Source organism: Pomacea canaliculata, linkage group LG7 (genome assembly GCF_003073045.1).
Source record: "Pomacea canaliculata isolate SZHN2017 linkage group LG7, ASM307304v1, whole genome shotgun sequence".
NCBI classification, from domain to species: domain Eukaryota; kingdom Metazoa; phylum Mollusca; class Gastropoda; order Architaenioglossa; family Ampullariidae; genus Pomacea; species Pomacea canaliculata.
The window spans coordinates 19,248,355-19,370,403 of NC_037596.1; the positions used below are offsets into that span (position 1 = coordinate 19,248,355).

At 46.0% G+C, this 122,049-nt stretch overlaps 2 protein-coding genes across 2 annotated transcripts; one reads left to right on the plus strand and one right to left on the minus strand.

Moving 5' to 3' along the window:
* Positions 1 to 39,652: 39,652 nt before the first annotated feature.
* Positions 39,653 to 96,774, plus strand: LOC112567503 (kin of IRRE-like protein 1). The gene is made up of 15 exons (XM_025244196.1): positions 39,653 to 39,986; positions 45,777 to 46,007; positions 72,494 to 72,706; positions 77,087 to 77,209; positions 79,760 to 79,919; positions 80,888 to 81,002; positions 81,277 to 81,427; positions 82,142 to 82,250; positions 82,797 to 82,948; positions 83,239 to 83,505; positions 83,757 to 84,053; positions 84,632 to 84,754; positions 85,621 to 85,766; positions 86,800 to 86,915; positions 87,411 to 96,774. Exons 1-15 carry the CDS (start codon positions 39,929 to 39,931, stop codon positions 87,511 to 87,513), a joined length of 2,364 nt encoding a protein of 787 aa, XP_025099981.1. The 5' UTR covers positions 39,653 to 39,928; the 3' UTR covers positions 87,514 to 96,774.
* Positions 96,775 to 96,955: 181 nt separating this feature from the next.
* On the minus strand, positions 96,956 to 119,770 carry LOC112569234. Its single transcript, XM_025246966.1, has 18 exons — positions 119,656 to 119,770; positions 118,939 to 119,070; positions 117,866 to 118,050; positions 114,994 to 115,106; positions 113,388 to 113,580; positions 112,703 to 112,919; positions 110,074 to 110,165; positions 109,596 to 109,640; positions 108,990 to 109,271; positions 108,404 to 108,484; positions 107,449 to 107,523; positions 106,280 to 106,384; positions 105,573 to 105,733; positions 104,249 to 104,302; positions 103,297 to 103,401; positions 102,767 to 102,865; positions 98,391 to 98,489; positions 96,956 to 97,925 (listed from the first exon to the last, which is right to left on the minus strand). Exons 3-18 carry the CDS (start codon positions 117,914 to 117,916, stop codon positions 97,919 to 97,921), a joined length of 1,779 nt encoding a protein of 592 aa, XP_025102751.1. The 5' UTR covers positions 117,917 to 118,050; positions 118,939 to 119,070; positions 119,656 to 119,770; the 3' UTR covers positions 96,956 to 97,918.
* Between the last annotated feature and the right edge of the window lie 2,279 nt (positions 119,771 to 122,049).

Sequence of the window (122,049 nt, forward strand, 5' to 3'; positions counted from 1 at the left end):
TGAGAAAAAGGACGATTACAGAGCAAAGCAGACTCACGCCTTTAGAAGTCCAACGGACCAACACCACGTGAGTGACGTCCCCTGCCCGGCATCCCTCAGTGGAATATTTTGCCTGCTCTCAGCAGTCAATGGCCAGCGTTGAGGGGAAGTAACTCCGCCATAGACTTGCCGACAGCCGCCGGAAATGGACGTCGCAACTGATGTCCTTCTAATCCATGACGCCCGTCCAGAACCTTCGACTCGCGGCGGCAGACGATGGTAAATCTAAAAATCGAAGGCGGCGCTACCAAGAGGTGGAGAAGGCGTTTATTGAATCATAAATCTTATTCACAACAGGAGCTCTTGAGCTCCGCCAGCCTCACCCGCCGGACCTGGGGGTGAGAGGCGTGTGTATGTGTGTTTATGTGCGTGTGTTTGTGTGTGTGTGTGTGTGCGTGCGTTACCACGTGTTTATGGAACCTTGTATGATGTTGGGAGGAGGGAAAGATAACTCGCGTTTTCATACTTATAAACTTACATTTATGTCAACGTGCTACGTGTTTTGCTGAATACCTCACCCAAGTATTATAACTGTTAAAGTAAACAACGGTTTATTGATAACACTTCTTACATTTCTTCAAGCGAGTGTTTAGATGTTTATAAACTTCATTAGTAGGTGACTGTGTGCGGAAACCTGTCTACGCGTGTGTGTGTGTGTGTGTGTGCTATGCAAATGTTTTTAAATCATGTTTATCACATTTCAATAAACACTAGAATGGACAGATAAAAAAACTATAGTGTCTAAAGGGGTTTTCTTCTCTCTATATATATATACCTCTCTGTGTACCTCTCTCTCTATCTTCCAAACATGAAAGCTCAACCAGTTGTTAAAGGCCGGTTCCATCTCTAACCGTGGAAACCATGATATTAGCAATCTTTGTCTATAGTCAAATGTAGCAATAATCGAAGAACTCGTCAGCGGCAACGTCGACATAGGCGGCAGCACTGTGCGACCCCCAGAAGGGGCCGCAACTCCCAGAGCGCGCGCTGTGCCATGGCAAAGCAAACAGCTCTCGACAGCTTGCTCGTTCCTTATCGTCCGTCGTCATCGCGGGATGCTTGCATTTTCCTTTGTCGGGCTCATCTTCGCCTCTCAGAGCCGCGAGGTGTCTTCTCCCCTGACCCCTACAGCCAGACCGAGAGTGGCGCCGCGTCTTAATGTTATCTCCCCTGTTAGGCCTTGGTGCCGTGAAACAGAGGAACAGATGAACAGATGAACAACCCTGGTTAGCCTTGTATCTGAGCGCCAAAGTCTGGTTTTCTTTTAAACGTCCAATGATTTCGCAATCTCCTCTTCCCCTCTCTCATTTATTTGCCAACTCATCCCCACCCTTGACCTAAACCTCCCGGGTAGACCTTGTGACATCCTGAAGCCATCTTGTTGCTACTTAACTCATGTAAGCCGCCATGGATCACTGGACAGACGGACACCGAACTCCTGAGCATCATAATCGACGAACTAAATGTCGGTGAAAGCAAAGCATGCAACGTTGACAGTTGGAAAATTGAGTGTCGGGGTACTGCAGGTACCCAGGTACCCAGACAGCATCGTGACGAGTACCTGCGGCTTGTCGGCTGCCAGCAGGCACAGAGCCTCTACAACAGAAAGAGAGAAGGAAGAGGACAGCAGCGAGGAGTTTTGAAGGGAGGAAAGAAGGAGAGAAAGAGAAGCAAGCCCTCCAGCAGCGAGACAGAGACGTGACATCGCAGTGCGTGTGACTGTGTGGGCTGTGGGACGGTGACGTGACACACACGCACATCACGCGCGTGCAGGAACCACACACGTGGCTGTGAGTCTGTAACGTGGAGAGAGAGATAAGGGAGGCTGTGTTACACAGATTAGATAGCAACTGTGGCTACAATGGCTGCTCCCTGTCCTCCTGCCTCCTCACCCAGTGTGTGTCTCCATCTGAACATGCCCAGTGAGAATGTAACATAAATAACACAGCAATTAAAGTAAACAAAAAGACAAACAAATCACAAATAAACTAAAACAAATTCTATAAATTAATAAACAAGAAAGCAACTTGTGACGAGGCAATCCATCTTTGTAGTTTGAAAAATCTTCACGTAGGAAAAAATATTTTTACTCCATTATCATTTGTAACAACAAACATTTTTCTTCAAGCCTTTTAGGGACAGTAACTACAAACAAGTTCCTCACTTCGTCATCACGTTTTTGAGGCCAGTAATAAGGACAAACGAAAAGCAGATGCTAGTGGAGGAACAGAAGCAGGCGGTGCCTGGAGTTGACAGAGAGACGAATAGAGCCGTTAACAGGAGGGAAGAATGAACTGGTGTGAACTATGTTTTATCTTCGATCTCACAGTTCAAAACAAGAAAATATTCTTCATTTTTGCTGGCCGCGTGGATTCGCTCTTTGCGCACCCTCCCTCGTGCGGTGGTTTCGCGAGACCTGCTAACGTCTCGCAGTTTCTCGAGCTCTCGCGAGATTAATGTTAATTGTGCTCCGCGCGGCAAACACAGAAGGGGCAGAACTCCACGAAACCCATTATTCGTTTAATCGTCTCATTACCTGCCAAGAAAAGGCCACTCCGTTTTCTTTACGCTTGAGCGTTAGAGTTGTCAAGCACCGTGCAATATCTTTTCATGCTACACTGCCGCCAGCAGACCCTCGTACTATAAAGACGTCACCATCTGCGCGCGCATGTGTTTGTGTGAGTGAGAGAGAGAGAAGGAGAGATCAAGAGAGAGTTAACGATGTTAGGTTGGATTATAAAATTGAATATTACTTGAGGAAATTGTCCTTTCTTCTTCCTTACCCTCATCTCTCTGTCTTCTGATATATTTTCCTTTGCCTACAGAATCTTGATTAAACTCTTGTCAGTGTTTTTTATGCCAAGGTTATTTTTTAAAAAAAAACTAATGCTTTGATTTCCACCACCGACCCCACAAACGCACACACACATACAAGAATACAAGATGCTACCTACTTCTGTCTTACAAGTCTCTCATCGTGAGGGAGGCGATCGTTGGTCGACGTTTGAAGTCGTCGGCCATTAGAGAGGAGGAGAAAGAGTTACCGGCATGTAAAAGGTAAAATTCACGTAGGACACTTCCTGTCCCGCTTTGTGTTCATTTTAGTGTCCGTTTCCTGTCTAATGTGAACACTCGTCCTCGGCCTTTATTTGTACAACAGTGACGTCACTGGGTTACCAGGACAAAGGAGCCCAGAAATCCTCCCACAGACTCACAAGATTTGTGTTTTTTAACACCATCAACAGCGCAAAGCAATTTTCACGAAAAATCATTCAGATGAAAACATTTCAAAATCCTGTAACCACATTTTTATGACTGATATCACGTGACCATAACGGTCTCAAAATAGGTCTCGAAAGTTATCTGTTCTTGAAAAGAGATCTCAGAATTATGTGACCCTCACTGAAGGCAAGAAAGTTGTGAAGAATGTGTCGGTGTGTGTGTCGGCGTGTGTATGTGTGTGTGTGTCGGTGTGTGTGTGTGTCGGTGTCGGTGTGTGTGTGTCGGTGTCGGTGTGTGGCTCATTGGGAGGTGTGCACATCAAGATACCCCCCTGTGGCGAGCGGGAGCTGTGTCGGCAGATGGTGGTGTGGAGTCTGGTTACACCCACTTCCCTGTGATCACGTCACGAGGCCGACATCTCTATAAATAGCAATCAGCAGCCGTAACTACGTCAGCAACATACTCCAAAGCGCTCGTGATGAAGATGGGTTGGCGGGTACACACTCCTTCAGGCCGGTGCCGAGCTCGGAAAGTCTCTCCACAAGTTCTACACTCGGGTGCAAAGTTTAGACAAGCTCCGGGGCGCAGGAGAAAATCAGCGACACTAGTCTTTCGTACCCGGGGTTGAACCCTTCATCCTGTGCTCCTGTTTGGATCACGTGGTCTCGCCTCGTCACTCCTTCCCCTAGTACCACCAATTCAAACATCGTGACCTGGTCTGGTTCATGTGGTTATGTTTGCGAATGTTTCTGACAATGAAGCTAATATCACAGCGATTTCACTGATGTGCTGATAACAACGCGCTTCAACGATTTTCCGGAGTTCCTGAACCGAAAAAACCGTTTTGGACAAACAGGACAGGGACAAAGCAAACAGCGACTGACATGACACTGGAGGGTACTTGAGCCTCACAAGGAGGCGGCACTTGTTGGGTTCAGGGGTCGTTTATTGGCAAACCACTTGGGCCATGGTATAATAAAAATGAAAACCAACATTACAAACTAAATAATTTGATGTCAAAGGAACACGAAGACTGTCGGGAGCGGAAAAAGTACATTTCTGTTTCTATTTTCGCAATTAAAGCACTAAAAATGTTGTCAGGTTGGAATCAACAGGTGATTTCTACTTTGAAAAGACAGATTTTCTTAGGCAGGATAAAAGAATAAAGTACTGGAGTGCTTTCATGCCGCTCGGAGAAATTAAAATTTTACGCCTGAGTGATTTCATGTTGTTTGTTGATATCCTTGCACAGGTGCAGTGATGATAGCTGTGATGGAGGTAATCATGTGAATGTTGACCACAAGCTGCTGTAAAATCATGAAGTGTAGTCACAATAACAAAATAATAAATCCGTTCCCGCTACAGGCAGACAATATTTTTAAATATCATGGTGGTGGAATGTGTTCTAATGCGCATGCACCAACAACACGTGTGTCGGAAATCTTATTTAAATTATTTGTGTTGTTTATGTGTTTAGAAAGGTTATTTTATGTTCCTGGTTGACATGTGGTGACCACGTTTATGCTTCCTGTTCCCACTGGCAGGAAATGAAGTCAGCAGTGTCAACAGCTGGAATTTAATTTCATCCACTGAGATGGCCATTCACAACCGTATTCCTTCATTTCAAGACAGGGTCAAAGGTTAACTACGCAGTTTGTTTGCAGTCAGTGTAATAAAAACTTTGCATGGATGGTCTGACAGTGGGCGCCATTATTACCTGTGGCCCACCCCACCCCACCCCACCCCGCTCCCTCCGCTCCCCATTGCACTGAATGTATGTAATAATGTTAACACCCACTCTACCCGTCTGTGGTGTCTGCTAATTTCTTCATTTTCCTGGCAAGTGTGAGGCGAGGAAACAGGAGGCAACGTGTACAACATCGCCAGAACCTTGCGTGTAGGTGGCGCGGCACGTGCATCAGCAGAAAGTTGTGTACACTGAGCGCCTTTGATGTTTGGTAAGGTAGCTCCGGTCACAACATCGTGCATCACAAGAAAGCAAGAGAACGTAACTGCTGTTAGTCATGGAGGACAAATAAGAAATGCGAGAAATCAGTCACATGTCCACCAAGTATATCCTCTACCAAACACGCACACACTCACACACACACACTGCTCCCTGGCCCTCACACACCTGATCACTTCTGACAATTGAATCGTCTCGCGGAATGCTCGCTGCCTCTTGTGCAAAAGATGTCGAGTACCGATAATTACCTCCCTTTAAAGCCAGACCGCTTCAACATCCGAAACGACAAGATGGTGGAAACCTGAGGCTGCGAGATGAAAAGATCCAGTGATGCTTGTATCCCTCACGCCAAGGAAAATTTTCAACAAAAAGAAAAAAAAAGCAACCCCCTTTCTTCTTTTTCTCTTCTGAAAAAGTTGTTGAGCCCTTGCATCTGTTTTTTTTTTTTCGTCGTCAGCTCTTTCAACCTGCGCAAGTCAACCTTTTTTTTTTCGTTGTCATTTTCCTCGGTATGGTCTTGTGCATCCTTCCCCGTGCTCCTTAACTACCTCATTTAAAGTCAGTGGAAACTTTGGCTTTGAAGGAAGAAAAGCTACGGAGACTGAGGTCGTACCGTAATGAGGGTGTGATGAGCTGCTTCTGTAACACTCAAGCGTTACTCGCGGTCAAAGGTAATGTGACGTCACTGTGGTGCTGGGCAGGGGGACGACACTGACAGCAGCTCTGTCATTAGCCTGTCACTGTGTCGTGCCGGGCCAAGCTCACTTCCGGGCAGAAAAAAATTAAAGGACGATTAACTCCCTTTGTTCCCTCGGGTTACAATGGCTGAAACGCTGATTACGCACTTTGGAGGATTACAACATGGCTTTCATCCTCCGACCTCTGGCAGTAATCTCCCCTTGCTTCTCTTGTGCGCTCTTTCTCTCCCTCCCTCCTGCACTCTCTTTGCACACACAGAGATTAGCTTGCACACATTATTAAAACATATTATCAGAACCATTGCCGGCCTCCATCAGGGAGATGGGAATAATAAAATGTTGATATCGGAATTTGAAGATCATCTTACCAGCTGTTGCCACAGCGGACAGTCAGAAATGGCGAGAAGGGAAACACATTGACTGTTATCTTCATTTAGCGATAATGTGAGTTAGATAAATATTAATGAACAGTAATGTCCAGTGACACAGACGTACATCGGTGAACTAACAACAGCCACAGGACTTCGTGTGAATGAAAGATGGTTGAGCCACGTGACTGTCACAAGCTGGTCAGTCGGTAAGAACAGTTGCACTGAACATTCAGTTTAATTCCCTTGCACGTATGGGGAATATAAGAGCACTGAAACATTCCCTTCTTGTAACACACTTGTTACTAGAACTAGTAGCGACCGTGTTCACATCTCGTCTGAGACACACTGTTTTTATTGTGCAGACACCTGTTTAGAGAGCCGTCTGCTTCACGTGCTGTGTTCTTAGTTCCCTCCCACTTCTCTGTCTCTCTGCGTTATCTGTCTTCCTCTGTCTCTTTCTCTCTTCCCCCCATTGTCAACATGTGCACATGCAGTGTCACTCATTCTGAATGGATGGCTAAAATATACCCTCGCACAGAAAAGGGTATCCACTCGGAAGTGGTGGCGAGACTGAGATGGTGGGTCTGGAAGGAGAGAGAGAGAGTTGTGTTGGGAGGCGGGGCACGAGAGAGCATTAGACGAGCTAATGGAGCGTGTAAGCCCACAGACTAATGACAGGAGGCGACCCGCCCTGACCTCGGGTGGCAGACGGTCTGGTCGGGGACTCCGCCAGTGTGGCAGGCCTAAGTCTCGGGTGATGGAGTGGCCGGCCGGCTGTCAGTGCCGTGGACGTGCTGCATGTAGCGGGATCAGTGCCACACGACACGCTGTCGCCAACGTCAGGCACGCGCCACCGCCACCAGACGATGACAAACGTCGACGACAGCAATCGATGTGGTCATCGGCTACACAGACACCATGGGGTGGGTCGTTGTGCCACGGTGGTCGTGGTGGTTATGCTGATGATGATGGTTGTGGTAGTGGTGGACTGACCATGGTGGTGATGGTGGCCGTAGTTCCATTATTATTTACAAGCTGTTTTTCATTATCATCATAATCATCATAATCATCATCATTCATTTACTTTATCCGGGTTACCGGCATGTTTTCTGTCACTATTTTTTTCTAGTTGCGGTTTTTATTGTGAGTTTTGGATGTCCCTTCATTCCAGTGAAGTTTATTCGCGTTTGTGAAGCGACATTGCAAAACACTTTTTGTCTTGCTGTTCCTTCCTTAACCTGACAGGTTGACAGCTCCTACTCGGCAACGGAGGGGCACGAAGTTTCGAATGAAGCTCGGTCCTTCTCTTCCTCTTTGCTTCTCCTCCCGGTCTCGCCCATCTTCTCTCTCTCTCCTGTCAGCTATCAGTACTTTCTCGATTCCCGACTTTGTTCATGTTTACTTTTCGTCGCAATTTACTCTGCGTATTTGTCCGGTCAGACCTGGCAACAACCTCCTACAACTGAGAAAATAAACTTCAAAAATAAACATTTTCCAGAGTAACATACCCCTAATAAATGTAGCCTTTGACTGAGTCATAATGGAGGAGATCACCCCGGCCATTTTGTTTTATTGTCGGGGGGAGGGCTGGACAAACAGCGCGGACTTGATTAGGTTTCAAGCGCCATTATCCTCCACAAACTTCAGCAGTAATACAATTTTCTGCTATGGAGCTTTTCCTCTTAAGATAGAAAGGGATAGCAAACAGAAAAAACAAGAATCATGTAGATTGTTGTTTCGCTTTTTCCGCCTGTGTATGTGTTCGCGCATGCGTGATATCGTCTGATTTCTACGCGTGCGCGCATGCACTCGGGTCACCAATGTCCACACGATACGTCACACGTTCAAGCAGGGAGGGAGGCTAAACGATTGACAGGTGGGGAGGTGGCGGAGAATGACAAGCAGGATTGTGCAACTTTTTCTTTCCTGTTTAATTGAAGAGTATCGACTGGTGGCAGTCCACGTGGCTCACTTGACCACAAGGATGGTGTCGCAGTCGTGTCATAAATCTCTTTCCTTCTCGATGCTCGCGCAAGCAAGAGGATGTCAAAGGCTTGCTAGTTGTCTTCGTGTTGTTCTCATTTTTGCATTCTTCTAAAAAAAACCAGAAATGTGGTTAGAGTTTCAGCTTTCATTCCTTCCTTTGACAATCAGAGTGCCTCGCAAGAAAAGGTAATTTTGTGAGCACGTGAGACATTGCTTGTAATGTCCTCGATTCCTTTCGTTCAATAATAAACAAAAATGTGGGAGGTGTGCAAAAACACCTATGTCGACCAAAATAGAAGCCAGTGATGAAAGAAAACCCAAGAGGAGAAAAAAGTAATGAGTTTTAAAGATTCTTTTTAAAAGAAGGAATTTTTAGGTCAAAAGTGTTGAAATAAAAATTGAAAACTACAAAAAGACATTTAATAAAAAGTGTCCACAAAGAAGATAAGGGAAAACAAGAAACAAAGAAAAATTCAGGACAAAGAGGATAAAAGACGAGAGGACAGTGTTGGACAAGTAATCTGAGGATATAAAGAAGCTTATATTTGTTTTTGTTTGTTTTTTTTTTTTGTTTTCTGTTTTGTTTTTTGGTGCAAATCTACAAAAAAATGAGAATATTGCTAAAATGTTTCTTCTGTTCTCTGAATATAAAAATAAAGAGACTTTATGTTATTTCTGTTTTCTGTTTCTCCAAATCAACAAAATTACGATACTGTTATTGCGATGGTATTATCTTCTATGTTTTTCTCAATCAAGACAATAATGAGACTGTAATTGAATAATATTCTCTGTCTCTCAACATCAAAATAATGAAGGCTTTTATAGAAATGTTATATCTGTTTATATGTGTTTGTCAATGTCTCCTCTCTATGTACTCCCCACACACTCACAGTTGCGAGCAAGGTCATGAGTGATACAGATGAACACTTTATTTCTCCATTTAAAAACATTCTTTAGTCTGTGGGGGCTGAACAGGGGCGGCGCGGGGCAACAGTGGATGGGTCCTGGGTCCAGTCTGCCTCCGCCTTGTGCTGAGTAGTTGAAAGCTGATTGGGAGAAAAAATACTCGCCAAACAAAATAGAGAAAAGGACGGTCAAGGAAGGTGAAGAAATGGGTCAGAGACAAACTAAGTTGAGCAGAAGCAGCCAAATTTGTCAAGCGATCGAGTGGAACTCTAGGGCAGAGAACCCTGCCTCCTCGCACCGCCAGGGGGCGTCGCTGTGGCCGCGAGATCAAGCTAATCAGGGAGAAATGCGTTAATTGGGCACGCGCGATGTCTATCTGCACAGGCCCGCAGACAGACCTGCCTTGCAGAAATAAAATAGATGCACAGGGAGGCAGAGAGCGGGCAACATGGCGGCCAACGGTTGGGGGAAACGCGCTGACGAAAAACAAAACAAGTGACAAATATTGATGTTGATAGAAGATGAGGCAGAAGACAAGGAAAGAGATGGGGGCGGGGAGGAAAAGTTGGCTTCTCTGTTTTTCCTTTCGACAATTGCTCAACACTTTTTCTGTTTATGAATGACTCATCCTTTTAAAAGTCTGGAATATTGCAATGTTTTTCTGAATGCCGGCCAAAGCTCTGTAAGCCACTACGGTTCAAAATTTGCTAGATTGTCCATGTCTTCGCCGTGAGAAGATGGGTCGGTGAGCTGACTTCCCCAGGGTTTGGCCAACACGTGTCCGAGGCCCTGTTGGAGGGATCTTCCTGTCCAGGCTCTCATTGTGCTTTTGTTGGCCTTTGCGGTTTCTGTAGAAGGGTTGTTTCACAGGGTGAGGGTGCTAGCCCCCCAAACCCTCTTTCATCAGGACTTGGGACCGGCAGGTTACCTGGGGAGTTTCCAGGCGGAGTGGAACGATGGATGTATTACAGATGAATAAAGTGAACACCACACAGTTTGTCTCATTTCTACAAACTCACACCTGCTGCAAGACCACCTGCACTTCAAAGTACTAGACTTTTGATTTCAATAGCCTGTTGGAATATGTGTTTACGTGTGCTTGTTTACCTGTTTGAGTCTATTTTCTTGTATGTATATATGAATCTGTTTGTGCCGGTACTGAACATGTTCATATTTGTGCATTTTTTCCAAAAAGATCGAAAGAGATATTGTACATGCGTGTTCACACTGTGGGTACCACCATAAGGCTACGTAATTGAAGGTTAGAAAAATAACCACTCTTTTGAGACCACGACACAGCCCAAGGTGGAGGCAAGTAGAAAAAGCTCTTTGATCGAGCAAGCCGGAGGGACTGTTAAAGATTGCCTCGACTGCACGGCCTACGTGTCAACCTTGTGATTAGTCCTCGGCTTCTGATTGGTCCCCGTCGGCTACTTCCTGAGCACACGCTGTCTTGGTTTCAAGAATGTATGTTCTCTCCCCTTGTATTCTTATACCCGAATCAGCGGTTGTCGATCTTGATTGACATGCTGAGTATACAGGGGCTGAGGACAAGGAGACAGGTTAAACAGGTACCGTTAGATATGACTAGAAAAAGAAATGAACTACTAAAAAATTTAGTTTCTCCAGCGTCGGCTACTTTGGGAAGGAGAGTTACAGATCTCTCTACACATCCCCCCTTGCTCAGATTTAATTTGTGCGAAAAGGGTGGTTTAAAAACGATATGTATCGTTAGCACAGGGTCAGTACAGTATTGTAAACAATATGCTGAGATTGTGCTACTGTATCTCACCATAATTTACTTTTTTTATTTGCGAGACTTGTTTCGGTGTCGACCCTGATGGATGCTTTGTCGAGTGCCGACATGGAACGCTCGCTTAGACACGTAAAAGGTTTTAGTCTTGGCAGCCCGCCTCGGTCATTCGATACAAAAATCACACCTGTCAAACGTCCATGCGGCTCGATTAATCACGTGCGTGGCGCGCAAACCGCGGCCTCCCCCTGGTTATTGCATGTCGCTTCTCTCCCCTCCATACGACAGTTGCCAAACAATCTCAGCCTCACACACCCAGTTATGTCCCCTCCTTCACCTCTCGCTGTACTTTCTTCCTACATTCTGTTCTTTGACTCATTTTGTTTTTTCTTTTACCTCTCTGTCGTCTTGTTGCCGCTACAGAGGTCAGCGGTGGTTTCAGTGCGGACGCCATCAGCAATGCGATCCACACCATGTGTCATCATCATTTGCAAGATGTTCCTGTGTCGGCGAGGTGCACACCCGTCTAACCGTCATTAGGAGGGTAGCTTGCACAGGGTGTGATGGACATTGGCAAAGTGATCGGCACTCTGTGCCAGGGTCAATGTGATCGGAGAATTGACTGATCTCTCCCTACAGGTGATAGGACAATATTTGTGACAAGGTGAAGACTTCATGACTTCTGGTCGTGACCAAGGCTTCAGCAGCAGTCTTCAGTAGGCAATCCCTCGCCCTGCCTCAGGCCCCTGTTTGTGGGGCTGGCTGGACAGGCCGGTCTCACTGGTAGGCTGTGGGCTTCGCGTGATTTGGGTTTTTTCAGGGTGACAGGGAGGAAACATTGTTTAAACATTGTTTCCGACACAGGCTGTGGTACATTATTTTCACACACAACAACAACTGATGAACTCACGACATTACACACTTAGTCCCTCTGAATATATTGCTTGATACTGAGGTAAGTGCTTGTGTATATTGCACTGCACACCATGAGCAGCTGTAGTAAACTGTCCGCAATTATCTGTGACAGCCGCACACCTGTACATACACTGTACACATGGTAGTACACAGTCTGTACAGACTACACATACACTACACGCTGTGTACACGCCGTACACACTGAGGACACAATGTTCACTGTATCGTGTGAACACGTGCTGTTCTCTAAATGGCTCGTGTTCCAAGCCGGCAAGGTTCCAGCCTGTGTTGTAGCGCCACAGAAAGTGGAGGAGGGTCTTATCTCTCACAGCCAAGCTGCGCCACCTGCCGGGCGGCATTCAAACTGCTGCCGTTGGCACAAAAAGCGGCTCACAGTTTCAAAGCTTCTTCCCCGACATGGGAGCAACACCATCACAGACAGCGCATCACCTGTACTTCCTTCAACTCCTGTTGTTCACCTGACTTAACGCATGGACACACCTGGGCTCGCACACGCTGCTATTTATAGCTGCACGTGATCAGCTGAGTATTATAAGGAATTACAATCAGGACCTCAAAGAGTGTAGCGGTGATGATTAAAGATGGTGGCTTGTTTGATCTTCAAGATTCAGCATGAAACTGTATTGTGTAATTAGCATTTTTTAATTCACTGTCAGAAGTTCAGACATACTCCTTGAGAAAGGTCAGAGGTCAATGACATAGTACTTCTGAAGCTGATCAGTCTGTATGGACGTCACTTCTAAGTCCTCCATGCCACTTGCCCTCGTCAAGACACGGAGCTGACAGAAGTCCATGGGGAGGAAATTGGCTTTTGCCCTCTGTAGCCCTCTGTAGCCCTCTGTAGCCCTCTATAGCTCACCGTAGCCTAAGTCTCCTCCTGCCTGGCGTTTTTTGCTGTTGTCTGGGGGACTTGAGAAAAACAAGACATCGAAAAAAAACATCGACCCTGCCTTCATTCTCTTGACCCGGCTCCAAACCAAATCTCTTCATCTCTCTCTCGCCGTTTAGAAACTTGCCCCCTGCTCTTGATGATGGCGGCCTGCTACCCACGACCAGCAACTGCACTGACTGACAAGCTTTACTGCCACAGTAACCACAGTGCTGGACTTGCTCTGAAACTCGAGACGGAATCGCAAAAAAAAAAAAAATAGAGAGAATCGAACTTGCTGCCTGAGGGTGCACCCTGGAACAAAAAAGAAGAGACAGAGGGAAACAAAAAGTAAGAAAATAAAAGCCGGTAGATAGCACACCGCTGATAGATAACAGATGAACAAGTCTACGTATACCTAACTGAGTAAATACTTAAAATTCCTGAGATTTGGCTCAAATGAATGACCCTAATTTAATTTAATTGCTAAGAGAAGTTAGCAAGAGTGGCTAGCTGTGGCAAGTTGTGGTAATTGGGTTTGACTCCAAACTAGAAAGTCAGGTGAATAACACGCCAGGCAGCCAGACCTGTAAACAAATGTCACATGCAGAGAGAGAGAAAAAAGCAGTGTGGCCAAACGAGATCCGAACACGAGGTATGTGATCCCAGCTGCAGCGTGACACGTGCTTCACCGCTCGCCACCAGCTATAAACGGGTGGCGACAACAGTGGGTAGCCCCAGTGTACTCGAGTACTACTGATGTACACAGATCCTTTACTTGCCATGCTCTTGTCGACTTTAACAAAACCCTTAGAGGAGAACCTGTTGATGTCCTTGTTTTGACATGACGACTGTAATGACCCTTGACCTCTAGTTACTCTTTCCACTTTGGCGATGAAGTCTCTGTAGTGGCAGCTACTTATATCAGTGACATAAGCTGTAAACAGAGTCCACTAGAAGACCCGAGAGATGCCCGAAGTCAATACTTACTATAAATTAGGAGAAAAGAGTGAACAGGGACGTGGGCGGGAAGGTGTCGGGGTGGGGTGGGCTGCACTCCTCAGGCATTGCAGACGGATAAAGGGGACTGAAGCAGGAGGAACTAATGTGTCTGTGTTTGTTTATAGTCCAGCAGCTGAGACCCATCACTAGGAGGCTCAGCCCGCATTACCAGGGGGCGCTGCGCTCGCAATGCCGATAGGACGGAAACTATTCCCTGTCCATTTCTAGCTTACGTGCGGTCATCTTTCTGGCGGAAGTTAAGAGTTGTCCTTCCTAAGCGGACATTAAACGGGATAAAATGATCGTTACACTTCGCCGCATTCCCGGACTGGGAGATAGCCTGCAGTGCGCATGTCTGGAGTGAGTGCCTGACGTGTGTGCACAGGTCCCGGCCTGTGTGGCCGGACAGCTGGATGCACGTGCCTGCTCTTGAGCCTGCGATGGTTAAATCTGGAAATAGTGCCAAAGACTAAGGGCGGATGCACACAGATTGGAGCGCGTTCTCTCTCTCACTCTCTCTCACACACACACACACACGTGCACAGCACGAAGGACTGTCGCACAGATTAAGGAAGTGGCCCACAGAAGGACAACTGTTCAGTGCACTGCGAACGTCTTCAATTATTTTTATTTGAATTTTTCTGTTGTTGTCACGGACCTGCACTCGTTTCGACTTTGATGTATTGAGGATGGAGGAAATGTGGCAGTCAGTCATAAGAGTTCAGACCTCGTGGAAAAATTATCTTCTGGATTTATTTTTGTTTCTAGTTCTTGCAAGATGGGATTATGAAGGGCGTTATCGGCCCATCATTAATGACAACTGTCGGCAGAGGGCTCCTTGCTCCACTCGGGAGACTCGTCCTGACGTTTCATTGGGCGCAGCGGTAATAGAGGGAAAAAATCCCCTCTTTCCCCATTGTGGACTGGCATCGGCGTGTCCCGGATGTGCGAAGAATTCTGACCTGAGTGATGTGTTTATTGACCCGACACTTTTCACGGTCTCCTCATGTGTGTGGTGAATGTATTGTGTTTGTTTGTGTTTTTGTTTGTGTTTTATGTGTGGTTATTTTGTATTCTGTGCTTATGTCCTAGAGCCTCTGTTCCATATTTCTTTAGTTTTGTTTTTTTTCCTGCTTAGGTGTTTAAGAAGCTGCTTATTCTGTACTTTTTTGTAAGTTCTGATTTTTCATTCCACATACCTCTGTACTCAGTAACCTTGCTGGCCCTAGTAAACAAGACATTTCTAGAAAAGTTTGTGCCAGACACATCCTGTAAAAAATGTGCATTTGAAGCACACTTCACATAAAACTAATATATGGCGAAGATCGAACATTTTTTTAATGGGACCTCGCATTTTACTTTGCGCTTAGCCTCGTTTTCGTCTTTGATGATGATGATAGCAATAATAGGGACGGAGAGGTTCATAGTTCAAGGGTTGTTGTTTTTTTGTAGTTGATGGAGTGGTGCTGGGGGTCTTCACATTTAAACTGATGTTGTTGTGATAACTGTGGCTTCAAAGATGACAGCTGCAATGTCCAGACAAGGGTTACAACGATAAGGACACGTGTGGCTGTGGCGATGGTGACGATGATAGTGTTGATGATAAAACAAAGATACATGGCTCCACACTGCAGTCTTAGAAACATCATGTCTGCCTGATGATGTCCTTACTTCGCCCTTTAGTAATAATGTTTGTGTTGACTCTTGTCTCGCGCAGCCACGTGCTAATTACCCGCCACGTGACAGAATATGATAGTGGGCGAGGATAGAAGAACAATGACAGACTAATTAATTCTCTCACTGGGAAGCCTATCTGCTAATTGGACTGCCAAGATATCGCCACTCGAGATAAAGAATAAATTGAGATTTTTGTAATATTGTTTGTTTAACCCCGAGCTTATATGACACGTGTGATAGTTTATCTGTCATGTGCACAACACATGCGACTGGTGGGTGAGCTGCACTCACTGTCCAGGATTCAGCTCCTCGCTCTCGTTCGCAGAGTGCCTCTCCATCATTGTCCACTCTTTCTTTTTTCCTCAACATTTTTGTTTACCTCTCCAAACTCTTTTCTAAATTTCAGGCAAACTCATTTGTTTTACAGCAAGCGCGCTTGTCTTGCACATTTATCGTTTCTTGTGTCCCCTGTCTGTGTGTGTGTTTACTCATTTTTTGCTTGTCCTTGCGTTTTTAGTTATTTATTTCTTCTGTCTTCACAATCACTACAATTACCGTCACTATCATTACTATCATTTCAGTATCAGCCTCTCTCTGGCTGTTCCCATGTATCATCCTCCTCCCACCGTTGTCCCTGTGCTTGTTCCTCCTCAAGCTCGCTGCGCACACCGCAGACGCATCTCGGACTCCGGGGAGTCACACGAGATTGTGACGAGATCCTGCTTGTGACGTAGGCGGCTCTCGTCCTCGCAGCCAAAGCTAACAGCATTAAGGCTGACTGATGGCCCAAAGAAGCCTGTCTTAAAGTCTGCTATTTTCCGCCGCTCTAATTGAACAAACGGATCATTGATACAGAATTGCTTCTGGAGGGAGGAAGAGGAGAGGGAGGGAGTAAGAGGACCTCTCCCCACTCATCCCTCCCCCCCGCTGAGGCTGGTCTGGCCGGATCTCCCTCTACTTCGCTCCGGAATTAGCTTTCCTGCCCCAGTCGCTGCCTGTCGGGAACTTGCAGAGAGGAATTGTGGGATTGGTCATGGAAGACTCCGCTGTCAGCAGGAGAGAGTGGGAGGGATACAGACTGACCCATCAAGTGACTGAATCACCTTGACCTTGCAAGAAGCAGACTGTAACAAGTGGATGACGAGTGGCGGTTACAAAACATTTCTTTTCCTGAAAAGTGCAGTTGCCAGGAAGTCAATAAGTTTTAATCTGTAAACATCAGTAGAAGTATCGATAAACTCTGGGCCACAGACAGGGCCTGTGGACAAGTAGATGTTAATTAGATAAATTAAGTAGATATTGATTTTCTAAAAATAAACAGAAACACACACACCGGCATACTCAATCTGATATATAAATAGACACTTTCGTGAACTCTCACGTTAAAACGCATTCACACACATTACATCTGTTGTTGTACACACTCTCTATCAACACACGAACACACACGAACACACGCGCACACACACAGACAGACACACGAATTCTCATCACAATCACAACGTGACTGCTCAACCTTCTCCCTTCAGCCCTGGTAGTTGCAGGCCCCCCAGGTTGAGATTTGTCAACCTGACACACATCAGTCGCATAACATACTCGGATTTCATCTCCATGTTTTTCTTTAGTTTTAAATGAAAGGAAGGAGAGTTTCGCTCCTCTGTCTGTCAATTTCCCGAGGAATTCGCAGGCTGCGCAGATGACGTCACGTCGGTTGCTTTTCACTTCCGGAAGTGCGAGCCCGGATTTAAACTCCCTTGGAGGGAAACCCTAACGGCTCGCTTTTCTATTCAACTTAAAAAATGAAGTCAATTCAATTTTTAAGACAGGGACGAAGGAGAAAACCGAATCGTGTAAGACCTGAAATGGCGAGAGAGAAGAAGGCCATTCAGCTTTTCAGCTTGTGCGCATGCCTGCTGGTGTGGGGCGATGGGATTGGCAGATTGTGACGCACTGGGGGATCTTTTTACAAGAGTCGGGGGTGTCTCTTCACTCGAGAGTCGCCTTTGAGCGCGCGGCACGAATCTTATGCTAATCTTGTAGAAACATCCGCGGACACACCTTCAACTGCTCTACAGAGTTCACGACTCACATACTAACACACTACAGGTCGTGACTAGCATACTAACACTCTACAGGTGCGTGACTAGCATGCTAACACTCTACAGGTGCGTGACTAACACATACTAACACACTACAGGTGCATGACTAACACTAACACCATTGTCCATAATTAACATGCTAACTGTAAGTAATGGAGGCACAGAGGAAGACAGGTGTCTAACAATATTGTGTTGTCACAATACACTTCTTACTACGTGGCTGTACAATATTCACTTTTGTCGATCTGTCCCTCACTTTTCTCCTCTCTTCATCCCTCTTTCTCACGTTTTCGTTCTCTCACACTCACTCGCTTCCTCTCTCTCTCCCTCAATAAAAGTGTCTGAACGTGCTGCCATCTGACGGCTGAAAGGTCCGGGGAGACAAGTTCAATAAAAGCGCGGCCCTCGCCAGCAGACAGAGCGTTGGTCATATTATCTCCTATAGCGACTAAGCGCTGCAAGACTGCAAAATTTGTCGAAGTTATCCAATATTTACCAGCCAGTAAATGTTTGCCACCCCGTTCCCCTCCTTCTGTCTTTCTGAGGCCCTCGCCCACCTCATCCTGCCTCTCTCTCTCTGTGTGTGCCATGGAGGCGCAGGTCAGACCTGGCTCGCAATTTTCGTCCTTTAATCAATCCTTCTCTCTGCTCCGCGCTGACGAGTGAAGAAGGACAGGAAGCGGTTTGGCGCGGTGCTAATGACGGCGTTGTCTCGAGATGGCCAATTTCTAGCCCCTCCACCTAGCGGGATGCTGCAGCAACTAGGGGCAGATCACCCACGTCGATTGTCAACAGCGCACCACTCTTCGTGTCAATGTCATGTAAATTACGGGAGGGGGAGAGATATAAGGCGAAGGAAGCAAAGAAGAGAGAAGGAGGGGGAAATTGAAAGAAGAATATGTCCCTGAGCACACGAGCAGGTCACACACACACACGTACACACGTACACACACACGTACACACGTACACACACACACGTACACACACACACGCACACACACACACGTATACACACACACACACGCACACACACAAGTTGTATTCTCTCTCGCACGCATCCTCTCAAACCATCTAATGGAATAAACAGTACCTTGGGTTAAATAAACACTGTGACATCCCTGGTACTGTAGGTGTGTCAAACAATTAAAATAACTGAGTGTCAGGTGTACATACAAATAGAAATAAACTGTCAGTTTAAACATGGCGGACGTTACACTGTCAAAACAACATTCCATAAAATGGAGTGTAAGCAAGCATGTTTATAAAAGAATTAATGTATTTTGTAACCCATACAGAAATGTAAATAGAATCTCTTGAAATGAGTGATAGATGGAGAGAAGAGGCAGTGGTTTGCTTTTCTGGAATATCTTTCATTCGTCTCGTGCTTTGAGGTCGGTCAAAGGTCACAATATGAAATGTCACTGCAAAAAGTAGGATTGAAAGTGTTTTGTATTCCTCTCTAGTGGATGTGTATACATCCAGGAGAGAGAGAAAGAACACGGTGGATCAGTGGGAGGCAGTTGAACATCTTACGATGACTAATGTGAAGCTTGTGTTATTTATCTCCACACTTTGGTCACATTACCTTTGTATTTCTGGTGCTACTTTTGTCATTCTACAGCCTTCACAGGTCGGGTGTTCACAAATATCTCCTGTTGCCAAGAGATACGGGGGAGATAATCGAAGTCGTTCCGCTGTTTACGTCTGGTGTCTTCCCAAGTCAGGGAGTTAGTTGCCCCTGTCTATACTGCTCTCAAATATAGACACTGGCTCTGTCTTGGTCCGTCTGTCAGTCAGTTGATCTCTTTCTTCACTTTCTTCCTTTGTTTTTTGTGCATTTTTTTCTATTCTTACGTAGTTTTGCTTTTTCATTCACTCTTTCTTCTTTTTTTTTATTCCTTTCTTCCATTCATTCGTTCTTTCTTTCCTCACCCTGCTCGATTTCTTTCATCATGCGGGTTGAAGCAGATAATCGGAAAGTAAGTCTCGTAGAATGACGCCAGCGGTGCCAGACAGAAAATTATCAGACATCTGGCCTGCGTGGCCTAACAAAGGAACGGCGACCCCCCCGGTAACCCCTTACACAACCCAGCACAAGCAGGGGCTGGGGGGCAGGTTGTCTCCCCTCCAGGGCTTTCTGTCGTCCTCTTGAGGTCCTTTATATTTGTTTTAGCTGCTGGCGATGTAGTCGGCTCTATCTCAGGCCGAATTGTAAGTGATATTAATATCTAATAACCAGTAAATCAAGCAGTTTATCTCATGCACTTCACGCGCCTCACATTCCAGCGCACGCGAGTTGACACATGCGCGTGCAAGTAAGGTGCCAAGTGATGGAAAGTAGGATTTAAAGACCTACCCGAGTGTAACAAGTCTTTTCCAATGAGTGGGTTGAGTTTATTACCATGCATTTATTTCTCAACTCCGAGCAGATGACAGTGAGTATCGGAAAGACATGAAGATCTTATTTCTCTGGAAATAAAAGTCATAAACTGAACTGTCTGTTACATTTATAGACATCATTACTCTGTGCTACAAGCCCCTCACTGGCGGCCACAAGCAGACATAAACAAGTTATACTATACGGAGTATACCCCATTCCATATGCGATCCTACACAATCAGACATTAATAAGAATAATAATAATTAATCGTCGTACTTTGTTGGATGAGTGCTGGAAGTCTGCAGCTTGTGTACACTGGAGTGAGTTATCTTGTGAGGATGGAGCAGTGAAAGTCCGAGGATGATGTTTGACAAAGTTAAAGTTAGTTGCGTGACCTGAGAACTGAGCAGATCATCATCCCCGCCAGGCGGCCTCGTGGGTGGTCTGCCCCTGACAATGGTGTTTAGCGAGGACCGGCCCCACGTTAAGGCGGGGTAACTGTGTGTACAGGGGAGACAAGCAGGCGTTGTCCACGAAAGCCAGCGAGACTGGTCTGCACGTGCGCCGGCTGTGTGTCTGTGCGTGTGTCTGTGTGTGTGCGCGAGCTGGTTGTGTCTGTGTGCGCCGGCTGTGTGTCTGCGTGTGTGTGTGCTGGTCCCCCTTAGTCACAGGCCGACTTTCTAGGGTAAATAAAGTCTTTTCCTTTCCTTCCAAACATTCCTCGCTCGAAAGATGGTTGGAACCTGTTTAGACTGGTATTTTACACAAAACACAGTTAGACTATGAAACAGTGACGTAACACACATCGTGTAATAATGTCTAACTATGTAGAATGTCATGTTGACTTGTAAAAGTTCTTACATACAATACACCAATACAGTCTCCTGCATACTTTGCATACTGTGTGACGAGACACCTGGTTGTTGGTGTTGAGGGGAGAATGAGGTCCGTGCATGCGAGGTCATTATCGTGACGTCACACCATGACTACAGCCAGCAGGCGCTGACGTAACATAACAAACTACAGAATGAATGTTGCAGCCAATACTCACTTCATACTGCGGTGTTGCCAGTAAACAAAACCAGCAAATATGTCAATAAGACTGAGGAATGTATACACACTGAATGCTAGAGAAACAACTTGCTCGGGTTTAGCGAGAGACAAAACAGGAGAAAACATCAGAGAGAGGGGTGGGCATGGCGTGGGTGTGGGGTGGGTGTGGGGTGGGGTGCACTGTCTGCAGTCAGTGACTCAGCAGTCGTCCACCCAGGAGCGAGGCGTAACGATGTCTGTAACCTCTAGAAAGATCCACACTAGGATGTAATGTATGTCCAGGCTTACACTCTGTCAGTATTTTCACTAAATTGGCGCCTGACGACCGAGACTCCTGGAGGCTGTGCAAGTCTGTTTTGGCAAGAAGCTCTACACCGGCTTTCATCTCCTCCTCCTCTCCGCGCCCTCGCATCTCGCCACGCACTCGGCTCACCAACAGATCACTCTTACGGCTTCACATTGACTTGATGAGTTATCTACGCTTGCCCCATCCAGGGTTAGATAGTATCTGGAAAAGTGATCTGTGTGCAAGCCCAGGGACTCAAGAACATAGTTTACTTGGATCTTGAGACAAATAGAATACGGGGCAGGGAAAGAGAGAGAGAAGGACTAAGAGACGACAAGGCGATCATTTGCTGAGTGAAGTACGGAGTGTGAATAGAACGTGTGGTGGATGTTAGCTAAGCAAGATGGAGTGGCTCGCCAGACAAGAAGAGGACTTCAACACGAGATAGTCAATCAGGTCAGTCGGGGCGAGCTGACAACCTCACTCTCTACGCATGCGCTCTTCCAGTCGCACAGGAAATTCTTGGGCAGACAGGAAGGTAGTGATTTGTTGAGGAGCTAGCGGCGAGGTTGTCACGTGCACTGCCATCTTGAGTGACGTGAGCTCCTGACGTCAAACGCCACGTGGGCTGAAGGGTAGGTCACGTCACCGCGGGCTTGGTACACAACTCGCTTCATTTTAGTAAACACAGTAAAAGATACAAAAATAAACGACCAAGCGTTGAAAGATAAGTTCAAGAAAGAAATGAAGAAGGAATACGTGCGTGAACTGTAGGGCGAATATGTTTGTGCGCGTGCGTGCAGTGGAAGGTAGCAGAGCCTGTGGCTGGCTTTTTGATGTTAATTTTATTTTCGAATTAGGAGGTCTTTGGTTCAAGGCCCGCTTCGACGTGTGGCTGAAAAATTGTCAGTCAGCACCAAGCAGGTGCTTTGCAGGAACAGGTATCACATGTAAGTGGAGGTAAATCTAGACAAAGGAGGAGGATGGGCACTGGTCGCCACGAACCACCTTCCATGTCTCTTGGTTAGACAACCTCTGACCTTTTTACGACGTGTTAGGTCATACCAGTGCAGAAATATGGAAAAAATCACGGAAGAAAGAAAAAGAAAGCAAAGACCCTATGAAAATGTAAACGGTGGAGGATACCTTATGTTAACTGTGCTTGTTGTGTTTATCTGAGATGTTTGTTTACATTTGAACCAGTCTGACAGCTCAGGCCAAGTGCATGTCTTCAGAATCTGCGTGAGTTTTATTTTATTTTTTTGATGGCGAAATGAAATAAAGTGCCATCGCATAATTATAGACAAGTTGGTGAAGAAAACAGGGTTTCAGGTGTTTCATGCGATCTTGTTCCCCAATCTTCCCCTTGTTTGTAATTCTCTGTTGCTTAGGAAACGTGAGACTGGAAAAAAAACTTGGAAGCTGCCGCTAATTATCCATGAAATGCTGGAGCATTTCCGTGGTTACACAGGTGGCAAACACCGCACCTTGCAGTGCCAGTGGTAACACAAGGTTGGAGGCTTTACAAGACCATCAAGCACACGTGTTGCAACTCATTGTACACAAGTGAAGGGAGCCAGTAGCGGGGCTGCAACACCAGTCGACCCCGGGTAGAACAACCAGTCAGAGAAACCCCACATTTATCATCGAGTGTATTTTGGTACAGCACCGAGTTGCTGGAAATTAAAATTCCTGGACTTTTTAGTGCATTGTAGCCCACTGACTAAACTGGGATTCGAACTCAAAGCAGACGGCGATGTGTGATTTAGTCATTAACTTTCCGCTTAATGAGGAGCTTTTATCGCATGTCTGCCATCACCAGGGTCGTACTTCATTCATTTTTAATACACAAAGCCAAAGACTGATTATATTGATATTCTTAAGCTAGATGAATCCTCCTCGTATCACGTGATCATATCTGTCTGAGACGAGGGCTTGGGTCACAGGTCGAGAAGACAGGCGTATGATTAGGCCTCCGTGTCCTCGGCCATGATCTTTGATTCATTTTCATTCCAACTCTTCTTTCGTAACGGGATAAATTATAGGAATAAAAAAGAAATGAAAGCATAAAACCAGAAAAGGAAGCTGGTGGTGAGTGCAGTGCATGGTGTCCATGGCTGCAGTGAGACAGACCCGGGCAAACAAAGTTCATTTGATGAACGCAGCAGTCGGTGAGAGCGTGAGATGCTGACATGCTGATGGAGGGAGGAGGATAGGAGGAGAGGGATGAGGGCAGGGCAGTCCAACGACTCCTGTAGATTGTTCGTGACGATTGTTCGTGAGTGGTAGTATGTGTGTTCACTCTTGTATTTGTGCAAAATATGTGGATAAATACAACATATACAACTGGGAACACGTTCTATACACAACACACTTGACAAAACATATACAAAGGAGTCCAGATTAAATACAGAGTATACTTGACAGAATATGTACAGAATATGTTAGAGGCCGATCCCAATTGTTCTCGGTTTTTGCAGATACCGATAGATAAAGGTAAGATAAAACTAACCTGTAAATATTAGCTGCCAAAAACTATCCGTTAATTAATTATGCAATTACAAAGTACGCAAATCGCTCCTGCGATCAAAATACTACGTCACACTAGTACACCAATCACAACACTGCTAACAGCACCACACAGTGTACACGTCACACTAGTACACCAATCACAACACTGCTAACAACACCACACAGTGTACACGTCACACCAGTAGACCAATCACAACACTGCTAACACACCACACAGTGTACACGTCACACCAGTAGACCAATCACAACACTGCTAACAACACCACACAGTGTACACGTCACACCAGTAGACCAATCACAAGTTGTCGACATCGCGATACATGTGTGGTTATTCAGACACAGACAGTCTGTAGAGTCCGCGCTATTGTATCAGTTTATTTAGAACCGGAGGAAACTACTCAAATAAAACTGTAGATGTTCGAACCCAAGGGTTTCTCAGTCTCAAACACATCGAAGTCCCACGGTGATAACGACGGCGATGAAGAAAGACTTCAAGTGACCACAGTGTAGGTACGATAGGTGTTTGTCTCAGGTCACAAGCAGATTATTGCTACAAAGGTTGAATTACTGCGTTTTAAAATGTGAGACTGTTTTCAACAAAATTTACAAAAAATGATTTGCAGTGAAAAACAGATTTTAGTGTTGGAAAAATTAATATGAAGTCGTTCGTCATCGCCATCGCTATGGTACTGTGCTTCCGAATTGTTTGAGACTGGGAATGATAGGGTGACAGACTTGTTTACCCTTTCAAATTAGGAAGGAGAATACTTTTTCTCTCACTCTATCTCTCTCTCCTCCTTCCTCGAAAGTCCAGTTGCCATTCTTTGACCACGGTCCCCCCCTACACACACATACAGCCCAGGAGGGACAATTACATGTTAACGATTACATTTCCTTGGGCAGAGCAAAGCACCAATGGCTCCTTGAAGACACGTCTGAGCTCAATGAGGCACGTGCGACAGAGACCCTTGACAGCCCCCCTGATACCTATCCTCCACTCCCCCATCAGCTATTGCCCCCCAGGCTCGTTAGACAGGCGTCCAACAGGTGAGATATCGTCCAACAGGTGAGACATCGGCGTCACAAGCCTTGCTGAAGTCGCCGACAACATGGAGATGGAGGTGTTGCCGTCTGTACAACCCTTACATTCCCAGCGCAATCCTCCTCTTGTAGCCCAGCAAAGCAAATTGAAAACCTATTTCTAGCACCTCCTCCTGTGCCTGCCAACAAACTGCCATAAAACTATCAAGTGGAGTGGAGTTTATTTTGTAGCTAACCGCTCAAACGCTTTATTTGTGGCTTTATTTAGTATCAGTGAATCAATATCGTGCAATAGTTTTATTGTGCTTGCAATCTGAGATTAGTTGATTTAAATGATTTTCCCCTTTTTAATACAAAAGACTCGGAGAGGAAAAATATTTCATCCGTTTTATGTCAACAGTAATAAAACACACGCACACACCCACAGACACACGCGCGCCTGAAATGTGGTTGAAAGACGAGACAGCAGCAGGAGGAGGAGGAACGAACCTGGTCACGTGTGGACTTCCGGGGTATCCATGAGCCTTGATGAACAATAACTGAGGTCCCTAGAAAAATGTGAGTGAACAAGCACACACACACACTTTGTACTTGAGGACTTGGTCAGGACAGGGGCCTGAACTCCCCCAACATCACTTTACTGCATTCCCTCCCTTTTATTTCCTTTTCCTCATCCCGCTGCCCCTCCTCTCCGTGTGAAGATGTTCTTGTGTTGAAATTTCATTAAGATGCTTGGTTTCCCTGCGCAGGCGCACTTCACCTTGACATTGGCTGCGAGACTCAATGAAGGGTGAAGAACATCAGGAACGAGACTAAAAACCTTTCCCCATTTTTCGAAAAACTGGGATTTGAGCTAAAGAAATGATAAAAGCTTACAAAAAGTAGAAACCATTCACAAAAATGTGGAAACAAGTGAGGGAGATAATCAGGAAGCTGGATGGAAGTGGATGGGCTGCAATGATTTAAGGCTTCCGGGACTTACTTTCATTTTTTGTATTCATTTATTCTTTACTTGTGTGCATCTATCTTGTTGCCTTGTTCATTCAAGCTGTCTTCCCGATACTAATGTTAGTGTTCATTAAGGATGGTAACTTGGTAACTGCACTTCAGTGTCTGCCATATTTTTTATTTATCTTAATTTTAATTTTTTTGAGGCTGAAGGTGCGGAAAGTTTGCTTATTTTTATTTTCTTTGGATTTATTTGTATATAAGAAACTTTTGTTCTCAATAAAAACAACAGACATCCCACTGACACCACCGCACACACACACACACGGGAGGATGAAAAATGAGAGACAAGAAGTGAAAGGTACAGTTGTGTGATGTGAAAGGTATCTATCTCCCATTTATTTCACAACAGTTTTCGGTCACAAAGGTACATTCCTTGTTCATTGTGAGATCGACTCGTATTTAGTTTCAATTCACAAGATTTCCATCCATCGGCGGTGAGTAGACATCGCTTGTCTGATCGTTCCTTCTGACATCTGATGGCTGTCGACTGAAGACCTGCGCCACCTTCGCCCTTGTAGACAGGGTGTGTGTGAGAGTGTGTGTGTGTGAGTGTGTGTGTGTGTGAGAGTGTGTGTGTGAGAGTGTGTGTGTGTGTGTGAGAGAGTGTGTGTGTGTGTGAGAGTGTGTGTGTGTGTGTGAGTGTGTGTGTGTGAGAGTGTGTGTGTGAGAGTGTGTGTGAGAGAGAGAGAGTGCGTGTGTGTGAGAGTGTGTGTGTGAGAGAGAGTGCGTGTGTGTGAGAGTGTGTGTGTGAGTGTGTGTGTGTGAGAGTGTGTGTGTGTGAGAGAGAGTGCGTGTGTGTGAGAGTGTGTGTGTGAGTGTGTGTGAGAGTGCGTGTGTGTGAGAGTGTGTGTGTGTGTGAGTGAGAGAGAGAGTGTGTGTGAGTGAGTGTGTGAGTGTGAGAGATTGTGCGTGTGTGTGTGAGAGAGAGAGCTCACTCCCTTGCTCTCCTCTCTCCTGGTCAGTCAGGTGTAGCAACATTACGGATGGAGTCATGTGACTACTGACGAGAACAGCGCCAGTCACGCGCCCTTCCTGCACTTGCAGCGCCATCTTCCGGTCCTTGAGTGCTTCCCCCGATTAGCCGCCATGAAGAGACTACCTTGTGTAGATGAACTTGATTGTTCGGCCTCAGTCTGGTCCGATAGTTGGCTTAGCAAATCTCTTCACGGGAATGCAAGCAGGGTAGGCGGGTACATCTGGTTTCCTCGACATTGTGGGAGAGATGATTCACATCCGAGCTGAAGGTTCCAGGGTCACTACGGTGACAGGAATCTCTAACTCTCCCTTGCAAAATGTCTTGCTGTGAACTCCATTACCTATTTGAGTGGACAGTGGTATCAGTCTCACGAAAACCTTTCATTGTAAAGAAGTAAACCGAAAGGAAATGCAATCTTTAACACACAAGTTTTTTTTTTTTTTTAATTTGGGAGTGTGGGAATAGCAGTGGAAGGACTAAAGGATAATTTTTAAAACGATAATAGAGACAGACCAACGTCTCGCTAGCTGGACCTAGCAGTCAACTAACATTTCTATGAAGCTTTACTAGTTTAGTGTCTGCGAGCCATCAGGATCCAGCCCCGGCCCCTGTTTTCTAGTCTTCTGCCATCCACCAAAGACCAAAACACATCCTGAGTCACAGCATCCTCTGTACTTCATCTCCTCCTCTCACAGACAGGTCTGGGGTCTGGCTGTCAGAGAAAAGCCCGAAGGGTCACCGCCGCACGTTTGTGTTCAAGCTGTCGGAAAGGTCAAGTGTAACTGAAGGCAGACAAACGCTCCTACTCGCACACTCCTCCCTAACATCCCCTTCCCCACTCGACCCATCCCCACATCCTAAAGCCGACCGTTCCCCTGGTCGACCTCTGACCCCTCTCACATCCCAGTTCTGCTCCCTGCATTCCCTACAATAAGCATCTGTAGTGGGCTTGGTGCAGACCTGCATGGTCCTCATTGAGCATCCCTCAAACTGTCTTTGTACCACAGGTAGCCTCCCTTCATTTTGTTTGTGGAGTTATCTCAGCTTGCTTGCGGGATCAGCAGGGGGAGTTCGTGCAGTCAAGACAAACATGGCGCCGTGACCTTTAGCATTATCCTCCTGATCCTGTCTTTCCTGCTTGTATCACACGAGTGTCAGAACTGTGCAACAGAATGTTGCAATTGTTTTCTTTACTGCGTGCCTGGCTCATTACTATCTTCTATTATTGTTATTGTGGGTGTTTGCATCATCATGGAAGCAAAGGGTTAATGACATATGTCTGTGACATTCGCTTATTTCCTGTCTGTAATTTGCTGAGTATGTCGACATCCATGTCCATGTCCCCCACAGAAGCCTCGGGTCTCCTCACCTCGCCTGCTCGCCGTATCTCTCTCATCCCGATGCCAGCTTCGATTTGGTGTTGACACTGAGCCCTCGTGTAAAGCTGTAAGAAACAGTATCTTGCTTCCCTGGGTCACCCTGGTGTCCAAACTGCAAAGCAGAGATTGCAGGGGCTGACAACTCGTCATCCATCACGCAATTCTCTATCGATGATCTTTCATCCACTGCGTTTTTATGAAAATTGTGTTTGATGATTATTAGCTCGTTGTTTTTTTTCCCCTCTTTTATTATAATTTTATATCTTTTTTTTTTTTAGTCAACGGGTCATGCAGTTTTTCCCTCCCTTAAATGTATAACAGGGTGTATTTATTTTTCTTTTAATTACTAGGTAGAGCTCGGGTAAGATACTATTCCCCCAAATCTGAATGAATGCCACGTGCAACATCGAGAGACCGACAAACATATGACCATGAAGACAGAACTGTACATGGGTGGATTGTACACGTCAGCCAGCGCACGAGGTGGAGCCAGGTGTTTCACATGAAGATTACCTGTGTGCACACTGTGCTCGGGTGTGATCTCTCTGTGCACGATGATACCTGCAGGCGTGATTTTCGAGAAAAGACGAGGGTTGGGGTGACATTCACCCAGAGTTTAGGAAACAACATCGGGTGCAAGTGAGAGAAAACGCACCCTACCAGGTCTTTAACATCCACATCTCATCACTGAGCTCGTCTCACTAAAGTCGGTTTCTCTCTTCCTTCCATCCACACCTTGTCTTCCTGAGCAACAAACGACGATCTGCCCTGTAGACAGAAATGTGAGTACCTGACTTGCTTAGTCACAGGCAAGACTATCCGCCTACATCATCTCTCACAAATGAGAGGGAGATATCCCCAGAATGTCTGTCAGGAACACCAACCAGCAGCAGTCCTGTGGAAAGTTGTTTGATAACCGGGTTTGTTGGGGGGGGGGGAGTGGTGTGTGGGTCCCCGGCGTGACATGCTTACCTTCTCTCAGTCCTTCTCTCACTCACACACACAGCAAATCGCCAGGTATGTCCGCACATGAGTTGTGTGTGTTGTTTTCTGTAGTTGTGTTGCCTGAGATCTCCTCTAGAGGTCAGGCTACCTCAGAGACACCTAGCGTTTCCCCCCAGTCAGGGGAGCTAAATTTATAGGGATCGGTTGTGGCTGCGAGCAAGATTTCCTTCATCTAATTCCAGCCGCCTGCCTCGTCCTCCAAGCGTGTGAAGGGTACTGGAGGGGGGAGTGCCAGCACAGAATGAGACAGGGGGAGAGAACAGCCTGCTGCCTATTAGTTGATTGTTTCCCTTGCCTAGCTCCCCCGTGCCTTTGCTGGAACACCTGGTTTTCTTCTTGCGCTTCCTTTGTTTATTCACCCAGAGCGCAGACTGGGTAGATATCACCGACTTTTTTCAGGCCTTTCTTTCCCTGACAGCAACTCCCCAGCATCCCCATGCTGTGTACCTCACTCGCTGAAATCCCCTTCTGCCGACTTTTTCACTTTTTGCCCTCTTGAATACACAAGATGAGTGGAGAGAATAAGTTAGCACCTTGATGCTGCTGCGATAAAAGGGGCTGCTGGGGGCACGACTGCTGTTAGGAGGGTCCTAGAATGAGGAAGTGAAGGTAAGGTCCTCGTCAGATGAAGGAGATGGGGTGGGGGTGTGGTTGAGTGGGAGGGATGCCGAGAGAATGTGCTGGCGCGTGTAAATGTTCATGCACGTGCATGCTACATGTGTACGACATGAGTGTTCGTGTCGATGTCTGGGGTTAAGCACGACTTTGTCAACAAAAGAACCCCCGTGTATCGAATACAGATATTAGGTGGGTGGACGCCAGACCCGGGGGTTGTCGTTATGAGCCACAGGTGTATTCATGCCCACGAGGTTACTTACCCCTGCTCACCTCCTGCAGCCTCCACAAACCCTCTTTAGTAGCTAAGGAAAGTACACAAGACTGAGGACCGGTAGATTATCGGGTGAACTCCTGGGTGTTTGTCTGTTTTCTAATTACAAACACAACCCTTAAGTTAACCCTGGGTTAGCGTACCGCTGCTTCATGGCAGCAGCCACAGACGTGTGGACAAGATTCTCGACAGATGCGATTGACAGAGGGATCAGCAGCACGAGTGTCGATGGTGACGTAGGAACACCCGGCAACAGCCATGCTGTAATCACCGGCCCCCATGTTCTTCACGCTCGAGTGGCTCGCACGGGGAGGAAGTGCACGCAGCAGCTCGCGTCATGCAAATCAGGACAGTTCTTAACTCGCGCAAGAGCGCGTGCGGCGAGGGCGGCCGGGGACAAAGCAATTTTCTAATTTGCATTAAATTGCCTTTTCATAAACACGTCATGACGGAAGAGCACTGGCTAATGTCCGTGTCACGTGACTCGCAGTCAGCCTCGCTTGGACAGACCGAGTGCTGGTCCTCGTCTCCTTCTCTCTCTCATCTCGGTGGGGAGGAAAAGAAAGAGAGAGAGAACCGAACTGTATTTGGTTGGTCTTTACAAAATGGGTTGAATTATAGATAATAATAAAATCAAAATATAAAACTATATTTACGAGGAAACTGGACAAAGAAAGTCAACGAAATACTCGTTATACACACACTCTCTCTCTCACACACACCGATACACATTCCTTTGTTACGTAAGCACGCCCCCGCCTTGTGACCCCCTCCCCCTCCTCATCTTGTGTGAGAAACACATGTTGGCAGGCTGGCTGGCAGGCTGGCTTGTACAAGACGCCGTGACCCCAGCGGAGCGTGTCAGGCTGAGCTGGCGTCACGCTCGTGGTATTTACAGCTTTGTGAAAGCCCCCACAACAACGGCAACTTCCCCGCCTGCAGACATATTATCTTGTCACTAAGCTCCTACAGCGCCCCCTTGTGGTGGAGGAGGGGAGAAATGGTGGAGTATGTGAGGGGGAGGGAGGAAAGGGTGTGAAGACTCCCTAGGGGAGTGGAGAAATGAAAGGGACGCTACCGAGAGAAGGTTTCCTGTACACCACGTGACGTGAGTTTTATGATCACCCGGATGTGCAAATGGTGAGATCGATGAAATTTCTGTCTCAGCCTCCACCCCTATGGTCCCTCCCCCAGGCAATGCCAGGCCCAGACCTACCCACTTCCACAAACTCATCTTTATTCACCTTGACGTATTCATCCTGCTTGCTTGCAGATAATGAAAGCTGAACACATCTCGTCAAAATCGATGTTGCCTTCACAATGGCCGCATTTTCTGCCTTTCATTTCGTCCTCGCCTTCACTTCTTCCGTCATCCTCTGAATTCTTCTTCCGCAGCTACAAGCTGATTGGCGCAGGTCGACGGGCAGGGGCAGGTAAGTCTGTGACGACGGCTGCAGGGTCTACAGCAGTGCTGCCCCCTAATGGCGGCAAAGCCTGTCGGGATGGCGGCATGCATCTTGGCACAGCCTCTCTCCCTCATCAGCACATAGCACACCCAGTCAACTCCAACAAGTCACGCTCCTGGAAGAATCTGAAAACATCCGGGCACCCTTGTCCAAAGTAGTTGTTGCACACCTGCCTGGCTGGGATTACTGTCGAAAGCTGGAATTCCGCTTCTGCCAGAATGTAACTGGCGAGGAATTCATAGCCGCTGTGGAGGCAGACAACTCCGCTACATCCACTCCACACTGTGGAGTTCACTGGACGCACCCGGTGATAAACCGTGCGACTCAGAAAAACCCACCCTTAATAGTTGATTATCTCGGGCCGGGTGCAGTCGATGCTGCTGTTAACAACGATCGAGAGCAAATGAGAAGTGATATAACGACAGGCCCGGGCTGTGTGGGACCACGTGCGAATTCTCGCCCCTGATGCCTTTGTTGGGGAGGACAGGGGAGGCGAAGATGCTCTGTACTCCTAGGTGGCGGTAATTTGCTTGTAAAATAATTCCCTCGGCAAAAATCGAACTGCAGATCATTGAGTAATTTCGTTTTCTTTCACCTGCTGTTAGGGACGCTTTTCTCTCTGTTTGCGACTTTGAGGAAGAAAAAGTAGTTCCACGGAAACGTTAAAGAGTTACTGACGTCACTGCAAGGGAGACAACAAGATGTGTGTCCTCGCGCACTAACCGTATATAAGACTCGCATTTCTTCTTCCTCGATATATATCGACAAAGTTCTCCATTCTTATAACCACCCACCCTGCCACATTCATCCGCACCCTCGGTTGTGTACCCGATGATCCTTTAGCAACAAGAGAGTTATCTTTTTTTTTTTCAAGTTCGATTTTCTCTCGTTCCTGCCCGTCCTTTATGTTTCTTTGGCGAAAAATCCCACAGCTGCCGGTGATTTGCAGACATCCTCCACTCCCCACTCGTAGTTTTGTCTACGGATGTCTTTATCTCGTAAAATGTTTATTTGCGTGGGCGCTCTCCAACTTCTGTCCAAATGATGGTGTATACACCGACTGCGGTGCTAGCGCCACCTGTGTGTGAATAACCCCGCCTTACCTGTAAACATCTCAGTGTTTCCCTTCTCCTCAAAATCCACCGCCTACCTCCGATACCAGCAACCTAACCTCCTCCTTTCATGTCTGGCGACAACATCCAACAGATCCTGCGAACCTCATTCTTTGACATCCCATCATGCATCTGTGGATGTAGATGATGGTTGCATGCATATGCAGGTGTTCTCTGATAGCGGCGAGAATGTTGATGACCCAGCTAGCGGTTTGATGATGATGATGATGATGATGATGGCGATGTCATTTGGTGTAAATTGTCAGGTTCCGTACCCGGATTAGCCAGTGATGGCGGCCACCTCTGGATGCACGCCGCCGGTTATAAAAGGCATACGTCAGCATCCCCCACCTCTCCTTCTGTGTTCACTCCCCCCCCCCCAACCGGCGCAACCGCTGTGCTTTGAAATTGACAAGAAATGAGATTTTGATTTCAGGCATGCGCACAGAGAAAAAAGCGAAGGACTCGTCATACACGGGACTCCGCTCTACTTTGTGACATTCATGACGGAAACGGGAGGGACATCCGGGCGACTGGGGAGAAAGAAAATCTCTCTCTCACACACACAAATGCGGGAGTGCAGGAGGAGAAGGCAGGAGGAGAGTGATGGAGTTTGTCGATCTAACATGTCCCATCACAATCGACATTTGAACAAAGTTCTCTAAAAGTAAAGCCTGTGGCGGTCATGTGACGAGACTCCGTGTCACAATAAAACTGTTGTCTCTGTCATGTCATCGTCTGTAGCAGTGACAGAATCACTGCCATGACATCAGGCAGGTGAGGTCAGGTTTCTGGTCTCTTGCTGTGCATGTAATGTTTGTAGCTCAGCAACAGAAAATAATTTAATAAAGAGTATTTTGTGCTGATCTTGATCGGACATGTTGAAATTATCTGTGATTTGAATTTATCAAGATGCTGAACAATAATCTGTCGTGTTTGTTGACAACCTTACCGTCACACTTTCCCTCTTCATCAGCTGTCGGACAGAGGTGATGAGTACCTGGGTACCGATGTAAGAGTGCTGAGGCAGAGGACTGGGCTCAGCTTTCCACAACCTTGTCCTAAAGACAGTGAGCCACTCACATCTACTGTTAAAACTAAACTGTGGGACGGTTTCTGATGGTACAGAGGATTTTTAAATAAGTTTTTTTTTTTTTTTTTCTCTCATGTTACGCGCGCAACGTGAACTTTGAGTTCTTCGATCCTGCCATCATCCTCGCACCCTACATCATGCGCGCGTGCACGCCCACCCATTCACCGACACCCCTGTCACACATCACCCTATATTCACAGTGCACTGAGGGTACCCCTGTCACACATCACCCTGTGTATCCACCAGTGCAACGAGGGCACCCGAGTCTCAGTCTCTCCATTTTATAGTGGAGGGCACCCTTGTCACACATCACATCACGTGGAGGGCACGGCTGTCCTCATCATCCTCACCATCGCCACCACCACGACCACCTCACTGAGCCAGACTTCAGCCCGACATTCACTCATCCCGGGTACATAACGATCCCCATCTCCGCGGAGGGGAACGAAGATCGCGGGTTTTCGGAGATTGAAGTCGTTCACGGGAGGCGGGTGGTGGGAGGCAGGAGCCAATCGAAGCAAATCAAATTGCGTCAGACGCACCCCCCTCCCTAACTACAACCACCACAACAGTCCTGCCCCTCTCTTTTTCCTTCCTTTCCCTGTAACCTTCTCGCCACGCTCCGAAGCGTTGATAAAAAGATAACGACCCCCGGGGTCTTGGCTCTCAGTGCCAGTGGCGACCCTCAGCCCCCGACGTGAGCCCTAGCACCGGTCCCCTGCCACCGTCTTTATGGGCCTCGTCTCGGGGCCGCACAGCCACCGCAGCTTGCGCCTGTCTTCCTCCGCCGGCGGACTCTTTTTATCTTTGTTTGTCTTAATATGTCTGTCGTTTATTTTTCCGTTTGTTTTGATGCTGCTTGTGAACTGCTTCTACCAAAGTGAATGCTTAGATGGAAATTATGACGTCAGCTCCATTGCCTATGGCAACGGTGGGAAGGGGGCTCATCGAGACCTGGCGGGAGGGGGAGTCAACAGCTAAGACAACATCCCAGCAGCCACCCTGTAAAGAGACGACACGCGCAGAGAAACAACAGCGTGCCCATGACGAGATCCGAACCCAGGACAGCCGATCTTCCCTTTACCGGTGGGGCGGTCTGGTGGCGCAACGGTTAGCGTCTGTCATGGATGCAGGGAGTGTTGGCTATCCTCGGTTCACATCTCGTCTGGGGCACGCTATTCTTTATCTGCAAGTGGCATGTGTTTACAGGGTGGCTGCCTTGCCTCCATATCACCTTAGCTGCTGACTGGGAGTAAAACACTCACCTCCAGGGTACCGGTGACAGGCACTGTCTTGCCATCGCGCCGAACTGCAGGGATCGGGGCGTTACCTCGGGAGTAGGTTTTTCCAGACTTCAGCGTAGAAAGACTTGAAATACTCGCTGTTCACGGTAGGAGCGACTGGCTGCCAACAGACTGTCTGACCGGCTACCTAACTACAGTAGCAAGACTAACCCTCGTTTTAGAGGACTTGATGCTGCATGGGCTTGGCCACACCATAAATATACTTATAAATATAGTTATAGTTATAAATAAAGCTATAAATAGCTCGCTCGTGACGACGGGAGAGGAAGGTGTGCTCACTCAGCCACTCCTCTGACCGAGAACAACATGAAGGAGGAGGTTGGTGCGGCCATCGGGTTATCAACTCTTCATCGCACGATGTTAGGTGCAAGTAGGAAGGTTCCCGGTGATGAGGCATCCACGCCAAATGTCAGGGAGACAGAGACAGTGAGGAAAGTGTGGGTTAGATGACAACACTGACACACTTGCTAATTAGCCATGTCACGTGGGTACAAGCAGACGGTCCAACAACCCCCGCATAACTGGTTTTTGATCGTTTCTCTGCCTCGTCTGATGACTGCTAGTGATTGATATTATGTCTTTTTTCTTTTATTATTATTCATCGCTTCATGTCTAATATGTCTCTTATTAATATTATTTTCCATTGCTTCTTTTTGTCTCGTTGGTAGTGTCTAGAAGTGGCGTCTGTTTGCAGCTATTAAGGTTTGCAAATTGAATTCAGATAAGTTTCAAATTAAAAGTATAAAAGTGTAATGCCACATCAATATCATATTTTATTTTCATTTCCGCTTACACAAGCAAAAAGAACTTTACAAAAATCAAGTCAAAGTCAAGTACAAAGTCGCTTTTTTCACTCATTCATTCATTCACTTAGTCATTCATGCATTTCTCTTGACTTTTTTCTTCTTTCGTGCACCACCCCATGCGCCGTCAGAAGCTAACCGTGTGGGACGATTTTTAAATCTCAGAAACGGTCGAAAGGTACCTTATTACGAGGGCAGGAACGACGGGAAATGTCGTCTGCTTCGCTGCGTCAAATCAATTGTACGAAAGGCCAGGTTGCCACACACCGTGCGAATAATCGCTAAATGAACAGAAATCCATGATGTTGGCTACACGCCGCAATTCCCACCCAAACCCACAGAGAACAGAGAACTTTTGTTTCTCACCAAATCAGCGCCATCCCAGTTTTCAGCCAACACTTTAGACCTCGAAAACGTCGTTGATGCGCGAAGTTTGAGTCAGCAGTGCCGGCTAACATGGAATATCTGTAAAGACAGGTACCCAGACAGGTACCCGGTACCCACCCCACAATCGCCATTTGCCAAACCTTCATCAGGCTTGTCGGCAAGAGTGGTCATGTGACTTTCTGTCTCTGTTGGTGTCCAATAATAATAAATGCAAATTGTGTCAAGCGCATACTCACACTCCTAGTGAGCTTGGCTTTATCGCCTTAAAACGAGAACGAGACATGGACAATAAACGAGGGACAGGAAAACGAACGAATAGCATATGGACTGTGAAAGAATAAACAACAGTACTAATGATGAAGAAAAACACAGAACGTACAAGAGGAACCAAATACCCCGAAATTTGGTGACATATAGCCTGCTTTATTTATTTTTAAAATTTATTTTTCCGGTGGAAATCTGACAACGAGGCTAGATATATAAAGTGATTGTATACTGTATGTTTACATTCACCTGTCACCTCTCTACGTTGACATTCCAACAAGTTTTCACAGAAGAATTAATTTATTTGCCACGTGACACTGTCAAAGATCATGTGATAGTAATGGCTATCTCTTAATTACACTCACTTCTATATTCTCACCTAAACACCGTGTGTACGAGACGGAAGGACTTACAGCGCCACCTGGCGCCTCAACTCGATGATTTATTTGCCAAGTCCCTTAATCGCACCACGTGTTCCTGCGGGTTTTAAGATGGCAGCATGAAGGTCGTCCATAAATACCTCCCTCTTTCTCTCTGTCTGTCGGTCTGTCTCACCAGTGGATGTCGCTGCTGTCGCTGGCTTTTACTCCAGGACTCGCACGGTAAACAATCATTTTCATTTCAAATGAACATCTGGCTTTAAACAAACAATCTGTGCAGCGCCTCCTGCTAATGAAGGTCTTAGAAGTCGTGGTACACAGGCCGCTTGTGATGTTTCTCGCCAACTGTCCACCCTGGTGTAAACCCCGGGTACAGACCCTCCTCTCCCGACTTCTTTGACAACAAAGTTTCCCTCGCCGTCGTCTTGGCAGTTACATCCACTAGCTGCTGCTCCCTGTAAACTGTTTATTGTCAATGACACATATTCTAAGTTATCAGTGACATGTCACTGGCAAGTATTTGTTGACTATTTCTGTTTATTCGTGTAGCTAACCTCGAATAGCCAGCGGGGGTCGGGTATGTGAGGGGCTACCATTGATAAGACTATACACAGACCGTGAGAATGTTTGGGAAAACAGCGAGTGCGGAGTAAGAAAGCTAATATTTGGAGAATCAAAAACAATATTTGCACAATTGAGTAGCTAACATTTGCACAGTTGCAGAGACGATGTTTGCGGTGGTAGTGAAGTAACATTTACAGAACTGCGCAGCTAACACTTACAAACTAAAAACTAACATTCCAAACAAGAAAATTTAACTTTCATCAGAACTGAGCAGCCAATACTTGCAGAACTGGAGAGCTAGCATTCCCAGAATTGAAAAGCTAACATTTATGGAATTGAAGAGCTCCAATTCCAGACTTTGACAGCTAAACTATACAGAGGGGAGCTAACACTTGCAGACGTCTCCACATTCTTGGACAAAGGGCGCTGAGGGTATTACTGACAAGAAACTTTGTCTACAGAAACTTTTGTCTTCACGGGTCATAATGTCCTGCAACCCTACCACTTACTTTTTTTTTAATTTTTGATGTGTAAAAGGAGATGCCAGCGACTACTGCCATTGTGTTCACGTGTGATTTCCAGCCAGCACCAGTTGGTGACGTGTGTTCACACGGCCTTCATGCAGCTGGGCACGCAGTAAACACGCTGCACGTGCGACTCGCGCTCCGCCACACAAAGACGAGAATAAATGCCACGTCTACTTATTTACCTCCCTTTCTAAATAATTACAAGGAGGTTTAATTCTGGCTTTGTGCAGCTTGGGGCTGAGGTCGTATGTGGCATTTGGTTCCTGTCAGAGACTTGCAACTGTCTGGTCATTGAGAGATCGCAAGGACTGTAGTCTTCAAGCCACCAGAGTCGCTTCCCCTTCTTGTAGAACTCAGGGCAGCAACCATGGTCTGGAGCAAACTGCCTTGGAGATAATTGTGATTTCAAACTTTAACAATTGCAACTAGGCATAGACTTATATAGAAATCAGCCATGTTTTAACTTCGGCCTACAGATGGCGCTGTTACCATAGATTGGAGTTATGTTACCCTGGAAGTAAGACGATACCTCCGGTCCATATTAATGGCGCCAGCTTGCAAGGTCAGCGCTCACATTGCACAAAAAGTTAAAAAAATAGAACCTTCAAACTGTGGGGTTTATCTGTGTTTGCTTTATTTTTACTAGTTTAATAACTTTTCCGAGAGAACCAGTTGTTGTTTACTCCATGGCCTTGTATGCGACACGCAGTCGTGTCAGAGACTATATACAGGGTTTGCCCATACCTTGTCCCCACACCAAATGTGTTCTTAATTTGTATCGGCGGCTGACCTTTGACCTGCACAAAGTCTCCAAGCAACTAGCGCTCGCAGGAAATCAGCCGTCGTGAGGCCGGGTAAGCACCGCGTGGGCACCCCCACAAGCCCCACACGGCCCACAGACGTGTCAGATGGGGCCTGTGGCTCTGTGACCCTGTGACCCCGACCTCTACGTGCTGCGTCTGTCAACAGCGAGACCGATCTCCTCTCTCTCTCCCACCAGGTCAGAGGTCACTCTAGTCACGAAGCCTTGACATCTTTTCCCGCTGCCTGGCTGTCCATCTTGGAGTAAACCTGACGCTTTTGTGGAAATCGTTCGCCGACTTTCGGCGAACAACGGGCGGCAAAGTAACCCAGAACTAATCAGTGTCACAAGAAAAATCAACAAAGGTTTCACTGAAAAATAAGCTTAGTGTATTTAAAAAAATGAACCATGGGCAATATGTGCATTGTGTATATATATTCTCTTGGTGAGATGGAAAGGCTGCACTGCTTGTAAATAAGCAAAAGGTGTGTGGCCATGGATGAGTTGCGCTCACCGCGCGGTGTGTGAGTGGATCACTGGGCCTAGCTGCCAGTCCCGTGGGCTGTGATAACAGTTGACGGCAGAGAGGGAGGGTGTGGAGTCTGTCTGCTCTCCAACCACCTTTTTGTGCCCTCCCCTCCCTACCACCCACACCCCCACAGCCCTACCACCCTCTCGCCCCCCTCCCGTGCATTCCGCATGTGTTGTCACCTTGTCGACGTCGGTGCAGCACGTGCCAGCCGTCCTCTCGCGAGATCCCTCGCCTCCACGAGAAAGACATGGCACGCCACGTGACCTACAGCGGAGCGTGAACCCAAACCTTGCTGACCTCTAACCCCACCGCCGCAAATGTCGAAAGAAAAAAAACTTTCCGTTTCCTATAATTACTGCGATTGTATCCATCATCCTTCCACACGCAAGAAGAAGTTCGTATCGACGGCAGCTGCTTGACGATCGTGTTCACCTGTGTGATGGAGTAGACTCAGTAGAGTGAGGACAGCGGTTCAAATACCGAGGAGGCGGAACATAAAATGTCGTGTGTCTCCAGTCAACTGCTAATTCCATGATGGTGTTGCTGTAGGACAAGACTAGGGGCTGTTGCCGCACTTTGCCCCTAACCCGCCAGCAGACCTGAGATCTCGCCAGCGCCCATGACACTCCGAGACCCAGCAACTTCCTCCATCTGGCGGAAGGGGATAAACTTGGGAGGTGAGAGAGCGTGTGGGGGTTAAAGTTGAGGAGGGTTGTGTGTATTAGAGAGAACAGCGGTCAGATGGGTGTCAAGGGAGAGCAGCGGTCAGATGGGTGTCAGGGGAGAGCAGCGGTCAGATGGGTGTCAGGGGAGAGCAGCGGTCTGATTTCTGCGGACCAAGGCGGTTTGGTCACTCGATACTGGAGAGAACAGAAAGGTCATTGGGCGGGGAGTGGGCCACTTCGTCTGCACATGCGCGGAGGAATTTGCAACTGCGAGCAGAAGGATGCCAGAACTTTCGGTGGGCAGGGGGGAGTGGGAGGAAGGAATGTGTATTGGGGGCAAAGGGCGTCTGAGAACTAACAGACAGAATTTGCAGCACGTGTTCTCCTTGTATTGTGTTCATGCAGGTATCAGTGCAGCTGTCGGTAGTTGCTAGTCACGTGTGTGTCACGTGTTATTGTGTGGTGTTGCTGTTATACTTCGGTGAAGCGTTACTTTTTGTGTTTGTTGGACTGTGCTTGTGTGTTTATTCTCAGTCTGTATTTGTATACATGTATTTGAGCAGTTTTTTTTTTGGTCTGGTGTTTCTAAGCGCGCTGCACCTACACGAGTCGGGAATTCACCGTAAAAATCTATTTCATTTAGTTTTACCTTTACCTCGCCCCACGTGTAATACTTACCTATTCTTACCTATCTAATAGGTAAGTACAAATAATTAATTATGCAGTGTTTCCTGAATTCTTTCTCATTAATTAGTTTATCGTGTATGTTCGCCTTCCATTGATTTGCTTATTCATCCACTCTCTTAATTAATCTCTGTCGCTCCTCACACGCACACACAGAAATATATATGCTATATATATGTCTGTAAGAACTTGTACGAGAGATGAAGCAGCATAATAATGAATTGACTTAGAGGATGCTGCTGTATCATGTGATGGTATTTGCACTCAGTTTACACGTGGCACAAGAAATACCAACAGAACCTACTCGCAGGTTCATCCGATGAACAATCATGTCGCCCACACGAGAATAAGAGCAGAGTCCGAGACAGCGCCGGTTCCATTCCCGTGTAACGCAGCATTTCTCCCACTCGACCCGCTGTGGACTGGACACTTCACTGCTGTGAACAGAAAAATACAAGATTGAGCGAGGGGGGAGGGAAAGGGTTTCTCCCTAAGAGTGAGAGCTGTACTGTATATTTAATTTCACTTCGAGTAACGAGAGGATTTTGCCCTTCCAAGAAAGTACACAGCTTTGGGGCAGCGGGTGGGAGGGCTGTCTGAGGAGAACTATTTGTCAACTTGGAAACTTCCAGATTTGTAACTGCTTGACCCTGAACCATGTTGGTGGCGAACTTGATACCAGGAACTGAAGTGACGAAAGCTTCACGCTGGAGGTAGTCGGCGACCCCTGACCCTGCAGACAGAGACGTGACATGTTTACTGCAGACCTGCTGTCACGTGTCAAAATAAACCACAGCGCCAGTCATCCGTCACAACCAGTTACAATATGACAGACACAGGGCAACACAGGACCTCGTCTGTCTACTGATGTCAGACAAGCTGATCATGTGATACTGTAATGTACACAGTAATGTACTGTAATGCGTTCCGTTTTGCCATGTGTACATAGATGTGTGTCCGGTGTGTATGTGTAGTGCCAGTGACGTCATCGTAACGCCATACCATTCAGTCACGTGGTCAACATCGAAACGACTCATCGAGTCAGATAAGATATCTGAGGAAAGACCACACCAGGCCTGAGACACAGAGAAGAAAAAGAGAAGAGGTCACGTGCAAGGGTCATGATGTCAACGATTTGAAAGAAAGCCTTGGGGTCAGAAACATCAACACCACAACACAAGTGCAACCAACATAACCAGGCGAGAAAAGCAGCCAATCAAATCTCGCAAACGATCGATCCAATCAGCGTGTCCCACCTTCACAGCCACGGCCAGATGATTGGCCAAAGAACAGGAGTTTGGGTTTTTAAATAATCGCTGTTATTCCAGATTTTATTCATGGCGAACATAATACGTTGGACGTTTCCAGATGAACAGCACTCAGTGCCCTCGTCAAACAGCGCCACCAACATGACAGAGGGCTGCTGGGCAGGATTTCCGATGAGAGTGGAATCATCTAGAAGATGACAAAATGCGCATCGTAATGGTGGCATTGACTGTGGGCAACAAGTTTCGTGGAATCGCCCCCCACACCCTCAGCAAACGATCAAAGAGGGGATGGACAACCATTCAGTCGGTTTATTTTATTTTTCTTCCTCTCTCTATCTGCCAATGTGTGTGTGAGAGAGAGGGAGAATTCTCACATTCAAATATTTAAATATTTCTGTCGCCTCATTCTTTTTGGAAGCCACCCGGTTGATTTGCAAGGGACCGTTAATATTTTCGTTGTACGCTTATTTACCTTCTACTCTGATTGGCGAGGCCAAGTGGAGGAGCCGAGTAATGACCGCCCAACAGATTTTTTTTTTCAGTTGATATAATTTTTGAATGTGGCGACTTTGTGAGCCATTCCGTGGTGTTGAATTGTGAGGGTGGGTGAACTTAGTGTCCGTGAGCTGCCACCACACTGATTCCTTAGTCTTGTGGAAAACCCGGATGTGCTCATTAACAGCTCGTCGACGATTGAGGTTTGGCGAGCAAATGGATCATGAAAGTCAAACAGAAAAAGCTAAAAGGAAGATCAACAGAGGCACACTGGTATCCATCGAGTTTCACAGTGGTCTGCTCCACAGCTACAAAACCACAAAAACTTCATTTTCTGTTTTTAAACAACGGTCCGCGTGCAAAAATAAGTCGCTGATAAGAATGTATGTTGGCATGTGATGATTGCTGGCATGTGATTATTGTTCATCCGCGTGGTGTAGGTTTTGTTTAATCATTCATACAATTGTGCAGCTCAGTGCTGTTTCTGTTGACTGTTGATGTAAACAACATGTTTATGTATCATCTGTCCAAGTGTCGGTTGTTTGTTGATGAGTCCTCAGAGCATTTCGCTGCTGTCATGGAAGGTCTGTAAGCAAATGTATGATATGTAATATTATTTGCACCGATGCACATTCTCCACCTTTACACGTTTTTCTCGCGTCAGCTATTTCGCTCACTGTACGCCATTTTCCGTGTGCTGGGTTCTGCGCATGCGTGTCGTAGTCACGTGATGTACAGCAGATGACGCCAGCTAGTGCGCCATGTTTTGTCTCGTCACTTGCCTCCCGTTACAGCGCCCTCGTGACTTCTAAACAAGTTATCTCCCCTCAAGTCTGTCACAAGCGCCAAGCAGGCGTGAAGACACAACTGTCCATCAAGTGTCCAGGGAGTCTGCGGCGGTCTCGGTTCGTTATCAAAAGAATTAAAATCGTCGCCTCGGGCGGGCCGAGGGCGCTAACCCTTCACAGCTCGTGCGGCACGCTGCATGTGCGCAGGGAATTGGCGTCGGTTGGTGGAGAGTCTGAAGTATTTTCCACGTGCTACATCCACTCTCTCAAATAGCACCCACGCTTACCACTGCCGGGGTCGTCTGGACACCATGCAATCCGCAGAGAGCATGTCACGCTCCAGCGAGCAGCCAGTCCATGCAGAAACTGTGCAACATATTAGTGTGGCTCGGTCCTCGACTAGTCTGGGTTTTTTTCTGTAGAACCTTTCACCAACTTTGGTGTTTAAACTGCTTTGTCTTTCATCCCCATGAGTTGATGACGTGGCTAGTTTAAGTAAGTGCATGGGCTGACTGCCAAGGTCTTCTGGGTACTCCGGTACTTAAACAGCCAGAGTGGTTTTTGTGGTCGTTGGTCATTTTGAAATGATTGGACTAGCTCTTGCTGCAGAGTGTGTACATTGTGAGTTACTTAACATGTCTAAACGTTGTTGTTTTTTTTTTTTGCACTAAAAACATCGTCAGATTTCTGACAAAACCGTTTCTGGTGTAGTCGGAGGGGCTACCCCACGTCTGTCAAACTGCCATTTGTCAAGAAAGTGCCGGGTCATTACGTGGAGCAGCAGAATACACAATGAGTCGACAAACATTTCCAGACAAAACATTTTTTGCCCATTCCGTGAAGTGCACAGAGCAGGGAGCATCCATTGCACGTCGAGATGGCGAATCATTTGCTAAAACCGAAGACTGACACAAGTCTGGGAACAAGATTTCTGGTGACAGTGTCCCCCCCCCCTCCTCCCGCTTTTCCTCCATCATGGCCGACCTCCAGTCTCCTCGCAGTCTTTGCTGTAGATATGAGAAGGTTTCTAACGGTAATCGTTGTTGATGTGAGCGACAATGATGTGGATGGTCTCCTCCTCTCCCCCTGACCCCACCCTTCACCTCTTGCACCACTTGCCAGCCGTGTACCCTCCTCTCAGTGTCCGTGGACTTGGCGAGGTGGCAGGTTTATGACACGCCGAGTCTGCCATACACCAAGCTGCCGTCAGAGGGCGCGCGGTGGTGAGGCCCTGTCAGGGTTAGACAATGTTTGCAGTGTGTGAGTAAAACTCAAATACAGGTTCGTAACTTGTGGGGGCCCGACAGCAACCTAAGACTTGTTTTTCTCTTCAAAGACAAGGAATATGGGAAAACGTACCTCGAGAAATAAGAACTGGATATTTTATCACCAAAGCCAAGCTGCCATTGTTGAGACAATGTTTTCTCTCTGCCACCTCGTTAAACGCAGTTTTTTTTTATAAGGAAGAGGGTTGAGACTTTTTAATCAACTTTTCTCGCTAGTCGTTTTTCTGGGTCTGAATGTCACACGCAGCTCTCAGACTCACTTGGACTATAACTTCTTATCTGACAGAGCCTTCTGACGAGAGTTTTACAGACAAACTTAATGTTGTGGACTTATTGCGAGGGCCGCGAGTTACATTAACTGTATCTGGCTTTTAATGGCGGCGCGCATCTTCTCACACATGGCATGCGCGCGCACACACACATTCCCTCTCACACACACACGCATGCGCTCACACACGCACATTCCCTCACACACACATATGCACACGCACACACGTGCTCACACACACACTGTGAAGTTTTATGTGCGCATGCGCAGGCTTGATGAACTGGCGTGGTGCAGTTATCTGTCATCACAAACGCTACAACGGCCGCTTGTAGAGCACAAGACGTTGTTGTTGTATCTCCATCACGTCCCACTGCCACAGACCGAAATAGACACAAACCGACATTTTTATTTGCATGCCTGCAGTTTGTTGACGCTGCTGGATTTGTGTTTTCTCAGGGCAAGATGGTTTTCACAGCATCCCGCGACTGACACCATTTCATAAGCAAAAATAAATCCGAAGAGGTTTTACTGTTGATATCATCGTCAATAAAGCACAACAACTTTTGTCAAAAGAATTTTAATACTGAACTCTGTGTCAGACGCCGGAGTTTTGTTTATAATGTTTCCGTTTATGTATACATCTTATGTATGTTTTATTAAAATCTCAAAGCTGAGTGTACTGAAATGTCAGGTCCCTGGGTGCACGCAGCTCTCTCGGGGTCAGGGATACAACATGTCGCCTTGCACAAAGGGTCAAAACTGGAGCACTGCGCATGCGTGGTGAGCAGCAATCACCCGGGAGCCTGATACCCTGTGTTAATTAATTAAGCTTGTCCTTGATTGCATGGGACATTAGAGTTTAGTACACGTGTACCCGTTAGAAAGCACTGTACTTTGTATGTCAGCACAGACACGTGCACCCTAGTTGGCCTTTAACACCGTTGGCTGTCTCCACAGTCACGTGCAGACGTCGTTGTCGCTCACTTGATGTGCTTTCATCTCTGTCCAGCCAGAACTTTCTGGAGGCGATGCCATGGAGACTGAGGTCGTGTGCGGAGTGGAGTCGAGGTCAAGGTCTGCTGCCATGACGCGCAGTCAGGTGGAGGCTGTTGTTGTTGTTGGAGCGACGATGCCACCAACGTCTGTCACAACGGCGGGGCCGGCACCGACGTGGCGGAGGCCGAGGTACTGGTGCGACAGGTGGTGGCTGGCAGTCATGACACTGACACTGCTGTCGTCCACAGGTAGGACATTGTCCACATGTCTGTTGTTCTTCTCTCTACATCTTGTCTGTCTGTCTTTCTTGTCTGTTGCTTGTCGAGAGTTTTATTTGTCCTTCTCTTTTTCTAGTGTCTTTACTCTTGTCTGTCTTCTCATCTACCTGTCTGGTAATTTCCTGTTAATCTTTCTAAGGCTTCCCTGTCTCTGAACCTCTAGGTCTCACATGTTTTGTGCCTCTAGAACTGCCAGGTGTGCCTTTGTCTAAATCTGTCGTTTGTATCTATTGAGAATTGGTTTGTATATATACACGTGTATATATCTTCACCTGTACATGTATTATGCCCATCTTTATCTGTACACATAAACATATAAACATGTCTTTATCTGACAGTGTATACACCTGTCTATACCAGCACAACATGTGATACCTGTGTGTCTACCTGTTTACTTACACCTGTGTAACCTGTCACACCTGTTCATCTCGGCATGTAGAGGACAACAGATGATTACAGACATCGCGCGCCACCACAGACCAGATAATCACACGGCACAAATGTCACCCAACAGACATCCACCCCTAATAACAAATGATTATAGCACATGACACCTGCTTTAATATACTCACCTTGTCGTCTACACCTGCACTTGTACTCCTGTCTGTACACCTTCCGACACTTGTCCATAAGTTGTAACTACACACGATGCTCTGGCTATACAACTACACCTACCTGTTGTACCTCACACCTACTACTCACCTGTCCCACCTGTACACCCACCCACTACAAAGTGTCGTCCATGTCTGAATATTGACTTGGTGGCGACAAATGTGATGTCACATCCCATCCCCTGACTCCACTTGTTCACAAGCATTTGCTTATTGTTCATTCTTTCTCCATGAGTGGTAAACTGATTTACTGATCGCTACTTACCATCTTCGTGTCTTGACTGGTCTAACAGTCGGCATCGGTCACCGCAGACTTGAGTTGCCACAGTTTGTTTGTTTGTTTGCTTTTGTTTGTTTTGTTACCGTTCATACTTACGTTTCCTCTCCCAGCAAGATTTGTACTTACAAGAAAATAGGAGGGCGTGTGTGAGTGATGGCGGTGTACACCGACTGCCATACCCAGGTTGTAGGAATACAGACAGCAGTAGCCGGCAGCTGTAGCAGTGATTGCGATGGTGAGCACGGCGGTGGTTGCAGTAGTCGCTGCTGTAGTTCTCGTCACGATGTTTGGGGTGTGGAGGTGGCGGCTGTAATCTGTGGGTTAGACAGACGACAGATAGAGGAGATGAGCGAGAGCCAGGGGCAAGTGATGCTAAATTCATCCTCTGATGCTGGCAAAGATGTTCCTGCGAGGTGGATGCGAGTTTCAAGGCGGCGGCTGATGAGAGAAACATCTGGAAAAGCTGGACTAACGAGCGATTCATCCGGTAGTAGACATTATGTCCTGAGATAGCACACGATGTGTGGTTGTGTGTTGTGTGTGTGTAGATAGCAGGATGGATGTGTGTTTGTGTGGTTGTGTGTTGGTGTGTGTGTAGATGGCAGGATGGGTGATCATCATCAGTCAGATCGTCACAACTTTCATCGTGTAAACTCGTGCGTGCATTCTGCAGACAACTGACTCCTTGACCCGGCAAAGTGCATTGTCGCTGACTTTACATACAAAATGAAGTGAACATACAGATATGTGTAGTCTTTAAGCTCATTGATTGTGGGGACTGATTGTGTGGAGATTGTATGGAGTGATTGTGTAGAGGGATTGTGTGGGCAAACAGCTGAGCCGCGATTATCTCAAGATGCTGCTGGTCACGCACACTGAGTATTGTCCTCACAGGAAGTGGCAGGTGAGCAGCAAGGACAGTCGCTGGCTTGACCGGCTTACATGGGTGCCAGCATCTTACCTGTCCTTACCTGTCCTTACCTGGCCCCTGACAGCTGTTAGCCGCTCGTCCAGCGATGGGACATTAAATTTTAGTCAAAGCTAGTGGCATCCTCGTCCTCAGCAAACGGCTTTGATGACTGTTTGAAGTATTGGCTATAGGATGTAAATATGGCGACAACAGCTTGTTTGTACATGTTCTTGTTTGTCAAATCTTGTTCAAGTGGACCGCCCTGGATGACATCTGATGAACGGATTCCCCTTTCTGCAATACTCTCTCCTTATTGTGTTACACTGGTTCTCCTGTCTCCTGCATTAATGATTCATTCTCTTCACATTATTTTAATATCCGGGTATGTTGATAACATTGTATCTTGGCTGAGTGGCTTATAGGACTTGTACATAATTCCTCTAAACTTAAAACAATACTAAAGTGATTTTTTTCTTGATGGCCGGCAGAGATTAGCGCCAACATTTATTGTCCCCGGATCTGGACGAATATTATTTTGTTCTCTCAAGACCACAAACATGAGGTTGAGCGTGAATACTTTGGGGTCATCTAGACTACATTCAGGGAAAGGTGAATGTATGCTAATGAGGGTTTCCCTGGACAATCATGACGTCAGAAGTTTGACCTCAATCTGCATATAGCGACGTTTGTAGGTCACGTCCCCTAAACATTTGGCATATACATATACATGTATTGTAGGAAACATTGTAGCGAGTATCCAGTGGAGTGTTGTTGCCTTCCTCGTGTGTGTTCAGGTGGTCAAACAATCCAAAGAGGTCAGAGTTCAGCTCGAGGTCGGGAACTAGCAATGTCAGGTTGTGTTTCCATCCACATTTCTGGCAAGTCTCGGCTCAGGTCAGTTTTCACCTGTGTTTTGTCACGTGCATTCCACTTTCAACTCCTTCGGTCGAGAGAGAGATGTCGGCCACCTGGAAAGGGTCAAAGGTCGCGGTTAACTTTCCCTGGCACCTTCTCCTGTTGCTAGGAGACATTTGTATTTGTCTACTGTTTCAAGTGCACGAGTTTGATAAGAGTGCCAGACCTGGGTGCCAAGTACCCACGAAATTATCGCAGTGTCAGGAGTCGTGAGGAGATGATAACAAAGTGAGCGCGTGTGGACTGACAAGGCGAGGTGCATTGTGGGTTTGTGGCGAGCACGTGCCTTGTTATCGGGTACCTCAAGACCCCTGCTGTGCTCTTTATTTGTTTGTTCAGCTCTCATCTGTTTTTCTGTCTGCTGTATACAACATTCTTGTTTTCTTGTCTTTTATCATCATATTGTAAGAGTTAAATCATCTAAAAGGTCGTTTGTTGACGATTCGTTCAAATTACTGAGTTGGCTTTAATCCAAGGCGAGATTCATTGTGTGGTTTAATGAATGCTCGCCTTCCTGGCAGGAGATTAAAACATTTCATCAACCACACGTGCACAACAGTCTTTGAGCCAGAACAGGTCTGCGCACACGCAGTCTAAGCCAATGAAAGCTGGGAGGAAGCATGTACTAGTGTGACGTCATGGACTGACCTTAGTTCTGTGAAGGCATTCATTGTGAGACATGACATCGCGAGTAGGATGAGTTGACCAGCAGCTTCATCTGACTTTGAACTTTCTTTGAAATTAACTTTTACTGTGTGAATTTAAAACTTAGAACGTGGTTTGATTTTCTTTCAGCCATGTTGTGCACATTAACCTCTGACCTTATTTTGCCGACTAAAAGTGCGGCTGGGTGGCGCAATGGTTACTGCTTGTCTCCACTACAGTGAGTCCTGGGTTCAGATCTCGGTGCGGGTACGCTGTTGTTTCTCTACATGTGTCAGTTGTTTACAAGGCTGGCTGCTGTTCCATGATACGGTCTGAGTTGCTGACTCGGCGTAAAATATAAGTTGCCCCCTTCCCTCGCCTGCTGAAGGTAACTTATCATTTGTGTTCAAACGGGGGGCACTGACAGGCTGTCTTTGGGTTTTGTCGTGAGTATTCGCCTCCCACAGCTGTGTTCAGTGTAAGCATTCAGTTCTCATTACCCAGCACTACGCAGGTCACCTCGTTTATTGACTTGATTGCAGGCCAGAGGTCAGAGGTCACCACGTTTATTGACTTCGGTGCAGAGCACAGGTCACAGGTCACACGGGGCTCTCTCTACCACTTGTATGTGTGTTGCTGGTCAGGATGGATGTAGAATGACAAACGTAGACTTGACGATGGACTAAAGTCACTAAATGAAGATGAACAGAGGCGGAGGGTTCGTGGACGGGAGGGAGGTGCTAATGACAAGATCCACGGAGGCCTTTCTCCATTTTGCCGCCAGTTTGCCGCCACTTTGGCCATCAGCGGAGGGGCGCCCGATTGGCACATTTGCCAGCCTCCCCCTACGGAGGGTTCTCAGACGGAGCGACCGTCCGCTTCACGCATCCAGACGCGATTTTCTTCTCATCTAACACCTTTATGATCCTCATGAGGTCACTTCCGCTCCAGCGCGGGCTGCGCTAACTAACCGCGTTAGTGACGAATGTCGCACGTGCCACCAACGGCGCTGCACTAAGTCGGGTGCTGGACACGAATATGAGCAGTCGAGCGAGATGCTGCTGCTGTCGGCAGGACGTGTCCTGTCTCTTTGTCCTTGTTTACCATCCTGTCGTCGTGTCATCGTCCAACTCCCTCCCCCAGCTGTCTCTTGCTCTGGGTGCGCGGATACATATACACATGTGTATATACATGTTAATGAGTGTCTTTTATGTATCGTGTGAGTGCTGTATGTATGTATCACATGCGCAGACAAGTTTCCTTCCTTCCCTCGACTGTGACATGTGTTGACATGTGAGATCTCAGTCTCGCGGTCAGGCCGCAGACACGCGATATCTGTTTACAGAGGAAATTATCAACTCAATGAATTCATGACACGTGTCATGCTGTTGATTAAGTCTACAGGCCGGAATGTGTGTCAAGGTTAGGTCATCTAATGTACTTACTGTTGCTGTATGTAAACTGTTCACTGTATGTCTGTGTACCTGTGAACACCGCTGTATGTCGCTAACACTCGATGACCTATCGACCTGACCTGTGACCTGTCTTTGTGGACTAGTCAAGTGGAGGTACCTGTCCCTCTACAAACTCTCACAACATTAAGGATGCAATATTTAGCCCTCGAGGATTAAATGAACAACCCTCATCACTTTGACTGAATCACGTGACATAGTAAACCCGTTGCACGTGTCAGAGTTCATTCAGTGATGTTTGCACGCACGTCTTCCACTTCCTGTGGAGAGGTCGTCGTCTGACCATTGGCACTCGTGTGCAGGTCTGATGGTCATCACTGTGATAACAGCTTTCGATAAGGGATGTCAAGGGTTTATGAAGAACAAAGTCTGTTACTAGCGGCTGTTCATTTTCTGGGCTCTCACTATCTCTCTCTCTCGACGGCGTCCGTAGCCAGGGGGCAGATGGCGGTCCTGTCGGAAGCTCGCTGATGGCTCGTGGAGAATTGGCTGGACTGGAGAAGGCGGAACAATCTGAGAGAAAGCAGCGAGTCTGTGGCCGGGGACTGGTTCACTCAGGCCGCACAGACTATGAGCTCGGCGACAGGGACAGAAGCTCCCTTCTTGGTTCGCCTAGCCACTTCCTTTCGGAACAAAATAGTAAAGTCAAGGGTGACCGGTTGTAGGGTGGCGGAAGGCGATGAAGGCGATGACAGCTTTGATCAAGTCGAGTGTCGTGAAAGCAGTGGAGAGCATCAGGACCCTCAAAGGGAAACGAGTTGTCATCTAAATGCTGTACAGTTCTTTTCTATTCATTGGCTAAAACCCAGCACAAGTTCGTGCTTTCGTATTGCGTACCTAACCTGGGTGATAACCCCTTTCCACCCACCCCTCTACTTTCGTTTCAAAAATACGAACACTGAAGCATCCCATTGCACATGAAAAAGTAATACTCGTGACGTCACGCTTGTACCTAGATGTGCCTCACTAACATATTATGGTTTCCCTTGACCCCGAGCTGAGGCTTTCACCATGGAAAACTTTTGGTGTACAACCCTGGCGTCTGTGCTTCTGACCTTGTTATTTTTTATGTCTGCCCGTCTCTCCCATCCGCACAAATCTTAAAACTAAATGTCATCGGTTTCCTTTTTTTCTGATGTTCAGACGGATTTTGCCGACCTCTCGATAGGCTTGTTATCGTTTAAACCCATTCCACAAGTCAGGTTTCTCTCAATCTCCTTGGTCTACCTCCACTAACCTTTGTGTGACACCACGGGTTTATTTAAAGCGAGTTCTGTCACGAATGTTTCGACATTTAAGGCAAAAAGAAATATTGGCTTAACCCTTGATCAGATCTTTCGTCATAGCAGTTTGGAAATGTTCCTTGTATTTTATACTTTTTGCTCTTCTCAGCACTTCTCTTTCTGTATGTGTGTGTGTGTTCTCCTTGCTGTAACCGTGTAGTACAGTCACGTGACCTCACCAAGCACCCTCTGACCCGGTGCTTTGGTAAAATCGATGTCAGTAACGTGGCTGCTACACAAGTCGCACACAAGATGCTAAATTACTTATGGATTTCACCACGAGCTTCAGGAAGGCAGACCCCTCCACCCACGCACTTGCGGCCCCTGAGTGTTTTGTTTTACTCGCAGTCCGAGCACACTCCTGTCGCCGCCAGGGGGGGTTACTTGCCGCAGCACTAAAGGCCACGGTCATCGTCTGAAATACCACAACGACAATCGTTGCCGCAACATTTCGTGGACAACGATAACAAATACGTCAACCGACATTCAGCGACAATGTACAAAAACGCGCTGTGCGAGGGAGATGTAGTTGGAGTGGCTGACAGCAGAACTCTCCTGCCATTGAAAAGCACGGAGGTACCTTCAGGATCGACTACTCGCGAAGTTTATTGCTCTTACCTTCTTGCTGCAGTAGGCGAGTGTAAAACCGTTGAGTGATTTTCTATAGCAACATCTTACGAAAGTATCGTAGAATATTTCTGGCTTTTAAGAAGATTGGCGGAGGACAGTAGCAATATTTGTTGGACAAACTGAAAGGTAAGAAGAGGGAATAAAAGTCGTTCAGGACAAATGAAGATGTTGTTACTATTGCGAAATTTTCTTCACAAGAGGAAGGCCCACCATTTTAGGGGTTGTTTGGTAAGATGTCTGTCATGTCGTTTGCACTAATTAGGGGGCTGTGCGTATATCAGAGGATTTGAAGAAACAACGGACATTCATGGTGACGTATCGTGTGTCTTTGTCTCTGTAACGTTTGTAAGACAACGGATGCTGCACTCCAAGAGTTCACCAGCTGCCTGAGTATCTGACGATGTCACATTAATGAAACGGGTTTCAGAGCATCGTCGTCTTTCTTGAGCTTTTGTGTTTACTTTGTGCTTTGTTACTTTCGCCGCCATGTGCCGTGACGTACCTCACGTGCTGCCATGGGTTTGTGACGTGACGTACGTCACGTGTTGCCATGGCTTCTTTCCTACTCTCCTGTGCCTGCTTCATGACGTACTGTCTACTTTGTTGTTTTGTGTTTTGTTTTCTTGTTTCCAGCTCAGGCTTTCCCATCTAAAAAGCAGTGAATATAATCGAAGAAAATATGAAATGAAGGATGTAGATCAGATATATTACATGGACGACAGGAACGTTTAATGGCAAGAGAAGATTAGCAACAAGTGGTGTTGTCTGGAAAGAGAAAAAAATGCGAAGATGTTAAAGTTTCCAGATTTTTACATTTTTTCAAGTGTCCTCGTGAAATACAACGCAGAGCAAAGCGAGTTGTCTGTCCATGGGGTCAACGCCGCTTTGTGGGCGACTTTACTTTTTATGGCGCCATCTACATTTTGTGTTGGACAACATGGGGAGAGCACCCGCATGGCTGGCAAACGAGCGGCGAGAGTGATCCCTGAGTGAAACGTTTGACAACAACTCTGGTTAGCTGCCTCGTGTGTAGTTGTCTCCCCTCCCTGCCGCCATTCACGTCCTCAAAGACTTTGAATGATGGGCTGCAAGGCTCGCCAAGAGCAGATAACACCGAGCAAAGGCAGCTGCATTACAGTGAGGCTGCGACTGTCATTACTACTGACATTTTGTCCACAGCCAAACAAACGAAGTGGAACAGCAATAAGATCCGCTGGCTGCTTTCTTTGAGAAAGGACGAGAGTGCTTTGTGAGAGTTCTACAAGTTTGCAAGTCCTGCTTGCGGGAAACCTGGCTACACCAACACAAACCCACTTACAGTTGCTATAGCCTACAGGTCAAGTCGAGCGACCACGACTGCCACAAATAAAAAAGAACCTGTAATCGCACTTGAAATAGTTGTTTGCTCACATCAACAGTTCCTTGGGGTCCTGTGCACATCCAGTCAGAGAACCTCGCATTTCGCAACCTTCTGGTGAAAGAAAATGTTTTATATAAACGATTGAAGAAATGAAACAGCAGCAAGTGTTCTCTAAATAGTGATGTCCTCACACCTGTGTTGCACTCATTCAGTCAGCATCGGCATCGAGAGCTGATGTCGCAACATCCTTGTAGTCAACACGAGACTTCGGGTGGCGATGACTATTTCGGGTAGAACACCGCAGTTCCGCATACGTTGGGGGAGAAGATCGATGCCTGTCTCAGACAAGAATAGAATTAATTTTTGAAAAAAAGTTCTTCAAGCAAGAACAAGAACGGCCTAATCGAAAGACGAATAGAAAGAATCGAGGAGTGTCGCAGGATGAACGCGAAGACTTAATGAATTGAGAATGGACTTGATGCTGTCGTCTGCTCAGACACGAACACAAACAAAATCAGTCGCGGCATGCTGGTGCTCCAATATCGATGTTGAAAGGTGTGAAGAGCAGACGACAAAGACACAGGTTAGAAGATAGACAACACCCGAGTCTTCAATAAAGCGAATACCTACTGTATTTCAGGATGTATATGTCTACTTTAGTACAGATATTATATTTCATGATATTGTCCACTAAATCACTTTCTCGGCAGTTCCTACTGCTTTACTCCTCCTGTAAACGGCGAAAGCTGAAAACCCCACAGAAGATTTTATCTTTATTCCCATTTGTCTCACTATGACAGTGTCCTTGAACGTGACCCCCGTCTTGACCTGGGTTACCAAGCTTCTCAAGTGTTACAAATATTTGGGAAGAAAGATTACTTTTGTTGCCTCGCTTGACACTGAAGTTAATCCAGTTAACGAACCAATTCCTCATACTCACCCTGAAGAAGAAGGAACAGAGCAAATGCAAGTGGGAATGAATATTGGTGAAGAAAAGTTGCAGATGACTGCGGAAACAAAAGCAAGCAGCTTTACCGATGTTGGTGATGACGGTTGTAGCCAGGACGAGGAGAAGAGGTTTGAGGACGACGATGCAGACTGACTATCGTCTCACCTGGTGGCCATGCCACACCTTCTACACTGTCTGGCACTTTTTGCCACAACTTTCTTGTGTCTCGCTCTTATCCCACCCGTTAAATGACATTTCTTTCGTTTTTGATGTTTTCTTAAGTCTTGGTCTTTGTGTATTGTGACAATGTACCCGAGGTTACCCGTGTTTGTTTTTACCGTTTTTACTTCGGACGTAAAGACAGAGAGAAGGAGGTCGCATCCTGCAGACAGACGGGTGCACCGAGTTTAATTCACTTGTAGTCTGGCCGTGGAATACATAAAACAACATCTTTACCACATTGCCGCATGCATGTGCTCCCCGGGAGTGTCTGAGGAGGAGTTATCCAGGAGTCAGACGAGGGACGTGGCGCCCTCCATTGACATCACAAGTCGCCACTTGGGTCAGGTCGATGCTGTCGATTGCAAGAACAGTTTTTTTTTCTTCCCTGAAGTCGAGGCTTCGATCTGCGGGGTGAAGAGCCGGCGTCTGTGCTCACGAGCGAAGAGTCATCACGGGTAGCTAACGGCTGTGACCTTTCGGTGACCTGTGGGTGACAGGAGGAACTGGGATGGTCTGTGCACGGCGAACGTTTGTGTCTAGAGGTGTTCGATGCTCGTGTAGGTTAGTGGTTATTAGCGTGCGTAGGTGTGGGTGTGAGTGTGTGGATGTTGGTGAGTGGGTGTCACAGGTGTGTGTTGGGCACGTGACTGTAGGTGCGTGCGCCTGTGTGTGACGGAGGCTGCGTTACGGAAGTGGTGGATGTAGTAGCCGCGTGGCATCAGAGCTGGTGGCGAGCGGGGGAGTAGTGATGCTGGAGAACTAGAAGGAAGCAGAACAATTGGAGGATGGAAATAATGGAGAGACGAAGAGACGGAAGATTATGTTTGTCGAGGTTTTCGGTCACAAACGACGACACACGAAGGAAACGAATATCACCTGACTATCAATAGTCTCATCTTGTTATTGCTGCTGTTATCGCGCTTTCTCGGTGGCTGCTAAAGATGTGAAGACAACATGAAGACCTGTAGGTGACCTGGGGTCATTCCTGTTTTTACCGAATACAGTCTGTCATCACCTCCCTCACTTGACGAGTGCCCCTAGGGTCCACTGCTCACGCGCAGCAACCATTGCCCAGAAGTCCTGTTACAGGTGTGTTCTTACTGACGACCATCGATTCACTGATGGATAGCTTGCACAACCACACGCATCAACCACCCGACGCGCTGGCTGACACCTGGCAGCACCTGGGTGACGTCATGGTGAGGACAAGGATCGTGCAGGTGGCGCCACACATCTTGAGTTTCAGCGGCTGGCTGCAGCCTCTATTGCGATATCAGCATCTGTGACAAATAGTTACACTCCCTCATCACGAATCTGATATTCAAAGGTGTTATTTTTTACCTGCTCCGGAGTATTTTGTTTGTCAAAAGCCAGTCGTCCAGGTGACTGAAAATCGTTAAGCTTCCAATAAGGCGACGTGTCATTTCTTTTTCTTCTTTTCATTTTCTGGCTTTTTATTGACCTTACGAATTAAGTCGAAGTAGGAAGTCCCTGTACGGAAGGGCGTGGCGGTCTCATCCACTGTAACTATGAACTCGACGATTGACGTGCGAGTCGAGGGGTGCACCGATACAGTCCTCATAACCGATCTGTCGATACGGGGGTCTTATAAAATCTTAGAGATGGGTTTCAGAGCCCTGCAACCAGATGCCACTTGTTGTTAAATAACAGTGTGTCCGAGATGAGATCTGAACCCAAGACAGCCAGTTCCCATTGTATCGGTGACAGGCGCCAACCCTTGCGCTACTGGACCGCCCTTGCAGCAGCGGCAGCAGCAGCAGCAACTAGAGAATGTGTTCGGTAAAAAAGCAGAAAGAGACACAAAGTCTGCTGGTCTCCGCGCGATGTTTCACTTCCATATCGCCCTCGTCACAGATGCTCGACTCAAGAATGTTAAAACAACACCCGACTGATCGTATCGATGCACCCTGTCAGCGACTGTACGTGTGCTGTACGCACTCGGGTGGAACAGTTCAGGCGCTGGCTTGGAATATAATGAAGGTCGTCTCGGCGATCAATCTATAATGGATCGGTGAACCCACCCCGAAGATGAGCGTGTCCTGGGAGCTTCCGAGAGCCAGGAACTGGGGATGGGGAGGGGTGGGGCAGAGTGAAGGAGTACAAAACGAGGTTAAACACGTGCCGCAAGTAGGAGTCACTCCTGGACGGTCCTCCCTGTCACAGCGGGTGTCTCGTCAGGACACACACACTTACACAGTGCTTGTGCAGATGACTGGCTGGGTATCTACCCGGGTGAGACTCCACAGCCGTGCGTACGACCTCCACCTCCTCATTTGGTGAAAGAAGTGAAAGCAGAAACACTTTGTCAGACTACAGAGAACATGGAGGAGAGGGGGAGCTGTCATCCGTCTTGAGCTCAGAGTTGTTTCCAGGACGTGGAGTAGTAGATTATCGTGGATGAGGCCGCCAGAGGTCGCTCCAGTGGCGCTGAGACGAGCTGTGAGGACTTGGCTGCCGTGAATCACAGACAACACTGTAGAGAAACACTTCTACAGCGACAGTTTCTGTAGAAAACTTGCGAACAAAGGTAGTGGGCAGATAAGTGTTGTAGAGGACGGGACCTGTGGGCCTTGCTGTCCTACCCGTACCCGCCATGAAGTGGTCCACACAGCCGCAAGAGGGCTTCCTGAGGGGAGGCTACCTGTACCGACTGGTTCAGCAAGGTAACCTGTGTGTGTGTGTGTGAGTGTTTATGTGTGAGTGTGTGAGTGTGTGTGTGAGTGCGTGTGAGTGCGTGTGTGCGTGCTTCTTACATGGAAAGAAACAATTTAAAATATTTAATCTTTTTTTTTATTAGAATCTCCATTTATTAATTTAAAGCTTTGCCTGGAATACAAATGAAAAGTTTTTTTCTCACACATACAGCACACACACGCACACACACACACATTTTCTGACCCCTGTGAGAAAGAGAGGGCAGCCTCCACCTCATCAAACTTACAGTAACATGGCATATAATATATATATATATTTAACAATTGTAAATACTTTACTATCTGAGTTATAAGAATTTCATATTAACTATTTAAGGTTTTGTCAAGAAGAAAAAATGAGTTTCCTTTTTTTCCTCTCTCTCTCTTTGTTTCGTGGCCGATGGCTCGTATGGAGGCGGGTAGGCTGTTAGCCACCCGACAGTTACATGGAATGTAACGAACCTTCATGATAAATAAATTGTGGGTGTAACACATTGTTGAATGGTGTATACATGTATATATTGCTTAGTAGACATGGCTTGTTGCTTTGACTGACAGTATGTAAGTTGTTGCCTGCCATGGCATTCATTTTACAGTTTATGTTACATAAGTTTAACATTTTCTCTCCCAGTAATTTGACACCTCGAGGATTTAACCCTTTCCAAGCTACAGTGTCTGCCACTGGAAGACATTTTACTGAAAGTGTTAATGAGGCAGATCTTCATCAAGAATATCAGATGTGCGGTCATTCATAATTTCTTTCTACTAATTACAAAATGTGCACATGAGAGCTGAACAGTCCAATAGTTTCTCATCGAATCAACAGCAACAAATGAATATTTCACCTCTCTCTCTCTGTTAGTAAACTGTGAGAATGTGGCAATAGTCGCCTCACCTGTGCAACTAACAAACGGGAGAAGATGGAGGCGCCGCGCACCTGGCGATGTCTGTACACCTGAGGTGTGTGTGTGTGATTCCTGGGGTCGGACCAGCCAAACCTGATTAACACCAATATGTTCATACCTACTGACACTTTGGTTATCTCACTTTGTTCTCCGAGTGAGGCATGAATAATTAGGGAAAGTTTGGCAGCTTGTAGGGTCCACAGGCCCCTAGGGCAGTGGGAGGCAGAAGGTGAAAGTTGTTATGTAGCAGTTGACCGGGGTGAACATGGAAGTTCCTCTTACAGTCCACCCGTATCTACTGGTGTTTGGGACATTCACCTACATGAACTTATTACACAAATGTAGATGTAGCTTGTGGACAAGACTTATCACGAGCAAGTCCACATTTCTCGGATACACATACAAGGTTTGACTGTACTACAGCATCAACAAGCTGACAAATGTTTGTCGTCTGCTATTGTCATTGTCCAGTCACTTTAGGGCTGTGAATGTCAAAGGTGACATTTCCCTTTGACTTCTACCTGTGGCCCCACGAGACCAACTGCTGGCTGCACACAACAACAGCTCTTACTGTTTCTCTTGATTGCTTCTGGGATCGATTCTCCTCTCAACCACTTTTCCCATCTTCTCCCAAAAGCCTCCTTTCCTAATGACAATTACTTTTGTTTTGTTACAATAAATTTCTAATCCAAGTTTCTGGCACGAGCTAGCAAGACAGTTTATCTGCTTTGGGACGAGTTTGATAGAAGCTCCAGGTCTTCTGCAAACATCCGAATAAACTACTGGACAAAGGTGTTTACTACCGTCTGTCTTCGGCAGACAAAGCATCGGCTGCTTGCTTGATGATTGCAGGAAAGTGCGGAGTAGAGGGCGGGGTAGAGTGCGGGGTAGAGTGCGGGGTACCTACACATCTTTGTCGTGGCCGCGGGGGCAGTGAAAACATTGTGTAAGTTCAGGTTGTGTCCGAATAGTTGTAGCAAGTCTTTCATCGCCATCCTCGCTCTGATGACATGTCCACATGCTCTGTATCTCATGTTCTCTCAAAGGTCACGTGCTGGACCCTGGCTTGTGTACCCGCTGTCCATGTGCACGTGCGTCAGTGGCAGGTCGTCCAGCTGTAGTCTACTCAGTGTCTACTCTAGTCAGTGTCTACTCTAGTCAGTCTACTCTCAGTGACCAGAGTGTACTTTAGTCAAGAGTTCATCCACGGACACAAACACTGTCGCTGACTGCAACTGGCGGCGATTTGAAGACAATCCTCTGGCATCGACAATAACTTACAGTCGATGACACATTCCGACAGTGGACACAGGTCAAGTGATGTCCGACCAAAGATGTTGAATACTGATTCATCGGAAATCATTTCATTCATCAATTCTTTCTCGTCCTTTGAAAATACGCATCTTGTGGATATTGGACTATTGCACTACCAGCTCGCGTACAGACCAACACACAAACAAATAAACATAATTGTTCACTTCATTAAGTCTGGGAGGCTTCTAGTTCATCAGCACCGTCAGCGGCCCGAGTGATGGTGACTCACGGTTGTCTGTAAATTATTGTCCAGACTACATAATTGGCTTTCTGTTTGCATGATGTACCCGCTTAACTCACTTTATGAAATTAAGAGTTTTCTCAGCATGACTCAAACTTCACCAAACGATTTTACATGACAACTAAGGATTTTTCTGTGGCATTGCATCGCTAACATTCATTGAGAGCCTTTAACTGAATAATGTTTCGATGTGTGATTGTGTTATGAGAGGTGGAGGGGGATGTTTGTTGTTCCACGAGCTGGCAACTACATTATATCAGTGCGAAACAGGCAGCATTGTAAGCCAAGAAAGAACAACGTGCCCGAGACGAGATTCGAACCTAACTTGAATACTCGTGTCAAAATGAATCCACTTCTGTAGCTTGTTGAAATAAACACTACTCCGTGTTCTTACTTGTGTCGACACGAGCTTACACGTGAGCTCTCACACTAGTCTCTCAGCCAGAGCGAGGCTACACGTGCAGTGACGTAACGAGGTTTGTTGATGGAATCAAATCACTCGAGTGTGTCACGGCGATGTCTTATCTCAAGTGGTCGGCCGCCTTTGATCACAGGTCTCACCGTTGGCCACATGGCTGTAACGGAACAGTAATGGCGTACATTGGTTGTTTATGAGTTTAGCTCCTTTGTTGTCTTTCTGGTTATCGGCCATTTGCAGGAGCACAAAGCTTTTTACTAAAACGGTTCCCGCCTTTGTCTCGCCGTCCTTTTGCCGCAGACCCGCTCGCGAACTGCGTATGGCCCACTGGGCCAGTGCCGGGCCAATGTCGGGCCAATATCAGGCCTGTACCGGGCAACACAGCAAGGTGTTCAATGCTTAATTACAATCTGTGCACAGTTTGTATGTCAAGTTATTTCTCCATTATCCAATGAATAGATGTCGTGTGCTTGGTGTCTGACGTGTTCACACCAAGTTCACACTGAGTTCACACCTAGCCACGCTCCAACTCGACTTATTCTGTCTTGTGTTGTAATGTAGATGATGGGCCTGGTGGGCCTCAAACTTCGAGATAAAAATTATTAGACTTGAAGGCAAAGTCACACTACGCACAGACAACTACAAATGAGTAAAGACCGGTCGGCAGGTACCGGCAACAACAGGTGTGTAGGTAAAATGACAGGGTGTGGCAGACACATGGGGAGGGTAGGTAGACACGAATGCACGTGATCAAAAGAACGGAGGGTGTAGCAGGTAGCTATAAAGACGGGAGTACTAATGACAATGACAATGACAATGACAATGACAATGACAATTCTTTATTAACGAGGGGTAAAATAAGCAACCGAGCGCTTTTTTCCACTTAGCCCTCGCCCTTTTCAGGGTAAAAATTAACAATAGAAATGAATTAATTAAGCATTAAATATAAAAAGATAATAAGCATAAAAATTAACTATAGAAATGAATTAATTAAACATTAAATATAAAAAGATAATAAGCATAGAGAAGGGTGGATATGTACATAGTGATGGTTAAAGAAGAGATTAGCATATATTCACAAGGTCACCTGGAGTTGGTAGGAATTAGAGGGCTTATCTATATATCTTGAACGTATTGAGATAGATGGCGTCGAAAGCAGGCCAGGGAGTGCAATTGTTTGAGATGGAGAGGGAGGCTGTTCCATAGCGCACTCCCTGAAAATTGCAGACTTGATTTGAAGAGGTCTAGTCTTGGAAAGGGAATATTCAGTTTTGGGAAGGTTCTAGAGTTATTGGAGGAAAATAGGAGAGAGAGTCTTGGCGATAGTTTACCCGTCAGTATTTTATACATGAAAATGCATTTGTTAAATTTGAGTCTATTTTTAAGAGGAAGGACGCCTAGAGAGGTGAAGTCACGTGGGTCTAATTTCGGTTTTAGCAGAACGGCTTTGATTGCTCGCCTCTGAACACTAGCTAGAGGTTTCATGGAGGATCCACTAGCGGAGTCCCAGAGGGTGGAGGCATAGTCAATGACTGACTGGATGTGGGTGATATAGAAGAGTTTTCTTGTGTGAGTGTCAAGGAAATGTTTGATTCTGGACAGCTGGTAGACTTTCCTGGAGATGTTTTTACTTGTGGTGGAAATGTGTTGGGACCACGATAAGTTGTTGTCAATGGTAACACCCATTAGTTTGTGGACCTGTACTTCAGTTATTGACTGAGCGCCGATTTGGATAGTAGGAAATGGGGTGGCTAGGTTTTGTCTTTTCTGTCTGTTTGTTAGAAGCATGACTTCAGTTTTCTGGGGGTTGAGGGACATGTGGTTGGATTCAGTCCAAGCCTGGAGCTCGTCAGCGCTCAGCTGTAGGATGGAAGCGAGTGGCTCAATCTTTTGGTGGTGAGCGTGTATTGTGGTGTCGTCTGCAAACATTTCACAGGATTGGGAAATATGGAGAGGAAGATCGTTTATGTATATGGAGAAAAGCAGGGGTCCTAGTACTGACCCTTGAGGGACACCGAATTTAACTTCAAGGGGATCAGACAGTTGGTTGTTTACAGCAACTCTCTGAGTTCGATTGTCAAGAAAGGAGATAAGGAGTTCGATGCTACTGGTACTTAGTTTATATAAAGTTAGTTTTCTGATAAGCAGATTGTGATCTATGACATCAAAGGCTTTGGCAAAGTCAACAAATAAGGCGGCAGAGAAAAGATTATCATTAATATTATTTAGCCATTGTTCCACCATAGATGTAAGAGCGGTGTGGCAAGAGTGACGAGGCCTAAAGCCGGATTGGTTGGTATGGAGGAGTTCATACCTTAGAACAGGGGTGGGCAACATACGGCCCGCGGGCCGGATCCGGCCCGCTACGGGATTTTGACTGGCCCGTAGACTGTTTCTGGTCGTACATGATAATGTGGCCCGCGGCCACATTCTGCCGCAATCTCCCACTATTTACTTGCTTACTGCGTCGAATAATAGTGACTGTTAGTTATTTTTTGGTTCTTTGTTGTCAGTTATAATTAGATTTAGAATTTTCAATAAAATTTCTATAGTGGGAGGACTGAACGCGCATGCAAGGATGAGGTGTGCGACCCTTTTATTCTTGTACGATGGTCACGGTTGCGTCAATCGCCCGAGGCGCTAGAGGTCGGGGGCTGTCTCTTCTTCGTCGTGTAGCTGTGCGCGCTGTCTCCTCCGCAGACTCTGTTCTGTCCTTTCGTCTCAGCTCTGCCCTTATATACCTCTGGGAAGGGGTAAACTTTGCGATGCTCCGATACGGCCGGGGCAATACGCCGTTTTACACTAGCCAATCACCGCTAATTGAAATCTCCCTTAGCCAATCACCGCTAATTGCCCTTCTCGCCCTGCCCTAGCAGATCCCGCCAAAACTAGCAACAACGCCGGACCCTCTACATTTGTACCATGGATTTTGCCAAGAAACGTAAAGTTGACAGCGAGTGTCGCGCATTTAACAAAGATTGGATGCCTAAGTACTTTTTCACAGAAGTCGGCAAGAAAGCAGTATGTTTGTTGTGCAGTGAAAGTGTTGCCGTGATGAAAGAGTACAACGTTAGCCGCCATCATGCGACGAAACACGCAGGCTATGGCAGGACTTTATCAGCAGCGGAACGGCAAACAAGAGCAACAGAACTGGACAGAAAACTTGTAAAGCAGCAGAATGTATTCGTAAAACCCAAAGTAGCCCAGAAAGCTGCTACTCATGCCAGCTTTGTGGTCGCATACAACATTGCCAAGCACAGCAAATCGTTCAGTGACGGTGAATTTGTCAAAAAGTGCATGCTCGATGTCGCTGATCAAGTCTGTCCAGAACAAAGAAAGAAGTTTGAAGAAGTCAGTTTGTCGAGAAGAACTGTGGTTCGCCGCATTGAAGCAATCGGTGAAGACCTGACATCACAACTGAAAAGGCGAGTACCTTCATTTCAGCTGTTTTCCTTGGCATTGGATGAAAGCACTGACATCGATGACACTGCACAGTTGCTCATCTTTGTACGAGGCATTTCAGAAAATTTTGAAATCACAGAAGAATTGCTGTCAATGGAATCAATGAAAGACACTACTACCGGAGAAGATATTTTTAGATGTGTGGAAAATGCCATGCATACAATGCAATTACCATGGCAGAAAATGGCCAGTACACATGTATTACTACGGATGGTTGTCCATCTTTGACAGGAAAGAAAGTTGGTCTACTGAAGAGGTTGGGTGACCGAGTTGCAGAGGTCGATTGCACCAGGGAGCTGATATTTCTACATTGCATAATACATCAGGAAGCGCTATGTAAAAGTGTGCTTGACATGAAACATGTTGTGGATCCAGTTGTGAAAATTGTTAATTTCATCAGGGCGAGAGGTCTAAATCACAGACAGTTTATCACACTTCTGGAAGATTGCGGCTCGGATCACAGTGATGTTTTGTATCATACCGGTGTACGCTGGTTGAGTTTGGGCAAAGTTCTGAGATGTGTCTGGAGCCTGAAAACGGAAATTTTACTGTTTTTGGAGATCAAAGGGAAAGATGCAGAATATCCTCAACTCAGAGAATCCGAATGGCTATCAGACCTGGCGTTTGCAGTTGATCTCTTTGAACATATGAATGAATTGAACACCAGACTTCAAGGGAAGGGCACTTTTGCTCACGAAATGTACTCAACAGTGAAGGCATTCAGGATGAAGCTAAAACTGTTTTCTCGCCAGCTCAGTCAGAATATCACAACACACTTTCCAACACTGGAGACTATGGCACCCCAGATGATGTCAACTGAGAAATACACCAACATGATATCTACACTAGACAATGAATTTGCTCGTCGTTTTGCGGACTTCCAGAAACTTGCTGATGAGTTTGATATCTTGTCATCCCCGTTTACAGCTGACTTTGAAAAGGTGCCGGATGCTCTACAGCTGGAATTGATTGACCTGCAGTGTGACTTTACCCTGAAAGAGAAATTCCAATCTGAAAGCATTGACAAATTTTATGCTTCACTGAATGAGTCCAAGTTTGCCAACCTGAGAAAGATGGCCATGAAACTACTTGTTCTGTTCGGGTCTACATACATTTGTGAGCAGACATTTTCGACCATGAACATTAACAAGACAAATCTGCGTTCCAACCTAACTGATGTTCACGTGCAGTCGTTACTAAGGATTTCCACGTCCGACATGCAGCCAGAGTTCAAGCAACTTGCTGACAATTTTGATCGACCTCAGCTGTCTCATTGACTTCAGCAGCTATTCAAGTACGTACGTTAACATCATTAAATACTGTTTTCGGTGTCTATGCTTTAAAATTAAAGTTTACAAGTTTACATTAAACACGATTTATTCCTTGCATAGGTAGATAAATACGCGATTAAGGTATTGATCCAGTAATCTGGCCCGCCAAGGACTTCATTTCCCCATATCCGGCCCGCCGACCGGAGAAGTTGCCCACCCCTGCCTTAGAAGGTGCTCTTGTAGGTGCTTGTGGATGTGTTTTTCTAAGGGTTTTGAGAGAGGCGATAGAATAGAGATTGGACGATAATTTGTAGGGTCGCTTGGATCTCCTGATTTGTGAATTGGGATTACTTTTGCTTGTTTAAGGTGCATTGGAAAGTAAGATTTATCAATACACAGGTTATACAGATAGGTCAGGCTTTCCGCAATGGCCGGTGCTGAGAGCTTTAGGATTTTGTTGTTGATGCTGTCTGGACCTTTGGTGTTAGTATCCTTAAGTTTGGTGAGTGCTTGATATACATCTAATATAGTCATTGGTGGGATGGAGAGAGACATATCAATGTGCTTTGAGTTACAGAAGCTTTGTAACTTGTCTAGATTGTTTTCTTGTGACTTGTGACTACCCTAGGAGCGATTCCTGCAAAATGTGCGTTCAGAGTGTTAGGGGCTATTGTAGTTGCGGGACTGGTTTTTCTTGACTTGTTGGTTAGCTGATTGATGGCTTTCCAGATCAGTTTGGTGTTCTGTTTGCATTCTATCAGTTTGCTAAAGTAGTTTTTCATCTTGCTTCGTTTCATAGCGGTGACAAAATTTCTTTGCTTTTTGAATTCCGCTTCCTGGCCCCTCCTTTTAAGTTTGTCTCTTACATTAATTGCTGCTTGGAGCTCCAGGTCGAACCAAGCAGGTTTGATGTGGTGTTTAACACGTTTGGTCCGCAGTGGTACATGCTTATTGTATATTTGTAGATATTGGTTGTGCCAGTAGGTGATGGCTTCATCTGGGTCTGTGATATCATATATTTTGTTTAGGGGAGAGTTGTATAGATCAGCTAGAAATTTAGTTTCCTCAAAGGTTTTAAAGGAGCGGTAGGTGATTGTTTTGTGTGAATTTCTGGGAACTTTGGTCCCATTTTTGTGCCACGTCAAGCAAACAGGGAAGTGATCACTGCAGCCTGTCATGGGCACACAGACTTCGAGTATGTTGTGTTGGTTGCTGACGTAGATATGGTCGATGAGTGTCTGTGAGGTGTTAGTGACCCTTGTTGGGGTGGTAACTAACTGGGTGAGGTTCGCTAGGCTGATCTTCTCTATCCATTGCTTATTAGGTTTGAGGAGGTCGATGTTGAAGTCCCCTAGCAGCATGTATTCTTTGGATTCAAGGAGCACGGCATCTAGCATGGAGCTGAAGTGGTCTGTCCACTCGGCTCGTTCGCTAGGGTTTCTATAAATGAATCCTATAAGAAGTGGAGCCGTATTTTTTAGTTTTACTTCTAGCCAGATTGACTCAACGTTGTAGTTTTCTAGGTGGTGCAGCCGCTTAGTGTTTAGTGCTGTGCTGATGTAGGTGAGTAAGCCCGTTTCATGTTTGCGTTCTGGGTGCCGACGTTCCAGTGTGTACCCGGGAATAGCGATGTCGTTAAGGGAGACAAGTTCCGTAACCCGGGCTTCAGACAGGGTAAAGATATGGAAGGGGGTTCCGAAGTTGAAAATGAAAGTTTCTACCTCAGGTATTTTGTTGAGCGCAGTGTTAATGTTGAGGTGGCCTATTCTAAGCCCATCTTTAGTAGGCCACTCTTTGTGTGGGCTATGTGGTGACATTTCCTGGGGAATAAGGAGTCTAATTATATGGGGCTATAGAGTACTTGAGTTCCAGGACCTAAGTTGTTAGTAGGGAAAGAATTTGGCAGACAAAAGTAATCTAGTAAATGTTAGTGAGAAGATAAAATAATCAGCAAGTTGTGTCCAGTTCGTTCACGGAGATTCACAATTGAAGAATTCAATTTGGAATCACAGCAGTCCTTTGTGGCTAATAAACACAGTAATGAGCAAAGGTCTGGAGACCAGACGAAGTCTCCAAACAGCAGTTCACACAATGATGCAAGAATTATTTTTCAAATCGACGGAGTTATGGCCATAGCCCCGCTGGATAGGCAACTACAGTAGAAGTTTGGCCAATAAGTCCAGGACTGCCTGGTGTCTCCTGCTGGTAACAGTATCTGGAGTTCCTCTGACACCTGGGGGATCATATGGAGGTGTGGTCAGCAGAGTGCCGGATGCGTCATCCTGTCGGTGATTGGTCGGCTGATACCGCTTTGCCACTACCTCTGAATACAGTGGTCGTCTAGTGTCTGGAGGACCGAGGGTTGTCTGTCCTGTCCTCTGTTTGGAGGGCGATTGTGTGGGTCTTGGGTGGGAGAAAAGGGGTTGCCTGTTGGGGGGGGAGGGGTTGTATGGAGTTTGGTTACGACGAGAGGGCCGGGAAGGGGGGTGGAAGCTGCGGTTCGTGAGGAGTGGGATCTGGGTTTTTCCTGCACAGAGGGTTTGATCCGTGGGTGGTGGTGTCATATTTCGACCAGCCAGGGTTGCGGAAAAGTGACGCTTGATGTTCACTGCCAGCCCACTGCTTCCTCTGGTGTTGGGATGAATACTGTCTCGCAGCCATCCCGTCTTGAGCTGTCCAGATAGCGTGTAGAAGGTCAGGTCATTGTTTACATAGTGGGACCCTGCCTGTTCTGAAGCAGCCTGCATGTTTTTGTTTGATTGGACGATGCAGGATGTGATGTGGGGGTGACAGTCCTTGTGCGGCAGTATGGAGGACATCATGATCCTGGCTCTGGGGAAGCATCTCTGGCAGTTGGAAATGACACTGTGCCAGGCCTCTTGGCTGACTATGTATCCTGTTTTACAGACATTGATACCTACATGTATGACCAGGGTGGTGATTTGGGTTACTGTTGGGGTGTCTCGTAGAGCGGCCAACAGTTTGCTGTTGTTTAGGCCGGATAGCGAAAGTACCTGGCAGGGTTCTTTATCAACAGCCATCCTGTCTTGATGAAGGCCAGCGACAACTGAATCCCCCAATATCAGAGTCGCCGTGTTGGGATGCACGCCCAGACGATGGTTTTGTTTGTGGCGGTTTGCTTCGGCGACTTCTACCTTTGAAGATGGTGGTGGGGGGGAGGAGACAGTCACTTGGTGTGTGACCGGCCGCAACCGGCGGTTTGTTGTTGTCCGAGGGACTGGAGTGGGGCGGGTGTCTTGTTTCAGTCGAGGGCTGGAGGGGTAAGGGGGAGGAGGGATAGTATTTCGGGGAGGGGAGTGGACGAGCGCGTGGCTTGGGGCTTGCGTGGGGCAGGGGAGGAGACGTTTCGCTTGTGTCAGATGATTGGGGGTTGCGAGGTCTGATGGCCGGACTGTCGTGACTGTTTCCTGTCATTCCGCTGTCCGTAGAAGCTGGGCGTCGCGCTGGGGTGTGACACACTGCGTCACGGGACTGAATTTGCTCCGTGAGTTGAAGGAGAGATGCGCGCAGGCCGGCGATTTCCTCGCGAAGACTTGTTGTGATCGTCTCAAACAACTCCCGCTGAACACAGTTGAGATGGCAGGAGAGTTCGACGTCATGGTTGGTTTGATTTGCTGTGGGGTGGAGTTGGGAGATGTGGGAGTTGATTGTAGGTTGGGTGGCATTGTTATTGGCAGTACCGGTACTGGGGGGGAAAGAGGGGTCGTCCGTACCGGGTGGAGGGTAAGGCAGTGGAAACTGCGGGCGATCTAGCAGAGCTTGAAGGGTAGGAGAGTGGCTAGGTGTCCCCTTCAGCGCCTTGGGGCGTTGAGCTGGGGCAATATATTTGAGGAGTGACAGGTCATCCTGAGAAGGATGGGTAACCTCAATCGCAATCGCTTTGTATTCAGTGACAGTCGGTGCCTTCAGGGCAGGGGCCGTAAGGGATAGCACATCCATGTTTGTGTCCGCGAGTGTGTGGACGATTTTTACGAGGGTTTGAAATTCCTCGTCCACCCATTTTCGGCATGCTTTCCCTTGGAGCAGGACAGTACACGTTGAATAGTATACGTGGATTTTCAGCACTGTCTTCATAATTTCTTTGTGGCCGATACGTAGCCTGAGGTCGATTGTCGACTGCCGTAAGTCCGAGGGGATTTTTTCATTATGGCTTATAATAGGGGTGGAGGGTAAGGGGCGGTGAAGGAGGCCATAGTTGGTCCACCGCACTATGAGGCTTTTCGGCTGATGCTCACCAGCATAGCGCTGGTAGAGAACAAAGCGCCAGGCTGCTAGGTATCGCTCTTGAGTCTTAAATGTTTTTTGAATGGGATCAAGAGTGTTTGTTATTTGCTCGCCACATGAGTCATCCTTGATGTAGAGGAGACTTTGGGCGAGGCGGGCTCTCGTGTTAGGGCCCATAGTTGCCTATCAGGTGGCTCCAGCCACAGAGTACAGTTAGCAAGACATTGAGGCGTAAGAGGCACTTACCGCCATCTTGGTTTTCGAGATTCTCACCCGTGTTCTGCTTGTCCGTGTCCTTGGAGAAAAGGAAAGATAGAAACACTTTTAGGCTCTTTTGAACACAACATCCAATTGAATCCTTGGAATCCGGGTGTCGGCTTGTTATGGTGGTACTTTTTAGGGGCACCTTGCCGGAGGTGGTGCAATTTCACAGGTTTTGTTGCCCATTTGCGACGGTGAGGCTATTCCTTGCCGCCATCTTGTCAAGACATTCAATAAAGGTTATGATAGTTGAGCTGGTACTTGTTTTTGTCAGGAGACAGAAGGGGCGTCGGTGGTGAATTTGACCTTTTTTAACAGCAGTCAGAGGCCCTGCGTTCAGATCACGGTGTCCTCCTCCTCCCCACCCTTCTCACAGGGCAAAATCACCTATCAGCGGAGGCACTTTCCTTCTAAAACAACTTACCTGCCACGTAGGCAGAAATCACGTACAAGGAAGCAAAGGAAAACAGGAAGAGCGCTTGTGAAAGGACGGATAACCTGCTGGCAGAAGGGTCAAGCCCTCGATCTGCACTTTGACCTCTTCGTCACGTTGATCGTCTGCTGGCTGCTCACCCAGTTCTGTTATCATTTCTCGCCTGACGTCCTTGCACACGTTTGCCTGACGCCATGTTCTGTTCTTCATCTCATCGTGCTTATCTTCTCCTGGTCTGGCCGCAGCGCCACGGCACTTAAAGTTTAATGACTCAATGGCCGAGACTGATTACAGCCATGGCTGCCGAGCGGCGCAGAGGTGGCGCTGGTAGAATGTCTATAGTTTGCTTACCTGCTCAGGTGTCCGATCCCTCACTTTCAATGTTTTCTCTCCCCAATTCCTTGAAGGCATCTTCATGGTAGAGGGCGCTTCACCGTTGGGTCTGGAGCTGTCCGCGATAGCGCAGTGGTGAAGTCATCTCATCAGTAAATCATCAATAAATGTAGATCGTACTCTGCACACCGCGCGTCAGGATGCACCCTCCTGATATACAGCATTATGTACACGTGGTAATCGTGTAATACAACACAATGTACAACATAATGTACACGTGGTAATTGTGTAATACAAGTTTATACAACACAGTATACAAGTGGTAATCGTGTAACACAACTGACAAAGTAGCAGACGACCAGGAAGACCACGTGACGACAGCGGATGTAAGGCTACAGGTCCTGGTGTCGACTGTCCAGCTGAAGACACACCAAGACAACCCACTGAGTGGTTCATCGGGGAGGCCGTTGTCATCCTCGGTAAACCGGAAGCTAGCATTTCAGACATTTTCGTGAGGGTTATTGCCCTTGGGTCTGATTGCCTCATTTCAAATCCCGCAAACATCGAGTTCGTCTTTTTTTTTTCATTTTTAATCATTGACCACGGTTGATGTGGCTACAGGCGAATATTTCAAACCAAAAATGTTCCACTGGTGCGTACATTGCTGATACTAAGGCGGACCACCCGTATTAAGCAGAATGCGTTCAGGCTGAGGTCCTGTGCGCGTGCACCCGGGTGGACTCGCCGTTATCGCGCACAGCTCGTGCCAGAGGACGGTTTTAGAAGCAGGATGATAACGGTTAAATAAATAGCGACGACACCAACAAGTGGAGAGTGCTGCTGGCAAGGTGTTAAAACACGGGGAGGAGAGGTGAAGGCGGAGGGAGAGGGCTGGAGGGAATGTAGGTCTGAGGAGGGGGAGGCAGCGGCCGCAGAAGACAGCGTGCAGGTTTGCAGGTGTTGTTGAATAAATAAACAAGCCAACAGGAAGTGAAATATTTCAGGAGCTGCCCACTGGAAAATTCAGTGGAGGAAACCTCCAGGACAAGAAGTGCAAGAGATAACATTGGCAGACCAGTGGCAGGGGGAGAGCTGGGGGAGCATGGTGTGACAGGCGGGTAGTCTAGTCGACTGGTGCTGTAGGGAAGCGCAAACTTGCTGCAATATTATGGGATGGAACGGTGACCTGCAGGTCGTCTGCACCTACAATTATCTCTCAGGACAAACATGTCCTGTCGGCCAAATGTTGGCTGCAGACCCGGGGTGGGGTCAGCCATTCCGCACGTCTGTGTGCAGGGTTAGCTGCAAGATTTGTGTGTGTGTTGCTATGTTTAGCTGTGTAATATCTGTGTGATTGTGTGTGTGTGTTGCTGTGTTCAGCTGTGTAATATATGTGTGACTGTATGTGTTGCTGTGTTGAGCTGTGTAATATCTGTGTGATTGTGTGTGTGTTGCTGTGTTTAGCTGTGTAATATCTGTGTGATTGTGTGTGTGTGTTGCTGTGTTTACCTGTGTAATATATGTGTGATGGTCTATTCACAACTGACTTGTGTGTAATGCCAGGATGTGTTGTGTGTCACAGCTATGGCTACTCAGAGGTTTGTCACGGAGCCCTCCAATGTGTCGGCTACCCGAGGAAGTGTAGTCGTGCTCAACTGCACGATTGCCAACCGGCAAGGAGTGGTACAGTGGACCCAGAACAAGGTAGCGCTGGGAGCAGACAGGCCCCTGCCAGGGTACCCTCGCTACTCTATGATAGGGGTGGAAACACAGCTAGGACCTCAAGAGAGTATAGGTGAGTATGTGTGTAAGGGTAGATGAGGGTTTGTGACAGAATAAATGAAGAGAGAGAGAGGGACGAAGATGCGTACGTGTGTGTGTTTGCTTACGTGTCTGTACATACAGTGCAAACTATGACGACAGCGCCAAGGCTTTCAGTCTACAGAACTACTCTCTCTTATGTTATGTATGTTGTGTTTTACTCATTTGTCAAGCAGGCTGAACTCACTTCCCAATGGTCAATTTTGTTACACAAGTTCTTTTTAATAATAATTAATAATAACCCGGTGCACTGTCTATCTGTCAGTCTGCGTGTTACTCTTTTTCTTGTGTTTTCATTGTTGTCATCCATTTTCCCACCTGAATCAAAGTCTGATGGAAGGCAATATTGCACGAGGCCCCAGGAGCGCTAGTCTGCGCCTCACCACCTGCCTGTTGCTCTCAAGATCAGTGTCCGTGCAACCGTGACATCCTCATCCCACTACCCGCACCCTGTGTTCGCAAGCAGTGGCAAGACTAAGGGCCGGGTAGTCTGGACACCCGAGACAGGGGCTGCAATACTTTTACCAGAGACTGGTCGGGTGGGGAAATCATCGTACTTGGCATGTTCTCACCTCGCATCCTTGCTTGGGACTGGACTTGGAGCAAGCTGTCTGATGTCGGATCCCGTTTCGCCTGTTTGATGTCGCGCTTTGCCGGTGGCTGAGGTCACGTGATGGCGTGGAAGATGCTAGTAATCCCTTCAGCCGCCATCTTTCAACAAAGAGAGCCACTGACGACTGTCTTGACAATGAGTTTGGGTTTAATGTTTGCCTTTTCCCCTTGTGCTCTGTTTGGCCCGACTCTTGCCATCAGCTGCAGTTTCCCTCTCAACTTGAGGAGACCTGAGATGTCTACCTGCCAAATGCCAGAAGTCAGCAGCAGACGTGTTTCTGTACTTGAGATCCGCTGCTCAGGCAGGGAAAAGGCTGGAATCTCTTATCTACCTTATCTACCAGCAACCAACCTTCTACACAAGGTGTCCAATGACTGACAGGCCAGATGCATGTCTTCGTCAAGTCACGTGGTGTTTATCACTCTTCAAGTTACTTGTTTCCTTCTGTGAACATCTTATTTCAGTTACACTTAGGGTGCAGCCTGCCAAGAAAGGAACCCTGTAGTTGCAGGTTCGGTGTCCGCTTTCTATGTCTGTGTGTGTTTGTGTGTGTGAGAGAGAGAGTGTAAAAGAATAGAAAGAAGAAAGACGCGTTTTTGTTGTTTTATTTATTTTTTAGCAGAAAACAATGATTGAGACTTGAGCGTGTGGTAAAAAAAATGAGGAGTAAGAATTTGTGTTTCCATTATCACGGATGCTAACGTTCATTGTGCTTCATTGCCTCCCGCACCCGGATCAATACAATTAGGGGTGGCGGCAGAGTTAGTTGCGCACATTCCCCAGGCAGGAATTCAACATCATGCATTATTGGTCACGTGATCTCAAGAGATTCCTAAACAGGGGTTTGGCCCGTATTTTCTACTTGCTGCTTATATGTGGGACTTTTATAGGGTTAGTTTGTTTTTGTTTTTGTTTTTTATATGGGGGAGAAAATCTTGTCCTTTGCGGTAAACAACAATTTATTAGCGAATTTGCACCAATCAAAGGCGTTTAAAAAAAGATAGGAAATTAGTTTTTCACATCCGCATTATGCAAGGCGCTCATTGATTAAGTTTTTATTTTGCCTTAGGAGTTGTATGACCTCTTCGTGCTGTGGTGCTCTTGAACTCTTTCACATCGGAACAGTCGTTGGAGGCGGGAGGAGGGGCACGTGTGCGTTTTACAAGCTTCCAGAGTATTTTTAGATAATTTGAGTGCAAAAGGGGGGAAGGTGGAAAAATAGGTTTAAAGAGAACATTGCTAGCCGTACTGGACATAATTGATAATCGGGAAAATAAAATAGTGGGTTTTATTGTTTTGTCCCTTGTGCTGCCACACGCACACACGCGCGCTGACACACAGGCACACGCACACACGTTCATCACGCTCGTCTGATCAAACCCAGCATTGCAAGGACTTTTACAATGTTTAATTTGAGAGTTAGTAAAGAACAAGAAAGTTAAATAGTAACGTAAATGAAGTAGTTCACCTTGTCTAGGGTACACCATGTGCATAGTGAAGGCCCTCCATCACCCACCCCTCATCCACCTCGTTAACCTCTCCTGATGCATGAGGTCATTGTCGAGGGGAGGACAGGGTATGTGTTCCAGGTACCCTCACCCTCACTTAACCTGACCATCTTCTGTTCTGAGGTTGAGAACTGTAACCAGAAAGGAAAAAAAAAAATCTGTGTTGGTACTTTACAAATTATGCTCATCTGGACCTTGCGGAAGGATTACACAGTTCAAAGGGCACACGACGAAAAGGAGATAACCATGAATACATTTGGGTAAAAATATTCCTGTAAAAAATAAGATATGTTTAGCAGGTTGATACCCGATATTCTAGAAGTGTCGGGAAAACACGGGGAGTAGTGGGGGCGGGGGGCGCTGGGAGGGCTGGGAGAGTGTGTTACCTTGGTAACTAAAAGCCTCGGAACTACACAAATGTGAGAATTATTTTCGGCTGCCGCTTGAGATGCAGTCAGGACCTCAGCTTGGGGGAAACTGTATCCACGGCTCTTTATCCTTTCGCAAACGAAATCGCACAGAAAATAATCTCTTAGAAACGAGATGTCTACAAGTCAAGACCTTGACCTTGGCAGATCTGCCGTTGGCCATGGGAAAAGGTCAAGGTTTTCCTGTAGTGGCTAATCTGTCCTTGACCTCGTGTGGGTCAGAGAGGGTTTGCTGACCGTTGAGTCAGTAACAAGAGGTGTGTAGACAGTCACCAGCGAGCTGTGCATCAACCTGTGTACATCATGTACTTACCTGTCTGAATGTACCGCTCCTGCCCCTCAAACACCTGTGAGGAACATTAGACAGGTAAGGCGGTTACCATCCCCTCGCCAGACGCTCAGCGCCTTTAATCCTCATGTCCCGCTGCTTAATCGCTGTCTGGCAAACAGTTTGTGTTTGGGAGGAAATGGGGGAGAAAGGGAGGTGGTAGGGTTGTGTGTGTCAGTAGGGGCTGACAGGGCTGTGCAGGGTGGCTGGTGTCAGCTGTTTGTGTTTGTATATATATACATGTATATGTCTATTTTATACTAGACTTTGCTTCCTCACTCTAGTCCTGCCATCGATGTGTTTTATTAATTAAAATTTCCTAAAATCTGAGCACAATACATTTGTGATCATTTTGTATCCTTCCGCTGCACCTGCAAACCCTCTTCCAAAAAGTAAGTTCTCAAAGTGTTTATTAACTGTAACATGTAAATAATCGTGTAGATCACCTGGCAGTCAAAGCGTCATCCACACAATACAACCACAGGTGATGACAAACATCAATGACTGTCAGCCTGAGGTCAGGTTGTAACCCTGATTATAGTCATTAGAGAGAAGGGTATGCACCCGGCATGTAACCCTGTCTTCTGTGTTGTACGCTACTCACACCAACGTCACGGACACGTTTCCGGGTGTTTACTGTTGTTACCGGCAGGTGTACCCGGCTTGTCCAGGTGTGCTCAGGTAAAGTCTTGAGGGAGACGAATAGTAAGCGAAAGGGTGTCAGGGAAACGGGGCACCATGGCAGCTCTGAGTCGTAGACTTCGGGTGCTTTCCGCCTCTTGGATTGATTCCCCCTTTCTGCACCCCGAATCCCTTACCACGTATACTCTGCTCCCCACACCCCATCCCCACCCCACCCCGCTTACTGTTCCCCCGCTGGAACAAAGGGCGGCGCGTGGGGCCACGTGCAGGGGCTGCCAGCAACAAGGACCAGCTGTAGACTGCCAGGGACCGGGTGGCAGTGAGTGGAGGAGGAGAAAACACGGGAAAAACATCAAACAGGGAACACGGACTGCTGGCCACAGTTACTACACTGTCTCTGTCCCTCTCAGAGTGGCAAGACTGTCTCTGTCTCACGTTGTATGTCACAGCAACAATGTCTGACTTTACATGCAACTCTCTCTTTATTTATTATATAAACATGTATATAATTCTGGCTTTACTGGTCCTGCGACTGTTATTCTATCTTTTCCTCTATATGCTAGCACCCCTTTAGCACCCTTCCTCCGTGTCTCCTCCTCCTCTTGCTGTACACCTTGAATGTCTTTTGTCTCTCCTGCTCCACATCTCTCTGACACTTTCTCTCTCTCAGGCTGCATTTGTCTCTCACTCTGCACACTTGCTCTTTGTCGAGACACACGTCTGCCCACCAACATGGCCATGATTACAACCTCACCTTGCACATCACACAGACTTGCCTGCGTCAGCAGATGCTCCCTGTTCTCACCTGCCCGTGTGATTTACCTGTCTTTTGCAGGTGAGTGGAACCTACAGATCATGGACGTGCGCCTGGAGGACGACGGCGAGTACCAGTGTCAGGCCGGCGCCACAGCCACCTCGCGCGGCATCCGGAGCCGGGTGGCTATCATCACGGTTGTCAGTAAGTGTTAGCAGCCCACCCGCATCACTCTGTCCTGACCAGCCGGCGGGTTAATCAGTTGTGAGCGCTGTACCCGCAACTCCACGCGGACTCACACATGACGAATGTCAAAGCTTCTCGACTTGGCGGCAAATGTTCCGGTCCAGGGGTAGGGTGAGGCCATGGGGAGGGCGTGGGTGGGTGTCTTGCAGGCGGAAATTCTTCCTCACAAAGCTGATTAGGGGTGGGGGCAGTTGAACGTCTTGACACTGACAGCACCCGCTTGTAGGACGGAGTGGGAGGTGACAGGAAGAGCGGCACCTCGGCAAACAAAACGCAGCATGTCAGCCATTGAAGAATGACAAGGGCATTGTGGGTAATACACCTTCTAACTTCCTCCCTTCACACACACACACCGCCATCATCCGCCATCCTCCTACACTTCCGGCGACTGAGCGGAACTGTTTGTTGGGACACGCGCCGTCGACGGTGTGCAGTGGGTCCGTAGACGTCCCGTAATCGCACCGTAGTTGTCCCGTAATCACACCGTAGTTGTCCCGTAATCACACCGTAGTTGTCTAGCGTAGATATCTCTGGCCAGCACCAGTGACAGCGACCTGAGGCTGATGGACGGCCAACAAACGGGCGTCAGCCTTTTCTCCCATCTTTTTTTTTTTGCTTCTATTTGTGAAGCATTGTGGGTGGTCGACAGGTGTATCTTTGTACCTGGCAGCGATTTATGGATAATAAAAATAACAGAACTCGCGTCCTTCATAATACATTCTCTAAGCTCCTGCAAGACAGTCAAAAACAAGAAGAATGAATATGTAAACAAGGAAGAGAAAATGAGTTCGAGGTGGGTGGAGGATCGTAGAAGAGAATTAGTTCCCCATGACAACAGTCTACTCTGTCCTCTCCCTCTGACGACACGTTCTGTCTTCTATACCTGTGGCAGGAAGACAGACAAGTCAAGCAATGCATGACGGGCCTTCCCCACCCTGATTAGAAGCATTCCTTGCACGGGGGGCCCACTGCACCTGTGTGGATCGTCCAGCACCCAGTGCAGCCTCTTTGTCATTGCGTGTCTTACCTGGCAGCCACCATCACCTGCGCGGTGTTCACGCATGCTTTGCACTGTCTGTCCAGACATTAAAATGCATTTAATTCTGTTCACCACGTGCCGTCCTGCGTCTGCTGGTGTTGGTGCACCTCGACATCAACATCAATTCTCTTCCCACATGTGCCAGTCGTTACAGGACTTTCTCGTCCACATGCAACTCATTATTGTTGAATAATTACTCGTCACTGTCGGCTTTTTCTTCCTTCTTTTAATGCTGTCTTAAAATACCTGTTCATCCCATAAATGTGGCTGGAAAGAACCTGAGGCTTAAAGTTTTTTTTAAAAGAGGGAAAAAACAATTTCTAAAACAATATACTGTGAAATGTTGGTAAAGACAACGGTGTACTTGAGTGATGTCTAAGACAGGTATACAGGTATACATCTTACTGTAACTAGTCAGGTGTAGTGTCAAGAGTTAACAATAGTAATAACAATAACAATCGACTTTACTAATACCAACGGGCAATTTGAATGGGAGCTGTGATCAAACAACACAGATAATGTCTGCCTGACGAAGGAACAAGTACTGTAAGTAGTTGCTGGTCCCACTGGACACAGTTTGTGTTCCTGGAACTTGCTGTCTCTTGCCTGGCTACCTCAGGACAGATATTGGATACCTCCCTGTGTCAGAACACGGGTATCGTAGTCGTGTTTGGTATGGCAAGTCAGTACAAAGCTGTTAAATGTGTCTGTTGTGTGCTACTGATATGGCGGGAATATATTCATCCAGGTGTCTCACTGGACAACCGAGTGACGACTTTGTCTTGTCAGTGACGTGGCTCAGGTCAGACCTGGTCACCCCCTCATACCCTCTTATCCAGCTATATAACAAATGGTCACAGCTTTAATTGAACAAATTCTTGAAAAAGTAAACCTTTTATCTCGAGAACCGAGGGTATTTGCCTGGGTATTGGGATTTGGGGAAATATTTTCTACAATTTGTGCTCAGTCCAGTTTCTTGAACTTGGCAGACTGTGAAAAAAAACCCAAAAAAACAGTCATGGACAGTGTCTAGAAGAACAAGTTACGGTCTGTGTCTCCACAGCCGACTACTCTCCAGTTCCGTGTCCAAGTATTAAAGTGCAATGCCGTCTGTCATTCTCTCACGTACCCTCTTAAGTCCGTTGGCACCCAGGGTGGAACGAGCAGAACAGGAGATTGTTGTCGTAAACAGCTCCCGTCACTCTCCTACCTCTCCACCTCAACCAATATGGCATCGCGTGATCTGTGTTTGTTGTATTATATGCAAGAAAATCATTAACTGGCAAGACACTTATTCCCACCATCATCATCATCATCATCATCATCATCGTCGTCATCATCATCTCAACTACCATCATTGTCTCCGCCGCCGCTATCATCGTACTACTAACATCGACACCAACATTGCATCCACCTTAACGAAGACGCCGACGTGGACTCACATGACTTTATTGTCGTCGTGGTTGCAGTTCCCCCCGAGCATCCCACCATCGATGGCGCCCCCACCATCCCCGTGGTGCTGCACCGGCTCACTAACGTCACGTGCCGCGCCAACCGCGGGAAGCCCGCCGCCACCATCACGTGGTACATGGACAACCAGCGCATCACCGACAGAGTCTACTCCAGGAGGTTGTCTGCCCTCACTTTTAGCCCGAGCTTTCTGTTTTCTTGCTGTTGTTGCTTTGTTGTCCTTGCTAATGTCTTCTGACGCATGAGGTTGTGACGAGTTTGTAGTTGCTGTTTGTACCGTGATTATTGTTAATCTTGTTAATTCTTAATCTTGTTCTTAGCATTGTTCTCGTTATTATTTCTTTTACCATTGTTGATGTTTTATATTCTAATTATTGTTGTGCTATGTTTGTCTTACTACCATTATTGTTTTTTATTGTTGTTACTGCAGTAACTGCTATTAATGTGTTTGGATGGTGTGTGGAGAGTGTGTACCTGTGGTGTGTGTGGAGTGTGTCTCTGGGGGTTAAAGTGTGGGTGGGTGGGTAGGTGAAGGGAAACTTCATGTTGGGCAACACCTGTCTTTTAACCTGGAGATTTACACATTAGCCAGCGTGGACCGCACCCAGCCATTGTTTCTACTCCTGTCCCTGTCATGTGACCTGTCGCCATGTTTATCGTCTCGTGGTGACCTGTGAGTTGCACTCACTTGACTTTTCTTGTGACCTCTCTCCTACACTCAGTGCTGTTGAGCAAAGAGAAACTTGATCTTGTATTCAGTTCTTCATTCTGCTGGCGTGTGATGCTCTTTGTGACACTCGTTCCTCTGTTTTCTTGTCATTTATCTGCGTTGTCCTGCTTCTATCCACGTGTTCATTTTATTTACAGGACATGTGGCGCTAGTACCCGTCCTGCCACCCTTCCATTTATCTGAATGCTTCATTGTTTAGGAGTCTCCTGGATGGTTTAGAGGCGCTTGACGATGTTAACATCAATGCTCGCGATGTTTCTCGGCTTCCTGCCACTCACTGTTCTGTGTGTCTGTGGAGCGTGAGCGAGTGTGTCTGTGTGTCTGTGTGTGTGTTTGCGAGCTGCATTATCTACTGTTGTTCATAGTAAGCAACTTGTAACAACTTTTTCACTGACAGACTGCTCATTCCTGGGAATGTGTCAATGAGGCTGCAAGTCATCTGGATGCCAACATCAGCATCCATCATTTACTGTCCTCACTGTCTTCACTCACTTAAGACTCGCTTTAAAAACGTCAGTGATGACATGTTCCGGGTGTAGAGCTTGTGCTGGCATCGTATGTGTGTGTAGTGTGTGTGTGTTGTTTATATGCATCTGTAGGTACTCTGTCTGTCTGTATGAGTGTGTGTATTTATGTGTGTTATTGTGTTTACGATCAGTCTGTTTGTAGTTTGTCTTCTTTGTGAAGCGCTGTCAGTAGATTAATTTACACAAGTGCTATATAAATGTTTTTATCGTTATAATTTTTATTGCTGTTTATGATGATGACGATGACGACGATGTGCAGTCACCCCGGCTGGAAGAGAAGTTCGTGGACACGGTTGGCATGGTGACGATCAACGCCAGCAAGACGGACGCCGGCCGCCGCATCGAGTGTCGCGCCATCAACGACTTCATGGAGCAGCCCTACCGCACCTTCGCCACCATCGATGTCCAGTGTACGTCCCCCACCAGCTACCCACCCTTCCCCTGGACACACGACCTTTCCAGACATACACTCAGTGCAGTCGAAACCACAAACAGTTATAAGACAATAAAACAACATCAGCAACTTGAACTGACCAACTCTGACTGCAATAGTTACAAGCGGCCTCGTGGGCTGCTGAAGATGTTTTTCTTAATGATTGGGTAGAGCTTGGTGCCTGATGATATTTGTTTTTATTTGTCAAAAACTCTGTTTTGTTCTCGTACAAATATCACTTGGAAAAGGGAAAATTTAACAACACCAACGGCAGGAGTGGAGTCCACAGACTATGAAGATGTGAAGACCTTAGCAATGGAAGCACTGGACCGAATGTTGACTGAGTTTATGGCTTTAACACATTGTGGCTGTGTGTGGACAATGTGAGCTGTCTGATCGCACTTATTATCATCCACTATGTGGATGCCTAGTCTATGTGTTTGCAAAAATCGTCTCAAGAAGCATCTCAGATGGTGACAGAAGTTTTGCTATGGTAACTGGCTTGGTGGCCGAGCGGTCACATTGCAGTTTGTTGACCTGCTTGAATACTGGCCACATCCTCAGGAACACCTTGTGTGTAGGTGTGTGTGTGTGGTGTGTGTGTGTAGGTGTGTGTGACTCCAACTCTACTTCTTGTTCTCCTCCCTGCAGTGATAAACTTAAAAAACTGTTTATTTGCTATTCATTACAGATGCTCCAGAAATCACAATGGCTTTGAATCTCACCAGGACTATCCGCGAATACGATTATGTCAGGTTTCAGTGTTCAGGGACAGCGAACCCCACTGACGTGGCTTGGAAGTAAGTCTACATGGCACTTATGTGTGTGTTTGGATATGTCTACATGGCAGTTATATGTGTTGTTTTTGTTTGTTTGTGTCTTGATAGGTGTGAGTCGCGAGAAAATGTTGATGAGGAGAAAACTCTGCACATGAAACCCTGTCAAAGATGCAGCATATGGCATGATATTTTTTTAGAAAAGAAAAGAAGTCGGTTTGACTGAGTGCCTTGAAACTAACTCAAAAAGACAACGTGGTACAGACAAGAATAAAACATGCAATGAGCAAATTATGTTAGCGTGTATCGTGATATTAAAAACCACAAAACACAACAGATAATAAACAACTTAAAAACGATGATAAACTATAAAACAAAAAAGAAAGAAGAAAGTAAGGCAGAGAGCAGAAAGGAAGAAACTGAGAGAAGAAGAGGAAGAAAGATGAAAGTTGGTTGGTTGAGGCTAATGTGGAGTGACAGCACTTTGCGGTAATTCTGTTGCCGGCGCTTCTCATACCGCAGTGGTTCCGGAAGCCAAATTGTCTCTGACGCCCTGTCTTTTGCCGCCAGGTGGTACCGCAACGACGTGGAGATGGAGGGCGAGACGACCAACACGCTGGTGGTGCACCAAATATCACGTGACTACGACGGCGACACCGTCGCGTGCGTCGGCACCAACCGCGTGGGGGGCACGAGGCGCGAGCTGACGCTGCGAGTGGAATGTAGGCATCCTGGGTGTCTTCTTCCTTCCCTTTCTCTCTCCTTCCCTTTCTCTCTTCCTTCCTTTTCACTCCATCACCTTGTTTCTCCGTCTTTCTCGCTCAAGTTCTTTCACTCTCTCTTTGAAACAATCCGATGTTCAGTAAAAAGTAGAATACATTATATTTACTCTTTCTTTCTCTCGCGCCCTTCTCGCAGGCTATTCGTTTATTCGTCTGTCTTTCTTTCTTTTTTCATGCTTGCTTGCTTCTTTGATTGTTGCCAAAAATCGTGCATCGATTTTCTCCGCTAGACGGTCCTCGCATTATTGACATCGACCCAGTCGTCGGCGCCGACCTCCAGCACTCCGCCCAGCTTCGCTGCATGGCCGAGGGCAACCCCAACCCCCACCTCATCTGGACCCGCAAGGACCGCGGCAGGCCCACACCCCAAACCCTGTCGACGTCATCAGTGTACCGGATTGATTACGTCACGCAGGCTCATTTCGGGGTGTACGTGTGCACAGCGTCCAGTTCCGGGTTCCCGGACGCCAGCAAGGAGGTGCTGCTTCTCCAGAACAGTGAGTTGTCTGCCCGGGGCACCTGGCTGTGATGCTCATCCCGCTGTTGGGGATAAGAACCGTTATTTTTAGTTTTAGTGTGTGATCAAGATGTTATTGCGATAACTTTGTATTTCTTTAAACAGTAACAACCCCGATAACAACAATAATAATTATGTTGAACAAACTGAATATTCGTTAGACAAAGCACAAATATACTGTCTGTAGAAAGTGAATAAAGATGTGTGCCTGACCTTTGCCCTGTGTGGCAGGCAAGCCGTCCATCCACAGCGAGAAGGAGCAGTACGCGGCGCTGGGCGACAAGGGCAAGGTGGAGTGCATCGTCCACTCCGTGCCCAAGCCGGACCGCATCGTGTGGCTGAAGGAGGGCAAGCCCATCGACTACGCCGCCTCGGGGCGCTTCTCGTCGGAAGAGAAGGACCTGCTGTATGGCCGCACCAGCGTGCTGCACATCCTCAAGGTGCAGAAAGAGGACTTCGGCAACTACAACTGCAACGTCGTCAACGCCTACGGCACGGACAACGCCACGCTCATCCTGGTGGAGAAAAGTGAGTGCGCCCCCTGGTGTGTGTGTGGCACGTGACCCCCGTGTCGTGTGCGACAGGAGATTGATACCTGACCTTTAGGGTGCATGACCTCTTATTTCCTTGACATTTAGTTGGACATCGGAGTCTTGACCACAGCTTGCAGTTTGGTTCTTCACACTTGTTCTGTAGTCAACGCTACGTCAACCTGATGATGAACTTTGTTTACTCGTCTGTTCCTGTGTTTACAATCATGTTTATGTACGTCTTTAGTAAACTAAGCATGGTATGGAGACAACATTGCTGAGAGAGTTTGGGTTTTAACGGATTCAACAATCGCATAAAGTACCGAGACTCACGCCGCCATAGAGTGAGTAGAGAGCAGTCACCTCCACATAACAACTGTAGAGTAGAGAGCAGTGACCTCCACGTAACTGTAGAGCGAACACCAGAGGGCAGCAGCTGCCACTGCAGTGAACTTTATGACAGAGGGTCAAATGGTTTTATGAAAACATGGAGAAACTAGAGACACGAGTGGAGGGCAGGGCCACAACAATATTCCACGATTTTTGATGACTTATGTCTTCCGTCTGTTACAACAGCATTGCCTCCCTTGCCCTACATTATTGGAGGCGCGGTTGGAGGAGTTGCCGTTCTGTTGATTATCGCCCTTGCCTGTGTGGTGTACCAGCGCTACAAGAGGGAGGACTCGGGCAGCGTGCTGGGTGAGTGATGTCCCGTACAACGGGGGCGATTGAGCGAGCGCGGTAGTCAGTCTCCCAGATGCGGGAGGCTTCAGTATTTGTGTGGCCTGGCGTGCAGCAATGGCTCAGTGATGCTTGGGGCAGGGGGCGCCACGTGAAGTCATAACTCGGACTACTTCTTGAAGACAGCGCTTGAGCATGCATAGCCTTGTAGTGACCTTTCGGTGAACTGTGAATAGATACACTGATGTCATGACTGACTGACACCTCCCTAAAGACCCTGAATACCCTGACTGGGACACAGTAACTGTGACTGCAGGACGGGGACTGGGACAAGGTGGCTCATCATGTCTAACCAGACAAATATGGACGCTCACTGGAACAAGTAACAAAATTGTTATATCACACCTATATAACAATATTTTTATCAAACTTGGTCAAAGGTACATCCATCTGAATAAAGGTCTTAATGGCTTTGCTTAAATATCACTCTCCCTCTCTCTCTCTCACACACACAGACGTCTGCCCGCACACACACACATTCTTGGAGATATGTGTAGATAACGGGTAAAGACAATGACATGTATGGCTACATATATACACACTGTATCTATGGACAGAAACTACCCCACACTCATTGACATACACGCGATTTCTCTCTCTCGCGACTGTAGACGAGCCAGGGACCCTGTGCAAGGCGCATGGCCAGCCCCTAGATGGGGGCCTGACTTGTATCTCTTGTAATATCTCTCTATACTCCACCACCACGCTAGCTGACGGGTACTTAACTGTTAGACACCCACATCAGGCTAGACAAGTGCCATGCACCCGGCCCCATGGCCACCCTGCTCTGTCCTCGTGAAGAGCGCTTGTTGCACGTGTCGCAGGCTCCACCACAGACACGGAGAGCAGCGCCGACAAGAAACGAAAGGACGCCGACTCGCCCTCCACCCTCATGGACCAGTTCCGCCAGGACTACAACAAGAAGGACTTCTACCGCTACTCCGCCGACTACGACGAGCTGACTTACAAGGTGAGTTGCGGACACCCGGTGTATGTGTGTGCCAACGGCGTTGTACATGGAGTTTATTGCTTTAATTATTTTATTGAGTTTACTGCTGTCTCTGTTGGACACAAATACGTGTTTTTCTCACAGAAATTCAAAGTGAAGATTTTAAGGTACTCCACAAATACGTGTGTTCACAGTTTCATTCGATCATCGATGTACCATCATTGTGTAGGCGATAAAAACAAGTAAAAACGGTTGGATCACGTGACTTGAGGAGGCAGTCGGTTAGAAATGTACTTTCGAGTGCATCTCTGTCCTTATCTGTCTTGAGTCACCTCCCCTTGTCCTGAGTACGCACTCATGCGCTCTTTTATTTCTTTCGCTCGCTTTTCTCATTTTTTAATTGTATTTTCATTCATCGAACAATTCTTAACTGACAAAGAAGCACGATGTCTATCCTGCTGCCCTGCATCCAACCACCCGACTACCACTGCCCCCAGTGAAGACGAGAGCACACAGCAGCCTGCTGCCATCCATCAACCCAGCAGCCAAGATGCTCCGGAGACTTGCAGGCAGCCCTGGCGACTCCTCTGTGACAAGACAAACTTTATTTTCCGAGCGGCCATGCCAGGTTCATCTCAGACAGCTTGCTGTAGCAGGGAGGAGGAATCCTTCATAGTAGTATTTGTCCTTTGCTGTTGTTTTCTTTGTAAACAAGAAAGTCTTCTCGTGGACAGCTGTGAGAGGAGATGAGGATGGGGAGAGCTCGACTGTTTGTTCTTGACGATCAGATGCAATAATAAATGTCGCTGGCGACGTGAGTACCCGACACATGCTGTGTCCCACCCGCTACTGACAGCAGTGTACAGATGATGTCGACATGTTTGTCTTGTTATTGTCTCTTACACTTTAAGGTTGTTATCGAGAATACGAGGACTATAGTCAAAAAGTGACAGTTATTGGGAGAGACAGGGAAGAGTGAAGTGAGAGAAAGAAAAGGACGAATGCAGTGATGACAATAAGCAACACGGGATGTTTGTACTCTTACTGTTGTCAGCAGCAGGAACATACGGGTAACAACAACGCCTACGGTTGCCTGGAGCCGTGCGAGCCGATAAGGGAGACAACGTTTGCTGGAGAATACATCCCGCGCGCCATGACGCCATTAGAAAGGTGAGAGAGGAAACGTCACGTGACCTACAGTCGCACCTGAAGCCTCCACCCCAGTCTTTGGTATTGTGAGCTGTTAGTCGCCCAGTGCCTGTTGTCATGCCTCTTTGACCACGTCACTACTGTTGTTGTTGACACATGTTGTCATTGTCGTTATTCAACTTTGGTAAACAACAGTAACAGCAGTGGACTGAGTGGTTCACCGTGCCTAGACACAATTCCTCTCCGTTTGCTGCTTTTTCATTGCCCGATAAATGAAGTATCCAGAATGACATGGGGGATGAGGGTTTCTCAGTATAGCTAATATATTTATTTAATATTTATTTATTGTTCCCTTTCACAAAAATGTAATGTTTGACGGCGCATTTTATTTTCTCCCATTTACTGTGAACTAATGTCAATGTATGCGGTTTATTTCCTACCTTTTAGCACTGTCGGGTGCTAATGTCTATTTTTTTACAACGACGGGTAGCTGATGAAGCGATTGTCTGTCTGCAGGTATGAGCCCATGTACGGCACAGGCTACAGTATGAGCAGTTTCCGTGGACGAGACTTCACGGGATTCGATGCCGGCAACGTGAAACTGGCAACAGACGTTTAGGGTTTGGGACCTTGTCGTCGCTGTCGTCTTATTCTCCAGCTGCTGTGGCCGTCTGTGCGTCCATGCTGGGAATACAACTGGCTGACCTTGACCTGCGGAAGGGGTTGGCACACTTTGTGGCAAAGCTTCGTTGGCTTGGCGCAAGCTTGGGCCGCGAGCTACTGGGATCCGCCAGAGGGAAGCAGAGGGAGGGTTACTCCTCCCTTCGCAGCAACGACAAACGTTGTGTGTGCCATTGGTTGCTAGTCTTCAGGCTGCCGGAGTGTTACGAAATCGTTTTGTCATATCAGTGTGTCTGTGACCTGCTTGCCATACTGACAGCAAATCGCGTATTTATCAGAAAATAATTTTGTTGAGAAAGTTTTGGGTTTGACGACTGTTGGATACTGTTGAACTCACATGGAGAGTTTATTATTATTATTTAAAGAAACTCCTTTTTCTCCCCAACTCTAGCGCTAGAAGCAAAACGGAAGGCTTGTAATGAAGTTGATGTACTAGGAATATCATACAGTAGCTGCCAGCAGCTTGATTGTTGACTTCTGTAGACCGGAGAGTAAGCAAATGTCAGGGCAGTACACGGCCTACGTGGACAGACGTTTTAGACAGAGAATAAAGTCCACTCACAAGACCTGCCCTGGAGCTAACCAGCCGATGATGTAAACTAGGAATGCCTGATGTTAAAAGTCCGCGTTGTGGGAGGCAGGCCAAAAGAAGTAAAGATACAAGAAAGGTTAAAGTGCGCAGCCTCATCGTCTTGCCAAGGATGCAGAGAGCCATGGATGGCTGCGATGGACCACACTCACTGGTGGCTTTACGGTCAACAAGCTAAATTATTTACCTCATCTGCATTTCCTTGTATGCAACAACTACTTCCAGGTGTGTGGTTTAGCGCCAGTCGATGCTTATTTCTAAGTCAAGTTAGTCCCAGGAAGTGACGTCATGTGGACGCCATGTTTCACACGACACGGACGCCATAGACTGCAAAGGATTGTGGTGAAGCCTTCAACACTGCTTCACGCCTGATTGTGGCCACCTCTTCTTCAGCGCTGTGTCGGCAGAGATGCCCGATTGTTTAGTGAAACAAGAGTTCATGATGACACAAAGTGCAGACACGTGACCTTTGGGACAAAAGGATTGTGTAAGGACAAGAAGAATAAAGAATGTGAGCTGGTTATAAAATAATTTGTGTTGAAGTTACAGCAGCAACAGTGAGTTAGTAAAAGACTAGTGAACTCTAGGGGAAGAGCAATATTTGTTTCAGACGCTAAGGACGAGCCAGAAAACAAAAACTCAGAGCGGAAGTGGCGTGACTGTAGCCATGCAGTCGACAGCAGGCGATTACGTCCCCTGATGGCTCGTCACTGTGTGTGTACAGGGGAAGGGGGTGGGGCATCTTTCCTCCTCCCAAACGAAACCAGAGGAGAGTGACCATAGCTACTACCCACGAGCTTAAACACAACGATAAGGCGCAATCCGCAAAGTACAAGTGACCTGTGACCTATGCCCTGTGTGTGAATGTCGCGACCCTTGACTTGGCTCCAAAGGTCACAGTCCATGCTTTGCAGTATTGCACCCGCCAGTCGCACGGGAGGTATAGCATTAAGGCTTGACTTTTATTTATTTACTCGTTCATTTGCATTTATTTGTCGGTGATAGTCTGCGCATGTCTAGACCTACCCCCAGGGTGGACTCGCTTCACGTGTTGTACTGCGGTCTTGGGGAGGTCACTGTGCTGACTTCCGGCGGCCATACTTGAGGACTGGTGTTGTGCTCTTGTCTGTGTTTCCAGCCAGACACTGCCGTGTTATGTTTCGTTAGACAGCTCACGCACCACTTGCTTCACGTGCGCCACAGGACGGACACCTGTGAGTCGTGACTCACTCACAACTCTCCAGAAAAGCAAAATTTCGCAAGGATGGGAAGTGTGTCACGGGTTGCTAGGAGACCTTCAGACTGGGTCTTGAGAGTCGGATTCCATGACGCTGACCTCCGTTGTGTCACAGTGAGATTAAGCGAGAACTCATCATCTGTGAGCCAGTTGTGAACTTCTTGTCACCTCCCTCTCTGGTGTTTGGTTTTGACTGATTTATTTGTCATTTTTTACAGTAGAAGTGGGCAGGGGTCTCGTGCGTGTGTCTGTGCGCGCGCATGTGTGTATCTCTATAAGTATATGGGTGAGAGAGAGAGAGGGGAAGACAGAGAGACAAACACTGAGCTGTGGAACATTGTGGTAATCTAAACACTCATTCGGAAAGAGCAAACATTTATCAAGACAAATCAAATTTAGTTTTGTACAATCACATTTTACTTTATTTAATTTCATTTTTTGCCGCTATGTCCAGGTTAATCCAAAAGTTTTACATTTTTTACAAAACAAAAGCTCAACACTGCACTGAATGTTCGTTGTCATTAGTGTTCAATATTGTGGACCACACTCACAAACACATCTTACGACGACATGTTCATTAATCTTCAAGATGAATGTCGCTGACTCGAGGCCGGAGCCATGAAGCAGAGATAATGTTACCCCGGGCTTAGCTATAGGTGCTAGCAGCTTAGCTACAGCCTGGCTGTGTTAGTTGTCAGTACATGTTGACCTAGTTGATTCACTTGTTTTCACATCTTTGTAGACCAAACCTTTCATTTATTACTGTTGTGTTCTAGGTGTAGAGACATGCTAGCTAAAGTGGTTTAATTACTCCTGCATCTTTGGAAATCACAACCTTGACCCTTTTCTCGGTCCTAGCAGTGTGCTGACCGATGACATTTACTTCACATCTTTGGAGACTGGAGTTATAGCTCACTGTATAATACCCTGCCTATCACCCTGTCTTCAGCACAGATTTATCCCAGGTATCCTACATTCAGGACCCAGGCACAGGATATTACACGTGGACTTTGTTTTCGCCGTCCGTATTCAGAAGGGAGACGTGAGACCTGTGACCTGTGACCTGATGTTGACCCTGTGTCTGTACCTGCTGCCAAAAGCGGCCTCTTGGAGCCATTTCCACAGACTTCAGACGACTGCCTCAGAGTTGACATCTGAAGTCTGTGTTCTTCTCGCCTCCTGTTACTTCCAGTTCCTAGCTGTCAGTACTACAATCTTCTGTTTGTAGTTGACATGGAGACGATCGGGTTGCGGCGACCCCTGCATTTACATTTTGTTACTTTTCATTGGCTGATAAAAGCGGCTTTTAAAACTCAGACTTTATTGAATTTCTTTAAGAAGCTCGACCATTACCAGCCCATAGAAATTGAATAAAGTCTGAAGATGTGAATAAAGATACCTGCCGACCTGTGTAAGATCTTCGTTAGACCTTCAGCCACTTCCAGCCACTGAGCCAACACCTGGCGACCGGGTGGCCGTCACCCAGGACCTGACGATGCACGGGACACTTTCACTGGAGGATGAACTGCTGCTGTCCTGCTTGTAGGTCTGTTGCTCCTTCACTCATTCCCCAAGCCACAGCTGGACTCGCTGGTCAGCTGCTCGTGTCATGAACGTCAAACGATCATTGAATAGTCAGAGGTCAGAGGTCATGCATGATGTTGATGATTCTGTGTTACTAGCCTCCATAGCCAGTCTCACAGTGAGGATGCTCTGGAATATTAGCCTAATAAGTTCATCTTAAAGAGGATATATTTGATATTATTAGTCTTGTGTACAATGGCATTTCATTTCTTTACTTTCTATTTTGTTTGCTTCTGACATATGTAACATCCAAGAAGAGCTTTGTGTTATTTATTTACAGATGTACAAATAGTTTTAACCCTAACTAAATATCAAACCTGAACCTGAAGTAGCTGTATGATAAGCCTACATCGGTAACTGGAAAGAGACGATCCCGCTTTAATAGAATACAAAGGCATCTTAGAAAGAATGAGAAATTATTTTCCCTTTAACAACAAAAAAATACAAAAGTATTTGCATACTGCTGGGGTTGTGTTTATCGTTCATCACATCACCTTCAACGGGTTTGGAGGGGATGTCAGTGGCATCAATGTCGTCCACATCATCTGTCATTGTTGCTGATGATGTCTTTTCAACATGAAGAAAAAAATCACAATTTTGATAATCCTTAGTTTTATTTTTTATTTCTTGTTGAGACTGAAATGTTTGTTTATCAAAACCCTGTTTACACAAAATAAGCCGTTAGTTCTTACCTTACCACCCTCTTCCTCTTTCTCTGCTTCTCTGATTATTCCGACACAACATGTAAGCAAGTAGTAATGACTGATATGACATACATGTGTCGGTGAGTGTAGCTGCAGACCATTCCTGTTTCCTCCCGAAGTGTAACCAAGTGACTAACACTTGCGGAGTCACAACAAGTCTTCATTGTTCACTTGTCTGATGTTTGAGGTTTCCTTTGTTTCTTGTTTTGTTTGGTTTTATTTCATCAGACAAGAGTAGATATCGGACTTTGCCTCTCTTAAACTGTGTCCAAGGAAACCAGTCCCTGCAAGTATTTCGTCTACACATCTCTTCAAACCTAGTCTCTCTAACAGTGAGAACTTGATGGGAAAGTGGTTCACTGTGTCTAAAGCTTCTATGTTTACTTGTGATGTTACAGTTCATGGGTTTATTCTCTAGTGTCAGTCCTTCCTGTTAGCTTCGTTAATTACCGAACTGTTTTCAAAGCTTAGTCAATTAGTTCATTAATTGTTCTTATAAAAAGAATAGTTGATCTTCTGCGCCTTGCCAGAATTTGTAAGTCCCCGCTGGTGTTGGTTCAAAGCCTGGGAAAGTGCGAAAATAAATTCTATTGATATGTCAGTAGTGTCTGCCGCAGCCTCTATTTTCTTCACTCACTCATGAACGAGTCCTAGTGATACCTATGTAATATATTAAACTGGAACTGGTGAATTTTGTGTTTGATGTTCCTGCAAGTGAAATATTTAGTTAGACCGCGTGCGCCAATGAAGTGCAACTATTTGAAGGTGAACTCCACAGGTCAACTATAGCTGAACTGGTATTCACCTTACTCCCTTGTAGTATTTGGGTTGTGAGATTTATTTTACTTTGTAAGTCACCGACCTATGCTGAATGTTTGCTGTCAGTTATTTACAGTTCTCAGGTAACAATTATGCAACTGGAAGTTTGCTTGGCTTACAATGAGTTGCGGTCGTCCTTTGCACTGTGTAGAATCCTCAGAAGCTAGGGGAACCTCCATGTCAGAGTAGGACGACATTTCAATTCTCCACAAATAAGTTAAAAAGATCCTTGCAAGAAATCACATATGGTTGGACTGCTACTCTTTCCATGTATTTGCATTCACCTGTTTGCTAGAAATTCTCCTTTTCTCAGAAACCCTTCCAGCGGCAATGGGACTTGGTCTCACCTTATGGTTACATTACAAATACACAAAATATTACAAAGAACTTTAGACAAAGTCGTCTTAATCGCCATGGAAACCTTATCCTTAGAAATATTCTTTCACCTTCCCTTCTTAAAACTGTTTGTTAGCTCCATTATTTTCCTTTGTATCTTCGTTACCATGCTGCTGACAACATGAGTAAAAAAAGGTGAAAGAAAAATCATGGAAAGAAGTTTGTGGACATTTTCGCGGAAGTTCTGACTCACAAGGACTGATTTTTTATGCTTTCTCCTTGATATCTTCTCCCTCGTTTCTTTAACATTTAATGGGATGTGAATGTTAGTCCTCAAGTGGCAGACGTGCTACGTGCGTGAATATTATTCGTTAGTTACTGTATGAGGAGTTCTGGTTGCCAGGTAACTGTGGATGATCTGCTCAGGCTGCTTCTTTCTCCTTTTCCTTTGCCTGAACACTAACAGCTGTTTTTCTTCGGGTACCTGGGAGTGTTTTGAGCTCGCATCTGATTAATTCCCCGTCGTGGCGGAGTGTTTTGACAGCGCCGGGTGCGCCGGGTGCTAGACGTCAGCAGTGTGTTGTAACAGTTTGGACCACGAGGTGCCTGGGGCAGCAAAACTAACTTTTCTCCTAGAAAGAAAGAAGAAGGTGTCTGCACTGCCGACCGAGCGAAGGATGGGTCACTCTATGAGTAGACTGATGTGGCCGCCCGCTGAGTGGCTTGCTGAGTCAACTATGTGACGTGATGCCTGGCATGTTCTTGTTGATATTTTACTATATCACATTATTTTAATAGTGATTTTAAATAATTTTAGTAGGGAAAGAGCCGTGACAGTCAGGTTCCCCTTTACCTACCTACGCAATATGTATTTGTGATACCTAGTGCTGGCATGTTAAATGGTTAGTTGGTGCCGCCATTGTTTTGTATTCATACTCAATATTCACTGTTTATATTTACATTTGTATCACTTTTACTTTTACTCGCTGAGTTTCAAAGTCGGATTTCTCCTGGACTAGATAGTATGATTGGCAGTGTACCATCGACACGCAGGAGGCTAGTTATTCGGTTCCGATGAAAGACGTGTAAACGTGTTCAAACATTAATGTCTTGTGAACATTATTAGTGCAACCAACGGCAAACAAGTCAAAGTCAGGAGCTGGCGATGTGATGACTACACTGACTTGCTAGGATAGGAGGGAAACCTCTGTACAGATACAGGTGCAGTGATTGGACTGACTCCTGAAGTCTGTGTCGTCGTTAGTTGGATGTTGGCACAGAAAACGCCGATGTCAACGTCTGCCACTCAGATGATGAGGCCACACGCTCGCTGCTTGCTTACTACCTCCCGCCCCAGTACTTCTTACCTCCTCCTCTCCTCCTCCCTACCCCTTCCTAGTCTTTTGTTGATCACATTCTATCATAGGTAATTACAGGCTTACACACACACACGTACACACACGTACACACACACACACACGTACACACACACACGCGCTCCATGTCAGTGGTGGTCATAGCTGCCATCAGCTGAGGTTGTGTCCAAACCAATGACATTACGACTGCGCTACCTGCATTGTGGTCAGCTAAACACTACCTTGACTATTAACTGAAGGACTACATCCATAGCTACGTCAGCTAAACACTACCTTGACTATTAACTGAAGGACTACGTCCATAGCTACGACAGCTAAACACCGAGCACACTAACTCAGTGAGTTGCTGCATTCCTCGACATGTTTGTAACTGTGTGTAATGTTGTAGCTAAACACAAACAAAGGTAACGTGGAATGGACAGATGGCGCTCCATGTATCATAATCCAGCTGCTATTTAACTTAAAGTGAGCTGTGTACATTTCATTTTGTGTATAAGTTAACTAGTCTAACATTATTGCTTTCTTGTGCTACAGCTAATCATGTGTTTGTGTGAGTGCTGGGTTTTTTTCCGCTCCCCTCTCGTTGATGTGTCTGCTCAGTGAGCTATACAGCTGCTTACATCACAATACAGCTGCTTACTTCACACTACAGCTGCTTACATCACGTTACAGCTGCCTACATCACACTACAGCTGCTTTCATCACACTACCGCTGCTTACATCACATTACAGCTGCTTACATCACACTACAGCTGCTTACATCACACTACAGCTGCTTACTTCACACTACAGCTGCTTACTTCACACTACAGCTGCTTACTTCACACTACAGCTGCTAACATCACATTACAGCTGCTTACATCACTCACTCGCTCCCTCCTCCATCGCACGGCAACTTTTTGTAGGACATCGCCGACATGACTTCTCGAGACTTTCATTGCCCCCGGCATTGAGGACTCCTAGTGCTCCAGGACAAGATTACTTGAGTGATGTGTTTGGTTTTATTTATTTGTTCTATCACATCTCTTGTTTGTAATTTTGCCATTTAAACAATTTTCTGTCGATAATCTTTAAATCAAGTATATGACACTTCATCGATTGGTTCATGTTTCATAATTATTTTTGCAGTGATATTTATAATGCACATGCCTATGCTATACACCATTTATACATGAATATATGTGAATACTTTTACACACTATGATGAATATTATGGATCAATAGATGAAGAAATGAAAGTTGGGGATAGACACATCGTTAGTCTGCATTACTTGCATGAGTTTCTGTAAGATTCATGTCCTGCACGGTCTGTCGACACTCGTCTTTCCATGGTGTCGCTTGTCCAAGTTGATTGCATCGTGAGTAGTACTCAGACCTACTGCCTCGTTCCTATAGCAATATGCCCTGTGTGCGAATGGAGTGTCGTGTACACATTGAGTGACGTATGCAAATTTTGTAGACTGAGGTTAGTGGGTTGGTGCCGGACAAAATCCTCAGATGCCACTGCTGTTTGTTTATTTTGTTTGTTTTACACGAACGAGGAGGAGGCAGAGCAAGAACTGAGATGTAGCAGGAGCGAAATAATGTCATAACCTGTTTATGTAGCAAGTAATTACAGTCACCATTAACTAACGATGACAATCGTATCTAGCAATTACCTTCGTACACATCGCTTACAATCATGGATGCCAATTTGCATTCGTGGATACGAGTTGACATTCGTGGATAGCAGTGACGTGGCCTTCACCTGTGTACGTCACAGCAATGCTTTGTGTAGCACACCTCCGCAGAGATGCTCTTTATGGAAAGTGTATTTCTGCTGACAGAAACCTGCGGACCTAGGTGTGTTTGTGTTTTTTTAATCCAAAATAACCTACTACGATTTTGAAGAAAACATTAAAAACATTGCCAGGAGGTAAAGACGTTGGCTGCAGTCGTTGCTTCAATGCTAAAAACATCCCAGAGTATATCCTTGAATCAGAATGGAGTTATTTTTGTGTTCTGTTTTACTCGTTTCTTAGTTTTTCTTTCTTTATCGTTTCTTCTTGAATCTTTAAATCATTTGTAATACTGCATTATTTAACACACCATATGTATTATAATTGCATACTGCACAAGGAATGAACATTTGTAACAACTTTTTCGTGGTAGCTTTCAAGTTGAAAAACAAAAGTTTTATGTACCATTTTTTTAACAATTGAATATTTTATTATACCGATGCCCCACATCACGGGGCTGGACTTTATCCTGAGTAAGTGTACGAGTTGTGTGTGTGTGATGAAGATGAATGGTGCGAATACTCTTGTCATGCAATACAACGTGTGTGTACAATTTGAAAGTTTAAATTATCTCCCCTTGTTTGTAGTCGGCATGGTGAGTTGTCTGCCCTTGCCCTAGGCAAGAGCACCCGTTGCACACTAATCTCTCTCCCTATGATATATCTACACCACTCATTATCATATTTATCACGTTTTGCATTATGATCCACTGTGGTTGTATGACACACACACACATCCATTGGTCTGACCCGTGACATAAACTATTTTACATAAATCAACATGGCGTGGTCTGTTTTGTCGTTGAATGTTGAGGTGCATTGGATGGTGAGTACAGTTCACTGCATCTGTATTGTGCAATAGTAATACACATCCAGCTGGTGTGGGAGCTTGTGGGATAGCAAAACTAACTGCACACACACACATACACACTTATAAACCAGGCAGCTGAGAATTGAATTAAAATAGAAACCTGACAGTATATTTCGACTGGATAACCAGTGCCATGTTGCTTGTAACGACAAGAGTGACTCCTACAGTCAATGTACAAATCACTGACAAGTGTACTTGCTATGCAATTCTTCAGTCGTGACACCTCCAAGACATTTCACAAGGTAAGAAACCAATACTTGACTGGGTACTCGTGTATTTCGTCTAATGCACACTATACATGATTCAAAATGAAAAAAAAAAGAAATGAGCGGCTGATCGCTGCAAAATCAGTATGTGTATGTATTTCTTATCTTCTCTGACGTTCTTGTGACATCACTCACATGCTGGATGTTCTCGTGAATCAGCTGTAAGGCGACGCACTCTTACTTTCTGGAGTGTGAAATGAAGGAAAACTAAAATAACGGAAAAATTACTGACGGTATGCAGATTTACAAGGTTACTGTGACAACAACTTACGGCTCTACATTTACCTCCCTACACACACACAAACACACAGATTTATAACTTGACTTTCTGGTACATATTTAAGGTCTCTATCATTTCTTCTGTGGACATGACCTGTAAAAAGCATCTGACACCAATCGTCATGGCAAAAGGTTGTCGATTCTTTCTCAAAGGCCCAGAGGTAGATATGATCACAGACGTGTATACACGCACGCACACGTGCTCTGTACTGACGTGAGAAATGTCTATCTAGACCTGATGACGAGTGTTGACTGTGACAAACAAATATTCACCAAACCATGTACATATTACAGCTGTACAGCTGTACATTACTGCCGATGTTTATCCTACCCCGCAGACATCCTCCCAGCCTACATCTAAAAGATGATGTTCCTGTGCGAGGTGGGCTACATCACTTTCTGTTCCAGCAACCAGCCTCCTCACTTCTTCCTGCCACTCCGCCGAGCAGAAGGCCTGTGACCCATCACCCGGGTCTCTGCCCAATGGAGGTCATTGAAGTCGTAGTCACTGGCTGCATGACGGAGAAAAAAAAACAACAGAAAAATAAAACTTTTTAACTGGCGAACAAGGAAGAAAAATGTCGTCTACTCGCGGTGTCAGAAGCGGTTGACCCTCGCGTTTAAATAGAACCAGCGACTTGAAACCATGTTGACACTCAGATTTACCAGACACGTGGTGCTGCCCCAACTGCTGGTACATACATGTACAGTCCAATCAACAGTGATCTTCGGTCAGATGATATGTCTTACTTCTCGTCCATCTTGCACGGTTAAACTTTTATCTCGTGTACGTATGTCTCCTATGCAAAACTCTTTTTCTTACCTTTTCCTGGGCTTAAAAAAGATGAAAGAAATGAACAATAAAGCGTATTTAACAAAGACTGATATTTTTAAAATACAGGAAAACAATTATCAAGACAGAAGAAGAAAGAAGAAGAGCATGGTCTCTAAAGTAAGAGTGGTGTAGTGGTGTTTACCGGCAGAAAAACAGGTTGCGAGGCTCCTGCGTACACACGGCCATCAGCTCCGCGGATGAAGCTGTCGGTGTCGGTGCGGGGTACGTGAAGTAGCATCTGCTGCAAGTGCCGCAGTCCCCGGACATCATCATCACACCAGCAGCCACGTCAGCAAACAGCACACAGCGCGCCATGTTGAGGGAACATGAAGACATAGGAAGAGAAAATACAGTGTCCTCACCTTACTCATTTCGAGTATATATCATCTGCGAACTGATTTCCTGTTGATCGATGACAATTTTCTCAATCTAAATAATTAGATGTGACTAGATTCCAGAGTTCAATTTTTACTGAGGAGGCTTGAGGCCATTTCAAGGGAACAACAGCAGCCATCATAACTAACATTTTCATAAACTGTAGTGTGGAAAAAAATACAATCAACTTTCGATTGTACAAATATGTAACAGGTACAGCAGCATTATTATTTTACATCCCAAAATGACAGTAATAAAAATTAATCATGTTAAAATAACTACATAAACTAATTGGAAAAAAATGCAGAATTCAACTAGGGCAAATGAAAGTCTACGATGCAAGATTCAGATTAAGATAGTAGGCATCTAAGTATGCATCAGATTGATTGATTCTTTATTACTTTAAAGGCATAGCTTCAGCAAGGGTGTGAGTATTTCTGAAAATAATTACACATTTTAAAACTTGTGTACATACAATCCAGTAATAAGTAATATCAAAACTAATTGTTCTCCAATTGTATACACACATACATATATATGCACTTCAAAAAGCAGCGTTGGTGAATACAACTACCTCTTACACACACATACACTGTTCATACACCATTATCCTAAATATCAACACTATACATGGAGAATCATTACATTATAAAAGAGAAAACCTCCTCCCAGCCTTTGACTATCAAACCAAAACTTAGAGAAAGGAGGTAAACAAGTATCATGTGTAACATATACCTTATACTCTATGAGCTTCCTGACTGTAATGGGCTTTAATTTATTCCACAACTTTTCTTATCTCCAATGCATTGTCAACAAAAGAGACAAGATGTAATGTATTTGGCATTCTGTTATCTGAAATCAAGAGTGTGAAATGGAAAAAGGAAGAAGTATTTTTTAGCGATGAACAGTTTACGAAGGTTAAAATATTCAGGGCATAGAAAGAGAAAGTGCTGTTCAGTTTTGACTGTGTCAGGGTAAAAAGGGGGAACATTGAAGATTCTGAGTGAGTTAAGCAATAACAATTCTGATGGCATTTGAGTACAGCTGTACCATTCTAAATTTTATGAGGGTATCTCTTATGCCTCTGTAATTCCACCAGACAAGGTAGTTGCTTAAAGCAATGAGTCTTGAATGAATTGTATGGGAAATATCTTGAACTGCTTTAAATCGCATCATGCCACTGCTGGTGATGGCAGTCTACCAGTCTCTGTTTCAGGATTTGTGTAAAGAGTTTATTGTTTCCAGTACCTTGACTTTCCAACACAATGCCAAAACTGTATTCATACAAAAATATCATAATGAAGTGCAGCCATGTTTTCTTGTTTTGTACATGTAGCATTGCTAGCATTAAACAGGCTTTATCCGGGAGTTTAGTTTGTGGCATTCTTAGCAGACGGAGCTAATATCCAACACACTGCACTGATGCTTTGACAGACAAAAGGGAATCTACCACATTCCCCATATGTCAGCAAATCCTAAAAATCTTTTCATTGTGAAGGTGTGAACCTTCTCAGTGCTATCATTACTGGTGCACAGTCGCCATATTTCAGTGCCATACAAAAGTACTGGCTGGAACTGAGCATCAAAAATATTGAAAAACAGGTTTGGTGAAGTATCACCGATGTACCATAACAGTCTAAGAATACTTCTCACTCCACACTTTGCATTTTCAGCTATATGGTCTAATGCATGTGTGCAAATACACCTTGTGGACAAAACTATGCCCACATATTTTGTAAACATTCACAACTTTTAAAGAAGAATTACCAAAGAACCATTTTCCCTACAAGATATGACACCACCATTTTGGAAAATCAAGACATTTGACTTATCTAGGTTGGCAGCAAGGTCTAAAGACCTCAAGCACTGGTAAAGAATATTCAACTGGTTTTCCAATGATTGTGTCTGATACAAAGTCAACATCTTCAGCAAAGAGTAAAATAAATACCTTGATCAGTTCTGGGGTTAGCTGGACACCATGATTCCCATACTCATGTATGTCCTTTGTTAGTTCATTTGTAAACAAGGGGAATAATACAGGACCACAAATCTCACCTTATTTAAGACCACAGGAGCATTCAATATAATCAGACAGCTTTGCACCAGCTCACACTCTAGCCTTAATATTATTGTACATGCTTTGAATTGCTGAGAACATTTTTCCTTTTAAACCATTGTTTTAGTAGATTGCATATGGCCATGCTTTATAGTATCTTTATACATGATGTCTTTATAGTAATGTGAATGTGGGGGGGCAATACACAGAACTAAAAGTACATCTTAATCTGTATCCATCAGTTGTTTAGAAATTTTGACAACAACCACGTTCTCACACTCAAGACAAATCTGTGTAACAGACCGACTGTAGTCATTCTTAATTAACAAAGCTACACCACCAGAAATCCTGCCGGGGGAATCTGACAGTTTGAGAGCAGGGGATGTAAAAGCTTTGACATTCGGGAACATGGCCTCAGGTACAGAATCTTGCTACAAGTAGAACAACATCAAATGTATCAACATGTGAGAGCGCATCTGTCTTACCGTCCACAGAAAGTCCCTCCATATTACACGTTAGAAATTTCAATAACCTGTCTTTTATTGTAGAACTGGGGTGGGCTGGGGCGTCGAGTCCCTTTTTTCTTGCTCTTTTAGAGTCGGTTTTTACGCCTTTTAGGCTGCTATAGTCCGTGCTCGCAGTCGACATTCTCCATTCAGCGGGCAGACAACTGACCACTCGTATGAGACTTGCTGGATTACCGCCCGCTGGTTCTACAGCAGCACGAGTGACAAGGAGGTTGTCTGGTCTAGCATGGTCTCTATCGTCTGCACAGTCCTATGCCTCTGACCTGACGACACTTCAGGCAAATAACATCTCAAAAGCCCGTGGAGAAGGGAAGCTCGCATTTTATAACAATGGTCAGCTCCACACAGAACCCAGACGTACACGCCCTCCAACAGGTCGTTTCCTTGACAACAAAGGTGCTGGTAACGAAGCAGCCAACGAAGATATGGCAGGTGCACCGACTACCCTGGTACTGCCACCCGAGGTGCCCGCAACTACCAGTAATGCAGACGTCCAACTCAGTCAAATGCACAAGATGGGAGTGACAGACGTCAGCAATCCACCCCCTCTTCTCGCCCCCACACACCCTCAGCCCGCGACATCAACTGTGAGAAGCATGGACAGCATACGAAGTAAGGAAGGATAAAAAAAAAACACCTAGTACTGATGACTAATAAGAGATTAATAATTTTTAAAATGTAGAAAATGCAAAGGGGAAAGGGGTATATGGTAACAAGAACTGAGGGTATTGGGATTCTGAAGAGGAAAAATAGGGAAGTAGCCAACAGATGAAGGGAGAAGGGTTGAAGATGGACTAGCACTGTGTGAACTGTTAGAATCCTCAAGGAAAAGGTGCGTTTACAGTGCACATTGAAAGAATTCAATGGTGGGTAGGGGGCAGGTAGTTCAGGAAGTTTTGCTGCACAGCTAACTAAAAATCCTGTGACCGTGTGTTGTTGTTCTGGTGACAGTAGTCATAGCAGTTGTCTGGCTGTATTATCTGTACACTTCATTAGTCATACAGTCCTAGACAAATGTCTAACTCACTGTTCGTGAGTAGGCCTACGGTAGTAAGTCTGTGGTAATAAGTAGGTTGGCAGGACTTAAGTAGCCAATCGTCTTCTGACTTTAAAAAGCTAAATTGAATGCTAACGTTTGTAAAGCAAGCTTAGTTGATAAAACGTATATATAGATATATAATAATACATATATTACCACACAGGTATTGATGAGAAGTGCTTGCGTTGAATAAATGCATCTAGAAATATTTTGTTGTAAACTGTCCCCCACGTCATCCCCAGTTTCACACACACACACTATGTTATACTCAAATGGCATAATCTTAGTCCACTAACCCTCACTTATGACGCTATGATCTGTCTATCAGTTTCTCAAAATATTGTCGGAAGGCTGGGGTTACTTCGTAGCAACATCCACATCACTCTATTGACCTCTCCAGCTACAAGTCCCCGACACATCACAGCGAACATTAAAAGAGTTTAAAGTGATTGCGTCATGAGTGTACATCAATAGACTAATGTCAACAGCCAGTGGGAGATCTGGTGCCAAGTGTCCCTTACCTTGACCATTCTTTGTGCACGTATTCTGTTTGGATTCCCCCAGCTTGTCTTGGGAGGGCGTAGAAGTCTACAGTCAGCATGTTTGGTGGCTCCAGCAGGCTGCAAATGAAGTCGCCGGTCAGAGCACTGTGCTGGGTAAAGACAGGAGGATGTGGGGGATGGGGATACAATTCAAATCTTGCACATGCTCGCACGTTTACAAACACCAGTTTATTCACCAACTCAAAAACAAAATCGTAAGAGACAATTTAACAGTCACACGGTAAGTTTTCTCTCACACCTTTGACAGTCATATCAAGATCAGATCGTCAGTGCACTCTTGAGTGAGATCGCCAAGAGACCTTGGCAAGAAATGAGGCAGTCGCGAACCATGATAACTCCAACTTGCTCAGCAATACTTCTGTCAGCACCGGGTAGTGGGTGGTCATGTCCCTTGCCCTCTACTGGACGTCTGGTTGCCGCCCTGCGAGTCACTACCGTCATGTCAGGAAGGGACCGCCAAGTGCGACTCGTTTGTGTTCGTGACTCACCTGCGAGCGTGACGGCGGACCATATTCAGTTCAAAGACCGTGTGGGGGCGTTCCGGCCGAGCAGGTGGGAAGCCAGGCAACGCGGGCATTTGCGAGTAGGGAGATCTGAAAGACATCGACAGACATGACTGATGCTTACTGTCTAAACCACACATGCTGCCTGGAAAAACTCAAACTAAACGGCGACAGGCAAAAGCTCTAGGGCGGCGGTTCTCAACCTTTTACTTGGGACGCCCCCCTGACGAACAAAGGTACGTCCACGCGCCCCCCTTAGCCAGCAATGTAAGCTAATTTCACTAATACCTGTATAAGAAACTTTTTAAAAAATGACCACCTTCGCGCCCCCCTTGGAAGCACGTCGCCCCCCCCCCACAGGGGGTCGCGCCCCACAGGTTGAGAACCGCTGCTCTAGGGATTCAACACATTCAACACAGCCAAGAGACCTGCCATCATGCACTGTCTACACGTCTATTCAGGCTGGTATAGACTACACACTGTCTACACGTCTATCCAGGCTGGTATATACTACACACTGTCTTCACGTCTATCCAGGCTGGTATAGACTACACACTGTCTACACGTCTATCCAGGCTGGTATAGACTACACACTGTCTACACGTCTATCCAGGCTGGTATATACTACACACTGTCTTCACGTCTATTCAGGCTGGTATATACTACACACTGTCTTCACGTCTATCCAGGCTGGTATATACTACACACTGTCTTCACGTCTATCCAGGCTGGTAAAGAAATGAGAAAACTGTACAAGCTGTGTTTGCTGGAGCTTTCATTGTCCAGCCTGCTCGTTAATAATATTTTACTGTTATCGTGCGATGTGTGCCATGACTGTTACGTTGGCATGGTAACGGTTAGAGCACAGAGCGAGAGTCCACATTGTGGTAAAACACTAAACAAATATACATTTGTATTTAGTTTGACAAAGACTTACTCTGGTAGGCATATTAATTTTCGGTCACATGAGAGACAGTTCAGCTTCAGCGGCCTGAAAACAAAGGAAGTGAATGGTAAGCAAGCTCCACAAGATGTCAGCACACCCTGGCAGCCTGCATGACATGACTCTACCGTACACTGCATGACATCAACACCACACAACAACAGACGGAATACACGACCACACCACAACTGCAGGCACACCAAATAACACCTCCCAGCAGCAAACATAACACATCAACACACCACAGCAGCAGACATACACACACCACATACAACATCAACACTGAGCAACAGCAGCTACAACACAAATACAGACCACACATCAGCACATGTCAAATATTAACACACCATCATAACTGTCAGGAGGCATCAGCACACCTCAACAGCAGGCACGTGGCCAACACACCAATGACATCAACACAACAAACAGCAGCACTGCACACACACACACACAAACACACTTTTTCCCTTCTGCCTGTCAGTATTCAATTGTATTTAAAAAAATGTTTTTTACTTTCTTATTATATGCATGCTACACACACAAAGAGGAAAAGGACGAAGGTATGACAGTGAAACACATGAGAGCTGAAATCAAGACATGAAACACGTGGCCATCTTCCTCACCAACAGCGACACCACTCAGTCCCACCCACTCAGCTGATGTTAAACAGGTGATTTTTAATCTGTGATGCCCCTGACCCTGACGTCTTCACCTGACACGAGCTCTGTCTTTGTTTATGTTGTTGTCATTGTTGTATTGACTAATTGATACTTTGATGTGTCAGGCACTGAGCTGGTGGGGCGGGATGCACTGTCTACGTCACCTTTACTTTTGTTCATGAAATACTCTCACTCACTTACTCCTTCCCAGTGCAATACGGCAGGAGATTAGAGAACAGCTCAGTGTTTGTAGTCGTCATCTTCATTCCATCAGTCAATTAGCAAACTCTCACTTAGTCTCCATTTATCTACCTACGGTCTGACTCTTTTTATCTGTTTGCATCTGACTCTGTGGCATCGGCTCTCCCTCTTCTCTCCTTTCATCTGCCTGTCCTGTCTCTCCCAATCTCTCTGTGTCAGTCTCTCCGTATCTGCCTGCCTGAGTCTCTATCTCCCTTTCTGTCACCATCTCTGTCTCGCGGTTCTCTCATCCTTTTATACAACTCTCCGCAAAGTGCGTCTTTGTCTGTCACACTGTACGCCTCTCTCTCTCTGCCTCATATGCCCTCCTGTACTACTAACAAGGTAAAACCTCGTGACCCCGTATTTAACTCTGGCTTTCCCCTCCACACCCACACCCACACCCACACCCACTGTACCTCTTGGTGCAGCCCACTGAGCTATCGCGAAGTATGTCCTGGTAGACCGCGGAGATCACCTCCTCCCTGATGCCATGCCGAAAGTCTTGCAGCTCAGTCTTCGTTGCCATTTTATCCAAGTCTTGGAGCACCTTTTCCTGCTCACTGACAAATAAGGCCTCCTGCAACAGAGGAAACAACAACAACAATAAATAATGAGGTTAACAGCCCATTTCTCCGCACGCAGGTGAGCTCCATGCGCTTTACAAGATGTAGAGGGAAGTAGGTAGTGATGCCGCATGATAATCAGGAAATTCACTCAGTCTTGTGATGTCTACAGATCTCTGAAGTGTTTACTGAGTGATCAAGGCAGGTGAGACAGGCACACCTTGTCACCTTGTCAGCTGGCGCTTCTATCCATGTGCGCCCCACCCCACAAACGTCCAGTAGCAATCGACGGAAGACTGAACGACATTCATGATAAGTTGGAGAACAATGACAAGAACAATTCATCAAGCTTACCATCAGCATAATAAATTATTAGTCCTCAACATTTCACCATTATTTGATAATACAAGATCCACCTTAATCCGGTTATCAACGTCAACGTTACGACAAAGGGAAGCTACATAAGAGAGTGGCTGAATGAGTTTCTGAAATTAAACTAAAATCACATGTCCGGGATCATTGTCATGCATTCATCTCCTCTTATTTGTCCGCCGTCTCACCTGGGAATCTTGACGCTGTATAATGCTCTTAATCTTCTCTTCGTGAGACTCGTTGATGGTAGACAGCTTCATGAAGCGCCGCAACAAGTCAGCTTGCTGGTGATTCTAGAAGAGCAGAGGGTAAACTAAGCCATTGTTTCTAGGAAACAACACAATGAAGAGCTATAATTTCTAGATAACAGAGATTATAAACTGTGGTTTCTAAGGTAGCATACATTGATGAAAACGAGGCCAAAACTTGAGACTTTGGGTGTGCAAGCGGCAAGTCCTAGCGTCCTCGTCAAGACCTCGTGGACAAAGCTGTGATACAGAATTGCACTAAGATCAAGTCATGTAACGGTTTATCGTTTGTAAGCTGTTTATTCTTGCTAAAGGTCATTACAGCATGTCACAAACCTGCTTTTTAAAATCAAATGTTGAATGAGAATGGAAAGGGTGGGCGGGTGGCGAGTGTTTGCGTGGGAGGTGATGGGTGCGTAACGGCGCCATTGAGTGGCTCCACTCGTTTAGAGTGTTTGAGAAAAAGCAAGAATTGTTGTTGCCTGATGCGTGTCTTTGGCTGTGACGGGAGAATAACCTAACTGCTTTCTCCACTGCAGTGTTTCGAAGTTCTGACCAGACGGATGTAAGATGCACATTTTTCATGTAAAACCTGTTGTGCGCCTGCCTCGAGTTTTGAGTGTTGACTTTTTATGCAAGTTTTTGGATTGCGTTATTAAACTGATGACAGTAATATAAAGACATAAAAGATTGTTAGGTTTAAAGGAGTACAACTAATTTATGTCCAGTTTTTTTCCTTTTATTTTATGACCTCCCTAGTAGTCGTCGTTGTGGGGACTGTAACAAGGCTGGGTATTGTGGTTCTTTGAGGGAATTCAAATCTGACCGCAGAGTCTTCAAAAGCTGACATGCCATAAGTGAACTATTAGTCAAAGACTTACCGCGGACAGCGGGGATTTCATGTGGTTTGTTGATTTTTTAAATGTTATATTCATTTCTTAAATTCAGATTTAGGTGTTAGGTGTTTCGATCTAGCGAGCCTGTATGTAGATCTGTAAGTACATAACATTACATTTGTATATTGTGTTTTGATAAGGTTTGGCAGTCCGTGTCTAACGGAGCTGTCCTGTCACCTCTGACCTCTCACCCGTGCTAGCGTTCGTGCTCACCGTGTCCTTGGCCTGGTTCAGATCTTTTCTGTCTGCTTTTTTCTTCTGCAGCTCTTTGATGGCGTCTTCTAGTAACTGCACATGCAATAATATTTCTATAAGAAATAGCAGGGTAACCATACGCACGCATACACACACGTACAAGTCAGACAACAAACGAAACAGATCATCTAGTCTGGAGAGAAAATCAAGACTTTACAAAGTTCTTTGGAAGGCAGTAAAGTACGACCATGGACGTGTAGGTATCGACAGACTTTCTTGCTCTCCTCACGATGATCGCCACTGCCGAGCTGCCATTTGCAACTCTCTTGTTGACATTTTCACACAGTTTGACATCAGAATCAGCTGTGGTATCTGATTATTTAGCGAGTCTTACCCCAATGAAATAACTGTCGTATTGATATGTTAGCAAGATAACAAAACATAAAATATATCTTGTTACATTTACGCATCATGTGTTGTTATCTAAGGTAATGTCAGCGGCCTCCAAACTGTTTATTTAACAATTTCCAACTGACTTCTTTATACGTACATTCTGTCTGGAATATTTCGTATTATTGAAAGTATTTACTAGATTTTGTACATTGCTGCAACACCAGTCATACATCAGTTCACGTCTAACGTACAGTTACTCATCCACAACGCACGAAACATTGTCAGGGAGACTGATCACACCATGCTTACACTCCTTGACAACGACTGTCTGATGTATTTTGATGCCACATCGTTCACAAGGTTCTTGACATCAGGTGCCCGGAGGAGCACGCATGGCAAAGTTTTCGTTCCTCTTGCAAAACTAATTGTCCACACCGCTCCGTGATCATTAAACTACTTTGTAGATTATACTACAGTTGCTGGCACTGGTTGGCCATTCCTGTCGTTGTTTACTTAACAGTTTTAGGAGAAAAACACGAACAAAGAATGTTGACGGCAACAGACAAATGTCATATCAAACCTGGATTTTTTGTTCATGGCATTTCCTTTCTTCCAGCAACATGTTTACGGCTTCAGACTCCACCCGACCAGAATCTGAAACCTATCGCATCATCGTCATCATTATCATCGTCGTAAAAGTCATTCATATTTAATATCCTTTCTCCTCCTCCCTATCTTCCTCTTAGTGCTCTTCGTCAGGTTGATTTTTTCAACCAAAGTGCAACATCAAAAATGGGATGAGCTTCAAATTGAGGTGCATGACCTTACAGGGCCTGCGACTTATTCTAATCGACGCAAACAATTAAGGTATGCATATCATTCAGTTTCTTTAAAGGCAGTTTATTAACGACACACAACTCTATGCTACCCCACACCAATCTGCTCAGCTCCTCCTCCCTGTATTCCCGAGATCCGAACCCTCGCCACCCGACACTCCTGTTCGTGGTGACAGCGCTCCACCCACTCAGCAAAAGCATTAAGATGAGGACCCATTCTGAAGCATCGTTTGGGCCATCGACTGTTGACGATAGTGAAAGTAGTGGCAGAGGTGGTGCAGGAGGAGAACAGTTGTGCTAACCCTGAAAATCATGACACTGTACTCTTACCTTTACCTCATCTTCTGTTTCGACAGACTTGTCGGCAACAATCCGGATGACCGGGTACCTGGAAGGATGAGGCGGAAAAATGTTGGGTAGTGTGACGTCCGATCGGTATCTACGTGGACTTTGTGGATCCAGGGGCCGTCCTTTGGGAGTCAGGATATCGAGGATAGCTGTCTGATTAGCCTGCACCTCCGCCACCTTACTTTCGAGGATGCTCACAGCCTCTGGGGGTAACCGCTGTCCGATGGCAGCAGCGAGGTCCGATGGACGATTGTGAGTAAATGCCTGCGTGCCAGCGTGTTTGATATACAAGCCTACTAACAACTCAAGGAAACATTAACGTCGAGACCTCATCCGGTAAAAGAGTTTGGATTCTTTACGATTTCTATGCAACAAAGAAATGGATTTTCATTCTTTTTTTGGGGGGAGAGCTCATGAGCAAAACAATGAATTAAACATACATTCGCATCCCACACACTCATACATTTACTACACTCTGACCCATATCCTACTCTCGTAGTAAATCTTATCAGAGAGCGGAAATATTAACTAGGCGCATCCACAGACGGTGGGACGTCACAGATTTGCATGATGGTCTTAGGTGTGTACCTGGTCAGCGGTAAGGGGTTCTTCGCTCCGATTTCGAGAGATAATCTGTAAGAAACATAAACTACTAATCTGAACACAATTCTGCACCCTACTGGAGACATAATTATGCATTTACTGAATGTGTTTTGAGACTTTAGTGCAAGGAATCGGGGGGAGGGTCGGGGATTGGTGTTTTACGAGTCAGCATCTAAGACTAAATCACGGCAAGGCAGCCAGCCCTGTAAACAGATGCCACATGCAAAGAAAAAACAGCGTGCCCAAGACGGGAGCTGAACCCAGGACAACCAGCCCTCTACGTGTTGGTGACAGGCACTAACTGTTGTGCAGTGTAAGATATTTTCGCGCACAATAATAGAGTAGATGGCAGGTGAACATACCAGATGATGCACAGTGCAAATTGACAAAAAGATTTTGGTTAAAACTTGAGACTTTCCACAGACGTCAGATACACCTTTCTTTCTCACAAAGGTTGTCCTACCTGTTGTTCAGCAACGTCAGGGATGGAGCTAGGCGTTGGCTGCTCGTTTACACCAGCTAATCTTGACAACACTTCTTCTTCCGGTTCCTTCACTAATTATGAGAGAGAAAAAATAACACCAAAAAGGTTCAGTTTTCCAGCATGCAAATTAATGTGCTGACAATATGGTTGTATTTCTTACCTTCTGAAGTTAACGCATCAGAAGGCATGGACCGTAGAGTAAGCTGAGACTATGGTATAATGCAATATTATTGCAAAATGTAATAAATATAATATCATCATCATCTAACTGCCAAGTCGGTGTCAAAGAAGAAAAGTCACTTTGATTACAAGTCTGGGATGGAGGCTGTTTTGGTTAGGCTTATATTACGATGTTCCCAGACTGATTGTTGTCGAAACTGTCAAGACGATTGCTGACAAGAATAGCCTTTAAAAAATAATTACACTCTGTTGACATAACACTCAAGACGTGTGTTGGTCATCAAACCAGAACAAAATAAATTTCCTTCTAGATATAAACTGTGAAAGAACGAAATAAACGTTTGATTGTCCGCCTCAGAAAAAAACACAACTTTGAATATTTTTTAATGGTTAAGACTGTGGAATAATTACTAGAACGCACATTTTCAAAACCCTAGAATTGCCCTAAACGAATTCTCAAGGTAGTTAAAACGGACAATAATAGAGTTGACTCTATATTATGCGTGCTCCAAGCTGCATATACGAGCGCACTTATGAACACACACACACACACGTTTAATAAGTTTTCATAAGTTTGTAGACATATATACATACAATTAAAACTAGTTAGTGCAGTGACATTTCCATTTGGCTCAGTAAGTGAGATACCCACTCAACTGATGGGGTAACTGAGGGTACTATCCTGCACCATACGGGTATCGAACCGGCAAGTACTCGCGCCTCCGACATGTGACCCATGTGCTGGCATGGCTCGCCGCTTCCCTAGGCTAAGTGAACCAAGGGAAGTAATGCCTTGCTTGCTGTCGGAGTCTGATTGTCTCCCTTGCTACGTTCACCGTTTTGCTACGTGCGACTGTTTCATGAAATAAAACTTATTAATGTGTTTAAATATGATTATGTATGTCCTACATTTTTGAGTAAAAAGCTCGGCAAGGAACGACGGGGTTGGGAAAAACGAAATAAATAAAGCAGATTGTAGATCAACAGATCAAAATCAAAAATCAAATCAAAACAGACTTTATTGTCTGCCCAGGAGGACAGAAATTTGTCTTTGCTCACATACCCATACAGACATTTAACACACAGTTAGAAGTAAAAGTGAGGAGTAAAATAGTGTTGATTGCACCAGTCCATCAAAGCAGTGTATGTTTATCCTAACAACAAACCTTGGGTGACCAAGGGCCTAAAAGCACTGCTTAACAAAAAGAAACATTTGTTCATCACGGCAGAAGCCCACGACAGAAGATTAGTACATAGAGAGGACCATGATGCTATCCGTTGGGTGGGCAGAGGCTCTACGAGCATACTAGTTAGTCCGCTTTCAGTAGTTTGCCGGTGGACCAACGAGTGTCGACGAGATTGAAACAGAGGTCGAGTGAGCTCTCGCCATAAACCGATGTGTCAGAATGCGGCTCGTGGTTACATCTTGAGCTCGCTGGAGGACCTGCCAGACGTCGAGTTATGATGCTTCCGCATGACGCAAGAGATACGCCGAGAAAGATCTTGGGTGTCCTAGTGGAGGCGTACGGCGAACGGAAAGAAAAAAAAAAAAAAAGATTTGATGAAACCAGACTGTTTGAAAGAGAACACACGTCTCTCAGGCTGCAATCTCCAGGCTAGAAAATAGCTGGCAGTGCGGCATCATTAATATGCTGCAATTGTCTCTCCTGGTCTCTATTCCGCTGTACGACTGTGAGACGTGGATTTTCTGTATAAATTTGACCAATCGGAGAATGGGAGACCAAGTGCCTGAGAAAAATCCTTCAAATCTCAAATGATTTTCGTAGGGAATTCTGTAGTCAGCCTAGTGAAACACCAGCAAAAACTCGCAAAATGAAGCGACGCATGCTAGTCTGGTCAGTCATGTTGCCGGCATGACATGTCAGGACTGTCCGTCAGAACACCGAGGACAGAAGGCACTGAAGACCATCTCAGTAGCACACTCGTTATCGTGCGCGTCCACCCAGTTCTTACACACCACTGGTAATGGTGAGCAAGCCTCTACCAGTCACGTGATCACTGATAACGACCACGCATCACCTACGTTCACCTGACGTACTTGTGTCACAGTGTCTCCCGTCATTGGCCACCAGCTCGCTTGTCGCTACGTCGTCTTGACCATCTCTCTATGTAGAGGACAGCCGCTCACTAACACTAGCTAACAACATATACAAGGGCGACATCTCCTCCTTCAGGTTATGCTTATATTTTTAGGGAGTGGGGATTAGTGCTCTTGACTAAGTCTAGTAAAAATCAGGCACTTACATTTTTACCCTCATTAAAACTTTTAACTAATTCCTTTCAATAAGCATCTCATGAGCACTATAAAACAGTTTCAAAAGCGCAAAATAATGTGCCCCCCTCTACCTTGCTTAGCTTCTAACACCCCCACCCGCATTCGGTAGTCCCTTCAAAAAGATGGACGTACGGACACAAGAGGTCACCAGAATCTGCATCTGCTGAGTGTGCTTGTGTGTCATTTGCCGCAGGTGACCATCTAGTTCGTCCTTCGAGACGAAGTTGAGCCTCTGCATGGCGTTGCAGAGGTCCTCCAGCGTCGTAAAGTTCGCATCCTTCAGCAGCTTCATCAGCTCTGTGATGATGGAGGGCACTAGAAGCTGACAGCTGTTTGCCACCTCTTGCAGCTTCCGACAGGACAGTCGCCATGGCGACGGGATAACGTGCAACACGAAGAGACAAGAAGACGAGGGTGTGGGCATGAAGGCGAGACCGGTTAACGAGCTCATTACAGCAAAGTAATGTTTTAAGTCAGATCAATGTGTGCGTTCTTCTACATGTCTAACAAGCGAATATTGCACAAACACTACGCTTTATGTAAGAGGCAATTATTTGTTTGTTTACAAACTTGTGCACAGACCATGTATCTGATGCTAAAGGAAGTTCTGCCGTCTGGTGGTTGCTCCCCACACCAAAACAAGAAAAAGTTAAAGGAGTTCCTGACAAAACTGCGGGTTGATAGCTTTGTTTGACATCGACCAGGAGAGTGGAGATCAAAACCTACAATGTCCAGCCTCTCCCCCCTTCTCTCTCTCTCACTCAAACACACACAAACACAAACACAGACGGCAGCACTAAACGACCCTAGAGGTCACCTCTTGGAAGACATCTTCGTGCAGTAGATCGGTATGTTCTAGAAAACTCAGCAGTTCGTGGACGCCAGCCGTTGTGATGCTGGTGGAATTGCTTAGCATCCGCAGCAAATGCATCAGCGGTTCCGGCGTGAGGCCGCAGTCGTTGAGCGCGCACAGGAAGTCGACGAGAGCGCGCGGCGTCAGCTCGTTCAACCTTCACAGACGTGCACACTAAACTCGGGTGGGTGACTACAATGCGCCTACCCACTCCATTTACTACTATGATGTAACAGGATTTAAAAGTCACTTGGCATGTTAACTAACAGTTCTGTCAGCTAGCCGCTAAAACTAAGTGAAGATTTCGTAACGCCTACTTTATGAGAATAAGCAAACACTTTAAAGAGAGAGAAATATATCAGTAATCAAATGAGTCCATGGCTTAATAGTGGAGAAATGACTGACTCACTGTCACTTGCTCATAGCTCATTTATGCACTCATCCCTTGACTTGTACCGGTCGTTGCGGGAAGCACGTAGACAGGAGCGACAGTTGACACGGCCAGCCACTCACTCCTGTAGTAGTCAGCAGGTCCTGCACAGGATGGTCAGTCCGCTCCTTCACATTCGTAATCCATTTCTTCTTTAGGCCACCGAGGCGTAGACCATCCTCAAAGGTACAAAGACAGTCTTGGAGAGAATATCCATGTTGGGTCACATGACCAAACTTACAAACCAACGTACACCGATTGATTCTTGTGAGTAGAGGTTCCTGCTGTCCTTCTAGTGTGGTGACAGTGCTAAGTGCTTGGTCATGGATCTTACCTTCTCTCTCCAAGCTCCCGAACAGCCCCTTTAAGTAGTTTTCGAATGCCTGGATTCTCCTTTCTGTATAAGCTAGCCAAGTCCACAAGAGCGTTACCACTTGGTAGAGATTAGTAGAATCCCTGCTCTCATGGTGCCATCCCGTCTGGTCACTGCCACTGTTGTCATGGCAATACTGATCGTTCGTTGACCTGCCGTCCTTGTAAAGGGTGGCTCCCAAATACTTGAGTCAGTTCTCCTTTTCGATCCGTACTCCACATATTTCTGCTTCACTGTTGCCAGTGACCCTGACGTTCACCGTCTCACAGATGGTCTCCTTTCTGTATCAACGAACTACCAGTCTGTTGGTAAGGTCTGGCACTTCCCTCTTGTTCCCTGCATCAAATCGGTCTTCCGAAAAGCGTAGGCCTTCCACCGATGGAAAATAAATTGTAATGGTCGTGTAGGATGTTTTCTCACACGATGTTTTCCAAGACGATGTTGAACAGTTGTCTAATTCACCGAGTCTCCGGTTTAATTAGTCTAAAAGCTTTACTTACTCCTTGAGTTGCTGGATTACAGTTCTGTTGACTCACTCAATGATTAATTAACCCATGTGCCACAGTTCATGATTCCCTTACTGACAGCAGGTCGGCACCTTGCTCGTTGACTTACTGAATTACTGACTGACTCATTCACTCATTCATTGACACAACAACTTACATATCTTACATACCACTTAATGAACTTAAGCCAACTAACCAGCCTATGAAAGAACAAAAGGCACAATCGAATCAACAAACCCATGAAACCAGAGAAGAAATTACCTGAAAATGTCTATAAAGACGTGCATGGCTTCACTGCCTAGGCTCTTCTTGTCCTTTAATAGGGACAAAAACTTGACTACGTGCTCTGTCCGGACATGATTGGTCTTCGAGAACTGCAAACCAAACGACACAGCTGGTCAGCTGGGAATTGGTGAAAGGTCCCTGTCGTGCTGAAGACCTTACACACAAAGAAAGCTTGACGCTGTATTTCAACTAGACACATTGTCTAATATGTGGCTGTGAAGAGCACAGTTTCTACAGGAGATCCATTTAGTCAGTCGTCCCTGTGCGGTACCGGTCGTTGGGGGAGGGCGAGGAGCACATGGACAGACGCGGCAGGTGAAAAGACAAGCCATTTGTGTCTGTTTGGGCGTGCACAAGACGACAGGTTCACATCTTCACGTCTGTAAGCTGGTTCTGTCACTGACTACCGCGGCGTCGACCACACTCTAAGGAACCTTCAAGTGCAGTCTTGGACAGAGTAACACATTACGCCGCTTGACTGCTGCTAGTAGGGGTTCCTGGTGTCCTCCGCTATTACCACGTTTTCGCGAGTACCTAGATTCTCCTCCCTGTATCGACAAGCGGAGTCCACGTCCAGCATCCGAAAACAAGATGATTACTACAAGACTTGTACAGTTTTACTGTGTATTATACCTGACGTATTGGATGCACCAGATCCTGTCCAGCATTTTCATTGCCGCGGATGTTGTCGCGGTCCTAGTGCGGATCTCTTCCACTGAGTTGTTTACCTTGAAAAGGGTGGATCTCACCTACTTGAACCAGCCCTACTCCGTTCATGTAGACATCTGTTGGCCAGAGACCATGACTTTACTTGTCTCAGCTCTGGTCTCCATTTCATACGCAATCGAACTGTCAGATCCTGCACTTTTGTAACAGTGCCTGCTATCAGATCCATGTCCTGTAAATCAGCTTTCAACCGATGGAGAAGAAAGTGTGATGGTCGTAAAGAATTGCGTTATTGTTTTCTCTTTATAGATGTTGAACTGCACAGGTGATATGGGTCCCTTCGATAGTCGCCTGATGTCATGCGAAAGAAAGCTCTCATAGCAGCACTATTGCACTCGTTGACCTCTTATACAATGTCTCCATGTTTGGACAAGACCCTCTTGATTTTAAATTTACGCATCACAAGACGTAGTCCCTCGTTAAGGTTTTTTAATGTATGAAGTAGTGATATAGACCTTGCTGGAGCTGAGGCTACTTCTTTATAAGGATGCTACAGTTGACGATCTGCTGAACTGTGCTCTGTTCTCTCAGTTTTCCAGCTGGCAGTTTCTTGGCGAGGTTGCTGATGCGAGTCTATTTTACATTCAACATGACGTTGGTTGGGTGGCTGATAAGGTTTTATTGTTCTGTAATTCTGACTAAAGACTGCGTCCATTCTTTTCTCTTTCTACACACAGAGCAGTGAGAGCTTTGTTCTTTCATCCCCACCCTGCGTGAGCAGCTCAACTGGAACGTTGTCCACAGCAGGTGATTTTTCTCCTCTCGTACAGCTCGTTTGACACCTTCCATAAGACTGGCAGGTACGCAAGTTACCTGGTCCTAGTCGGGTTGTTTTGAAGGATGTTAAAGTCTGTCTTCAGCTGGAAGTTGTACAGTCCATCGGTTGCTTTCTGTGAGGAGGCGGTCTTCACTGTCTTTGATGACTGAGGTCTTGTATTTACCTGTTCTCGTGATGTACCGAGCAGTTGGTAGGCCCCGAGCCATTCGTTCTTCTATTGTCCGGCATTGGCCTTCAGTCCAGTTCTCAACACCTGTCTCAATCCCTTACATGATAGAACTGGCGAGTGTGTGTTACACAAGTGTAGTGTGCTGTGTGTAGTAGTTAAGATAATGAGTGGCTCGCGATATCTGGACTAGGGATAGAGGAATAGTGAGACACCTAGAAACCATATTTGAAATTGTATCATTTTGTACATTGTCTGAAATACTCTCGATTATTAATAACTTTCTTGAACACACTAAATTGCCTTGTGCTGTTTATTGGGGAAGCGTACGCTGGGGGCTCGGAAGTCAATTAAAGTGTAATGAGCAATTTAGTGTAAGTGTGCGCGTACACGTGATGTCGGCGAGAGTTGGTGGAGGTGTCGAGTGTGTCATCAGCCCGAGGCAGCGGCAATCGCAACCTCTGTTTCGCGTGTTCTTTCCCAGAAGTTCACGACATACAAGTCCTTTATCCATGACTTAATGTGTTGCTTATTCGCTGTCCTGCTGTGACCTTTGTTGAAGTTTATCCGTTTAATCAGATTGATAGCGATGCTGTGAAGCAAGCCGCCCGTGATGTTTTATTTCTCGGCGTAAAAGTTGTGAAACCGTTACACTGATAACAGTTTTTCCACCTCTTGTGATTAAGGTAAATGATACATCTCCTTGTTTTATTCAATTACGTAATTTATTTTGCTGTTGTTTACTTGTTTCTTTGTTGATTTCATGATCAAACCGACCTATCCACGTCCTTCAATCAAATATTGTAAACCAGGAAATGAAGTGACAAAATGACACTTGTTTTTTGTCCGTTACATCAAGCAGGTGAGGAGAGTAAACTTAGTATTAGTGGGTGAAAGTAATTAGGTGTCGAGAGTAGTCTTATTTGTAGAGAGTAAATGCAAATAGGAAACGAAATCAAAATAAAATCGCGTGATTCAAACATCGTTAACCCCAAAAATCAGATGATGAAAGTACACTTACTATAGTGGGTAAAAGCAATCAGATGGCTAGAATACACGTATTTTTAAGCAATCAAATTACGAAAGCAAATGTCTTATTGATAAATAAATTAGCTAGATGGATCCTGCTACTGCCTTAACCTGAAGCTTGCACACTGCAGCCCAGACCCAGCCGTTACCAAGTTCAGTAGGTGCACCAGCCAGCTGTCAGGGAGATGATGATCGTCCATCACGACGCTGATGACCTCCTTCAGTGACTGCAAAACTGCGAAGCGGGATGTCCGGAGTTGGCCGTTAAGTTGATGAATTCCTTGATCAACTCCCGCACCTCTTCTGACAGGGAGGTGACCTTAAACGCCAGGTTCTGCAAGACCGGAACCATCTAGCTCACACTCAAGTGACAACGAGAACGTCATTTCTTTCTAGCACCTTACAGCAGGAACGTCAGACTCACTCTGTGTCTCTCCCTCTTCTTGCTCTCTCTAGCATGTTATATCGATAAAACCAGGATTTATCATAATTTCCATCTCACGAGGTTGCTGTACAAAAGTTATGTGTGTGTATGTGTTTGACACAGAAAGAGATCAAACCTTAGTGTTCAAGATTTGGGAACAATGGTGTTAGCTATAGTGACGTCACCTACCCACCATTAAATCCTTTACACGTGCACTGAACACACACGTCTTCTGTCAACATGACCCCTAACATCCTTTCCCATAATGTCCTTTGTCACACCCTGCCTTTTGTAATATCATGTTACTCTCAGCTTTTGTTCTTGTTATTTGGTTCTCTTTGTGTTTTCTGTATTGATGTTATTCTTCGTTTAGTACGGTTGTTTATTCTCTTATAGTTCAGATGTTATTTGTTTGTGTTGCTGTCCCTCGCATGTTGTCCATGTTTCGTTCTTGTTTTTAAGCGCCAAGAGCATGCTCCTTAGGAGTGTGAGTATGCGCTTGTTATTATTACACAAAACAGATAACAAATAAGCAACAACAAAAGAAATGATGATGAAGATGATGACGATGATGAATTGTGGCTCAAAGAACAGATTTCTGCGCTCTAAATTCATTTCATTCAGTCCATGCCGTCCCAGGCTGGGGTAGGACCAGTCCTAGGGAAGTCGGAGCGCAGCAAAGGCGAACTAACACCAGACGGGCCGGGGTAAGGGTTAGGGTCCCACGTGTCCCTACACTTGCCACGGTTCGCTCAGTAATCAGAAATGCTAGCTAGACATGCCTAGAGCCTGGCCTACCTGGACTTCCATGGAGGGTAAGACGGGCAGTGACGACAGGAGCTCGGTGAAGTAGCCGGGTATAGTGAAGAGCGTCGACATCATCTCTTTTAAGTCGTCTGGCTCCATGTTCTCCATGAGTGTCACGATCTCCTGCACAGCAGAGACACCCACACCTTCCACGCTTAGTCTTTCCTTTTGTTTTTTCATTTCGTTTTTTTTTTTTTTTTCTTTTAACGAGACAGGGATTTTCGTCCAGGTTCGTTTTTGCATGTAGAATGCGCGCGTGTGTTTGTATGTTGGTGTGCGACAGTATGTGCTCCCTCTACAGATAAAGAGCTTCGACCTACAGATAAAGAGCTTCTCGTGGATAAAGCGTGATATAAATTGTTCGCTATAACTATATATGTTTACATATGTGTATGCCTGTCTGTTTGTTGTGTTTATATTTCTGTGTATGTGTTTACGTACATTGTGAGTCTGTTCTTCTGCATAGGAGAGAGAGAGAAATGGTTGGGGACAAAAGTTCGATTTTATGTATTGATTTATTTATTTTGGTGTTTGTGTGTGTGTGTGTGTGTGTGTGGGGGGGGGTCTTTTTGTTTTGTCTTTTACATGCACCGATTTCTTTTTGATTTTTTCGTGCTTATTCCTCTCTGGTTTTGTCATGACCCCATTCCAAAAACCCACACACGCACGCACGCGCACGCAGTCACACTTGTCAGCAGGCCTGCTCACCATTAGCCCGCACCTGGACACCCCTTTGCAGGCGCGGACGAGAGGAAGGAGGTTGGCGATGCTGAAGATTGGATTATTACTGGCAGCGAGCAGCAGACTTAAGAAGTCCTCCTGCCTGACAACAACAAAGCGGCATAGACTTTGATAAATAAATGATTGATGCTCACCATTGCACGTGACCTGCTACAATCCGTCCTCTCTCTCTCTTTCTCTTCTATTAATGAAGAGTTACTCTGCGAGCATCCAAGGGTTTGGTACAGGTGGTGTCTGTGTGGAGTAGCTGTATAGAAACTGTATGAGTAGCAACGTCATTCACTTACGTACCAGACTGCTGGGTGGGGGGAATATACTTCATACTACTGGAATTAAAGGGAGTAATGTTATCTTTCTTATTATTTGGTGCGTTCAAGAAAACCGTTTGTGATGATTCTTTGGTTCCAAAGGCGTTCACGATTCACTCAAACGTGCAGTGGAGACACACGACACAACGATTTGCACTGAGCAGTTGGGATCTGACCAGCTTCTACCCGCAAAAGTATGTTACGTCTGGAGGAAGTCAGTTCCCGATTGACAAAATTGTGACTTCGTCATATGAGTGACAACTCATTCTCACTGTGCAGTCAGCCATTTTTCTACAAGAAATGTCTTTCTGCCTACAGGGTGTATACATGCAAAAATGATAGCTGAACATGAACTGAGCGACATACTACTGAGTTTTAAGGACGTGCAGTCAGCGTATTTTGAAACTGAGCTGTTTGGCTTGGTGAAATAATTTGAAGACAGTGTATGTGGTTTGATTGTTGTTTCTGTTGATATTTGTTCTTGATATTAGGACGTGCAAAAGTGATGTTGTAACTGCAGTTCCAAAGAATGGAAGGCTGCCCGCGTAATGAAGACGAGATGTATATGAGTGCAGTGACAACGCTAAACGTACAACTCGCCTGGACAGATTCACCAACATCTTTGCCAAGTGCTTGGGCTCCATGAAGTTGCAGAGCGGAGAACCTCAAAGATCTCCAACAGGGCAGCGGCCGGGATGCTGGAGTCGCCCTGAATCGCTCCCAGCAGCGTGCACAAGGCGCGGTGCATGAATGGAAGCGTCTGCACCATGTCCACTATGGTCACTATGGCCTCGATGGTCAGCCCGTCTGAATTCTCCATCGTGGTTATCAGCTTAGTAACCAGCGACCTGTCAGAAACCGGCCAACCAGTAGCTTGGTTAGTGCTTTGACAACAAGATTTCTTGTGGCAGTATCCTCCACCTGCTATACTTATACATGTTTGTGTCTACTGGCGTTTACTTCCAACAACGTGCGCCTGAAGAAGAAAAAAAAAGAGTGTGAAGTACCGCTGTAGGCGAAGGTGGTCTATCGTCCTAGACACAAGCTGTGACGGAGAACGTGACCTACTTACCTACCTACAACCCCCGCCCCCTGCTTGCTGTGAAAGAGAGAGAGCGGGAAAGTGAAGGCTTACGTAGAGAGGACTGTCATTAGTTCCTTGATCATTTCCGGTGTGATTTCATCGCTCCCCTTCATCAGGAGGAGAAATTTCACGACGGCCGGGGGCTTCACAAGGCGCGTCTGGTTGAGCAAAGTCGTGAACTCTCGGAAGGCAGTGGCAAGAGCAACCGTGCCTGCGTGAAGTCACATGATGACATTTTAATGGATACTTCTATTGTAAAACAAAGAGGCGCCATCTTTTACACAAGCGAACTACAGTGATCCAAACATAAAATATTATAGTTAGAAGTCATGTGTACAAGATGACTTCACGTGTTCCCTTGTTAAATATAAGGATTCACTTTGCCTTCATCCACCTGACCTACGCCTACCCGAGGGAATATAAAAGTAAAGGACATTGTTCGTCTCCTAAACAATTTTAGATCGTTGTCTAGGGAGGGGAGAGTTCGAGACCAGCTTTAGCACGCCCATTCCCTCTTCTCCTCGCAGCTTTACCTTTCCAAATCTTCCCAAAAGGCTTTACATTTACTGAAGAAAAAAAATATAAGCTGCACCACACGGGAATCCAATCAGCGCACTCAAGGTTTGGAAATCAGTGCTTTAACCACGTTTGGAGACAAAGTAATCGTTTTCGTGTGACAATTCACGCGAATGTTCTCATTCTCTGAAAGTATGGACGAGGTAGTGACTGATTTGTTTAGTGACGCCGATAAATTAACGTGTTTTTCAGTACTTTGCCTATTTGCTGCATCCTTTCACTTCTGTCGGAAAGTACCTGAACACAATGGTTTTGTTCTTGTGTCAACATGTGACTGTATCAGCGCCAAGATGCCAGTGACACGTAGTTTGTACTGCGGTCATCTTGGCGGTGGTTGAATCCGACTGTAGCTGCTTTGTTTTGTTTTGTTCACAACTCAGAGCTATTGCCGAT

What these genes read in the sequence shown, in the direction of transcription:
- LOC112567503 (XM_025244196.1), top strand. Translation starts at nt 39,929, where the DNA reads ATGACACTCCGAGACCCAGCAACTTCCTCCATCTGGCGGAAGGGGATA. An exon ending in GGCTATCATCACGGTTGTCA is followed by an intron (nt 77,210 to 79,759) that starts GTAAGTGTTAGC and finishes TCGTGGTTGCAG; the next exon opens with TTCCCCCCGAGCATCCCACC. An exon ending in ACGACGAGCTGACTTACAAG is followed by an intron (nt 85,767 to 86,799) that starts GTGAGTTGCGGA and finishes TACTGTTGTCAG; the next exon opens with CAGCAGGAACATACGGGTAA.
- LOC112569234 (XM_025246966.1), bottom strand. Translation starts at nt 117,916, where the DNA reads ATGGACGATCATCATCTCCCTGACAGCTGGCTGGTGCACCTACTGAAC. An exon ending in AAACAGAAGATGAGGTAAAG is followed by an intron (nt 108,485 to 108,989) that starts GTAAGAGTACAG and finishes ATGATGCGATAG; the next exon opens with GTTTCAGATTCTGGTCGGGT. An exon ending in GCCATGAACAAAAAATCCAG is followed by an intron (nt 107,524 to 108,403) that starts GTTTGATATGAC and finishes TTGCATGTGCAG; the next exon opens with TTACTAGAAGACGCCATCAA.